Below are 144,179 nucleotides of genomic sequence, written 5' to 3'. Positions count from 1 at the left end.
GCAGAGATACATTGCGTGCAATACCCAACCAACTCCCCAAATTGGTGGAGTGGTTTATTTTTCATGGTAGTTTACTTCATTTATAAATAGGCTGACTTTGTAATGGAACTACCTTTTGTCTATTGACTAATATGAAATGTCCCAAATATTTGACTTCAATTTGACGATACTACAATTTATCTAGGAAGGTTTTATGTTCTTCAACAGCTAAAAATATTAAGAAAGCCAAAGCATTTTCTTTATAGGCATTTAAAGTCTTAGCAATTATCAATAAATCATTCACGTATTGAACTAGCATGTGCCACGAAGGAACTTCTTCAAGTTCTTTTATAAATATCTAGAGAATATATAATAGGCAAATCTCTGAGAGATTCATTGCCACAAATATTGAAAGCCTCCATAGGTAAACACAAAGAAGAACCATGATTCCCCAGCTAAAGATGAGAAAAGAAAGCTAAAAATAAGTACCCTACAGAAAAATATTTAGGAGATGCAGGTATAGAGGTTAAGATAGTAGCAGGGGACTTCCCTGGTGGCTCAGTGGTTAAGAATCTGCTTGCCAATGCAGGGGACACAGGTTCAATCCCTGGTCTGGGAAGATCCCACATGCCACGGAGCAACAAAGCCCGTGAGCCACAACTACTGAGCCTGCGTGCCACACTACTGAAGCCCACACGCCTAGAGCCCGTGCTCTGCAACAATAGAAGCCACCCCAATGAGAAGCCTGTGCACCGCCTGTGCACACAACAAAGACCCAACACAACCAAATACATAAATAAATAAATTTATTTTTAAAAAAAGATAGCAGGGATGGATATAAAAGATGTCAGAGAGGGCTTCCCTGGTGGCGCAGTGGTTGAAAGTCTGCCTGCCGATGCAGGGGACACGGGTTCGTGACCCGGTCTGGGAAGGTCCCACATGCCGCGGAGCAGCTAGGCCCATGAGCCATGGCTACTGAGCCTGCGTGTCTGGAGCCTGTGCTCCACAACGGGAAAAAATATGTCAGAGAAATGACTAACTTCTTGTACAAATTTATAAGTTGAACTTTCATGTCAAATTTTCCTTCCTCTTTATAGGTACATGGCAAATGCCCCCCCCTTTTTTTTATTATGTCCCATCTTTCTAGTTATGTAATTGCAGGTTCTAGTTCTTGTATTGGAGCTAAAGAGAGAGGATATTGTGACCATGGCCATGGTTTTCATTTGTTGTAAGCTATAACATTAGTATTAATCCTTTTTATTAAAGGTGTCATTTGTTCATAGGATTCCTAAATCCTAATTCTTAAAGATGAATCTATTTCCTATAATTCAGAGTGTTTTTCCAGCACTTTTTAAGGTGAGACTGTCACTCTATCCTGTCCTTCTTTTGTTTCAGAAGGACATATTTACCAAAATCTCCATCTAGAGTATAGAATATGATAGCCCTTAGTTTACAGATCAGGTCCCGTCCCATCAGATTAAGAGGCACAACAAGAGACAAAAGAAAAGCATGTTCCCCTAACAGATGACTTATTTGCACAGGAACCTTAGAGGAGAAGAACAGGTAAAATGTTGTGCAGAGGTACCCACAACTTGAATATTTTTATAGGTAAAGGAAAAATGAGAAAGATCATTAGAAAATACAGAACATGTGCCTCCAGTATCCATAAGAACAGCCAGGGAAAGATTAAGGCAGGGAAAAGAAACAGACATATAAGTATTTCCCATTCTCAGCTCCAAGTTTCCCCCATTATGCCAATTTTGCTCATTAGTTTGCACCACTTGCCAGTTATTTCCTGTGTGATTTCCTGGGGGGTAGTCTCTTTGACGCAGTTGTAAAGCTTCAGAGTTGGTTTCCATCCCTTGCATATTCTTCAATCTCTTCTGGCATCCATTTCTCCAGGGCCCCATCTTCTTATAATAGTGACATATTGACTTTACATTAGGGGACTCCCTCTTATGAGTTGATGACTTCAGATAAGGGTCTCTTTCCTTTGTGAATAATTTTAACTGAAAAGCTAACACTGAGGTCTTAAATTTCTTTTTGTCTTCTTTATCTTTCTCCATATTTTCCCAAAACTGAGTTGCTGTTGCTGCCAATATCTGAGAAACTGTCCTTGCCATCCACCTACTTTTTCTCTTACTTGTGCTTGATTTCTAGGCAAAAAGGCTGCCACAAAAGTAGAGAGGACAAAGGGCTTTTACTAATCAGCCCCTGGATCCATCCTTGTAAATTTAGATAATGCCCAGTAAACTATTGGTGAAAATCAGAGAGGATTTATCCAGCTTCTTGAGTGCAGCATTGTAGTTTCTTCCAGCTCACCTTCTGCAGAAAGACTTCGAGAATTGCCAATGTCAATCCCTTGTGCTGAGTTTCCAAGGTATGAAAAGCAACCTGAGTTGTTGGAGGAGGCAAACTGTAGACTTCCTGAGGCATGGTATTCCCTGATAATAGGAGTTATTATTTGGTCTCTGTTATGAGTTATATTGTGTCCTACAAAAAGATATGTTGAAGTCCTAACACCAAGTAACCTGTAAATGCGACCTTATTGGGAATTAGGGTCTTTGCAAATGTCAACAAGCAAAGGGCGGGCTCTTATCCAATGTAACTGGTGTCCTTTTAAGAAGATGAAAACACTGTGTGATGACAGAGACACACAGGGAGAATGCCATGTGAGGACAGAGGCAGAAATTAAAATGATGCAGTTGCAAGCCAAGAGTACCAAGGATTGGCAGTCACCAGCAGAAGCTAGGAAGAGGCAAAGAAGGATTCTATTCAGTCTCAGAGAGATGACCCTGCCAACACCTTTATTTCAGACTTCTAGCCTCCAGAACTGTGAAAGAATAAATTTCTGTTGTTTTAAGTCACCCAATTTGTGGCACTTTGTTATAGCATCCCTAGGAACCTAATAGAGCCTCATCATGCTTGTTCCTTTAGTCGAGCAAGACAGCCAATAGCAATAGTTCATGCAGCAGCCAGTATACATCCCATGCATAGGGCTGTAGGTTGAAAACACTCCATGAAGCACCTCAGAAAAAAGTTACAGATCTTCCTGGAGCACTGGAAAAGAGCTCTTAAAATAGTAATAGCTGGCAAAAGGGTATATGGACTCTTACCATTTCTGGTGTTCCCAGGAGTCCTGGATAACCTCTAAAGAAGCATTTGAGCTTTGGAGCTCCAGAGGGTAGGATAGATTTTCTTCATGCAGAGATTAAAAAATAGGGAGGTTTGGAAGCCATTCTAGTTTCCATTCTCATTTTGCCATTTATACTGCTTTTTAAAATTATTTTTCTTGCAAGTTACCAGGGCAACCAGATACTGTAAGGAACGGCACCAAGAACGGAGGAGAGCTTAAACAAGCTTTATTTGGGAACGCTCCCGGACGAGGCTCACTGGTCCGAGAGAAAGGGGCCAGAGAAGTCATGCCCGGCTACGGGTGCGAACAAAATTTATAGGGGTGGACACAGGGGAGGCGCTTGCTGTGTGAAGCAGCCCCCTTTTTTGGTAATCTTTCGGGTGTTGTGGCAATGTCAGGTGTCGGTTGCATCAGCCTCAGAGCTGTTGGTTCCGCCCCTCGGGGAGCGGGAAGACCGGGGCCGAGTGGAAAGTCCCGGGTCTGTTTCCTGAGCAGGTGGAAAGTCCCGGGCTGATGCCACTCGTGGATCTGGCTGCATCAACCACCCTGGCAGGGGTTCCGTCTGACTCCCTGGGCCCTTCCCTAGACCTGCTGGCCTTACATCCCAACTTCTTTGGTGTAATGGGGTGACGTTTGGTCTCTGGCTACTTCCTGCTGTACGGGGGCGCCAGAAGGGAGTCGGGCTGCCAGCGGTCCGGAGGTTAGGGGAGGGCGGCAGCGGGGGGTTCTGTGGGTAGTAAGGCATATGGGTGGAAGAGCATCTGATTCACCGCCACCCGAGAGACTTCTTATATACGGCTGCGGAGAAACCTGTTGAACCACCTGAGAGACGAAGGCGGGTCTGTTGTCCGACTGGATGGAGATCGGCAGGCCAAATCGGGGGATGATATTTGGAGAAGGATGGTGGTGACCGTATCCACCGTTTCTCAGGCCGTTGGGAAGTCCTCGATCCAACCTGAAAAGGTGTCAACGAGAGTGAGCAAATATCGGAAGCGTTTATAGCAGGGCATGTGTGTGAAGTCAATCTGCCAGTCCTCGCCAGGTTGGTATCCGCGCATCTGGTGAGTAGGGATTCGGGGCCGTAGGCCTCTTTGTGGAGAGACGGACGCGCAAGTCTGGCAAGCCGCGTGAGTTTTTGAGATGGCATCTCTGAGTCCGGGCATGTAAAAGAGAGGATCTAGGAAACGGAACATCGCCTTTGGGCCAATGTGTAGGGACTTATGGATGTCTGATAGGAGGCTGGCCGCTTAGGCTGAAGGGAGGGCAACTTTGTTGTCCATAAAAATCCATTCTTTTTCGGCCTTGTGGCCCCCTTTGGGTAGTAGGGCTGTCTCTTCATGAGGGTTGTATGCAGGTCGGATTGAGGTGGTGAGGAACAAGATCGGAGCTGGAGGGGCCTCTTTGGTGAGCTCGCGGGCCATGGAGTCGGCCTTTGAGTTACCTTGTGCTATTGGGTTAGAAGGAGACTGGTGGCCCCTACAGTGGATGATTGCCACCTCCTCAGCCAGTTGGAGGGCCTCCAGAAGTTTTACGATGAGGGAGGCATTGACCACCGGGGAACCCTTGGTGGTCAAAAATCCACGCTCCCTCCAAAGAGCTGAATGGCTGTGTGCAATCAGGAAGGCGTATTTAGAATCTGTATAGATATTGACCCTTTGGCCCTTAGAGCAGTCGAGGGCCCACGTGAGTGCTATCAGTTCAGACCTTTGAGAGGTTGTCCCTTCTGGGAGGCGGTTGGCCTCGATAATGGTTGAGATGGTTACTACCGTGTAGGTCGCCCGGCGGTGTCCGTCGGGGCCGAGTATTGAGCTGCCATCTACGAAGAGGGTGCGGTCCAGGTTTAACAGTGGAGTATCAAAGAGTCCCTCCCTCGGCGGGCTGAGGGCCTCTATGACTTGGGGGCAGGAGTGGAAAGGGGAGGTCCCGATATCAGAGATAGGCAAGAGGGAGGCCGGGTTTAGGCCGGGGTGGGGGGGTAGTCGAGGGAGATAGCAGGGTTTTCAATGAACAGCAGGTGGAATTCCTGGATGCGGGAAGGGCCCGAGAGAGACAGACTTATGGCCGAAGAGGTCGGCCAGTTGGTGGGAGGAGAATACAGTCAGCGGGCAGGCCAGGGTCAGTTTGAGTGTTTGTTTGGTCAGCTCGGCTGCTGCTGCCAAAGCTCGGAGGCATGGTTGCCATCCCCGAATGGTTGGGTCAAGTTGTTTGGAGAGGTAGGCCACGGGGCGATAGGAAGGCGCTACGGGTTGGGCAAGGAGTCCAGTAGCTATTCCAATCCGTTCATCTACAAAGAGGTGGAAAGGACGGTCTGGGTTAGGCAGAGAAAGGGGAGGGGAGGATATCAGGGTGTCTCTGAGGGTGAGAAAGGCCCATCGAACAGTGGAGGGAGAGGTAAAGAGTCCTTGGGGGGTTTCCTTAGCAGCTAAATATAGGGGCTTAGCAAGAAGAGCAAAGTTAGGGATCCAGTGTCGGAAAAATCCTATTAGGCCCAGAAAGGAGAGAATCTGGTCAGCTGTCTCTGGAGGTTGGAGGTCGTGGATGGCCTGGGTGCGGTCGGCTGTCAGGCTCTTTGTTGTGGGGGTAAGGTGAATCCCCAGGTAGGTTACTGAGGGTGTAGACAGTTGGGCCTTGGTTGGAGAGATCCGATAGCCGCGAGAGCCGAGATAATTGAGGAGGTCAGCAGTGTGTTGTTTTGAGAGGCTGAGAGATGGGCTACAGAGGAGGAGGTCATCCACGTATTGGAGGACTATACTGGGGGTGAGAGGGCAGGAAGCGAGGTCCCGTGCCAGAGCCTGGCCAAAGAGGTGGGGGCTGTCGTGGAAGCCCTGGGGAAGAACCGTCCAGGTGAGCTGGCGGGAAGCCTGGGTATCCGGATCTGTCCAGGTGAAAGCAAAAAGGAAGTAGGAATCAGGGTGTAGGGGGATAGAAAAGAAGGCGTCTTTGAGATCTAGGACCGTAAAATGGGTGGTGGACGGGGGAATAGGGGAGAGCAAAGTGTATGGGTTTGGCACGACTGGGTGGAGGGGAATTATCGCCTCATTGATCAGTCAGAGGTCCTGGACCAGGCAGTAATCTCCTGAGGCCTTGCGAACAGGCAGGATGGGGGTGTTGCAGGGAGAGTCCGTGGGGACGAGGAGCCCCTGATCTAAGAGTCTGGTGATAATAGGTCGCAAGCCCCTTAGATGAGTTTCAGAGATGGGGAATTGGGGCCTGGATGGAAACTTGGAGGGGTCTTTAAGACGGATTAGGACAGGGGGGTGGTGTGTCGCTATTATGGGTTTTGATGTATCCCAGACATGGGGGTCTATCCGGTTGGGGGAGATGGGAGGAGGAAGAGAGGAGGGAGAGGGTTCCACTACCAGACGGAGGAGGGGGAGCAGGAGTTGAGAGGAGGAGGCCTTAGGATCAAGTCTGGCAAGTTGGAGAGAGGCCCCTAATTGGAAGGGAACATCATGACCTAGCAGAGGAACCGGGCAGGACAGTATGACTAAGAAAGAATGAGTAAAAGGGAGCCTCTCGATGTAACATGAAAGGGGGCCGGTCTGGAAGGGGAAGGATGGCTTACCGTCGATGCCCATAACCAAGACCTGGGAAGGAAAAACTGGCCCGGAATATGTAGGCAAGACCGAATAGGTAGCCCCCGTGTCCACCAGGAATGAGATGGACTTACCCGCTACCTGTAGCGTTACCCTGGGCTCGGCGAGGGTGATGGGGGTCTTCGAGTCCGGGTGATGTCAGTCGTCAGCCAATCCCAGGAGCTCGAGTGGTAGACCCGTCGGGTCGGTTCGCCCTCCACGTGGAGGCGCTGAGGGAGGGCCGGCCGTAGGACAGTCACTTTTCCAATGGCCTGTTAGCCCGCAGCCAGGGCAGGGCTTGGAAGGAGGCCGGGGGTTGGGACATTGGCGAGCCCAGTGCCCCTCTTTTCCGCACTTGAAGCAGGCCCCTTGTGGGGTTGCCTTCGGCGGGTCCCATGGATGTTGTCCATGGGAGATGGCCGGCCGCAGGGCGGCTATGAGGGCTTGGGTTTGGAGGGCCACCTTTTGGTGCATCCGAGCCTGTCGGCTGGACTCTGCCAAATCTTCACGGGCATTGTAGACTTTAAAGGCCATTTTTACCAGGTCTCGGATGGGAGTCTGGGGGCCATCCTCTGCCCGCTTAAGTTTTTTTCTGATATCAGGGGCTGATTGGGTGATAAAGTGGGTGGCCAAGATGGTTGCGCCTGCGGGGGTGTCAGGGTCCAAGCGGGTGTAGAGAGTTAGGGCCTCTGTAAGGTGCTTGAGAAAAACGGCTGGATTTTCACTGGGCTCTTGGATTATCTCTTTTAGCTTTTCGAAGGTGACAGTCTTGTGGGAGGCAGCCTGCATACCAGCCAAGAGGCTTTGGATCATTAGATCGCGTTTGCCGCAACCGTCTTGGCCGTCCTGATAACTGCAGCCTGGATCGGTGTCAGGAACGGCAGTGGCTCCGACGGGCATAGAGTTATCAGTGAGGTGGACCTGATCTGCATGGTTTCGGGCAGCAGTCTGAATTCGTTCCTTCTCGTCGGGGGTCAGAGTGGAAGGTAGTATCACAAAGATGTCGTGCCAGGTTAGATGGTAAGCTTGAGAGACGTAGCGAAATTCTTTGATGTAGCGGGAGGAGTCAGCAGAAAAGGAGCCTAATCGCTTTTCTACTTGAGAGAGATCTTGGAGGGAAAAGGGAACATGAACCCTAACTAATCCTTCCGCTCCGGCCACCTCTCTTAAGGGATAGAGAGGGTTTGGGTCTTGGGAGTCGTGGTGGTGACAGCGGGTGTGTGAGCTGATTGGCGAGGAGAGGGGCGAGGAGAGAGAGGTGGGGGGGGGGAAGCGGGGGAAGGGGAAGTCAAGGGGGAGGTTGCCGGGGGAAGCGGGGGAGCGGTGGGGGGCGCTGGGGTGGGCTCAGGAGGGAGAGGGGCCGGAAATTAGGGGCTTGGATGTAGTAGATGTCTGTTTGGCAAGAAGGATCTGGGAAGTGGAACAATCGACGCAGAGGGAAGGGCGGGAGCGTAAATACCAGAAGGCCTGGACGTAGGGGACCTCGGACCATTCACCCGTCCTGCGGCAGCAGTTATCTAAATGCCGGAGGATGTTGAAATCGAAAGTCCCTTCAGGAGGCCATTTAGATTGATTGTTTAGAGGGTACTGTGGCCAGGCCTCGGTGGAATAAAATATGAGCCGCCTGCGGAGATCTTGAGAAAAACCGAGTTTTGTAAAGTTGGCTGGGAGACACTCCAGGGGTGCCTTAGGATCTGGTTTGGATTCTGAAGTCCCCATGACCTCCGGTCTGTCCCCGGGTGAACAGAGAAAGAGAGAGACGTCTCTGGTCTCAGTCTCTCGTCACAGCGGATCGGAGAGCAGTCAGGCGGTTGGGACGTCTCCACAATCGCCCGAGGCTCAGAGGGAGGATGGAGGAGTCCCTGACGCGGCCGCGGTTAAGGACAGGGAGTCCGGTGGGTAGGGACCCTGGGGGTCGAGGGGAACGAAGGAGGAACTTACCCCGCTTCTGCCGGATCGGGTGGGTGAGCAGAGGTCCCCGGTCGTTCCCTGGTGGGGGTGGAGGGTAGCCCCGCGGTAATTTGTGGGGCTGGGTACCCCTCCCGGGTTTCGGCACCAAATGTAAGGAACGGCACCAAAAACGGAGGAGAGCTTAAACAAGCTTTATTTGGGAACGCTCCCGGACGAGGCTCACTGGTCCGAGAGAAAGGGGCCAGAGAAGTCATGCCCAGCTGCGGGTGCGAACAAAATTTATAGGGGTGGACACAGGGGAGGCACTTGCTGTGTGAAGCAGCCCCCTTTTTTGGTAATCTTTCGGGTGTTGTGGCAATGTCAGGTGTCGGTTGCATCAGCCTCAGAGCCGTTGGTTCCGCCCCTCGGGGAGCGGGAAGACCGGGGCCGAGTGGAAAGTCCCGGGTCTGTTTCCTGAGCAGGTGGAAAGTCCCGGGCTGATGCCACTCGTGGGTCCAGCTGCATCAACCACCCTGGCAGGGGTTCCGTCTGACTCCCTGAGCCCTTCCCCGGACCTGCTGGCCTTACAGTTACCAATCCAATGCCTTTATTCTAAGGCACAGTCTCTTATTCACATTCTAAATGACTCCTTGCTCTTTCTTTTAATCATTTTTGCTTCCCTATGTTTTGCATGTTTGGTTTTTTGAGAATCTCAGAGGTGAAATTGAGACTTGGGCAACCCATATCAGGACATTTGAGTAAGGCTGGCAATTCTCCCTCTTCTAAAAGGAAGTCATCTCTGGGTCTCAGACCCACTAGGAACCATCCATCCAAGAGGTCATTACCCACCTTCTCCCAGGTCCTAGATTGAAACAAGGAATGGTGAAAGGAAACAGAAGGAGCAGAAGGGGCAAAAGTAGGGAAGAATTGTGAACTTGGAGAAAGAGAAAGAGTTTTCCGTTTCTTAATATCTTCCTCCAATATATTAATTAATTCTTTATGGCTACCCAATTCATTCTTGCATTTACTTCCTGAGAAATATTCATCTCAGAGATTTTTCAATAATCCATTTGGTTGGGTTGGGTTTTTCTAAAAATTCCTGTAAGTAGACCAATTTGTCTACCCCAAACAAGCCTTCCTCTGGCCATTGAGATACAGTAAGTCCTCTACATACGAACATTCAAGTTGCGAACTTTCAAAGATGCGAACGTGCGTTTGCATGTCCAACCACGTAAGTTAGTTCACGTGTCTGGCTTCCATTGTCACTTGCATGCATCCTCTACAAATGGTTGAGCTTTTGTGTACTTTACTGTACAGTACTGTATAGAGTACAGTAGTAGTACAGTATCTTTATTTCAAGCCCAGGATGTCCGGAAGCAAGCATAAAAGCAGCGGTGAGGTAGCTGGTACTGCTAAGAAGCGCCAGGAATTGGAGGCCCAGAGAAAGAACGAAGAGAGACCAGGGAAAGAAAAAGTAACTGAAGAACCAAAGAGATTCACGATGCAGGAAATGGCAAGGGGATTTTCTTTATTTGAGGAGGCACTGTTAGCTTTTGAGGCACAGGACTCTAACATAGAATGGTACACGAAGGTTGCAGCAGCCGTTCACAATGCAATCCAGTGCTACTGTGTCATCTATGATGAGAAAAAAAGAGCTACTACCCAGACATCACTGGATCGTTTTTTCAAGAGGGTAGATAGAATTGAATCCAGCAAGGAACCAGAACCTGTGCCATCAATGTCAGGCATGAGTGAGATTGCAGCTTGCCCTCTATCTCCTATTGCTGATGATCCTTCAGCTCTACCATCTCCCACCTCCTCTCCCTCCTCTAGTCAGTAACTCTTCTTGCCTGTTCACTCAATGCCAGCCCTTGTATGCCAGCTGTTGTACTGGACTACTGTATTTTTCAAGGTACTGTACTGTAAGATTAAAAGTGTTTATTTTTGTGTTTGTTTTTTATGTATTATATGTGTGCAAAGTATTATAAACCTATTATAGTACAGTACTATATAGCTGACTGTGTTAGCTGCATACCTAGGCTAACTTTGTTGGATTTATGAACAAATTGGACTTATGAACTCATTCGTATGTAGGGGACTTACTGTATAGGGTTTTAATAAGTATCCCCATCACAAACATGATAGAGTGAAATCAGTCTTTTAAGAGAGAGACCTACGAGCAACATTCTGGGCTTCCCATATTTTTCTACCATTGAAGCTAATGGTGAACCAAATGGATTCTTAGAACCTGTATTACCTATTTTGCTCAGTACTTTTGGTAAACAGTCAGCCCATATTCACTTTATAGCAGTTGCTACATTGAACTTATTTGGAAGTCCTATATTTCATAATTCTTCTTCAGGCTTAGTCTGGCATTCTGCTCTCTCATAATTGTTTATCAGGCTTATTCTGCAATTTTGTTTTCCATAATTCCCATGGTTGCCCCTGACAGTATATCTTGTACGTATAATTCATCACAACCTTCAACATTCTTCCATAAAGTTAAATTCAGTTTCCCAAAAAGCATACTTTTTTTAATGGTTGCATGATATTCTATCACACGGCCATGCCATAATTTATTTTAATACCATTTTCCTCTTGTTGGAAATTCATATGATTTCAAATACTTTCCCATTATAAACAATGTCATGACAAAGATCCTTATGCATAAAACATGATGCATATTTCTAATATTTTCTTTATGCTATCCAGAAGTGGATGCTCATGAGGATGAATACTTTTAAGCTTTAGTACATATTGATACACCACCTTTGGGAAAAACCATACTAATTTATGCTCCCATGGGCAGTGAATGAGAGAGAACTTATCTCGTCAAAGATATACATAGCCTCATGTTGCAGAAATGAAAAGACTGGTAATCTTGATAGGAGAGAATGAAAGAATGAGATCTTGCTGATTGCAACTAATGCAGATGAAAATGTTTGGCATATAGTATGGACTTGTCTGTTTCAACATAACAACTTGACATGGGCAAGTTATGTTATCTGTGATAATTAAATATAGACTGCCTAAAAGAATGGCAGTTATACATAGGCCTATATAACTAGGGTCAAGTTGACAAACAGTAGTACCTGAGGTTGTTGGAGATGGTTCAGTAAGTTGGCTTTTATTTTTGAGGTTTAAAAATTGTCTTTACGGCTTCCCTGGTGGTGCAGTGGTTGAGAGTCCACCTGCCGATGCAGGGGACACGGGTTCATGCCCCGGCCCAAGAAGATCCCACATGCCACGGAGCCGCTGGGCCCATGAGCCATGGCCGCTGAGCCTGCGCGTCTGGAGTCTGTGCTCCGCAACGGGAGAGGCCACAGCAGTGAGAGGCCCGTGTATCGCAAAAAAAAAAAAAAAAGTCTTTAAGCTTTAAATTTTTAATAAAAACATTTAAGTAATACATGTTAATGGTACAAAATTCAAAAGGCACAAAAGGGTACCTCATGAGAAATATGTATCCTATGCCTGTTCTTTCAGTGACCCAACTCTCCTGCCCATGGTAACCAAGTCTCTTGTTTATCTTCTCAATGACGACCTGAGAATTTACAAAATAAAATTCTTTTTTATACACTTTTGCTCTTCCACACAAAGGGTACCATATGATACATACTGTTCTGTACCTTGCTTTGTTTTTTTTTAATTTTGTTTTAAGTTTTTGCCTGCACAGCACGGCATGCGGGATCTTAATTCCCTGGCCAGGGATTGAACCCATGCCCCCTGGAGTGGAAGCATGGAGTCTTAACCACTGGACCACCAGGGAAGTCCCCTCCTTGCTTCTTTTAGTCAGCAATTTAGCTTGGATATCATGCCATATGAATATATAAAGAGCTTATCTATATGTGTAAGCATATATTGATTATTTAGCATATATTTGTTGAAGACCTACAAGGTGTCAGGCCTATTCTACACACTGAGATATGGCAAAAGAAACACAGAATCTCAACCCTCATGGAACTTATATCAAAATGGGGAGAAACAGAAAAACAAAATAATAAGTAACATATGTTATATGATGAAAAGTGTTATAAAGAAAAAGAAAATGTTTGTTGAGCACCAACTGAATGTGCCCTTGATCGCTGAGGGGACACCGGCATGGGGAGGTGGTCTGCCAGTCAGATTGAAATAACAAAGCCCAGGCAGGCCCAAGTCCAGGAAACAGCCCTGCTTAGGAAGCAGCAGCTGAGGCCTAAAGATATTCAGGATCAGGGCACAGATAACCAAGCAGGGAGAAGACACACTGCTCTCCTCCTCTGACCAGAGCCAGTTATTCCTAAAACAGAAACCCTAGCAGAGAGAAAAACCTGAGCACTGACTGATGAAGTCCTGGGACAGGAGGTCTCTGCCTGAGCAGAGTAGTGGAAGAAGCCTGGGCTCTGGGGCAGGAATTGGATCCAGGACTTCTTTGTAAATTTGTCCATCCTAGTGGCTTCTTCCTTAAGGAGGCTAAAGACCAGGCTGGGGGTGGGGGATCAGAGGGCACCAAGTGATGGTGAGGCCCCACCCATTCTGTCCCTTGAGTAGTGGCAAGAGGTAGGAGGTGGGCCTCACAGAAGAAAGAGGCTGCATGTCCCTACAGCAGGGCAGATTGGGATGACTCCCTTGGCTCCTGCGGGAAAGAGCCACAGGAAGACAGACTTGGGCCATGTGGGGCAAAGCACTCTCTATGGGAAAGATACAGAAAGGGCTGTTGCAGGAGGAAGTGAGCTCCCTGTCATCTGGAGGTTATTATCTAGGCGGAGGGCAGCGTGTCGAAGGGTCTCTGTCATTCAACAAGAGGTAGGACCCCAGGACTGTTGGGGGCCCGTGGACCCTAAAATGCTCTGATCCTCCCATCTTTGGAGGACAAACCTTGCCCAATCCTTTCTGGCCTGGTCAGGTGGCTCAGAAACACCCCAGGGACTGCAGGCCTTTTCTGGGGTTTCAAAAAGGAGCAGCATTAGCATTCATTAGTGCTCTAATTGGCATCTTAATTGCCAGTTTCGCTCTGGTCTTTTGGTCTTTATAATGGATATCTGGTGCATAGCCCTCCCCCAGCCACCCCACCCCCAACCTTCTCCCTAGAGATCAGCTCCCAGCTGCACCTCACCTTCCCTTCACCTCCACCCGCATGCACCGACAAAGGTTGGAGGCAGGGATGAGCTTCCCCAGGGCATCTGCATTGTACCTCCTCTCCCTCCCCCTTTCAGTGAGCTCAGGAAATTGGTTTTAATCCACCAGGCTCCAGTTGCTTAGCAACGGCAGAGCCTGCTCCTAACAACCAGGAGCCACAAAGATGCTGCAGAGAAAGGGGGCTGTCTGGGCCCTGCTCCTGCTCAGCTCCTGACTACTGCCTCCCTGATGTTTTTTTCTCATTGAGTACAGCCAGCCTTCCTCTCTCAGATGCTGGGTCTTGAAAGGCTGATCTCTGGGGCAGCTGCCTGACCTCACCCCCTATCCTGCCTGCCTAGAGCTTCTCTGAATCCCACCCCCCAGGACAGCAGGAGGTAGTTCATGATCATAGCAGGGTGGCTCTAGGAAGGGCCCTCACTCTGTCTCTCAGAGGTCGCTGGCTATGTTGGTTCTTCCAGTCTGGCCTGATGGGTGGAAGTAGAGTCGATCTCGGGTGGCCTCGGCCTGCAGAGGCTTGAAGCAGGGTTTCGGTTCCCAGCCAGAGACTGAAGTCAGGCCGCAGCAGTGAGAGCACTGAATCCTTGCCACTAGACCACCAGGGAGCAGTGGCCAGTAACAAGGCCCTGGCCCATCAGCTGTGTAGAAATGAATTTCCACAGAGAGTCAGAAAGTAGTGAAACAAGTGTCTATTAGGAGGAAAAAGAGTACGTGTGAATAGGCACACACACACACACACACACACACACACACACACACACACACACGGGTGGGCTCAGAGAGTCACGCCCTCGTGGTAGTTTGAATCACTTATATGGGGCATTTCTTCCGGGTTTAATTTGGCCAATCATCTTGCTTTGCCTGGTTCTGAGTCCATATTTGGTTTATCTCTGGGTCCTCCCATGTGTGCACACGCATCTCTTAGCCAAGATGGATTCTAGTGAAGAGGCCTATGGGTAGGTTGACATCAATCCCTTTTTGACCTCCAAGGAGCCTTTCTGCACATGTATAGTCGGGAAGGTCTTCTTGACCTCGAGAATGAGAAATATGTGGTCTCTGTCTCTTACCTGGGCAGGGCTCATCTCCTCCTCCTCTTCATCTTGGAGTATCTGTCCACAGGGGACCAACTCCAGCTGCTCAGCCTGGGGCCCATCTACCTCCTGCCTCAGCGTGGGCCAGGCTCCTTTCACCCTGGATGAGAGCAATTCCTGCCCAGGGTCAGGGGGGGTGGGGGGGGTGTGCACTGTAACCCCAGCCCATCTGAGACTGAAGGGAGGCAAGGTACCATACTCCCTGGGCTTCTAGAGATCAGGAAATTGAGAGACAGACATGGCCTCAGGCCCACACAGCCTTCCAGTGAGAGCTGGGTCTGAACCAATGCCAGAACACAGGGCTCCCCAACACAGTCAGCGTCCATGAGATCGCCAGGCCACTGCACAGCACCAGAGGCTTCTGCCTTCCCTCCCCAAAAGACAGCGAGGACAGAATTCTCCACCCCGAGGGGGAAGCCTCCTGCCCTCCTACCTTCTGGAATGGCCCCAGCAAAGGGTGATCACCAGTGGAGAATTTCCATTTGACGAGCTGCTTTCCCAGAATTGTTTTTAACTCAATAAGAGCTCAGGAGCATCCCCCAGGGGAGGCCTGTCCGAAATTCTGACTCTGAGTGGGTGCTAGTTGGTATCTTGCTTAACCGCAGACCTCACTGGTCTTCGCAGGAGGTGTACATGTGTGCACCCCCACCCCACTCCTTCTGTGGGGCCTCAAGCTCTGACAATGAGGCTGCCCCCAGGAATAAACCATGGAAAGTGGGGGCTGTAGGAAACCAGCGTCCAAAAAAGGACCCCACCACCCCATCTATCCCCCCTGGGCCAGGCCGCTAGGCAGGGACAAGCCTTCCTCTGGGCAGCTTCTTTCTGCCTTCCCCACTCCTTGCTTCTCTCCCTCCCTTTCCCCCTTTCTCCCTCCCAAGTAAAGGGCTTCTGGCTTCTGGCTTCCATTGCCTGGCAACCAAACTGGGCTGCCACAGGCTGAGAGGAGCAGCACAGATGCTGCCTAATGAGGGGGCTGAAATGAGGGGGCGAAATCACTGTCTCTAGTCATATGTCGCTGTTGCTCACAAAACAGATACCAGGCTTTTCTTAAATTTGCGATTGTTGTTCTCTATAATGAAAAGTCTTCCAAAGGCAGACAGCTAAGCCACATTTGGGTAAACATCTCCTTGATCCACCCTTTTCTATTTCATATTAAAAACTTTTTGTTGTGGAAAATTTCAAGCCTATATACAAGGAGAATAGCATAATGAGGCTCCTGTGGACATCACCCAGCATCAACAATTATCAACCCCTGGCCAGATATCACATCATTGTAACTGCATTTCAGTATCTAGCTTTGAAACATGAGAACTCTCTTTCTAACAGAACTACAGTGTCATTAGAGCACCTAAAGTAATTATCAATAATTCCATAATCTCAACAAATATCCAGGCAGTGTTCAAACTTCAAATGCCTCATCAATATCATGAAGTGCTGATTGTTTTTCATTTTTTGTTCTGATTTCACGGTTTATTTGAGTCAAGGTCTAAATAAAGGCCACACGGTAATCTAGAGGTTCCCCTTTCTGAGTACTTTGGGGGAGAAAAATACTTTTCTCCTACTCTCTTAGGTTCAGTACCTAGGGCCTGCGAATGAAACTGATAAAAGACAGACTAACAGGAGAAAGAAACAGAGTGTATTTACATGTGCAACTTCCATATACACAGAAGAACTCAGTGACGATAACTCAAAGGAGTGGTTGGAATTTGGGTCTTATATACCATCTTAATAGATGAAGTGGGGGAGAAAGGCACTTGCCAGGAGTATAAATGACGTTTTGGAAAGATACACGGATTTTCAGGAGAACCAACACTTGATAAGAGAGGCTGTCATGTTTGTCTATACAGGTGTGAGTGGCCTTTCTATCTTTTCAGGGCCACAAAACTCACTTGGGGAAAAGATTTGGCGTAGACTTTTTATTCACAGTCTACCTTCCGGGAGTAGATCCGCCCTGAGAAGGAATTTTTGGCGCCTCATTTCCTAGAAGTTGCTGTTTTTAGTCAGATAAGGGAAGCTACAGAAAAGGCTTTTTTCCCCTGTTTTCTATCAAAGCTCAAATGTCTTCAGCTAAAATAATCTTTATACCAACTCTGGGTCCCGAGTATGTCCCTACAATATACTGAAATCCCAAGAAACCGAAATTACCCTGCAAACCACTAGCCCCCGGGCTCTTCCTGAGGCCTCCTGTGAGCCCTGCCTTGAGTTATGTGAGGCATTATTAATTCCCAAATCTTGGGATGAGGAGACTGAGATTCAGAGCAATGAAATGAAGAGCTCAAGGTCAGCCAGCTACTGAGGCACGGGGGGGGCCAGGCCGGGAACTCATGTCAGGAGCCTAACCTCCTAACAAACACACTCTGCCACCTCCACCTGTCCTGCCTCCAGAAAGGCGGGGGAAGGCTTTAGGAAGGAGGCAGGGAAGGCCTCCACCCTGTCCCCGCCTCCTAGTCCAGGTCCTGCCTAGCATCTGTCAAAGACCCACGCGTTCCCACCTCCTCTGACCACCCTGGCCCATTTCTCTCTATTCCCAAGTGTCTGCCCTTGGGTGCATGTACCTCAGTCCCTCCCTCACCCAGAAGCACCCCAAGTGCGGGGAACTTATTTCTGGATATCTGTGACCTGCCCCAGCTGAGCCTCACCCAGAGCCACTTGGAAGGTACTCCCCAAAGGGCAGCTGACTAACTGACTGACTGCCCGAGTGAGGGGCCTTCTGGAGGGTGAGTGGGCTCAATGTACGGGCAAGGCTTTGAGGAGAGATCCCGGACCCCAGGCAGGAACAGCCATCAGACACTCCAGAGTGATAGGGGTCTCTCTTGCCCCCAGAGAAGGCAAGGGATTACCCAGGGAGCAGCCTGGGCTTGGGCATCCTGAGGACAGGGGCCTCTGGCCTCTGGCCTCAGCCCTCCCTCCCATAGGTCATTTACCCTCTGAGAGCCTCAGGGAGTCTTCATCCGTGCAGCGAAGACACTCCAGAGAATCGCCTGGGCTGCCCTGTGGTTGAAGGAGGCCTCTCAGCTTGGAGTAATGGAATCAGCTCTGGCCCGAGAGCCCTGGTGGCAGGTCTGGGTCTCTGCTCTTTCATTATGCTGCTCTGTGACCCTGGGTGGGCTACTTCCTCCCTGTGGGTCTCGGTTTCCTCATCTATACAATGAGGGGGCTGCACCAGTCGATCTCCAGGGGCCCGTTAGCTTCCACGTTTCTGTGATCTCCAGGAAAGGGAGACACACAACATTCCTTGGTAAATGATTGCTGGTTTTATTTACCTTTACAGTCAGGAGGGTCTTCCTGCCTGTGTCCCACTGTCTCTGAGCCTCATTTCCTCTGGCCGAGGCCTGGGTCTGTCTAAGCTTCTTGGCTGACCCAGAAGTACCTGGGTGGGTGACAGCCATTTTCATCACCACAACTCAAGTCACAATGGTGGCAGAGTGGGCTCTAGAGCCCTCAAGTCCCTGCTCCCAATCCCCGAGGCGTTCAGGAGGCAGCAGTGTTGAGACATCATGCAGATGAGCAACTGTGGCACCGATTGGCTCCTTGCCCTCCATGTAGCCCAACATCCTCACTTTCCAGCCAAGGAAACAGGGACTTGTCCAAGGTTACACAGAGCTGGGACAGGGAAGAGCTTGGGGTAGGGAAGAGCTGGAGACCTCCTCAGGAGGGATCTTGCCTGGGCAGGGCGGGTGATGGTGAAGTGGAGAGCCAGTCCCCTAAGGAGCAGAGTTGTGGCATGAACTAAAACCAGTTTATGAAACCCACCCTCAGGGAGCTCCTGGGTTCTCCTGGGCAAATACAGGACACACGCACACACATGCACACACACACAGGCACACAGGCACACATGCATGCACGCCACAGGGAGAAAGGTCACAAGCACATCTGACTACCAAGTGCCTGAGCTGGGACTCTTAACTTGACCACCCACCACGAGCCACTGAGTATCCTAGCTACTTCTTTTATTCAACAACTAGTGACCGAGTGACTGGGAACCGAACAGTGAACAAGTGGGACGTGGTCCCTGCCCTCTCAGAGCTTGCAGCCTAGCTAGGCAGGCAAGCGCTCGAGAGGTGAGTCCAACCCAGGGAGCTACCCCCAGGCTAAAGGAAGCCAGGGGCTGTGGGAACCCAGCGGAGCCCGTCTCAGGGGCTCAGGAACCATCCTGTGCTGCAGGCACTTTCCTGGCTGTCCGTGCCCATTTCTGGAGGAGTCGGTTCTAGCTGGTTGGGAAGGTTTCCTTGGGGAGCCATCGTTCTCCCCTCTTCAGGCCAGGCAGACGTGATCAAGGGTCCGGATTACCCTCCGGAACTTTTTGTCACGTCACTGATAACTGGGCAACTTCTGGGGCTTGGAGAAGAGGTGAGGCTCCCCTTCATCACACCCGGGGTTCTCAAAGTAGTGGTTTGGGACCCCAAAGCTCACTGTTGAGTCTTCAGTGGCTGTTCTGAGCAGAAGTTGAATATGAACTGGGTGCCCTTTCTCTTGCTGGCTCTTGTGATGCAAAGTGTGGGTTGCAAGGCCTCCAAAAATGGCAACAGTTCAATTGTTCTGAGAAACCGTTTTCTTTTTCCCCCACTCATGCAGAGGGCCAAGATATTGCCTTCTTCAAACCTGTGTTTGTGATTTAGCTTCCATTGACCTTGACAATTAACATAAAGGGCAGGGAGCAAGGCTGCCCCTTTTCTCCATCCCTGCTACTCTTCTCCTATGTATGTGGGGGTGGGGGTGGAGGAGTGACACAGGAAAGAAGGGGGGAAAAGCATGGGAAAATGTCCTGTGGATTCTTTACTTACTGAGCTCAGTGACACACAGGGATGTTTAAGTGAAACTTTCAGGGAAAAAATAAGGAAATGCCTTGTTTTACCCGCCTGGTCACTCCTGTTGTTTGGCTTCTGAGACTTCTGGTTTCCAGGCTGTTTCATAAGTACTGACGCATTAAGAAGCTGTATGTGTCCTTGGAACAGAAAGTGAAGGGCCCTCTGGTCCCTGGGGCCCCCACCCACAGACTCTGTCCATATGGTCTCTCTTTGCCACTGGCCCTGGGGGGTGGGGCCTGTGCCCATGAAAAACAATGATCCCAGTGGGCCTCCAGTCCTTTGGGGGACACACTTCCCTTCTCGCCCCCATGCCATACCCACCCCTGTCAGACTTTGGATGAGAGAGGAAGCATAGGTGTGGTGGCGTTCAGCCCCTTCTTTCTCAGAGCTGGGAACTGAGACCCAGGGAACACAGGGCTCTTGCCCTTGTTCCAAGAAACACAGGTAACTCCTAATGAATTTAATGTTAAGCTTGGATATTTTGGAAAGAGATAACATAATGCTAATCTTCCATTCCATTTATTCACTGAAAATATTTCAACTGAATGATTGCTATGTGCCAGATACTGTTCCAGGTACTGGAGTACGACAATAAACAACAACAGGCAAAATCTTCTGCCCACATGGATCTTGCATTGAAATGGACATAAATGCTAAAAACCTTAATAGGAATATATAGTATGTTGCAGTATATATAGTATGGACATTTATCTTTTGTAGGGCCATAAAGAGCGGCCTCCTTGAGGAAGCGACATTTGAGAAAGGACTTAATGTAGGGAACATGCCATGTGATTATCTGGCGGAAAATATTCAGGTAGGAGGAATAAGAAGTATAAGTCCCTGAGATATGTTTGAAGAACAGCAAGAAGACTAGTTTGCCTGTAATGAGAGTGAGGTACTTCCGGTGTTGGGAGATGATGGCAAAGAATTGAAGTGAGAGAGTCAGATTATATACAACCTTGCAGGCTGTGATAAGAACTTTGGTTGTTATTCACAGTGAGGTGGGAAGGCATTATATTTTCAGGAGAGGAGCAAAATTATCAATACATCCTCTAGTCATTAACTGGGTCGCTGTGGTAATTGTGCCAAAATGGACTGTTTGCAGGCAAGATCAAAGTAATGAGGCAACCTAGACCCCTTGTTGATGTTCCCCTGCCATTAGAGATATACTTGGCAACTTCCATTTCAGGATAATTTAGCCCTCTTCATTAGTGTTGGCATCAAGGGCAGTACTGGAACTTGGATTAGGCTCCAAGCCCTGTGGTGTTTCTATTGCCCTTCGTAGCCTTTCATTGACATTGCCAATAAGGTGAGAAAAAATGATGGAATAGGGAACATTGAAGGACTAGCTCTGGGGATTGTAGGAATAATACTTTAAAAAAAAGAAGAGGGTAAATGGCATGAAAAAGCCTGTAAAAAATAGTGGTGATTTTTATTACTGTTTGCTGAGAGATATTGGAGTTGTTGATCAGTAACCATTTCTGGAAAACTATTATGGATAAATGATAGTGTTAAAAGATTTTGCGAATACGTCTTTAAGGATTTGGACGTCCTGGTCAGGAAATAAAAGGATTCCTTGACACCTGATTTCTTACAATTTAAAGTTAGAAATGGGGAAGGGAAAAATGTTACACATAGATTTTGACCTGATGTTGGAGGTTAGTGTGTATTCTTTGCTTATATAAAGAAAGCAGAATTTGTCAATTGTTAGTGACAAAAACTCTGACCAAACTTTAGTCAGTCTCCTCTGAGCACTCTTCTCAACTAGGCCTCGAACTTTGGACTTCTGTGTCCATCTTTGCATTGCCCAGTTTTAGCAGAAATCCTGCTAAAATGAATTAGCAAGGATCCCCACACTCAATATATGATCATCCTTGATATCTGATTAAATTCTTCATCCCTCACCCTTGGTATCTGTTCACCCAGGCCTGCCTTCAGCAAGAATCCTGTCAAGTCAGAATCCCCCCTCACCCCTGATGTTTCCTCTTAGTAATTTTCTGCCCACTGACTCCCACCCTGCTCCTTGGCAAAAATCCCTACTTGTCCTTGCTGTATTCAGAGTTGAACCCAATCTCTCCCTCCAGCTGCAAACCCCCTTTGCAGTAGTCCCTTGAGTAAAGTCTTCATTACTATTCCTTAACAAGTGTCAGAATAATTTTTCTTTGACAGTAATGTGAAAGACAAAATGCACTGGACATTAAGAAAATGCTTTTGTTCATGCTATTGCAATAGGGAGAATGTTAATTTCTGTGGGAGAATGTTTCGGAGAAATGGAAGGGGGCCTAAATTTACAGAGGCAGATAAACAAGGGAGCCATGAGGAAAGGTGAACATCAAATTTTATCTAACTTATGAAGAAGAGTGGAGGGGAATATAGGAGGGCAGGGGTGCCCTTTGTACACAAAATATAGGAGGGCAGGGGTGCCCTTTGAACACAAAAAGGTGAGGGGATTTCTCAACCATCTCTGCTCTTCCAAAGCACAAGGCTCAAATATAGTTAAACACTGTTACTAGCTTTCTCCTATCATCTTGATTTAGGAAAATAACTTTCAGGCTGCATTATTGTCTGGAGTTTTTGAGATGATACTACAGAGTACACACATGCTAGCATATTCATAAACATGTTTCTGGAAGAATACACAAGAAACTGTTATTAGTTCCTTTACATTTGAGGAGGAAAACTGGGGAGCACGATGATGAAGGTAAACATTTCTTTTTATACTCTTCTATTTTGTGTGAATTTTCTGGCCTTATGTATACATTCATTGTATTATTAAAAATACTGTCATTGGGAGTTTCTCTGGACAGTGAATCATAGGTTTTTTGTTTCTTCTTTATATTTTTCTGCTTTTCAAACCTAATAATCTTTTTTTTTTTTTTTTTTTTGCTGTACGCGGGCCTCTCAGTTGTGGCCTCTCCTGTTGCGGGGCACAGGCTCCGGACGCGCAGGCTCAGCGGCCATGGCTCACAGGCCTAGACGCTCCGCGGCATGTGGCATCTTCCCGGACCGGGGCACAAACCCGTGTCCCCTGCATCGGCTGGCGGACTCTCAACCACTGCGCCACCAGGGAAGCCCAAAACCGAATAATCTTTTAAAGAGTGATATGGGGAAATTTTTACTGCAAGCTTGGTTATTAAAAGCAGCCCCAAGGGGGAAAGAGACTGCCTGGAGAAATTATTTGGATTGTCCTAGGGACTGGTCCCTGGATGTGTTTTTTCCTATTGCCTAAGTGAAAAGGCAAAAAATTAATAAGGTGTGAACGTTCTCAATCTATTCTCTCTCCCCCAAGGAAGTAAAGAGATGCAGTCTTTCCAGTTTAGCAGCCCCAACCAGGAGACCAATTCCCTACCTGGTGAGTTCTTGGACCTTTTGTGATGCAGAAATGGAAAATGAACTGAGGAAAACAATATCTCAAAGGTGAGCTAAGAAAAGGAAGTATGTAAAGAGAGGAAGCTAAACTCATCTACATAATAAAGAAACAAAAGATATTGGGGTGAAAGAGAGGGGAAAAAGAGTATTTGAAGGCATTTTTGCAGATGAGAGGCTCCAAAGATATTAGGGTGGGAGGTGTAAGAAAATTGAAAGATAAGAGAGGATATAAAAAGTATTGCTAAAAGCAGATGAGAAAAATGCAGCCCCTTAAAAAGCATGAAGGTAGTGGAATGGATATTTTTCTTGTTACAAAGAAAAATATTTTATTATAAAATTTTGGAAAATATGAATACGGGTAAGTAAAATTTTAACATGAAAAGCTTAAAACCAAACAAAGAGATAATGGCTGTTAATGCATGGGTGTATGTCTTTCCAAGAGTTTTATAATCTACTCTTTCTATATAAAGTATATTTTCAGAAAAAAAAAGTATTGCTGGTGTAAATTGGATTCTATGTCATATTCTGAAAGGGACATAAGATAAAAATGGAAAAGTTTATGTATATCTATACCTATGTATCAATATGTACCTAAGACAAATTAATGTGTCAAGTATTTAGCTCAAAAGATAAAAGAACAGAGTAAAAAAATTTTAAAAAAGGAAAACATTTTTTGATTATTTAAGCTGTTCTGAACATATGTCTTTGAATATAACTCCTTGCAGTAATTGGACCATATGGGTCCAGTATTCGTATTGGTTACATTTTGGGGGCTTTTCCATGATAATGGAACTATGAAGTCATGTTCAACTCTATCCAAATCTAAACATGCCTTAGGCCTGAGCCAAGAAATGTCCATTTCTGGCATCCAGATTGTTAGAAAAATCATGCAAAAACATTTAGATAAACTCAGCATAAGCAGTAATGGTGTTTGAAATATTCTCTCAAGTGGAGAGGGATATGAGAGAGAGCTGAATTCTTTCCTTTAGAGTTACTGGGTGAAGTGACCTTCAAGAGGCAGTGCTTCAAGTGGAAATTTGGAACTGTGCTTGCTGAACAGTTTCTAAATAAGATCCCAAAGGAGGTGGGCCACATTGGGCTGTGTGTACACATGTGTTGTCTAACACAATATATTTTCCCTTTCGTCTATATTTTGTAAAGCTTGTAAGTTTTCTTGTAAATGTAAATGGTAATGTAATGTAAATACAAAACATTTAAGTTTTCTGTAGAAAAGTTGCAATAAAAGTACAGGGAGGGCTTTCCTGGTGGCGCAGTGGTTGAGAGTCCGCCTGCCGATGCAGGGGACACAGGTTCGTGCCCCGGTCTGGGAGGATCCCACATACTGCGGAGCGGCTAGGCCCGTGAGCCATGGCCGCTGAGCCTGCACGTCCAGAGCCTGTGCTCCGAAACGGGAGAGGCCACAACAGTGACACGCCCGCATACCGCAAAAAAAAAAAAAGAAAAAAGTATGGGGAAATCCTGTATATCTTATCCCATTATTATTGTTGTAGTTGTTATTACTTTATTATTATTACCAAACCATTAGAGAATAAATTATAGATGTCATGGCTGTTGCTTCTTAAATATTTAATTATGATGCAAAATTTTTAAAGAAAGTTAAATTGCTTCTAGAGATGTAAGTCACATACACAAAGCAGTTTAGTAGAGGTAGGAAGACCCTGGCACGCACCAGATCTGCAGGCGGCTCAGGATTTTGCTAATGTGATCAAGTGGGTCCCAGAGGAGGAAGACTGAACTATGGAATAAATATGCTAAGGAAATGTTAGAGAAATGGAATGTTTAGATTTCTTTGTTTCCCTTTCCATGAATGGTCTCTGTTTCCTCCAAAGTACTTCCTCTGTTCGTTGATTTTGGTCTCTGTCTTTCATATTATTCATATTTGTATTTCCTCAAATGCATGGTGATCCTTGGTTGTCTATTTGTATTTAAGATTTGAGTACTAGAAAGCTGAAAGCTCTGTGCCTGTGAGTGGGACTTAAAGATTAATTTACTCCATAGGGTGTTCTGATTGCTCCATTTCTTTGGACAACTCCCCATATCAGTATCTTTTAGCCTTTTCTGTTGGGGTGTTCAGATTCCCCACAAAAGTGTCTTCCAATCTTTCCCCTGTAGTAAGTCTAAATGGCAGTAATCTCAGAGAGCAGGATGAGGTGGCTGTCAATATTGAGTATGTAAACTTTCATTTAAATGAGTTATATTGTTTTAAGTATAGTACTCTTCACTTCAACTGTGCCAGTGTTCCCTGGTCCAGAAATTGTATTAGTCTCTCCAGGGAATGAACCTCCAATTTTTAGCCAAAGAGGAAGAAAGGCAGTTGACTGGTTGTGCTCAGTGCGGTGGGGTCCAGGGGTCTAACTGATACAATTTAGGCAATCAACCCTTCAGCTGTTCTCACCATCTTCATTCCCACTTTTAGAAGTACTCAATGCTGCCAGTTCCTTACCGTTTGTGGGGTTTCTCAGGGTGAATTGGATTACTTTTCAGTTTTCTCCATGCTTGAGATTCAGCTTTCTCATGTGTGCAAAGTCAGTTTTTTCATTGTTTCCTTCCTCCAAAATTAAATTGCTGTTGTCTCCCTTCCTCTAGGTCCTAGAAGATTTATACCTTCATAATATCCCATCACTGTCATTTTTGTGAGTTTTCTGGAGTGTTCAGTCCACAATCTTTAACTGAAATCCTCAGATACTATCTATCATTTTTCAATCATTCTATGAATGGCATCTGTCCCCTTCCAAAACATACTAGAATTGGGAGTTTGTGGCATAAGTGCAGATAACTTGGGGTTAAGGTGTAGAAGGGGGTATTTAGGGGAGAACAGGTGTGGCCATTTCTTTAGTGGGCAGCTTAGTCTCCACGGGCTGAACAGGACGTGCTGCATTCACTGGGGACATTTTCAAGCTCATTAGTATTTTGGTTCATTTTGACACCTGCACCTTCAGAGCTATATTTAGTTGCATTCTGTATACTCCATGAACCAAATCCAGCATGAGGCAGTTTCTAATATGCCCAGTCAGGAAGCTCTTGGAGGAGGGGGTAGGGAAAAGCTGACAAAGAACTGAGTTTAGAAAACTTTGATGTTAGTGATTATTCATCAAACATATGTAAACACAGAGAGAATATCAAAATGAACCCCATTACCTAGCTTTAGCAATTATCAAGTTATGGCCAACCTTCTTTCTTCTATATCTCTATTCATCCTCCTCATCCCCTCTGCCCCACTCCAATCTTTGGGTTATTTTGAAGCAAATTCAAAAAATTTTATAATTTTATCTGTAAATATTTTGGTATATATCCATATGTACAGAAAGCAAGGATTCCCCTTTTAAAACATAATCACAATACTATCATCACAAACACACATCTCAAGATCAACAATAAGTGAAATAATTTTAAAAGGTAAGATATGAGCTAGAAGTAAGTTTTGCTCCATCCAGTATCAAATAATATTAGAACAGTATCAAATAATATTACATGATCCTTACCTTTTCAGGAACATTCAACAAGAATTAGTCATTTAAGGGAGCATATTTTTAATGTTTTTATTTAGGGCATTATATTCAAGTCTTCAAGTCCTTATGCATTCTTGATTTAACAACAATGCATAGAAAACTTGGGGAAAGTAGGCTATGAGTGGAATATTATACACTAAACAAATAGCCTAAGGTTGATCAACATACCATTGTTTGTGTTCAGTAAGTAGTAGATTGTCTGGAAGAAAGCCAGGGGTTTACAGTTTTAGATCTAAGGAGCGAGTATCATGCATAGCAAAGGAAAATAAGGAGACATCATCTTCTCTAGTAGGATTTTTTTCCAGTTTGAGAATGTACCTCATTTCATCTCTGGGACCCAGCCAACCTTTCAACAATGTGGAAGGGGTTGGCTTCCATCCCCTTGTTACTACTCAGGACAGGCTAGATTATTCTATTGTATCAAATACTTAAGCCCCAATTTTAGTATCTTAGTATAACAAAAGTTTATTTCTTGCTCATGCTCTACCAAAGGAAATGCTCACCAAAGGATTTTGTTCATTGTAGACACTCAGTAAACCAGGATGATGAAAGTTTCATCCCTTCATGTGCTTCTGTGATTACCACAGAAATGTGAAAGGGAGGGACAAATTATACACTGGTTCTTGAAGTTTCCTATTGAATGTGACATGCATGTTACTTTTGCCTACATTTCATAGGATAAAGCAAGTCATGTGGCCATGTCTTACCTCCAAGGGGCAGGGAAGTTCAACCTTGCCTTGTGCCTGAGAAACAGAGAGTAGAAAATATTTGATAAATAGCAATAATGCCTAGCATACTCCCTCATAACACACACAAAAAACTTACAAATTTTATATTGAGGGATACTACTGGGCTGATGTTATTTGTGTCCTAAAATGTAAAGTTATAGTTGAGGGGACTCATCTGGTATACAGTAATTTGTGAGTCTTGGTACAACTCATTTGTATCATGGTCATATTAATACCCTTAAATGAGATTCAGGCCTTTCCCTACTATTTCCCTTCATTTTATTTCAGGTGGCTGCTAAATCACTAGAATAGTTACTCAACAGGCATTCCTTCCCTCCATACCTTCTTCTTTGGTAATATAACCCCTATTTTGTACATTTTATCGGTGGCCATAAGCTTCAGGAGAAGTGGGGTCCCTTCTCAGCCATGGGTGTAGTAGTGAGGAGGAATAAATCTTCCTTAGTCTAAACTAATCATGGTAACTCCATTTCCTTGGCCAGTGATTGGCTTAGGAAAGTGCCTTCTGGGTACAATTTCTCTGCCCTTACAAAGACTGAGGAAAAAGACCTTTTTCTACTTTGGGATATTGCCATCTACATGCTGTGCCTATGATGGTAGCAGTCATTATGGGTCATGATGAAAGTCAGTTTTAGAAGACAAACCAACAGAATAAGAATAACATAGCAGAAACATGGAAATAATTTGGGTCTTTGATAATGTCATAAATCACTCATTTAACCAGTTCTGAAACCATCCTATCTCTGAAGCCCTTGATATGTGAGATAGTAACTTTCCTCATCATGTAAGGCATTTGAGTTGGTCTTCTCCTGTTTTCAGCTGAAAGTATCTTAACTGATACAAAGTGGAGTAGAAATTAATCCATCTCATGCTATAATTTGTTGTCGGTGATGGTGGTGGTACTCACTGGTTGTGACTAAGGTAACAAGAAAGCTGGAGACACTCAAAGAATTAGAACCTTTGCATATTTTGAGGAGAAGAAGAGAGAAATGCATGGTGTGGGGTTTGATGAACAATCAGGAGGGTAAGACTTTCTTTTGTTTGAGGTGTCCAGGATTATTAATTACATAAAATAGTTCCCTGGGAAGTTGCTGGTGACAGAGACCTATGAAAGCTGATCTATAAACTCATATAACAGCATTAAATTAAAAATCCTCATTCCTTGAGGGGATGGCCCGGATCCTAGTTGGATTCAGCAAATTCAGTTGAGTGTTACTCCTTAGTTTCAGAAAACACCTTAGAAATTCCAAAAAATTATCTTGGACATGAGAACAAATATTGTTGATATTATCCACACCATTACTGAGGGCATTCATTGTCATAGTTGTGATGATTTTCAGTTGAGTACTAACCCAACACCAGGGAAAGATGCCTGCATGGACTCACTTATAGGAATGTTCTAGAGTGACAGGTATCAGAGGCAGAAAAATTATAAAAATGGTTAGCAAGTTTTGTGGGGCCTTTAGGGACTTTCCACCCCCTCACTTGTTCCCGTAAACCAATTCTTCTCCCTATCGTGCGCCACTCCTTCTCCCTATCGAAACCAATTCTTGGAGTTTTTCAGTTGACGGGGACTTGCCAGACAGCGGGTAATTTTCCAGTTGCCCGTAACAGGTATACGCCCTAACCGCCACAATGAACAGACAACTATAACGGCCAGAAGGTGGGACAAAAGTTCCTAAGCCAATGAATTCAAAAGTCACCACATTTACCCAATCATTGTGAGAATATACCCGCCCTATGAGTAAATAAACCTATAAAAAGTATGTGATTCCGCTTTTAGGGGTTCCCCATCGGCCTCCTGCGTGAGGTTCAGGGAACCCCGGTGCATCGGCTCCTAATAAACCTCTTGCGTGTTGCAACGGCTCTCGACTCTTGGCGGTTCTTGGGCGAGTTGGAATCCCTCGTAGACCGCTTGGGTCTAACATTTGGGGGCTCGTCCGGGATCCCCACTCGCCCCCGGGTCACAAGAACATCGGGAGTCGGAGGTATCAGGTAGGCTCGAGCCCAATTGTCTGTTTGTTTGTCGTTTGTTTGTTGCTAGCCGCCATTAGGAAAAAGCCGTGCGAATCGGCTTGCTGTGGAATCTGTATTGGACTCCTGGCTAGGCAGACGTGCCGAAAGCTGGTGTCCACGGGCCCCGGGGGACGCCCTGGTGGTCCATCTGGAAGGAGAAACAAATTTTGTCTCCCCTTCATCTGGTTCTGGCAGGTTATATAAGCTGCCATCTGAATTTGAGTTGGTTTCGGGTTTAAGTTCGCGGCGGCTGGTTCTGGCAGGTTATATAAGCTGCCATCTGAATTTGAGTTGGTTTCGGGTTTAAGTTCGCGGCGGCAATATCAATGTGTGTCTTTTGAAATTTTATTGTTTTTCTGTACTATTATCTTTCTTTTGACGGACGACAATGGGACAAACTATGACGACTCCTCTTTCTCTTACCCTAAGCCACTGGACCGAAGTTAGGGCTAGGGCCCACAACCTTTCGGTAGAAGTAAGGAAAGGAAAATGGCAAACGCTGTGTACCTCTGAGTGGCCTACATTTCAGACAGGGTGGCCACCCGAAGGATCTTTTTTGTTAGATAAGGTTGGGCTAGTCAAGTCTAGGGTCTTTAACACAGGACCCCACGGACACCCAGACCAGATACCATATATCTTGGTCTGGGAAGATCTAGTTCTCTCCCCGCCTCCGTGGGTCCGGCCCTTTGTTTCCTCAACAGGCACGTCTGCATGCGCTCCAGCACAATCGGAGATATTGGCCCTGAAGAAAACCCCAGACACGGAAAAGTCATCTGCTGCCCCGGACCCGCCAAAGGCGATATATCCTGACCTGCAGTCTGATTTGCTTCTTCTAGATTCCCCACCTCCTTATCCTCCGGCCCTAAATCCCATGTCGCCCCTAGGACCCCCAGCTTCACAACCCTCCGCACCAGTAGGGCCACCTGTTATGGCGGAAAGAGGGGGTCCCTCGGGGGGCACCAGAAGCCGGAGGGCTGTTTCCCCGGATTCTACTGCTTTACCCCTTAGAGAATATGGCCCCCCCCCGATAACCACGGGAATAGGCCCCTTCAATACTGGCCCTTTTCCTCTGCAGATCTTTATAATTGGAAGATGCATAACCCTACTTTCTCTGAAAACCCACAGGCTCTTACTGCTCTAATAGAGTCTCTTGTCTTCTCCCACCAACCCACCTGGGATGATTGTCAACAGCTCCTCCAGACTCTCCTCACAACTGAGGAGAGGCAACGGGTTCTCCTGGAGGCTAGAAAGAATGTGTTAGGCGCCAATGGACAACCTACCCAGTTGCCTAATGAGATTGATGCCGGTTTTCCACTCGTCAGGCCGAATTGGGACTTTAATACCCTGGAAGGTAAGGAGCACCTGAAAATGTATCACCAGGCTCTGGTGGCGGGTCTCCATGGAGCGGCCAGGCGCCCCACGAATTTGGCTAAGGTAAGAGAGGTAACTCAGGGGCCCCAGGAATCGCCAACCGTGTTCCTAGAATGCTTAATGGAGGCTTTTAGACGATTCACTCCTTATGATCCAACCTCTGAGGAACATAAGGCCACCATAGCAATGGCCTTTATTGACCAGGCGGCCCCTGATATTAGAAAGAAGTTACAAAGGCTGGATGGCCTACAAGGTTTCTCCCTTCAGGACTTAGTAAAAGAGGCAGATAAGGTATATAATAAGAGGGAGACAGAGGAAGAAAGGGAAGAAAGAAAGCAGAAGGAACAAGAGGCTCGTGAGGTAAGATGAGATAAGAGGCAAGAAAGACATTTGAGTAAGATACTGGCCACTGTAGTCAGAGGAGGAAACAGTAGAGACAGAAATAGACAGGAAGGGCGAACAACGGATAGAAGGCGGCCATTAGACAAGGACCAATGTGCCTACTGTAAAGAAAAAGGTCATTGGGCAAGAGAATGCCCTAAAAAAAGGAACGGGGGAAGGCCAACCAGAGATAAAATCTTAACATTGGAAGAGGAAGATTAGGGAAGTCAGGGCTCGGACCCTCTCCCCGAGCCCAGGGTAACTCTTAAAGTGGAGGGGGAACCCGTCCAGTTCTTGGTGGACACCGGAGCCCAGCACTCAGTCCTCCTCGATTCAAAGGGCCCCCTTTCAACTAAAAGATCATGGGTCCAGGGGGCCACTGGAAATAAGCAGTACTCATGGACCACCCGAAGGACAGTAGATCTTGGGGTGGGACGAGTAACCCACTCATTCTTGGTCATACCTGAGTGCCCATACCCTCTGCTAGGTAGAGACTTACTCTCTAAGGTGGGGGCCCAAATCCACTTTCAACCAGAAGGGCCCACCATAACTGACAACCAAGGGAGATTACTCCAAATCTTGACCATGAAACTGGAAGATGAACACAGGATATATGAAACACCCTCGCCTCCACAAGCTGACATGCAGGATTGGATGACTAGGTTTCCACAGGCTTGGGCAGAAACTGCCGGTATGGGAATGGCAAAATATCGGCCCCCTGTGGTGGTAGAACTTAAAACAACCGCCACCCCAGTGACGGTCCGCCAATACCCCATGAGTAAAGAAGCCCGAGATGGCATCCGTCCTCAAATACAAAGGTTACTGGAATTAGGGATCCTGGTAAGGTGCCAATCTGCATGGAATACCCCTCTTTTGCCAGTTAAAAAGCCAGGAACTAATAATTACCGACCGATACAGGACCTACGAGAGGTAAATAAGCGGGTGATGGACCTCCACCCCACGGTACCCAACCCCTACAATCTCTTAAGTACTCTTCCACCTCAGCACACTTGGTACACTGTTTTGGATCTTAAAGATGCTTTCTTCTGCCTGAGACTTTCTTCTCTCAGTCAGCCTTACTTTGCCTTTGAGTGGAAGGATCCAGCCTCTGGGATGTCAGGCCAGCTGACATGGACTCGCCTGCCACAAGGATTCAAGAACTCCCCCACCATTTTTGATGAGGCTCTCCACCAGGATTTGGCATCTTATAGAGAATCCAATCCCCAGGTAACTCTACTTCAATATGTCGATGATATTCTTTTAGCTGCTGAAACCCAAGAGGACTGCATCAAGGGAACCGAGAGGCTGTTAACAGAACTAGGAACATTGGGATATCGGGCTTCAGCAAAGAAAGCACAAATATGTCAACGACAGGTTAGTTACCTGGGGTACTTGTTAAAAGGAGGACAGAGATGGCTTTCGGAAAGCAGGAAAGACACTGTTGCCCGGATACCGGCCCCCAAGAGTCCCAAACAAGTTAGGGAATTTTTGGGGACGGCCGGATTTTGTAGGCTATGGATTCCGGGGTTTGCTGAATTAGCAGCCCCTTTATATCCCCTGACCAAAAATGGCATCCCTTTTGCTTGGGGTGATAAAGAACAACGGGCTTTTGACCGAATTAAACGAGCCCTACTATCAGCCCCGGCTCTGGGGCTACCAGATGTTACTAAGCCTTTTCATCTGTACGTGGCCGAGAATAAAGGCATCGCAAAGGGAGTACTAACTCAGAAACTGGGCCCCTGGAATCGCCCGGTTGCGTACCTATCAAAGAAATTGGATCCTGTGGCAGCAGGATGGCCCGCCTGTTTAAAAATAATCGCCGCGGTGGCCGCTTTGGTCAAAGATGCTGACAAACTGACTTTGGGGCAGAACCTAACGATAACAGCCCCCCATGCATTAGAAAGTGTAATTCGTCAGCCACCCGACAGATGGCTAACAAATGCCAGGATGACTCATTACCAAGCCCTGCTGTTAAACTCAGATCGTATTAAGTTTACCTCAGCCACAGGACTCAACCCGGCCACCTTGCTACCCGACCCTGACCTGGAAAGCACTACCGTCATCCATGATTGTCAGGAAGTACTGGCTGCAGCACACCGTAGCAGACCAGACTTGATGGATCAGCCCCTCCCCAACGCCGACGTTACCTGGTTTACTGACGGAAGCAGTTTCCTAGAGGAAGGTAAGCGTCGGGCGGGAGCTGCCGTGGTAGACGGGAAAGAGGTCATCTGGGCAGCCGCATTACCGCAAGGGACATCGGCCCAACGGGCTGAACTAATCGCCATGACTAGAGCATTGGAACTAGCAGAAAACAAAAAGGTAAACATCTATACGGACAGTAGGTACGCATTTGCTACCGCCCATGTCCATGGGGCCATTTACCAACAAAGAGGGTTGCTCACCTCGGCGGGCAAAGAAATTAAAAACAAAGAAGAAATAGTGGCACTGCTAGCTGCCCTCATGCTCCCCACTAAAGTCAGCATCATTCATTGCCCCGGACACCAGAAGGACAATACCCCGGTGACAAGAGGCAACAACATGGCAGATAGGGTGGCACGAGAAGTGGCTCTACGGGAAATCATACTAGAACTATCAGATGAGAGTCCTGGGAAACCAAATGATAGGGGAACAATTACCCCAGCCATAACTAAAGGAACATTATCTCCTCAACAAGCAAAATCCATGCTACAACAGATTCACAGATGGACACACTTGGGAACCAAGAAGATGGTATCCCTATTACATAAGACAGGTTATGATACCTCTGGATTAACCAAAATAGCTGAGCAGATTGCACGAGAGTGCATTCCATGCCAACAGGTAAACTCCCATAAAGGAAAACTTGAGGTCGGAAAAAGGCTCAGAGGAGACCGCCCAGGAGCCTATTGGGAGGTCGACTTCACTGAAATATGCCCTGGAAGGTACGGTAACAGGTATCTTCTAGTTTTTATAGATACCTTCTCAGGATGGGTAGAAGCTTTCCCGACGAAGAAGGAGACAGCTACTGTGGTGGCCAAAAAGATCTTAGAAGAAATTTTCCCCCGGTTCGGGGCACCAAAGGTAATAGGATCAGATAATGGTCCCGCCTTCGTCGCCCAGGTAAGTCAGGGTGTGGCCAAATACCTGGGGACTGATTGGAAATTACATTGTGCCTATAGACCCCAGAGTTCAGGACAGGTAGAGAGAATGAATAGAACTCTAAAAGAGACCCTAGCTAAATTGTCCATAGAGACTGGCGGTACAGATTGGACGGTGCTCCTTCCCTTAGCCCTGTTCCGGGCTAGAAATACCCCCTCCCGCTATTATCTTACTCCATTTGAAATACTATACGGGGCCCCACCTCCTCTTTTTACGCTAAGGGAGAAATTAAGTCCTGACTGCCAGAATAACACTGACTTATATGCTAGGCTGTTGGGACTCCAGTTGGTCCAAAAGGAGGTGTGGTCCCAGCTGGCAGAGGCTTACCGACCAGGAACACCAGCAGAGGCTCATCCCTTCCAAGTTGGAGATTCCGTGTACGTCCGTCGGCACCGAACCCAGACTCTAGAGCCTCGGTGGAAAGGACCATACATCGTCCTGCTCACCACCCCCACGGCTATAAAGGTAGACGGCATCGCTGCGTGGATCCACGCTTCACACGTGAAGGCCGCACCAGCATCTGCAACATCGGAATGGCGAGCCCAAAAGACCAGCAACCCGCTCAAGCTCAAGCTTCTGCGATCATCAGATTTATAACTTTAACTTTGTTACCCCTACTGACTGTGAGTAATTTTAGTCCTCACCTGCCCCAGCATTTAACCTGGCAGGTAATTTCCCAAACTGGAGATGTAATATGGTCTGTTAGCCATACTGCTGCTCCTTGGACCTGGTGGCCAGACCTTTTCCCCGATGTTTGTAAATTAGCCATAGGAGCTCCCAATTGGGACACAGCACACTCCCATGATTGTCAAAATGCCCCATCCATACCCGGTCGGGCCGGCCAATACGGCTGCCAAAACTCGGGTACGCGACAGAAACTTAGCAACCCTACCTTTTATGTATGCCCGGGATTTCATCGCCATAGGTCCCTAAATTATCAATGTGGGGGAAAGGAACATTTTTATTGTAAAAGCTGGGGGTGTGAAACCACAGGAGACACCTATTGGAAGCCCACCTCTGGCTGGGACTTTATTAAGGTGACAGCCAATTATACACACCCAACCAACCCCTTAACTTATAGGCCTGAATGTACTAAATGGTGCCATCCCCTTAAGATCTCTTTTAGTGAACCAGGAAAAAAGGATAAAAACTGGATAAATGGCCATTCATGGGGAATCAGGTTTTATAAAGAAGGATATAATGATGGATTACTAATGACCATCAAACTAAAAATTGAAACCCCTACTCCAGTTCCTATAAGCCCCAACCCTGAGATAGGGCACTCTTCGCTACCTTTGGCCCCTCCCACAGCGTTACCAGAGATAAGAAACCAAACTTCTGAGCCAAAAGGAATAACAATCAAGCCCAAGACCCCCCAGGACCGAATGCTCTCATTGGTCCAGGCGGCTTTTGAGGTTTTAAATGCCACAAACCCGGAGGCTACCAAATCATGTTGGCTTTGCTATGCTGCTCCTCCCCCTTATTATGATGCTATAGGATATAATTCTAATTATAATAATGTTAACACTCCAGATCAATGTCGATGGAAACAAGAAGGAAATAGTAAATTGACCCTGGCCTCAGTATTAGGAAACGGTACATGTGTAGGAACGCCCCCCTCGTCCCACCGACATCTTTGTGCCAATTTAAGCCTCCCACAGGGCTCAGGGTATCTCCTCCCTCCTCCGGATGGATGGTGGGCATGTAACACAGGATTGACCCCCTGCATTTCTTTAGAGGTCCTTAAAGCTTCAACCGATTTTTGTGTGTTAGTTCAGCTGGTCCCCAGACTCATTTATCATTCAGATTCATCCTTTCTAGATGAATATGAGGGCAGAGGAAGGTTTAAGAGGGAACCCATAACACTCACCCTGGCTGTACTCCTAGGACTAGGAATGGCAGCCGGGGTAGGAACGGGTACAACAGCCCTCATCCAACAGCCCCACTATTATGATGCCTTAAGGCAAGCTGTAGATGTTGACCTCCGGGCATTAGAAAGTTCCATAACTCAGTTAAAAGAATCCCTCACCTCGCTTTCAGAGGTGGTAATGCAAAACAGGAGGGGATTAGATCTGCTGTTCCTTAAGGAGGGCGGACTATGTGCTGCACTAAAAGAAGAATGCTGTTTTTATATTGATCATTCTGGGGCTATTACCAAAACTATGGACAAACTTAGGGAGCGCCTGGACAAAAGACAACAGGAAAGGGAAAATCAAAAAGGATGGTTTCAATCATGGTTTGATAAATCTCCCTGGCTTACTACTTTAGTTTCCACCTTGTTAGGGCCCCTCATTATTTTATTGTTGCTTTTAACTTTTGGACCATGCATTCTGAATCGCCTGATAGCCTTTATTAGAGAACGCATTAGTACGGTACAAGTTTTAATGCTAAGGCAACAATATCAAAACTCGCAAAAAGAAACTGAAATTCCATGATTGAAATTAGTTACAAAAAAAAAAGGGGGGGAATGTGGGGCCTTTAGGGACTTTCCACCCCCTCACTTGTTCCTGTAAACCAATTCTTCTCCCTATCGTGCGCCACTCCTTCTCCCTATCGAAACCAATTCTTCTCCCTATCGTGCGCCACTCCTTCTCCCTATCGAAACCAATTCTTGGAGTTTTTCAGTTGACGGGGACTTGCCAGACAGCGGGTAATTTTCCAGTTGCCCGTAACAGGTATACGCCCTAACCGCCACAATGAACAGACAACTATAACGGCCAGAAGGTGGGACAAAAGTTCCTAAGCCAATGAATTCAAAAGTCACCACATTTACCCAATCATTGTGAGAATATACCCGCCCTATGAGTAAATAAACCTATAAAAAGTATGTGATTCCGCTTTTAGGGGTTCCCCATCGGCCTCCTGCGTGAGGTTCAGGGAACCCCGGTGCATCGGCTCCTAATAAACCTCTTGCGTGTTGCAACGGCTCTCGACTCTTGGCGGTTCTTGGGCGAGTTGGAATCCCTCGTAGACCGCTTGGGTCTAACAGTTTTAGGGTCAAGGCTGGCTACATAATTTGCAGGGCCCGGTGCAAAAGGAAAATGGGAGGTTCATTGTTCAAAAATTATTAAGAATTTCAGGTGTTAGAGAAAATGGAAAAGTAGGAGGCTTCAAGTGCCTATCACTTCTTGGAACCTCCAAAACGAAAACTGAGCAAAACTGTCTGAATCAACTTTGTCAGAACTCTGGAAAATAGTCAAAGGATTATAGTAACCAACTGAATGATGAATCAGGAAAAAGTCCATTTTAACATGATAGGAGAACTTTATAGAGTTTTTTTTTTTTTTTTTTTCTTTATAGAGTTTTAACTTAGTCTTGCCCCAAACTCCTCCCAGGTGCAGTGGCTGTCTTAATGATGACAGCCTGTGTTCCTGTTGTGGGTACCTGGTTCTGGAAGGAACAGAGCAGACTTTGTTTCTAAGGAATTGTGTTTGTCCCATTTGACCTTTTGGAGGTATTCTGAAGGACTGATGCATGGCATTTGCCTTTATTTCACCTAACTCGGAACACTCTCAGGTTGGAAAAGTGGCTAAATGGAGGTCATTCCTGGAAAATATTGAAAGGTAAATGAACAAGTTGTTGTTATCTGTGGCAAAAGAGTACAGTCACATCAGACAATAGGAATGCTAAAAGCCTGGGAGGAAAAGCTGGGGAGAGAACAAATTTGGGAAATAGGGGCTTTCAAAAGCACCCACATATCATGGGGAAGATGGAAAGTCATACACATGCCCAGGGCTGGTCACATCTCAGAAAAGACCTGAGAAAGCCCTGAGCATTTACTTCCTGCTAAAATTTAGGTTCACTGAAAGGGGGAAGTAAAGAATAAGCCAGAGTTGTAAATGGACTGGCTAAGCATTAAAGGAGGGTCCTAACACAGAAACAATCTGTAAAGACCAGGATAGATTTTTTTCTTTTCTCCTTTTACTTTCTTTCTTTCAACTCCGAGAGTTTAAGGACATCTCTGTCAAATCACTAGCTGACCACAAGCTAACATAACAGAGACTTCAGAGAGCACACTCAACAAAGAATATACAGGAAGCAGGAAACAAATTCTGAGGAGGGAAATATTTTGATTTCCAAAGTTACCACATTATAATATTCAAAATATCCAGTATTCAACACCAAAAAAATTACAAGTCATGAAAAGAAACAATGAAGTAGGTCACATTCACAGGGGGAAAAATAGAAATTAACAGCACTATCACTGAGGAAGTATATACTTTGGACTTACTAGACAAGGATTCTAAATTAATTTATATATGCTCAAATAGCTAAAGGAAACCATAGACAAAGAACTAGAGAAAGCCAGGGGAATTATGTATCACCAGATAGAGAATATCAATAAAGAGACTGAAATTATAAAAATAAACCAAATAGAGATCTGGAGCTAAAATGTACAATAACTAAAATGAAAAATTCACTAGAAGATTTAAAAGCAGATTTGAGCAGGTGGAAGAAAACTCAGCAAACTTGAAGGTAGGACAACTGAAATTGTAAGTCTGAAAAGCAGAAAGAAAAAAGAATAAACAAAAAATAAATGCAGTCTGAGAGACCAGTGGAACACCATAAAACATAGTAAAATATGTATAATAGGAGTACCAGAAGGAATGGAGAAAGTAAAAGGGGAGAGAGAATATTTGAAGAAAAAATGGCTGTAAACTTGCAAATTAGATGACATCCAAGAATCTCAAAGAAACCCAAATTGGATAAATTCAAAGAGACTCACACTGAGACAAATTATAATCAAACTGTTGAAAGACAAAGACAAAGAGAATACTGAAAACAGCAAAAGAGAAGTGACTCAGCATGTACAAGGGAGCCTCAATGAGACTAACAACTGATTTTTCATCAGAAACCATGGAAGCCAGAAGGCAGTGAGAGAACATATTTAAAGTGCTGAAGGAAAAATTGCCCACCAAGGATTCTATATCCAGCAAACTATCCTTCAAAAATGAAAAAGAAAATAGACATTCCTTGATAAACAAAAGCTGAGAGAATTGTCACTAGCACATCTGCACTATGAGAAATGCTAAAGGGAGTCATACAGTCTAAAAAAAAAAAAGATAGTAACCTAAGACCATACAAAGAGATAAAGAACACTGGTAAAGGTATGATATAAGTAAAAATAAGAGTCAGCATTGTATTTTTGGCTTGAACCTTGTCTTTTTTCCCCTATATCCTTTAAAAGACAAATGCATAGGGCAAATTACTTGATTAGACATTCCTCTAAAGAAGATATACTAATGGCCAATAAACAAATGAAAACATATTCAACATCACTAATCATTAGAGAAGAGCAAATCAAAATCACAATAAGATACCACTTCATAACAATTAAGATGGATATTGTTTTATAATAATAAATAAAAACAGAAATGAAAAAGTGTCAGTGAGAAGGTGGAGAAATTGGAATCCTTGTGTATTGCTGGTGGGAATGTAAAGTGGTGCAGGAAAATATAATAGTATGGCAGTTCCTAAGAAAATCGAATATAGAATGACCATATGATCCAGTAGTTCCACTTCTAGGTACAAATCCAAAAAGACTGAAAGCAGAGATTCAGACATTTATACACCAATGTTCATAGCAGCATTATTCACAATAGACAAAAGGTGGAAACAGCTCAAATTTCCATTGACCAATCAATAGATAAACAAAAATGTGGTATGTACATATGATGAAATAATAGTCAGCCTTAAAAAGGAATGAAATTCTTACAGATGGCCAGTAAGCACATGAAAAGATGCTCAACATCACTAATTATTAGAGAAATGCAAATCAAAACTACAATGCCATACCACCTCACACCTGTCAGAATGGCCATCATTAAAAAGTCTACAGGGGCTTCCCTGGTGGCGCAGTGGTTGAGAGCCCGCCTGCCGATGCAGGGGACATGGGTTCGTGCCCCGGTCCGGGAAGATCCCACATGCCACGGAGCGGCTAGGCCCACGAGCTATGGCCGCTGAGCCTGCGCGTCCGGAGCCTGTGCCCCGCAACGGGAGAGGCCCCAACAGTGAGAGGCCCGCATACCGCAAAAAAAAAAAAAAAAAAAAAGTCTACAAATAACAAATGCTGGAGAGGGTGTGGAGAAAAGGGAACCCTCCACTGTTGGTGGGAATGTAAATTGATACAGCCACTATAAAAAACAGTATGGAGGTTCCTCAGAAAGCTAAAAATAGAATTACCATATGATCCAGCAATCCCACTCCTGACAATATACCCAGACAAAACTATAATTCAAAAAGATACACGCACCCCTATGTTCATAGCAGCACTGTTCAAAATAACCAATACATGGAAACAACCTAAATGTCCATCAACAGATGAATGAATAAAGAAGATGTGGTACACATATATACAAGGGAATACTACTCAGCCATAAAAAAGAACAAAATAATGCCATTTGAAGCAACTTGGATGCAACTAGAGATTATCATACTAAGTAAGTCAGAAAGAGACAGATACTGTGTGATATCACTTATATATGGAATCTAAAATATGGCACAAATGAACATATCTACAAAACAGAAACAGACTCATAGACATAGAAAACTGACTTGTGGTTGCCAAGGGGCAGGGGAAGGGAGAGGGATGGACTGGGAGTTTGGGGTTGGTAGATGCAGACTATTACATTTAGAATGGATAAGGAGCAAGATCTTAACGTATAACACAGGGAACTATATTCACTGTCCTGTGATAAACCATAATGGAAAAGAATATTTTAAAAAAGAATGTATAGGACTTCCCTGGTGGCGCAGTGGTTGAGTCCGCCTGCTGATGCAGGGGACACAGGTTTGTGCCCTGGTCCGGGAAGATCCCACATGCCGTGGAGCGGCTGGGCCTGTGAGCCATGGCCACTGGGCCTGTGCGTCCGGAGCCTGTGCTCCACAACGGGAGAGGCTACAGCAGTGAGAGGCCCACAGACCGCAAAAAAAAAAAAAAAGAATGTATGGGGGCTTCCCTGGTGGAGCAGTAGTTAAGAATCCACCTGCCAATGCAGGGGACACAGGTTCGAGCCCTGGTCTGGGAAGATCCCACATGCCGCGGAGCAACGAAGGCTGTGAGCCACAACTACTGAGTCCCCACGCTGCAACTACTGAAGCCCACGCGCCTAGAGCCTGTTCTCTGTAACGAGAGGCCACTGCAATGAGAAGCCTGCACACCATGATGAAGAGTAGCTTCTGCTCACCGCAACTAGAGAAAGCCTGCATACAGCAACGAAGACCCAATGCAGCCAAAAATAACTAAAATAAATAAAATTTAAAAAAGAATGTATGTATGTGTCTGAGTCACTTTTCTGTACAGTAGAGATTTGCACAACATTGTAAATCAACTATACTTCAATAAAAACTTTTCTAAAAAGGAATGAAGTTCTGATACACACTGCGTGATGGATAAACCTTGACTATATTATGCTAAGTGAAATAATCCAAACACAAAATGACAAATACTGTCTTATTTCACTTATGTGATGTACCTAGAAAAATTAAATTCATAGAGACAGAAAGTAAAATAGTTGTTACCAGGAGCTGAGGAAAGGCGGAATGGGGAGTTATTGTTTAATGGGTAGAGTTTCAGTTTGGGAATATGAAACAAAGTAGGCTTTAAGAAAAAAATTACGAGACAAAACGAGTCATTATATATTGATAAAATAGTCAATTTATTGAGAAGATATAACAATGATAAACATATATACACCAATAACAAAGCCACCCCCAAAAAACACAAAGCAAAAATTGACAGACTTAAAAGGAGAAATAGACTCTTATACAAAAATAGTTGGAGAAGTCAATAATTCACTCTTAATAATGGCTAGACCAACTGATAAATTATAAAGATATAGAGGACTTTAACAACACTTTAAACCAACTAGACCTAAAAAAATATAAAGAACATTGTTCCCAACAATACCAGAATACACATTCTCCCCAAGTGTACATAGAACATTCTCCAGGATAGACATGTTAGGCCACAAAACAAGTCTTATAAATTTAAAAAGATTGAGATCATTCAAAATATCTTCTCTATCCACAATAGTATGAAACTAGAAATCAATAACAGAAATAAAATTGGAAATTCACAACTATGTGGAAATTAACATCACACTCTTAAACAATCAAGGATTAAAGAAGAAATTAGAAAATACTTTGCTGAATAAAAAAACACAGCAAGGGCTTCCCTGGTGGCGCAGTGGTTGAGAGTCCGCCTGCCGATGCAGGGGACGCAGGTTCGTGCCCCGGTCCGGGAAGATCCCACATGCCGCGGAGCAGCTGGGCCCGTGAGCCATGGCCGCTGGGCCTGCACATCCGGAGCCTGTGCTCCGCAACGGGAGAGGCCACAGCAGTGAGAGGCCCGTGTACCGAAAAAAAAAAAAAAAAAAAAAAAAGCAAAACTTATGAGATTTAAGTGAAAGTAGTGCTTGGGAAATTTTATAGCTGTGACTGCCTATGTTAAAAAGAAGAAAGGTCTCAAATTCATTACTTGATTTTAAGGAACTAGAATAAGAATAGAAAACTAAATCCAAAGATAGCAGAAGGAAGGTAATAATAAAGATTAGAGTAGAGATAAATGAAAGAGAGAATGGAGAAAATCAACAGACATTGAAGTTGGTTTTTTGAAAAAAAATCAATAAAATTGACAAAATATTAGCTAGACTGACTATGAAAAATGAAAGCATACTCAAATTACTAAAACATCAGAAATGAAAGTGGAGGCATTAGTATTGACATTACAGAAATAAAAAGAATTATAAGGGAATACTATGAACAATTGTATGCCAACAAAATAGATAACTTAGATGAGATAGACAAATTCCTAGAAACACACAAACTATAGATACTGACTCAAGAAGCATGGAATATCTGAACAGTCCTATAACAATAAAGAGATAGAATTTGTAATAAAAACCTCCCAACAGAAAAAAGTTCAGGACCAGATGGCTGCACTAGTGAATCCTACCAAACATTTAAAGCAGAATTAACTCCAGTCCTTTTCAAATCCTTCCAAAAATAGAAGAGGAAGGAATATTTTGGAACTCATTCTATGAGGCTAGCATTATCCCAATACCAAAGCCAGACAAAAATATCACAAGAAACAAAAACAACAGGTCAACATCCCATACAAATATAGATCCAAAAATCCTCAACAAAATAACAGCAAACTAATCCAGTAGTGTATTAAAATGATTATACCTATGACCAAGTAGGAAATTTCCCAGAAATGCAAGAGTGGTTCAACACACAAAAACAAGTTAATATAATATATATTAAGATAATTAAAGGGGAATAAACCACATGATTATCTCAATTGATGCGTAAAACCATTTGACAAAGTCCAACACCATTTAACGTTAAAAACACTGAGCAAAAATTTCCTCCTAGTTGTTTTTCTTTTTCAGAGATTTTCTGTGTCTTTTTACATGTATATTTTCCCATATGAACTAAGGAATCAGGTTGTCTACTTCAAAAAACAATCAAATAAAGAAACCATGTAGTTATATTTGTTGGGATCCTGTTAAATTTATAAATTAGGGAAAATTGGCATCTTTATAAATTATTAGTTTTCTGAAAATTGTTATCATAACATGTTATCATGTTATCATACATACAACATATTTTTAATATGTATAGTTTAAGTAATAATAACAAATCAATATTAACAAATCAATATTAACTCACTACTAGAGATAAAACTAGAATTATTACTTTTATTATTATTTATTTTTAAGTGTGGTAGTATGCATATAAAATAATATTTACTATCTTAACCATTTTTCCTGGCTTTATTGAGGTATAATGGACAAATAAAATTATATATATTTAAAGTATACAACTTGGTGATTTAATATATACACACATTGTGAAATGATTACCACAATCAAGTTATTAACACATCACCTCACAGTTACCTTTTTTTTTTAGAAGATTTTTTTTTTTTTTTAATTTATTTTTTATTTTTTTTTTTGCGGTACGTGGGCCTCTCACTGTTGTGGCCTCTCCCGTTGCGGAGCACAGGCTCCAGACGCGCAGGCTCAGCGGCCATGGCTCACGGGCCCAGCCGCTCCGCGGCATGTGGGATCTTCCCGGACCGGGGCACGATTCTGTGTCCCCTGCATCGGCAGGTGGACTCTCAACCACTGCGCCACCAGGGAAGTCCCTGAATACTATTTTTGACTGGAGTCCATAAATTTTGTTTCCATCTTCTAAATTGCTGGCAATTGTAATTGTAATTACCTTTTGGAACCTACAGTTATTTAGTAAGTGATTTATAAATTTTAAAATAGCTAGAGAGTTTAAATTTATTTTTGGTGTTTACTCTTGTTTTAGAAAGTACAATGTGCTCAGAGCTTTTATAATAGGAAGAACTACCTATGTTACACTGTATGTATTATTTGGTAGCCTGATCATTTCTGTGTCGATAAACACTCTGCTATAATATGATTTTTAGTGACAGCAAAGTATTTTATCTTATACATGTGTCATATTTTAAATTCCCTACGCTTTGAAGATAAATGTTTCTTATGTATCACTGCAATAAATAATGTTGAGGTGAACACTATTTTTACTATATATTTGAGTATATATCCATGATCAGTCTCTTAAATTTCTAGAAGTTTAATTTCTATTTCAAAGGATAAGGACTTTTTAAAGGTTTTTGATCTATAATGCCAAATTGCCTTCCAGAAATGTTATACAAATTTTCTGCTTCCAATAGTAGTGTATGGGGTTCTCATCTCTCCATATCCTGGCCAACAGGTATAACCATTGAGCCTTTTATTAATACATAATGTCCTTTGACTCTCGTAAACTTTTTTGATTTAAAGTCTATTTTGGCTTATATTAGTATAGCCACCTCTGCTCTCTTTTGGTTACAATTTGCGTGGAATTTTTTCCCCATTCTTTCAATTTCAATGTATTTGTGTTTTTGGACCTAAAGTGAGTCTCTTATAGACAGTATACAGTTGGATCATGTGTTTTTATCCATTCTTTCAATATCTGTCTTTTCATTGGAGAGTCTAATCCATTTACAGTTGAAGTAATTACTGATAAGGAAGAACTTCTGTCATTTGCAATTTGTTTTCTGTATGCCTTATAGCTTTGTCCCTCATTTCCCTGCATTACTGTCTTCTTTTGTGTTTAGTTGATTTTTTTGTAGTAAAATGTTTAAATTCTTTCCTCATTTTCTTTTAAGTTAAAGAGGGAACTTGTGACTTGTCTATAGGGAGAAAGTACTACTCACCTCCAGATGAAAGTTTCCACACAGAAATTGGTGCCTATTGCTTCCTGATCTTTCGTTTTATTCCAGAAAGAAGAAAAAGAATTTCCATTGGAAATGTTCCAATTTTTAAATGTTGGCATCTAATTAATGAATGTTGTTAAACAATGTTCAGGTCAAACTAAACATATTGTGGACCTGATTCAGTAAGAGAGCTACCATTTTGTAACTTCTGGCACAGGGTACAGGTGAGTCAAAATAAGACTTCCTTTCCTCTAGACTAGAAAAAATGCCTAAAAGGAATGTAAAGAGGACTTCAATGCTGTGTGTGTCCTTAGTAAAGGGACATAGCCTCTTTCCCCACTCCAACTCTGGGCCAAACTCCTGAGGTCATGGGAAATGAAATGCCAGATGGTTTGGGGGGATTCAAAAGCAGATTCCTGTGGTCCTCCTTTCCTAAATAGAGTTCAGCACTATGATGAGACTCAAGAATTTGTTTGGCTCAGTGTGATATAGGAGTTTCTAGCTGTGTCTTGGCAGACTGGACTGAGATTGCCCTGTTTAGGGGCTGGGAGTGACTGAGTTTATCTTGTTGAGATAGCACAGAGTGACAGAATCAATTTCTAGGAGCCCAAGAGGGTCACAGAAGTTGAAACTCAGCTGAATTGAAAGGGTCTTTCAGATGGGGATGAAGGGTCACACATCAAGTCTTATGGAGGTTCATAAAAGAGTGCGTCTTCAATTATAAAACCAGTTACATTTCTTTTACTGGGTTTGAGTTTATGGATCAAAAACTGTACCCTCTACACTATCTTTTCTGCTATAAATTCTATCACATCCTAGGTTTGATATGTAGTATTGTCATTACTGTTATTTTGTAAATCACTTTTCATTACAACTTCAATTTTTTCTTGACACAACGGTTACCTCCCCCCATCCCAGGTTTTATTTAGAATTTAAATTGCCTTTTCTATTTTACAGAACTTCAGTTGTTTTTCAGATCTGATTTTTTTAAATGGGTCGCAGCATATGAAATTGAATGTATTCATATCTGGGAAAACACATTTTTTGGAAATTCCTAAACATAAATATAATTTTCATACCTGTGAAAATGTGTGTTTTTGAAATTACAAAAGCCCCTAACTATGTTTAATCTTAGTGTTTTTACCTGTTTTCTTAGATTTTTAAAAATATGTAAGTCCAAACTTTATCACCAATATCTTTATGTCCACAATTTGCTGCTAAGGTTTTTTTGTTTGGTTGTTTTCTCATTGCTCTCTCTCAAAGCTACTTATACACGTTATACATATTTTTCTGTTTTATTTTCATAAACTATACACTCTCTGTAAGACCAGATAGAGATGTCTTTCAATGTTATTTAAGAGGTAATGAGGTCAAATAAATCAAAGCAATCGATATATAATAAAGTTACTTTGGCAAAGTCACAGACATTTCTAGAATCAGCTTTATTTGTGCAATGAATCTCTGAGGAGATGTCGCCTCCTCAGGGTGCCTTGTGTATCTAAGACAGAAACATAGGTTCCCCCCACACACACATTCTCTATCCTTTTACCTGGTGTTCTTTTTTTTCTCAATAGCAATTTATCTTTATCTGACACACTATTTTACTTGTTAATAGATTCCAGGCTTGTGTTTGCAAACTTGGTCTGATCTGTTCACAGATATTTCTCCAGCTTTTCTGGCAGTGGCTGGCACACAGTAGCTCTTAATTAAATGTTAAATCAAAATGCCTCCAAAGAATCTAGAAACTGCCTAATGCTCAGGATGTTCAATGACTGGAGTTATCAGTGGTGCAGAAACACATTAATTATAAGACATCTACAAGTGAATAACTTTTTCTGAGATTTTTTTTCCCAGCCCTTTCCTCTTTTACCTTTGTAATTAAAGCTCACTGGCCTGAGAGTAGCCTCAGTCTATCAACCTTTGGTCAGAGAAGAGGTTTCAGAGAAAACAACACAATTATCATGCAGCAAAAGGAGTAGGGGTGGGGAGGAACAAAGGGAAAAGTTAAGCGGTAGCCTCAATGGGGCATTCCCAGGCTAGATGTCCAGGTTCGCCCAGCGGTAGCAGTTGACCTCGCTTCTTTTGCTGCAGTTGATGACAGTTGATGGCCATGTGGCTGGTCTCGCCACAACGGTAGCACTTGACTCGGGCACAGTGTTTCTGAATGTGGCCATATTCGCCACAAGAGTAGCACTTCTGCCCCTCCTGATGGTCACAATCACAGGCCAGATGCCCTGGTCTGCCACAGGTGTAACAGCACTGCTGTCTTTCTCGCTTAGGCTTAACACAGTCTTTGATGATGTGACCACTTGTCCCACAGTTGTAGCAGATGTCATCGAGAAGGTTACAGTTCTTAGCATGATGACCAGGCTCACTGCAGCGGTAACAGATGACAGGTAGGGTGGCAGAACTGCACTGAGCACCTCGGCCACCACCTCTAGCTCCGTGCCCTCGAGCTCCTCTTCCTTTAGGGCCAGAGTGTCCACACTTGAAGCATTCCTTACTGTTCATGGCTGCAGTGAGATCTTCAGGTGAGTGGTCCCACTGCTGCCCCGGAAGCCCCAACAAAACTCCCCTTACGGAGGTTTAAACAGAAGTGGCTGTTTTTCTCGAGGGGCCTCAGCAACGTCACACAGGGTTTGTGCACACATTCTTGTGTCTTATAATTAAGGCTTAGGCCTTCTTTGTGGTCCAGTAGATGACCAGTTTTTATATATGTGCTTTGGACATAGGAAAGATATGTGTTAGATGTATCTAATCCAGTAAATGAAAGAAATTATAACAAATTAGAGTAACCCATTTGGGGGGGGGATTAAAAAATAAAATACAAACGTCCATAAAGATATGAGATACATAAGATAGAAAAAAAAAAAATGTGTAAAATGCTACAGGGAGATTTACTCACAATTTAGCCTGTTTTATTTCAGGAATCTAAGTTTTCAACATAATCACCACCATTTAAGTTGTAAAACAACATAATTGAAGCACTCACTATAAAGAATATGATGTTCTTTGGAAAATAAATTACAAAATCTTAATTTAAATATTGGACAGGGCTTCCCTGGTGGCGCAGTGGTTGAGAGTCTGCCTGCCAATGCAGGGGACACGGGTTTGTGCCCCAGTCCAGGAAGATCCCACATGCAAAAAAAAAAAAAAGAATAAATATTGGACAGATTTCCTCTCTGTTTTCTCAATTATTTATTATATAACTCTCATAAGGATTTATGGACATGTCCACTTATATAGATATATGTATGGAAAACTAGACACCAAAAAATATCCAACTGTAGCTATTTTGGGGCTATAAGATTGAAAAGGACTTTTTTCTCCTTATTTTCCTTCTCTGTATTTTACACTTTTTGAAATGACTTTAGGTTGTGTAATTTAAAAAATCCACAATAAATATTTTTCTTTAAGTTACTAGCTAGCTATATGTTTTGCATATGAATTTTTTTCAGGAAACCAGTACAAATGTATTTGGTAAAACATAGACGTGAGAATAATGAATGTAGCAATTGCCCTTTATTTTCAATATGACTTGATTGGAATGTGCAACTGGTTTCATAAATGCAACCACAAAGAAAACTGTTTTCAAAAATTAATGAAAGTTATAGCCAAAGAGGATGAGCAGTTGCCACATACAGAGTAGTGGAATGAGTTTTATTCCTAAACAATTAAATGATGCAGCATAAATGGTTTCAAATGGCAAAAATTCTCTCTGTTTTAAAATTTGATATATGTTTATTAAATTAGCCATATTAACTATCATATTTAACCCCCTGTTTAGATTTATAGTTATATTAAAGTAATTCATGCCCATAGTTTAAAGCATTGATTTTCAAAAAGGTTTAATTGAGACAAGAAGGAAGAAATGCATTTTACATCACAATAGAGGATATGTGTAAAAAATTCCTGTAGTAACCCATTAAATTAATCTTTCAATTCACTAAATGATTTTTACTCATAGTTTGATTGATAACTATAAACAATGCTTATGCTTATGTTATGACTTCTTGATGTTTCAATTTTAGACATTATCTATGCTTTTCCATTTCAGAGAATGAACATTTAGCCCTCTTTTACCTACACCATCTTTTGGTACACTTCATGTGCTGCATTCCACTCACCCTCCCACCCTTGCACCTTTCTCCTAATATTGATTGGGTCAATACCCAACATTTACATAATTATAACTATGCAAATGCTACTCATGGCTGAGCCATATTGAATTTTGTCAAATGCTTTTTTTGCATCTCTTGAGTTTGCCTTGACTTCTTGCATTTGCTAGAACCACCAGTAGATTTTTGAATATAAGTTGTGAAAGTGCACATCCTTGTCTTGTTCCTGATCTTAAGGGGAAAGCTTTCAGTCTCATCATTAAGTATGATGTCAGCTGTGGGCTTTTGGTAGATACCCTTTATCAGGTTGAGGAAGTTCCTTCCTATTCCTAACTTATTAAGCACTTTTTTAAAACATGTAAGTGCATTGGATTTTCTTCTATGGCTATTCTGTGGCTATTCAGATGATCATGTGGCTTTGCCCTTTATTACTATTGGATTTGGTTTGCTAGTACTTTGTTGAGGATTTTTGCAACTACACTGATAGGAATATTAATCTGTAGAAGTTTTAAAATTTTTATTCTCATGATATCTCTGTCTGGTTGTCATTTCAAAGTAATACTGACCTCAAAGGATGATTTTGGAGGGCTTCCCATCTATCCTATTTTTTGGAATAATTTGTAAAGAATTTATACTATTTCTCCTTGAAATGTTTGCAAGATTTCACTAGTGAAGCTATTTTAGCCTGGGCTTTTCTTGTGGGAAGTTTTAAAATTACGAATTTAGTCTCTTAACTTGTTATAGGTATATTCAGATTTTCTGTTTCTTCTTGAGGCACTTTGGGCAATTTGTGTCTTTCTGAGAATTTGTCGATTTCATCTAGGTTATTTAATTTATTGGCATACAGTTGTTCATAATATTCCCTTATACTTCTTTTATTTCTGTGAAGTCAATACTGATGAACACTCTTGCATTCCTGATTTTAGAAATTTGATTCTTACCTCTCTTTTTCTTCATCAGTCCAGCTGAAGGGTTTTTTTCAATTTTGTTGATCTTTTTAAAGAACCAACTTTTGGTTTTGTTGACTTTCTCTATTGTTTTTCTATTCTCTATTTCATTTATTTTCACTCTTATTTCCTCAGTTTTATATCCTTGTAATGCTAGCTATTACAGAATTAAGGCCAGTCTTATGTCAGATTTAGTCAATGTACAATTTGGCAAGGCAAAGCTGTATTCAAGGGACTGATAGAGTATTCTTGACTATTTTTCATTCCTGTACCCCAACCTCAATTCATGGTGTTCACAGGTTTGAGGAGACCCTCTGTATTTGGACTCTTCACAGGAACAGAACCAACATGATATCTCTATATCTATCTATCTATTGAGAGAGATTATCTATCTATCTATGGATATATGTCTTTTATATAATATATAAATAAATATTCATTTACTTATTTTAAGGAATTGGTTCACTTCATTATGGAGGCTGGGAAGTCCAAAGTCTGCAGGGTGGGCTAGCAGGCTGAAGACCTAGTGAAGAGCCAGTGTTGTAGTTCAAGTCCAAAGACTGTCCACTGGCAGATTCTCTCTTGCTCAGGGAAGGTTAGTCTTTTGTTCTATTCAGGCCTTCAACTGATGGATGAGGCCCACCCACATTATGGCAAACAATCTGCTTTACTCAAAGTCCACTGATTTAAATGTTAATCTCATCTAAAAATACCCTCACAGAAATATCCAGAATAATATTTGGCCATGTGTCTGGGCACCATGACCCAGCCAAGTTGGCACATAAAATTAGCTATCATATTTTCTAAAGAGGGTCATTCTTCTAAAAAATGTATTGGGTGGGGAATAAAAGGGAATCAGAGCCTTAGAGTGTTATTGTGGAGGTAGTAGAGGTCTCCAGATTTTTTCTTTACCACTCCTGAGGAAATGCAAAGTTCAGACAAATGCATAGGTCCAGGACCCAAAGTATTTTATAGCATTCAAGATTTACAAGCTGTGCCTCTTTCTTGAATTTCTCTTCAGATTGGACATAGTAGATTAGGGAAGTTTTGTCAAAGGGAAGAGAAGTGGAAAGAGCAAGTAACTGCATCTGCAATTATTATTATGTGCTGACCTCAATTTTAGAATACTTTAAAAAATGGAATGTTGTCCATTTGTTAAAATGATAAGGATGATATTTAGGACCATGTCAAAATATTTAAAACAACACTATATTAAAATGTCGATGTTAAAACATTACATATTTAAGCAAAAATTGAAAGAACACAAAGATATGATAATGGACATAAGGTTTCATTTGGGGGTGATGAAAAATTCTAAAATTGTGGTGATGGCCATACAGCTGTGAATATACTAAAATCCATTGCACTGTACATGTTAAGCTGGTGAATTGTATGACATGTGAATTATATCTCAATAGAACTGTTATAACAAAAAAAAAGTACACAAAGAAATAAAAGCATTTGTTATAGTGCTGTAGAATTGTGGGCAAAATTCCCTTTTATTATTATTATTATTTGGCCACGCTGTGGCAGCTTGTGGGATCTTAGTTCCCCAACCAGGGACAAAAACCATGCCCCCCGCAGTGGAAGTGCAGAGTCCTAACCACTGGACTGTCAGGGAATTCCCAAAATTCCCTTTTAACTTTTGTGCAATAATAAATGATTCTTTTAATTTAGGAGTGAGGTTTTTTATACTACTATAACTTCAAGCATTTCTATTTTTCTTTTTTCTTTCTGCATATTGCACATTGTTGTATATAACCTTTTTGTGCATATTAGGCAAAAAATAATCTTCCATTATGTCTCCAAATAATGTTAATATGACATTCCTAACAATTAGAGAGGATGATGATGTACACATTTTATGGGTCTCAGAATTTATAGAATTGTGGGTTCTTAGTTTTTGGTATTTCCAAACTGGCTTTCTTAGAAAGCAAGAACCAGCCACCAAAGTAAAACATCATAATGAGAAACAAAATGTTATTTTATATTCTCTCCTCCTCACATCCGAAAAGGAATCTATTTCAGAGCCTGTTGAATAAATGATGCCACTTCTCTTAAGATTAATTTGTGAATTTCTCACAGGAGACAGGAACAAGCCTTGCATCTAGCACCAAAGTACACTGAACAGTATTTTTAATGTTCAGACAATACCAGGGTTGTGAAGAGAAAGAAAAAGGTGTTGAATACTCCTTCTTCCCCCCAAACTGATGGAACACCCTTTCCCTTTTTGCTCTGTGCATAGGGTCTTTTGGTCCCCTGCCTCTGGGTTTCCTCTGTGGGTTCATCACTAACCAGGCGTTGTTTGCCCAACATTAGCTAGTTGGGCTCAGCTTGAGAGCTTCTTTGGAGAAGATTGTGTGGATACAATATCTTTTTTTTTTTTTTTTGATACAATATCTTTTAAACAGCATTTTTTGCCGTATCTTTTACAACTTGCAACATCAGACACACAAGGGGAGGAGTAAGAGGCCCAATAGGGCTGCAGACCAGGCAAGGCCAAGAATACACGGGTAAGGCCACTAAGGATAACAGAGCGAATAAAGGCAACCAACTGGCAATGAAATGGCGGGCTAAGAACAGAAGAGGGACTGACGAAGGAAGATGGGCTGAGGGAAGGATGGTGGTGAAAACGGGTGTAACCAAGAAGAAGAAAGGTTGAAGAAGCAGGATGGGCCAGGGACCTGGGCGAGGGGGAACACCGGAGGGTCAGCCTCAGGGAAAGCTGGGGCTGGGTGGAGGGGTGGGGAGAAGAGGGCGGGCTCAGCGCATGCGCCTGAAGCACACTGCGGCGATCCTGGAGAGGCGGCGCTGTCTGGGCATCGGCGCTGTCTGGGCATCCGCGCTGCGGCTGGAGGTACGGCTGGTCCTCTGCCTGCTGTCCACTGCCACCTTGGCCTACTCTTGCCACCCTGGCGCCGCGAACTCTGTGCCGCCTCTCCCTTCACCCTGTCTTGGGACGGCCGGCGCTAAGAATTCATGCTATGACCTTCGATGCAGCCAGGAGGTAAAGGAACGACATAGGGGAAGAACATGGAGGGCGGCGGAGGGAACTCGGCCCAGGGGGATCCTTAATTTGTGTGTTCTCCCGGTTCACGAGAGGAAAAAATGGGGGACAGTACGCGCCTCAGACCTACAAAAGGATGTTGAGCATTTACTTCCCATTGTGAAAGTAATACAGACTTCTTTCCATTAATCAGGGTTGAGGCACCTGGGCGTCGGCATTTTCCATAACGTTCCTTGCTTTAAAATTTTTTGGAGTTCCTCATATGCAGTAGAAGGTGTATTTAAAGGTCGAGGTTGTAGGACTAGGAGATTATGATAGCTTTCTTTGCCTTTGTTCAGTGTGGTGGCTCTTATTACGGAATCCGAGGGTACTCTAAGCCCCTCCCTGAGGGTCGGGAAGGATTCTATCTGGATCTGGCATCTGCTCTGCAAGCAATGACGTCTTTCCCGTATTCCACTTCCTAGTTTATCACACCTATCCCCATTAGGGAAGGCTGGTAATGGCTCTCCTTGACTGAGCACTGGGGCACAACTATAGCAGGAAACGCATCCATATATCATCAGGCACTTTTATATAAAAAACTGAGGTGGGAGGACAGACGCGGTGCGCACGTGTATTTGAGAGTGTGGGGATGCGCGGCGCGGTAGCGTGCAGGTATGCAGTCGTCCTTTGGTAACCGCGGAGGATTGGTTGCAGGACCCCCGCGGATACCAAAATCCGCGGATGCTCAAGTCGCCTATGTAGAACGGCATAGTATAGTCAGTCCTCCGTATCCGCGGAGGGTCCACTGTATTTGAGATCTGATGTCTGTGGGGGTGGGGTGGGGGGGCGACCATTGGGGAGAGCGGGAGGTACGCACGCGCAAGGCTTGGGGCAGGGCGGTGGGTCGAATGCGTATTTAGGAAAGCAAAGTTGCCGGTAGTTGATAGGCGCGGAAGGGAAGAGTGAAGGTGCGCATGCGCATTCGAGACGACTTTGTGACGGCTTTAACGGGAGGAGGGGAGAGGCGCGCATGCGTATTTCAAACGGAATGACGGGGAGGGGAGGTGCGTAGCGTACGTGTAATTAAGATTGCAAAATGGCGAGGGGGGAGGTAAGTTGTGTTTTTGCTTGGCCATCTTGGGCTAGGAGGGCCTGCAGAGGAGCAGATCGACCTTTCTAGTTGGGTGAGGGGGTTTAGCCTGAGTTGGAGTTGTCTTAGGCTGTGGCCAGATCCACCAGATAATAACCCAGAATCTTAGCCCCTCTCTGGTCTATAGATAATGTGGGTTTAAAAATGCGGAGGCGATAATGACTTTACAAAAGGTTACGGCAGCAGGCTGTGTGTAGGAAATGCGTAAAACGGGAGCACTCGGAGACAAGGCCACATTTGGGCAGTACGCCTCTGGAGGGCTCTCTGTCGGACTTGCAGATCGTGGGCCGGTGTCCTTGGGTCTGGACACATTCTCTCATTCCATCAGAGTAGCAGAACCCAGCGGTTGCAATATTGTGAGAACCTACTGATGGTCAGAAGCCCTTGGTTTTCTCCCCTTGAGGTTGTAGAGGTGAGGATTTGGCTGTTTCCAAGTGCTTGTTCCACTTTGCTTTAAACCTAGGATTTAGACAAATGATAATGGTGGTATGAAGGTGACCTCGGTTCACACCCTTTCTTCTAAATTATTTTTTTCTGTAGAACTTTGAGCACGGTTTCGTCTAGGGGGACTATTTTTTTTTTAGGCAGCAGCACTGTCATGGTTCTTAGAGGGCTGTCAGTAAGGATCTACTGTTAATTGCTAAAACTAGTAATCTAGCAGTTAGATATATAGAAGAAAGGGCACAGGATTCAAAATTGAGACAGGTCTTTTCAGTAATCCTAGCTGTGATCTCATACGGTCATTTTCCTTCTTTGGGCCTGTTTCCCTATCTATAATAATAATTATGCTTAAACGTCTTTGGAGCTTAAACTGTGTGCCAAGTACTGGGTCTACATGCTTTTACACATGCCTTAACTAATTTAGTAGTCTGGACAGTCTTATGAAATAGCAGTACCGTTATTCATCTTTTACAAATGAGAAATTTGAGGGACACAGGTAAAGTAAATCCAAGGCTTTATATCCGTGTGAATGACTGAGACTGGATTTTTATCCAGGTACTGTGGCTTCGGAATCCTGTGCTCTTAAACATTATATTTATCCACCAAAATCATGGGGCAAATTTAAAGGACCCTTCTTTTATGGTTTCAAATTTTATTTGTAACTTATCTATGATGTATAAGAAAGGAGACCTGTTTCCTGAGTTTTATTCAGTGCATTGTACAGGGTTACATATGTTGAAGACAAAAAGTAAAGAATTGGTTTGGAGCCTAGTGGGGTGGCCATCCTTACCTACCCTTGTCTTCTGTGCTTTTTGTTCTGCAGAGGGTTTAAAATGGCCGACTGCGGCAGGCTGGACACACCCTTCTTGTTTTGCCTGATTTGAGATCTGGTCTGACGCTTTGAGACAACCAGTCATTTACCGCAGTAGAGATTTTTTCCTTACCCATTATTAATATTTTGGTGTTAATACCAAGGTTAAATAGTAAAGGAGAGGGTACTGCTTTTCTTTCTTATAATAAAAGAGAATACATGGATTTCTTTTATTATTTGGTTGGGATAGCTTCATTGAAGCGGAATTACTGTGTCAAAGGGTATGAACATTTTTAACACTTAATATGTATTGCCAAGTTTCTTCCTGAAAAGGTTGTACCAATTTTTACCCACACAAGCATTGAGTAGTATTTATTAAAAACATTATTTTAATGGATTAGAAAAACAGTATTTTGCATTTCTTTGGTTGTAAGTTTGGATTCTGTTTTCCTCTATATGTTTCTTAGCAGTTTTATTTTCTTCCATGTGATGTTAGTTCATGTCTTATACTGATTTATCTGTTGGAGTTTTTAGTTTAGCGTTTACTATTGTTATCTATTTGAATGTGTTTTGTAAATAAAGGCTCTTACTCAGATTTCTGTAATGTTAGAAATATGTACTACAGGTTATTGTTTGCCTTTTAATTTTTGTTTCTAAATTTTTGGTTAGTAGAAATTTAAAATTGTGGTCAAATCACTCTATCTTCTGTTTTGTGATTTTTCTTCCATTAAGTTTGAGTAGTTCCCTCAATGTAGAAATTTGGTAAATACCCATTGTAGCTTCATCTGAAGATAACCATCAAGTATGAGGGGAAAAGATCCATAATTTCACCACCCAGAGATAACCAGTGTTAATAAATGTGTCCACTTTTTTTCATTCTTTCTGAATTTTTCTACGGTGATCACATATTTGTACTATTTTATATGGTGTTTCGTGTTTATAATGTGCATTTTTCCATGTTAAACATTTCTGTGATTGTCATTGAATGGTTTCATGATATTTTGTTGTATGGAAGTAGCTTAAGATTTTCAGTATTTTAAATTATGTAATTAATGTCTTTTCATTTAGTTTTTATTGTTTATCTATTTTGAGTTATTTCTTTATAGAACAGAGTTCAGAATTAGCATTATTCATCAAATAGTTTGAACATTGTAAAGACCTGCCAAATAGCATTCCAAACGTTGTCAATTTTTGTACCCAGTCATTTAGGTACATAAATTATTTTTACTTACTTTATATGTAAAAGAATGGTATCTTTGATTTATGGTACATTTCTCTGATTATTGCCGAGGCTGGACTCTTAAATGTTAATTGATAACTCCTATTTCCTTTTATGAACTATTCGACTTGGGTCTGAATGTTATCTATTTGTAAGAGCTCTATATTATGTGTTCTGTGTGAGAATCTATTACCCCTTGTCATTTGTTGCAAATGACAAACCTCATTTGTTGCAGATACACTCCTGGTATATGTTTGTTGCCATTGAGTATGAAGAAATGTTTGTGATTCCAAAGAAAACTGCTGCATGGAATACATGTCAAATTCTTGGTAGCCATTTTGAAATAACATTTATTTGTTCTTTAAATAGATAACCATTTCTTTTCATCTAAAAGGAAAGCACTGTTTGCTGTACAGCAGTGATGCTCCCTTGTTATGGGTGTGGGGAGAAGACATGGCAACATTTTGTCCTTAATAAGACATGGCAACCAAGTAGACAAGACACAAAACAGTAGTCCCCCTACCCCCATCCATTCGGGGACTGGTGTTCTTTTGAATATTTATGAGTGATCTGGGGGAGGATATGGACATAGTGGAATGTTCACATTTTTAGATAACACGGAATTCTTTGGAGATGTAAAATGGTAATAGGAACAAACCACAACACCTGAGAAAACGTTGTGCTTGTGGGCTGACAATTGGCAGAATGGAACAGGGTAGATAAGGGCAGTGTAATGACTTTAGGGGAAAATAGTATGTTAAGCATACAAAATAGTGGCTTCAGAGACATTGGGTCCCAAGACAGGGATCTCAGTGTAAGCAGAAACAATTTATTGATGTCATCAGCACAATTTGCGGTTGCAGAGACAGAAGACCCATTAAAAACTTAGGCCTGGGCCTTCCCTGGTGGCGCAGTGGTTGAGAGTCTGCCTGCCGATGCAGGGGGCACAGGTTCGTGCCCCAGTCCGGGAAGACATGCCGCGGAGCAGCTAGGCCCGTGAGCCATGGCCGCTGAGCCTGCACATCCGGAGCCTGTGCTCCACAACGGGAGAGGCCACAACAGTGAGAGGCCCGCGTACAGCAAAAAACAAACAAACAAACAAAAAAAACTTAGGCCTTATTAAGAAACAGTATGTGACACACAAAAATTCCATCCTATCTTTGTATAAAATGATCTGAACCAAATGACCAGTTAACACTAGTAATCTCTCCTCAAGGAGTCTCTTACTACCTCTCACTGAATTTTGAGAAGGTGGTGGGAAGAGTGTGTTATCTCTCTGTTTCATTTTTCTTATTTATAATATGGAGGTGATTTAGATTATATATTCTCAAAGGTTTTTTGGGGGGATAAGGTATCTTATTTTGGTTTCCTGAAACTGAGTCTGTTATTTGTGGTTCAAAGAATCTGTTTAATTATATTTATTAGTTAAGCCTTTCTAAATTATTATTCCCACTCCATGAGCTATATACTATCTCTTTTATATTTAGTAACATTCTAATTTTATTTTGTCAGTGAAAGGGGGATTATTGGATTTAGAGGTGTCAAGTGAGCTGTTACTTGCTTTTTGTTATCCAGTTATGCTGGGTTAATTCATTTAGTTGTAAGCTCCCATGTTTCAGCATTTTGCTAGTTGCAGATGTTAAACTAGGCTTATGTGTGTGGTGGAGAGGTTGACAGATGTATAATAAGCAAAATGAAACAAAACAAAATGAAACAAAGCAACAACAACAGAGCTTGTGTTGTAGAGGAAGTGATTGGGAAGGTCCTTTACTGGAGGTCTGTGCCTATCTTAAGGATGGGAGTCCCATTTTACGTCATGCCAGTGTCTAGTTCCCAAATCCATTTATGATCAGGAGTTAGGGAGAGCCTGGATATTAGAAATAGCCTGAAAGCATTTAACCTTTGGTTTCTACAATTTGTTCCTCCCCTCTCTTGATGTTACAGCCAGCAGCAGCCTGGAGCAGCACCCCCTGGAAAGAAATTTTACATCGGCCATTATAATACAACCTGATAAGTGTTACAGCACTTATCAGGTTGTATTGTAATTGTCTGTGTATATGCCTGTCTCTCTTCCTATGTTATCAGTTAGACTGTGAGCTCCTTGAGGGCAGGGACAGTGTCTTCATCTCCAGAGCCCAGCCTGGCACATTAGTAGGCCTCAGTAAATGTTTATTGGATGAATAAATGAATGACTCATCAACAAACATTTATTGTGTGCCTGCTAACGTGATCTCCACAGGCTCTGGACTGTCAACTGTTTTCTTCAAAATGCGTGTGGTCAGAAACTTGCTGTTTCTTTCTAGTTATGTATATATCTTCTCAAGAGTTTCTCATGAGATAATGCTATTTTTGTGTTTGCGTTTCAGTCCTTGGTATTTACAGATGTTGCTACTATTGCTACTGCTGACAGTCTCTTCCTTGGTGGAACCTGGGTGAAAGCTGCCAGATCAGGAGCTTCATCCTCACTGTCTAGTGTTTGCTAAATGGTTTCTATTTGTAGACTCATCCACTTTTCACTCCTCCTCAGGTCATCCTCCAAATGGTATTCCCATGTGGGCTCCACATTCTAGATCCGGGGTGGGCAAATACAGCCCATGGGCTGCCTGGTTTTGCAAATAAAGTTCTGTTGGAAAACAGCCATGCTCATTTGTTGATGTGTTGTCTGTGGCCTCTTTGACCTACAACAGCAGAGTTGAGTAGCCACATCAGAGACATGGTGACCCACAAAGGCTGGCCCTAGAAAAAGATTGCCTACCCTTTTTGGAGTATCACTCAACAGTCATGGTTTCATTCCCCTCTCCATTCACCGGAGATAACTTTTAGCATCTCAGAAACTCATTTATTTACTTCATTCATTATTACTTATGACGAGTCTTTTTCCTGTTTTACAGATGGGCCAGCCAGGACACACTTCAAACTAGGAGACTGATTATAAGGCCTCCCCCAGGGTCCTGCAGTCAGTCAGTTATACGGTGTCCTTCAGCATCAAGTTTCGAGCTTCAACCCTAGAAATTAAAATTCCTTTTGTTATATCCTAACTTGAAGCATATGGACATTTCATGCTTTGGTACCTTATGCCTTGCCCCCCTCCTTCCTACACAGCTCTTTGCAATGAAAATATGGGAAATAAGGAATTAATATGAGATAAAGCAGAAAAGTAGGCTGAGGCAAATGTTTAGAGGGTCTGAATGCTAATTTTTAAACTGAGAAGTGGGATTTCTGAGACATTCACTTATTCAGACTTATACAGGTAGTGAGCCTGCGCTTCCAAGAGCTTAGGGCCCTTCCCTCAACCCTCTCTAACCCACCACACATTGTCTTGGTAACCTGTCTGTGAGTATATTGTCGTTCATTTCACTTCAATAAAAAGTTGGAGAGCTCCAAGTCTGATGCAAGAAATGTAGATCAGGGCTTCCCTGGTGGCGCAGTGGTTGAGAGTCCGCCTGCCGATGCAGGGGACACGGGTTCGTGCCCCGGTCCGGGAAGATCCCACATGCCGCGGAGCGGCTGGGCCCGTGAGCCATGGCCGCTGAGCCTGCGCGTCCAGAGCCTGTGCTCTGCAACGGAGAGGCCACAACAGTGAGAGGCCCGCGTAAAGAAAAAAAAAAAAAAAAAAAAAAAAAAAAAAAAAAAAAAAAAAAAGAAATGTAGATCTAAAAAAGCAAAAGGGAGAGAATATCAGATAGTCTCATTCTAGGAGTAAAATGGAGGGAAAGGCCTTACAGTGTTATTTTCAAGCCGCTTGCTGAATTTTCCCCAGGATTTTATTATGAAAATTTTCATACAGAAAAATTGAAAGAATTGTACAGTGAAAACCCATATACTCACCCCCTAGATGGTACAATTAACATTTTGCTGTATCTGCTTTATTGCATATTCGTCCATCTTTGTTGGGTGGGTTTTTAAAGTACTTGTGTTGTCATTCATTTTGATTTCATCTGTATCTGACCCATTATGGTACAGAAAAATAATCTCTTTTGATTCTTATCTGTATTTTCCAAGATGGTATGGAAACTGCAGCCTAACTACGTACAAGCAGATCTTCCTGGGAATAAGAGTCCTAGGGAGAGAAGACATTTTGTTTCTGAAAGAAAATGGCTGCAGCTCACTGTTGTTTACTGGAAATAATAGGCGAAGGAAAAATGGAAGTCCAGATCCAGTGTCAGTAAATCCTTCCAATAATATACTGCCCTGCACCTCATTCACTTCACTGGCTTTGGGGGGTGGGGGGCAGCTGGTTTTCTGAGCTGCTTCTGCTTTTCTTTCCTTTAAGAATTGATGAAGGAGAAACAACAAAGTGATATCGAAGTGCCACTGATGTGATAGTCAGCATTAACACAACTCCTTGGAATTTTAGTAAATGGATTTTTAATTTGGACTACTGTCTAATATTCTTTTGGACCTTTTCTGTTAGCAATAGCCACAGAGTCAAAGGAAGCACCATGAAATGAAATCTTATTTATCTTTATCATGAATATGATAATGGTACATGTTACCTGTTTGTGTCTATCTCCCTTCATTTAAGTTCAAGGGCAGAGGCCATATCTTACTCATTTTTGTAATTCTCCTAGTAAAAAATGTCTGTATTCATAAAAAATGCAATATTACATTTAACACCTATCACATGGGCAAAGATTAAAAAATGTTATACTAGTGTTGGTGGGATATGTCCAATTTTAGTGTAATCCTTTGTAGGAGCAATTTGGCAATATATATTAGTGGGCAGAACAAATATTGCATGCCCTTTGACCCAGCAATTTCATTTCTAGGGATATACCCCTAAAATATTCTAAATAAATTCTAAATATTTTTTTAAATGTTCTAAGGATATTTTAAAAGGTTTAGGTATGGGAATGTTCACAATGTTCATAGCAATAAAAAAAAAATAGAAAAACTTACTTATCCCTAAATAGGAATTTGAATAAATAAATTTTGGTGTATTCATGTAATAATACAACTTAGGCATTAAAAATGAAAATAGTCTTGTAGATTACGGCTTGGAAAGATGTACCCAGTATATTAATTGAAAAGGCTATGGTTTCATCTAATTTTTGTTAAATAAAAATTCATGTTTGTACACGTACATAAAAGTAATTGGAAGCATATACCCCAAGTGTTAAACTTTCTGGGATTTTGTGATTTTTACTTTCTATGTATTCTTAATGTATTTCTGGAATTTTTTTTCACAGCGTGTGTTTATGACTTTGAAAGTTAAGACAAACATTGAAACGGTTTCCATTTTGAAATATGCTGACCTGAACAGAAGTGGAATAAATGGGTTGATTGAGGGGGCTGGAAACTGGAGCAGTTTAGTTTGGAAAAGAGCTGGGCCGGGTGGGAGTAGGGCATGGTGGAAATAAGATCTCTGTCTTTAGAGAAAGGCACTAGCTTAACTACTAACTGTTCTTGGCTCCTTAGTGCAGGCATTTCACGCATCAGGCTTTACACTTACTGTTTATTTCCCAATTAGACCCTGTACACATTCCTTTCCTACCCATGTCCCTCTGGGCTTTCATAAGCTAAATAATTGCTGGTGGCAGCAGCTGCTTATGGGTGTGCAGATCTTGCTCTAGTAATGGCTGCTTTACTTTATCCAATAAAGAGAAGGCTCAAACCCATCAAGGCTGCCTCCTCACCTCCCCCCCCCCCCCCCCCCGCCCCCAACACATACCACTTGGCATTATGAATCTTCCCCACCTATGGTGGGAGAGCTTTCTCCTGGGTCTCATGATCACTAGTAGATTATAAGACACTATTATATTTCACTGTGGGTGAAACAGTTAAAAATGAGCCCTGAGAAACTGCTCCTTGGGTTTTCCTGGGGTTTGAGGGTTGCCTGCATCTCACTGCAATAACAGGAAACCTAGTTGCACTAGTTGGTGCTGCCAGCATCTAATGATAATAATTAATAGCCTGGGCTTTGGGCCATCACTGAATTGCTAGATTTCTGGGTTGCTTTTCATGCTAAACAGCTAGGGACTGGGAAACTTAGAGGCAGAAGGCTGCTTCCTTAGGGAAGAAAGGACCCTTTGGGGGTCTTTGGCTTGTCCTGTGTGGGTCTTAGGTCTCAGAGCCCCATTCCTCATGGTTGAGTTTTGGAGGTAGGGGACTAGCCACGGGCCTACCTAGCTCCTTGTGATCCTTTTGGTAACCCACACAGCTGATAAGGGACAAGATGTGTTCTATTACTTTTCAGGTATGGGAAAAGTGAGTCCTGGTGGGAGTTGAGATTGTAAATGACAGGCCTTGGTCCAGAGCCCAGGGTTTTGTTACCTTTCCTCATCAGTGTGAACTAAATGCCATATGATGAGTAGATGGAGATTTAGTTCACTTTTAGGGGGGCCTTTTAGTCAGGAGTATGGAATAAAGGGTCATAATTGCCAGGCATAGAAGGGCCCCTAAGATACCAAGTTTACCTCCATTCAAAGATAGGATATTGATTGAGGTCTAAAGAGGGTAGGTAGCTAGGAGGATCAGCATTAGTTCAGATCTGAGTTCTAACACTTTGGTATAGTTACTTGGTGCCTCTGTACCCAAGTTACCTCATTTAAAATGGAGGCAAGAATCCTTATTAAATAATAATTGTTTGCGTTACAACAGTCTTTGCCAGATAAAGATAATTGTGATGCTAATAATAGTGCTTAGCAAGAGTGTAATCTGAGGTCCATGGTGTGGACCGGATGACTTGACTATGGTAAAGTAAAATTAAAGCTAGATCTCATACCTTGACTGTTCTTACATTTGTTTCTTCTTCCTTCTCCCTATCCTACAGGTGACACCAAACTCGATCAGAAACCATGCCACTGGTGAAGAGGTATATTGAGCCCTGCCTGGCCCAGTGAGGTTACTAGAGAATTGGAAGAGACTCAAATCAGCATCCTGCACATGGTTATCAAACCATTGTGAAGTCTTAGTAAGTGGTCAGTGGCTCTGGTGGGCTTGCCCAGTTAGTGGGAAGGGCCAGGAAAGGTAGTCTTACTAGGCCTTTCCCATTATGATATGAAAAAAGGTCTTAAAATATTCAGAGTACACTAGAGAGTACTGAGCCTAACCTCTTCTTTTCCCATTCTCCCATTTCTGCAGATGATATCTTGCCCAAGATCATAGCTAGTTGGTATAGAAAATGGATTTGAATCCAAGCCCAATACTGTGTCTTCCACCCAGTGCTTCCTCTAGATTCCATCTAAGTCCAAGGAGGCCATGTGAGACAGAAACATTTTTATTCCATACTGTGAAAGATTTTTATAATAGCCTCTGAGATTGTGCTCCTCTGATGAAGGAAATGTCCATGGTGTGATTTTTTTTATTATGCATAAAATCACCTGAGATGCTTGTTAAAAATGCAGATTCCTGGGCAGCCTGAAACCTTGTCATTGGGTCAAGAGCAACACTAAGACCTACCTGTCACTTATCCTGAGGCTTCCTGCCCAGTGGGTTCACCAGCAAGCCAGAATGAAGCATCATTGCCCTGGATGTCCTTGTGAAGCCGTTAGGAAGTCTTGGTAAGTTGGTGGTGGTTTCGGTGGGGTTCCCCAGTTGGTGGTAGAGAAGAGATGGTTGTGACGTGGCACTTCCCCCCTTCCTTCAACAGACAGTTATTAGGTGCTTACTAAGTGCCAGAGACTGTTCTAGATATTAACAAAGTCCTGCCATCATGGACTTTCATTCCTATGAGACTAGACAAAAGAATAAATAACCAATAAATAAGTAAATATATATCATAAATGTTATATCAGAAGTTTCTCCATTTTGGTGTGAAAATGGCATTAAAAAATGGTTGGGTTGGACTAAGCAATACTGTGTGTTTTTCTTCCCCCTTCCCATTCTCCCTTTTCATACTTCCACTGCCTATCAGTGCAGTGGAGGCTGACAAGCTGAGTATGGGAGGGTCATAGATAATGAAAGCAATCTTTTTCCTTTTTGTAACCCCTCACTAGGCTGAATTTGGAAGGATATCTTTGAAAAGTGTTTTAGAGAGTCTACCAGATTTTCCATGTGAGTGCATGTGCAGCAGAAGAGGGGGTCTTCTCAGTGATTAAGGTAACACAGTGATTAAGGTAAGTAGGGGGGGGAGGAAAGACTGACATTGCCTTGACTCCTGTCAGGGAGGCTCTTAGAAATGTCATTTCCAGGGGCCAGTACTTTTAAAGCCTGCAGTTTATTCTGTGATATATCCTTCTCAAAACAATTGGGGTGGATTATATGCTTACCCAGTCTGAGAACACCCCTGCAGAGGGTCATGAGAACTGAAATGGTTCCCAAGTAAACTCGGTGGCATAAGCTGCATGTCATAAATAATGTCAACATGACACTGATTACACTCCCCTTAGGGGAGAGTCTAATCTTTCAAACCAGACTTGTTGAGAGTTTTTCTTTATCAGACTATGGAGCTACATACATCTTGTCAAAAGCCAGCTCATTAGCAGAAGCTTGTTGTTTCAGCAGCCGCCAAGTATATGGCACTTTGGATTAGTAATTTCAGAGGCAGCAGCGTCTTCTTGTGCACTCCATTTAAACCAATTGGACCAGCATTCAATTTTGGCTCCTCAGGGATCAGCCCCCTAATAGGCTTTAAGGAATAATGAAATGGTTCATAATTAAACTGGACAGCATCTGTAAAATGGCCATTCTTGGGAGATCTCTGCAGAAGCCACCCCTATCTTAAGCTAGTAGCTCCTCCATCCAGAGTTAATACCCGAGGGCCATATCATTCCTTGTTATCTGCAATTTTTTATGGAAGCAATAGAAGTCACCTTTTCTCATAAGGATGGTCTTGAGATGGTGCCTTCATAACATAATGTTCTTGGTATAGTTTCTGGTGTGTTTGGATAATTCCTGCTGGCAGAACTAGGTAGATTAGCCTGCACTGGGAACCTGAATGATAGAAACATGGTCTTTTCCCTACAGAGAAGTCTGGAATAGTCGTTGATACAAAGAGAGTCCCTGCATTCTGTAACCTTCACCAGAACTTATTTTAAAATGACATTGTTCATGTATAAGGATATGAATGTTAGCATGCAGTTAAAAAAGTCTTCTGTCACTTTCTCTATCTGGGCCAAAGTGGGATGTATAAATTTGGCTTTTGCTGTCTGAATGCCATTTCTTGCCCTAGGACTTCCCTAGCCTTGTTACCCATCCTCCTTTCCTTTTGTGACAGCAGGTCTGTTGTTTTTTCTTTTTCTTTTCTCTTTAGGCTAGTCATCTAGCACCCACATACAACATTTGAAAATTTCCTTTCTAAAGTCATATAATATTAATAATAGTGCTTATTAGTTATAAGTGGCTTTTATGTTCTAGGTGAGTGCTTTACACCTATTTGCTATCTCATTTTAAATTAACATTACTTCTGGGAAGTAGGATTTGTTCCTCCTTTACAGATAATAAAACTGAGGATCAGAGAAGTGTTGTCACCCATGTAACACAGGGAGCCAGTGGTGGAGCTGTGTGAGTCACACTCCAAATATCTCAGCTACCTTACTTGAAGCACTAGAATGTTTTGAGCACGTTCTTAGTTGCTGGGACTTCCTGACTCCTTGTGGGCTCTTCATCACTGTCGTCTTCTGGGATATAGGGGCACATGTGAGTGGTTCATTCTTGAAGGGAGATACAGATGCACAAGAGAGATGGTGCAAGGGTTGTGTAGGCCCCTCTAACTTTTAGAGATGACCACTTTGGATGGATTAGCATTTATTTCTTTCCCACACCACCATTCACTATTTCTCATTGTCTTCTCACCTTTTATTATTACCCCCACCCTCCAGCATGATGTTTATGTTGTATAGTTTCTATGAGGTTATACTTCCTTTTACACAAACAAAAAGGAATCACAAAAGTCAGAGTTACAACTGAAAATCCCATCACTTGCAGAATGTTAACTCAGGTGTAGGTGTATCAGGGGTTGGAGCAGCCTGCTGTGTAGATCAGCATGTCCAAGCGCGAATTCCACATAAACATTGCCTTCCCTTAGCAGACAATGCTGATAAAATTATTTTCTGTTCATATCAAGTGGAAAACAACAAGAATACCTAACAATTAATACTTTCATAAATTTTATTGCTGGTAAGGTGACAGTGTCCAGATTGTTAACATAAACTATAGGGCTTAGTAAGCTATGGCCCACATGCCAGCTGCCCGTTTTTGTAAATAAAGTTTTGTTGGAATACAGTCATGCTCATTCACTATTGTCCATGGCTGCTTTTCACACTACAGTAGAGTTGAGTAGTTGCAACGGAGACCATATGATCCACAGAGACTGAAGCATTACCATCTGGCCCTTCACAGAAAGTTTGCAAACTACTGGCATAGGTTAAATGTACTATGACTACAGATGTTCCCCTCCCAACCCATTTTCTTTTCTGTGGGGCTTAGATTTACAGCTGATCCTAGAAAGTATGGAATCTTATAGTAGTCAGTTTGCCTCTGAATTTCTTCTCACTCAAATTAAGCTCACCAAGAAAGCACATTCACAAATTTGCTATGTATACAGAAAGAACTATGTTTTATATGCCTCACTGTAGCTATTCGTTTATCCTATATGGTTCCCTTCTTTTTTCTTTTCAGGGATGACTTAAATTTTAGCCATTCTCAAGTATCAATGAAGTACTACTCATGTTTCCTAATTATGAGTTTATCCTAATTTTTCATACATCTTTCCCCTCCCTGTAGCATGAAAGCAGCCATAGACAGTATGGAAACAAGTGGGCAGGACTGTGATCCAATAAAACTTCATTTACAAAAACAGGTGACAGCCCGGATTCAGTCCATGGGCCATAGCATGCTATGTTTGTTCTATACTGTATATACACGAAGACTTTAAAATAAGACTTGAGGTGATACGTTAAAGCAAATATTCAGGGTGATCTTTATTCAAAATATTTGTAATACAATGACAGTAACACAGCTCTACTTGAATTAGCACTGGAAAGTGTCTCATGATCTGTGTATTATGTGCATGACTTAATAGTCACCTAGATATTGGCCTGAGTTCTTGGTAGAGTGATAGAATCCTCATGGGCCACGTTATTATCATCCCTTAGAGGATCTTCTTCCTTGCCACAGGTCTTTTCTTTGGATGGCTTAGAAGTGACTTTGTCTTTATGTCTGTTATTTGTTCTTATTCTTACCATATCAGCTCTAGTGTTTACCTTCTTCACCAGCATGTCTTCTACCCTATGTAGGTCCAAAAGTGAATCTGATACAGAGGTTACTTTGGATGTAATCAGTCTCCTAGCAGTCAACGTAGGGGGCTGTGGTTTTGGTAATTTGCTATATCAAACCCTAAATGGCTTTCAGGATTAGGAGGAATTAATCCTTCCATTGACGTCTAAAAATGTGATCTGAACAAAGTAACAGGGATCTCAGTCTAGTAAGTGTTGAACATGGAAGTAAATCTTTTTATTTGCCCTTTTTGTTGTATTTGTTATATTTAATAGCTTTCCTTATAATGAACCTACCTTGTATTTCCAGAAGAAAATTTCCTAGTTTTCAAGAGTATTGAATTAGGTCTGCTAAATTCGCTATTTTTAAATTTTATTTTCTATTTTATTTTTTTACTACCTTGTTTCTGTGTTCAAAAGTGAGTTTTTGGTTGGAGTGACAGTCTTTGTCAGTGTTGACGTTAGGGTCATTAATGAAACCTTGTTGCCTGAGCTTTTAAATTCAGCAGATCTCAAACTGTCCCATGCCATCTGAAACATGTTTAATAAAAAATAATTTTAAGAATAAAAAATTAAACATCTGTTTTAATTGGCATTATAATATAAAAAATAATTTGTATCTGATATTTGGGCCCTCGTTCAATTGCTGCCCTTCTAAGTTTGTGTAAATAATGCTTAATGTGAACATCCCTGTAAATAAGTTTTTGCACATCTCCATGTTTGTTTCCTAAGGTTGGATTAAATGTACAATTCCATCTAGTGTATGAGAATGCCTGTTTTTTCATATCCTCAGTAATATACTATATTGTGGTTTTAAAAAATCTGCCAGTTGCAAAGGTGAAAAGTGGTCTCCCTTGATGTTTTAATTTATTTGATTCCTAATGAGATGGAACAGTTAAAAATCTTTCTTGGGTCTTATTTTTAAGTTTCTTTTTCACACTGATTTTTGATCTACCATATATTTCACAGATGTTTCCCTCAATTTGACATAGAAGTTCATTTTTTTTTTTTTTTTTTTGTGGTACGCAGGCCTCTCACTGCTGTGGCCTCTCCCGTTGCGGAGCATAGGCTCTGGATGTGCAGGCTCAGCGGCCATGGCTCACGGGCCCAGCTGGTCCGCGGCATGTGGGATCTTCCCGGACCGGGGCACGAACCCGCGTCCCCTGCCTCGGCAGGCGGACTCTCAACCACTGCGCCACCAGGGAAGCCCAGAAGTTCATTTTTATGTAGCTCAAATATCTTTTTTCTTTATGGTTTATTCTTCCCTTGCATTTCACAGTGAAGATAAATATAGTTTATCTTCACTTTATAGTTTCATATAGTTCATGCTTTATTTATTTACTTTTAAATATAAATCTTTTTCCTTTGGGGATCCTCTCTTTGTGTGGTATGTAACTAATTTTTCTGAATGTCCAGCACATTCAGGGTTCAGGGGGTGATAGGGTACTAGTGGGGATCTCAGCAGAAGGAGTTTTAGAATTTTTTCTCCAGTTTTCTGCTTTTATAACATGACTTAAATATTCTGTCTGCCCCTGTTTCTTTTGTGTGGCTTCTCAGTTTTGCTTCCACTGGCCTATTCTGTCCTCTATGATGGGTTGGCAAACATTTTCTGTAAAGAGCCTGATAGTAAATGTTTTAGGCTTTGTGGACCATATGGTTTTTGCCACTGTGGCATGAAAGCAGCCAGAGGCAGTACATAAACAGACAAATGTGGCTGTGTTCCAACAAAACCATATTTATTTAAAAAAAAAAGATGGTGCTGGACTTGGCCTGTGGGCTGTGGTTTGCCAACATCTGCTCTGTGATATTTTGCTTTATAACTTTTGCTCTCATAGTTTCTACTTAGTCATGGTGGACTTCCTCATGTTCATGCCTCTCATCTCCCCTCATAACCTCTTAGAGCACTTTTTCACCTCCAGTCTCTGCTACTGATTACCTGTTTCTGTACATATTTCACAATCCTAAGTTTCTGAGAGCACAGGTGGTAGCCAGACTGGGTGCTTTGTATGTCATTAGTATTATGTTCTGGGATGTAAAAGTGATTTGCTTTGCTGTCTACCTTGCTGCTTCAATATAACCAATTCCATATTTATTACATTCCTTTTCAGGGTCTATTCCTTGCAATCCAAATTTTATTGCAAGAAATGGGCTCATTTGGATCAGTTTAAGAAGTTTACAGAACTTGACTCCACTGTGGCATTATTAATGTGATTCAGTTTATTTCTCTGGTTTTCTGCATGTCATCTTGCTTCTACTTCCAACTGGTTTCCTCATACTCTGTCTTCCTCTACCTCCTAGCTACTGAATACTTATGTTTTTATGTTTTTTTCTCATTCATAACTTGAGCTTGTGCAGCCTCTGAAGGCGTGGCCTCCATTCTACCTCATCTTTCTCTCTGCAAACTATCTGTTTCCACTCTTGTTCTCCATGCTGCCCAGTTGTCATTAAATTGAGACTCTGATTGCCTGTGGGTTAAGTTTCCTGAGACTGTAGAGGTAGCAGTTGTTATTTGGCAGGTCTAGGACATTTCCCCCTATTGATTGCTATGTGGAAATGTTTTTCATTCCCTTTTTATAATCCCAAAGTACTTTAGACTAACACAACTCATCTATCATAGGTATATCCAGAGTCATTTAATTGCTCTAAAACTAGAAGGCATCCCAGTCATGGGACATCCGAAAGATGCCATACCTAACCATCTTTGGAAGCGACAGTTTCACAAATGACTACACGACCCTACTTTCTCTATATCCTTGAGTCCTGCTGCTGTTTGGTTTCCTTATCCTCTGTTCTTTATTCTATTGCTAATGGAGTTTTTGCTTATTTTTAGCTTCTGATTTCTGTGCTTATAGTTGATATTACTTAAATCCTTCATGATTCTTACATAGGCTGTGGTATGTTCTTTCATTGCATATCCATTCATTTCAGCTGCAGAGGTTTTGTCCCTCTTTTTCCTCAGTTGTAAGTTGAATCTAATTTTCTTACCTCATCCTTGTTTGGGGACAGCTTTCATGTTACAGCAAGTCATAGGCTATTGACCGGCTTGTGGATATCTGTCCTTGGATCTGATCCTTACTTCCCCTTGATCTGAATAGCCATGGATTCAGAGGAGGGATTCTTGGTCACAAGAGTGCTTTCTTGGCTAGACTTGTTTGCAGTACAGTTTCCTTTAGAAGAATTTTGGGCATGGGTGACACTATGACATGTCTACTTTATTCTCTCTGGTTTAGCTGCCTAACACTGCTTATTTGCAGCATCTAGCAAGTCTCTCAAAGTCTCACCTTCTAAAGTGGGTATAAAATGTAAATTCCATGTCACAAGCTGGTTTGCACAGCATCTTTAAAACAAGGGATTTTCTGGAAGATCATAGCCAATTCCCTAAATTGCATTTCTCTTGAGGGGCTATTCTGCTTCTTACTATTGGTTAGGTACTTCTGATTGCTAGAAACAAATTCACCAGTGAGCTAATGACAGGTTATTGATTGGTGACTTGTGGGGAAATAATGGTGACTGGGATCACATGAAATGCCAATTATAGGGGGACCTTAATATGGTTATGCCCATTAGGGATGGGATCTGGGTCCAAAGAAGCTTTGGGAAACTCAGCAGCAGGAGTTTGCAGATCTTCATGTTAGGATTGTGCCATTTATGTAACTGAGTTACTCTGTCTTCTTAAGTTTTGTGTCTTATTTCTCCCATTGCCTATTGGCTTACCTATTCACTTTGTTTTAGTTTTTTTCTCTGCCTCATATTTTTAGCTTATTCATAGGTTCTGCTTACTTAGGGCTTCACCTTTTTTTTCCCCCACTGAATTGTATACTTTATTTATTTTTTAAATTGGAGTATAGTTGATTGACAGTGTTCTGAGGGCTTCACCTTTATCATAAGTTTTGCTTGTTTGTGGCCCTCGTGGCCTCACCTCTTTGCATTGTGTTGGCTTGCTGTCTATCCTTTCAGCTTCAGTTCACTTTGCTAACTATGATTACTACTTTTGATAGCCCAATTCTAATTCCTGAGAATACAAATGTACTAGGCCTGACTTATCCCAGTTTAGTTAGATATTTATATACCAACAGCAGCAGTTTGTGGGTCGTTTTTTTTTTTTAAGATTTTGTGCAAGTTGATAAAAAATCTACAATCTACAATACTTCTGGGTAGATATGGAATTCTATGAACACATATAATAGCTCTCATACTGTAATTGATGGATGTTTCCTTATGCCTAAGAATACTATTCCTTACTCTGAATATCTCTTAAATCCTAGAACAAACAGGGTTCAGTCTTTTTTTTCTCGTGTTTCCCTCTCACTTGAAAAATCGTCAACAGCTCTCCGCTCTCACCAGACTCCACTTTAGTCTTCACTACGACGACATCGTAGAAGCCACCCTGGGTGTCTCCCAAAAGATAAAATCCTAACCCCGGGTACCTGAGAACACGACTTTATTTGGAAATATGTTTGTGGGTCTTTACTTTTGTGTTCTGTAGTTAGTATGATTATTATACTTAGTCTCTGTTTCTTTTACTTTGCTTCGTTTCTTCTAGCTTCCAATGCATCCATTAACAACTGGCTTCTCCATCCTTTATTTCAGGGCTTGCAATTGCAGATGCATGCAGGGTCCAGATGGGGTAAATGTGTAAGATGGTCCTGATACTTATTTTCTTATTTATTTCTTGAAACACTGCTTTGTTTTTGTTTTGTTTTTTTGGCTTTTCTTTTGTTGCTCTACTTTTGATACAGACATTGGAAAAGAGAATTCTCTTAAAATAAAATAAAGATTTCAAATGCAATGGTAAAGAGCAGTTGATGCTTCTAAGAGGGAGTCTTTAGGTTTGTGGTCCAGTGGAACATGAACCTTTCATCCAAAGGAGAAAGCTATTACTCCTTGGCTCCTGTTGATTGTTGCCCAGTAAAAAATGCTGCCCAACATTGACAGGATTTCCAGCTCTCTGCAAGGAGCCTGAGTTTGAGCTGTTAGCTTAAATTTGTTTAAATGCTGCAGGCCAACACAGTGTGTTTATTTTATTTTTTAAAATATTTATTTATTTATTTTGGCTGCCCTGGGTGTTAGTTGCGGCACGCAGGATCTTCGTTGCAGTATGTGGGCTTCTTAGTTGCGGCATGCATGTGGGATCTAGTTCCCCAACCAGGGATTGAACCCGGGCCCCCTGCATTGGGAGCACGGAGTCTTACCCACTGGACCACCAGGGAAGTCCCGAACGCAGTGTGTTTATAAATGCTCTTATAACCCCATAGCTTCTGCTTCTTTATATTTTTGACTTGTTTGTAGTGTTACCTTTTTCCCATGTGGTATGAAACATGAGTGTGTAGTACTACCCGTTCAGCTTGGCCTGGGGTTGGCAGTTTTCCTTGGGTAGTGTTTAAAGCTAGGTCGCAGTTTTGAATGGAATGGTATAGATTCGAATAGATTAGGAAAGAACAGATGAAGATAGAATATTTAAAAATGAGAAAATACTAGCCTCCATCTGGCAAAGGGTAAGTACTTTGTGAAATTTTTGTTCCAGCTATATGTTTGTATGTATGTGTATCTTTGTTCTAATGTAATTGTTTCTTACTGTGGATTAAGCAACTTTATAAGGCACCAAGTGAAATAGTGTGAGTAAGCTGGCATCCTGTGGGCTAAATCCCTCCTGTATACAGGTCTCCTTTGGCTCACACAGTGTTTCTTAAAAATCTGGCGATTGCCAGGGGCTTGAGGGGAGGGAGAGAATGAGGAGTTGTTGTTTACTGGGTATAGAGTTTGAATTTTGCAAGATGAAAAATTTCTGGAGATTTGTTGCTCAGCAATATGAATATGATTAATGCTACTGAACTGTGCACTTAAAAATGGTTAAGACGGTTTAAAAAAAAGAACAGGAGTAACCCATTAAACAGAAAGTTTACACAGACATCAGAATATCCTTGAGTATCTCAAATATAATCAAGTTAAAAAATACTTGCATGACCATCTTTGATAAAACCTTCCAATTCTATATATCAAGCTATGGCCCACGGGGCAAACGTGGCCCACCGCTTTATATATATATATATATATATATATATATATATATATAGCCTATGAGTGGAGAATGGTGTTTACATTTTTTAATGGTTGAAAAAAATCAAAAGGAGAATAATATGTTATAACCTGTGAAAATTATACAAAAATCAGATTTCAGTTTTATTAGAACACAGCCACACATTCATTTATGTATTGTCTATGGCTGCTTTTATGCTACAGTGGCAAAGTAGTTGTGACACAGACCATATGGCCTGCAAAACCTAAAATATTTACTACCTGGCCATTAAAGAAAAACTTGGAAAGTTACTCTATTGCAACAGTTGCCAGATCCCTCCCTCACAGCATCATCTTTGATGGCTTTAAATGCCTAATTAACAGCTCTGTCATGGCCTCCTAGTGGCTATTATCATTCTATTCTAATATGTGGGGGGGATTCTCACTTCCTTATCCCCTACTGTGACACCTTAACCAAATCGAGCAAACTCACATTCTTGGTGAGCTTCAGTTATGCCTGGAATTCTGTTAGCAATTTCTGGTATTGTAGGTTCTTTTATTTTCAAGAAATGGACCTCTCTTGGGTCAGCCAGGCAATTTGGACCACCCATGGCTATGCATGGCCAGCCTCTAAGGTAGACAAAGGTTTCATAAGAGTCCAAATAAAGAAAATCCAGTATTTGAATAAGACAATTAAAAAATAAAGAAAATGAAATTCAGTTTCCTCTCTGAGGAAAATGGTTTGAGGATTGGAAACGGTTCCAAGATAGATGCAAGCAACAGAGGTTTGTATCATTCATCTAGTACGCTACCTTTAACATCTTTTTTTTTAAATAAAAATTCTATATATTTAAGGTATACAACTTGATGATTTGATATACCTAGTGAAATGATTACTATAGTCAACCGTCAAACTAATTAACTTTCTTCTCACCTAGTTACCTATTTTTTTGTGATGAGAGTACCTGCAATCCATTCTCTTAGCAAATTTTCAGTATTCACTGTAGTATTATTAACTGACCTTATGCCATATATCACATGTCTTCATTCCTCCTTTTCTCTGCTTTTTTGCCTTCCTCATTATCTACTCAAGATTTAGTTTACTTCCTAGTTTTGTTTATATTCTGCTTCCTCATAAATTTTCAGTTATTCATCATTAAACCTTGCTTATTGCTCCAGTGTCCTTGGCTGTATCTCATGTTTCCCAGCGCTGTCATTTAATATTCAGCTCCCTCTGCTATGGGCCTCACTCTTTTTGTATTTCACAAACTTTATTCCTCAATGCAAGGATTTAAATGGCTTAGCTCACCCCCTGCTTGGGTAGTCAGTTTCTGAGTCGTGCAATGACACAGCACTTAGGTAGTGTGTCCCACACCTGGTACATTCAGCTTTGGGTGACAGGACAGGTCATATTCTAAAATTCATTGCTCTCTCAGACTGCCTCATCTCCAGAACTATGAGTGGGACAGTTTACCTTAGATGAGACTGTGAGTGTAGCCACCACTTGATTCAGGTGTGTTTGTATTGCATTTCTACATCTTGACCACTAATAACCTATGCCCCTCATCTCATTTTCTCATTTCTAAAGATGCTTCTGTTTATACTTTTCCAGCTCTTACTTAAGCAGAAATGTTGGAGAGTAACTAAGTCACGTCCAGATGCTATAGTCTGATGTCATGAGGCCACTTTAGAAATTTCCCTGCCAATTTTAGAAGCATCCACCTGTCTGATCTTCTTGGCCGCTTCAGTTTTCTCTCTTGCGATTCTACCACAAGTTACCTTCATTGGATGTGTGGTCCTGTGACAATAACTTGGCCGCAGTTCCTGTAGGCCCTTAACCTTCTAGCCTGGGTTGTGGTGGGGTGTGTGTCTGTTCTCTGCCCCACCACCAAGTCATAATCAGGTCTAAATATTTTACTTCCTGCCGAAGTTCTGTTTATGTAGCCCAACTCTACATTATTTTCTAAATTACATGAGATTTCTGGTTTCAAGAAATAAGATGCAGGATTAGCTCAAGAAATAGACATTTATCAAATAGATACACATAGTAAGATACACACAGTAAGGAAGATAGGATTTCATAGGAATCTTAAGAACAGTGTGGTATGGAATTATATCTGTGGTGGCTCTAAGAGCTTAAGCACATGGAGTTTGTAGACCTTTTCCATTGTGCTGTTGACTTGAATTAAATCAGTTATTTGTTCAGCTATTCTCTTCCTCTCTACTTTATTTTTCTTCCTCATGACTGACTTTGCCACTACTTCAATGAGGCTTTCAGCTTCAGCTTTTACTGGTAATTACCTAGTTTTCATTGTTTCTACTCAAATTCCAAAGAGTGAAAATCTAATTGGCTTAGTTTATCTTTACTTGTGCAGTGCTTTTTCATGCTTAGACATGCTGGCAATATATGGATTGGTCCCGACAATCGTGCTCATTGGAGAGGATGTAGTACTAGATAATGTGAAACAAAAGCTGGTCATTAAGGGCTGTGCTACAGCTGTGACAATAGATAGGGTGGTGATCTTTAGAAGGATGCGGGCATACTTTTGTAGGAACCTGAACACTGGACACATTTAGTCCAGTGGTTCTCAACCTTGGGAACCTATGGTCTGATCCATGTTATTCCGTGCCTGTTGGAATGGTAACTGAGCACCATGTCTAGCTATAAGAGAGATAAAATCATGCTTTCCAGAGTCAGCACCTCATGGTTATGTTGGAATTTGCACATCATTGTCAGAAGAGAAATAACTGCCAAACCCTGCTCTGCTTATTTTTTTGTTGTTGCTATAATACAACCACTACCAGTAGCGTCAGTGTTTCACCTTAAGTGGCTGTATGTATCAGTCACAAAGGCAATTGTGTAATTAGTGGCTTTGCCACAACATACCTGGACTTGTAAAAAACACTTTGCATCCTGGTATCTGGAGGGGATTGTGTATGATTTTCTACCCTACAGTCATACCCTAACAATTCCAAATGTTTTATATTTCTCCTGGGGGTCTGTTTTCATGCAACTGTATTTCTGATACAAATTTCTATACAAAATTGGCTCTTTTGGTCTCAAGAAATGAAGAATCACTCAGCCTGCCTCATTAATAGGGGTTTATTTTATATAAATATGTTGAACAATGTGGAAAATGGGGCTATAATGGGAATCTAAATATAGAAACAATATTGAGTATGGGAACTGGATTCGAGCAGCTCTGGGCACCTTAACAGCAGGTATTTTTGGTTCATTACTCTTGTGCTACACCACTGACATCACTCAGCCACTGTGCGTTTGCTATTCCTTCTAGCTCAGTGGCTCTCTATCAGAGCTGTACATTAGAATCAACTGAGGAACTTTAAAAATAAACCAGGGTGAGATATTGTGATTTAATCACCACAGGCATCAGTATTTTTAAAGTTCCTTCATGCTTCTTTTGCTTTTATTTTTTTAATTTTTAAAAAGTTTTTTGGTTGCACTGTATGTGGGATCTTAGTTCCCCGACAAGGGATCGAACCCGTGCCCCCTGCAGTGGAAGTGCAGAGTCTTAACCACTGGACTGCCAGGGGAGTCCTCTTTTGCTATTAACTGGCTTCCCCAACCTTTATTTCTCTACCTGCCAGCTTCTGCTTACTTGTGATATTCATGGATTGTATTACCTCATAAATTTGCCTTCTCTTGGTCTTAATGAGCTCCCTTAGAGAAGAGCCTATGGCATGACAGCAAAATTAAAGTGTCTATTGCAAGGGTTGGCAAACGTTTTCTGTAAATTCCAGATAGAAAATATATGAGGCTTGTAGGCCACAGAGTCTCTGTTGCAACTATTCACTCAGGGAGTCAACCAGAGACAGTGAATGCAAGATCTGTCTGCAGCCAGATTTGACCCATTGGCTGTAGGTTGCTGACCCCTGGTCTGTTCCTTCCTTGTTCATAGTAAACTTTCTTGTTTATTCTTTCTCAATATCTTCTTAGCTACTGTTCTCCAATTCATCATTAACTTGAATATAAGAATTACTTTGGGGACTTCCCTGGTGGCGCGGTGGTTAAGAATCCGCCTGCCAATGCAGGGGACACAGGTTCAAGGCCTAGTCCGGGAAGATCCCACATACTGCGGAGCAGCTAAGCCCGTGCGCCATAACTACTGAGCCTGCGCTCTAGAGCCCGCGAGCCCCAACTACTGAGTCCATGTGTTACAACTACTGAAGCCGCGCGCCTAGAGCCCGTGTGCCACAGCAAGAGAAGCCACCGCAATGAGAAGCCCGCGCACCGCAACGAAGAGTAGCCCCCGCTCAGCGCAACTAGAGAAAGCCCGCACGCAGCAACGAAGACCCAATGCAGCCAAAAAAAATAATAAATTAATTACAAAATTAAAAAAAAATTACTTTGTAAAATTCTACTTCATCTAAAAAAATTCATTTAGGGATATTTATCGTGGTAGCATTTGATTTATAAATTCATTTGGTCAGAATTAACATGCTTGAAACATTTCTTCTCCTCTTCTAGAGACATTTAGTCAAGTCTTTTTATGTCCTAATAATCATAATTTTCATCATGTAGATCCCCCCAGTATTTCTTATGTTACTCCTTAGGTATTTTATGCCATATGTAGCCACAATTTTCTCTTAATTTTAATAACTTTATTTTTCCTAGCTTATTTCAGAATGGAAGTGCTATTTTTCCTGGTTATAAAGAGGTACTTATAATAAGCAATTCAAATAATACAAGGATATAAAGAGTGCAGGCAAGATAAGCTATAATCCCATCATTCATCTAAAACCACTGTTAATGGTGTATAGACTTCAGTGTTGGGCTGTCTTTGTCATTGAGCATTTATTTTATCTAATTATGCCACCTGTTCAGATTCTGTGCTGATTAAGCAATTTCATGATCACAATTTGGCTACAAGAAAAGCATATGATCCTCATGTGGAAACGAGTATTCTGGTTACATAGATGGGTATGTTTCTTGTAGTAAGTTAAATTGGCATGTTGAAGATTATTTACCTCTCATTATATGACAGCTATGATGAATGCCCTTGTAATTTATCTTTGCACAGTTGACTCATTTCCTTACCAACCATAATTTTTAGTCACAGAAGCTGCAGTGAATTCTCTCAGGGCCCTTAGGCCTGGTTTGTTTCCATGGAAAAGAGCCTGACAAAAGACTGATAGTGTTGACATGTTTCTGGCAGCAGGCATGAGCATAAGTATGCATTTGAAGAAGTATTAGAGAATATGATAAAAATCAGTGGTTACAGTTTGTTAGGAGAAACTCCCTCATTTTCTAATTTACCTAGAGAATTACTTTAGTCAGTTCAGAGATAGCAGCATGTATATGTTTTGTCTTGTTCCTGAGGCACAGTTGTTGGAAGTTGGCTACAATGGGCCACCAAAGGATTTTTACACTCCTTGAATACATCCAACTAGGGAGAATTGCATGAAGTATTTGTAATTGAAAAATGTGCGTGCCTGCTTTTAGTAGCCTGGAACTTGATAAAAATGTCATTAACTAAAGGTAGGATATAAAATATTTTAACTCAGAGTAACAGCTTAATATCTAAAAAGAACTTCTGCATCACTAAGAAGAAAAATGTCTTGCTGGGAACAAGTTTGGGAAACAAATGTACTTTTTTTTCTTTTTGGGGGGAGTAAAGTGCCCTCTCAAAAAAAAAAAAACAAACCTTGCCTAGTTCAGAAAATGCATTGTTCTGATTAAAAACCAGCTTAACATTTTGTTCTAAGTCAGAAGTAGTTCCTAAGTTGTAAGTTTTATGATAGTTGTAACCTCATTTATTGACAGTTCTAATCCAGTGATTTAAAAAATGTGACAGTAAGGATAATTATAACCAAAACATCTAATCGTTATAATGTAAATATATATTATATTTATTGTGGTTGTAAAAATGCATTTTGAAACTTCAAGGAAAACAAGGGTGGCCTATATGATTCGGCTACTTAATATCAAAAATGGATGATATGTGGGGGTGTCACTGGATCACAGGACTCAGCATATAGTTTTACTCAGGGCTAACATAGTAAGGATACATAGCCTTTCTAAAGTTAGCATAAAGAAAAAGACACACGTGGAGTCTGGAGGAGTCCCTGTGCAGCTTTCCATCTGCTTTCTCTTTCCCATGAGCAGTCACACAGAGCATCCCCTTGCAATAAAAATACAGCAGCACGTGTGCAATGTTTCTGCCAGGGAAACCTGTTAAGAGACTCAGCAACCAAGGTTTTTATTGTGGACTGGTCACATAGGCACTTTCTGCTTAGCACATACCAAGACATCAGACTTCCAGAAGGAAAGTAGGTATTCAACATGATCCACATTATTTATATAAGCAATTTAGGCACAGTGAGCCACCCTTATCAGTTAGGGAAAGTTTTCCATCAGTGCAGGGAACTGTTTACCAGTAAAGTTTCCTGATGCCAGCCAAGGGCCAACCTTGCAAGCAGGTCTTTCTGAGGATAGTAGTCTTAGGCCTGCTATGTTAACTCTTTCCTGTGTACATGGGTTGAATGTATAATAATAGATCAAAATTATAGCATTCTATGATTGATCACATTCAGGTACTGCTTAAGGTGATAAGAGTGAGTTCAAATATATGATTTCCGTTCTGTTTGGGCCATGTAAAAAAATTTTGGGAAGCCTTTTAGGTTATGTCAAAGAGTGACTTAAGCTTAACTTGTAAAGTATTTTTAACAAAATCTTTGATATACTGGCTATTTTTTCCTTTTTTCCTCCTTACACTGTTGGAAATAGTTAACTGAGAGAAGTGTGTTAATTTAAAATTTTGGGTGTCATTCCTTCCCCACACATTAATTAGGAAATTCACCTTCAAGGAACCATTCTTTAAGAAAGAAGTCCAAGGGAATATTAAAGTTTTGTTCTATGGTTTCACATGAATTTAATTAAAAAACTGAAAGTTAGTTTAAAGTAACAGGCCTCTCCATTTGAGAAGATTTAAAAGCAGATTGATTGTGCTATCTGGGCATAATTTGATTCAGGTAATACTATTTTTCTCCCTTATCAGAAACTGAAGAAATTGCTGTAACCCCTTTGATGTATTTTCCTGCATCAAAAGTAAAAATATGGAAGTCTATTAAGACACCAAAATGTTCACATTGGTTATCTTTTGAGACAGGTTTACATAAGTAATTATTATTTCTTATGGGGTGTTTTGGCTTGATTTTTTTTCTTAATGAAAATATACTATGTTGGAAAAAATAAAAAGTTGGTAGGTTGACAGTGAGAGATTGATACTGTTATGACACCAGGTCTCTGACACCACCTGGCTTCAATTCATTTCTGATGCTAACTACCCCAAGTTAATACCAGATCCCACAAGTTAAGGGCAACATCTTCCTGAAGACTGCCTTCCCTTTAGTAAATCTTAGGGCAACCTATACTGACCAATCAGCTAAATTCAGGGATTCCTGTGACCATCTTGGGTTTGTTAATTTGCTGGAATAATTTCTAGAACTCCCTGAAAGTGCTATACTTACAATTACAGTTTTATTATAAAGGATACAACTCAGGAGCAGCCAAATGAAAAAGGTACATAGGACAAAGTCTGGGAGGACCCTGGATAAGGAGCTTCCATTCTCTCACCCCTTGGACTCAGGATATGTCACCTTCCTGGCACATCAAAGTGTTCACCAACCAGGAAGCTCCTTGAGCTCTGGGTTTCTAGAGTTTTATTGGGGTCTTATCATTGGTCAGTTGGTTAAGTTCAGTCTCCAGCCCCTCTCCTCTCTGAAGGTCTAGAGGATAGGGCTGAAAGTTCCAATCTTCTACTAATATGCTTGGTCTTTCTGGCAACTAAGCCCATCTTGAGTCACCTCGTTAGCATAAATTCAGGTGTGCTCAAAATGGACTTCTTGTAAATAACAAAAGAACACTCCATCACTCACGCATTTTAGAGATCACGCATTTTAGGACAAAGACCAAATTTATATTATACATTTTTATATTTTATCTCTAGTTTTGTAAAGTTTTTTGTTATGAGGAGCGCAAATGATAGATCCAATGAGGGGATGATAATTTGCAAGGTTACAAGGGATCGTGAGCAGTAAGGGAGGTAAGAATTTTACTGGAAACCCACCAAAGGAACAGGTGAGTGGCTGTTCCTCTCTGGCATGGTAACAAAGGCCACCAGGAAATGGAGGCATCAGGAGAAACCCTTTATGGGTTTGTTTCTATTTATGGGCCATGTTCTGCTCTTTTTTTTTTGGTGGCTTGTGGGATCTTAGTTCCCCAACTAGGGATCAAACCCAGGCCCTCGGCAGTGAAAGCGTGGAGTCCTGACCACTGGACCACCAGGGATTTCCCCTGTTCTGCATTTCTGCTCTATCATTACCTTACCTCTGATTGTTTTGCTCTTTCTTTTGACCTTTTATATCCTTCTCTACACTTCTGCTTACTCATAGTTTATGCTTTTCCATGAATCCTTAGAGATCCAGTTCTATCTCTCACTTCGTTATGCATATTTAAAACTTGAGTGCGTGTAAATTGTCAGCCTGTCATCCTGACTGGCTCTTTCCTAGGCTAGGTTGGGAATTAACAGTAGTAGACTCAGAAGACTACTACTGCAGAGAAGTTTCACTTAGGAGCCAAGGGAAGAGAGGCTTATTACAATGGAAAGCACTTCTAAAACGACATTAAAATGTTTCTTTTTAAAGAGTGCTTAAAACATTAAGGATATCAGTGCTTTTCCTAATACCAAAAGCAAAATTCTTAATATGGAAGATTGATAAATGTCATGATATAAAATTTAATCGAGTTTAATGTATTAAAAAATGTTTGGATTTACTTTTAGAAAGGAATTCTAAATCTCAAGGCTAAATCAGTATATTTGTTTATGTATTTTTTCTTATTCTGTCAAAATCTTGCAATCCTTAATTAATCTTTTTTTTTTTTTTTTCAGTGGAAAGGATTTACTTTTTTCTCTCTCCCAATTGTTTGGTTATTCTATTTGTTAGTTAATCCATTCTTTGCTCACTGATTTGTAAACACATCTTTATCTTTCTGTGTCTTCAAACATAGAAGCCATAAAATGATTCATAAGCGCAGCTAACATAATAAAATACTTCATGTCAAAAACACTAAATGAAGTCAAAAGAAAATGAGAAATTGGAAAATATATGCAACATGTATTACTTAGTGCTAATCTCCATTAATGTATAGAAAGATTCTAAATAAAATCAAAAGACCACAGTTTTTTTTTTTTTTTTTTTTTTTTTAAGACCACAGTTTAAAATGAGCAGTGGGCATGAACAGAGACAGTTCACAGAAAAACAACACTTAAACCTATGAAAGAATGCTCAAGCTCATAAGAGAAATGCAAAACAAAACTACAGAGAAAGTTAATACTTGAGAACTTTGCTGGAAGGTCTTTGGGAAAACTGGCATTTATAGAATGTTTGTTAGAGTACAAAATAATATAATACTTATGGAGGGCACTTTGGAGATACTTATCAAAACTATAATTGCCTTTATTCTTTGATCCAGTGATCCTGTGTATCTGCACATGTGAAACAAATTGCATATGTAACATTGCAGACAGTTTTATAATAGTAAAAGATTGGAAACAACCCAGGAGCCCATGAGTGTGGAATACTAGGTTGCTGTAAAAACACATGAGGAAGCAGTCTCTGCAGTGATATATTGTTAAGTGAAAAAGTGAAATGGACAATGTTCACTTATGTTAAAAAAAATAACAGATTATATAAAAGTGGTTACCTGTAGGTGTTGGGAGAAGGGCAGGTGTATCCAGGGATGAGAACAAGAATTTTCTATATATAATTTTTTATATAGAGAGGAGGAAGGTAGCAGAATTGATAGGTTTGGAAGGTTCTGGTGACAAGATACACCTTTAATTTTTACTGTAATGTTTTATATATTGTGTATATTTCTAAGGTATATTGTGTTCGCTGATCTGTTGATTTCTTTTACACGCTAGTCTTTAAACTATGTGTTTTTTTTTGTTTTTTTAATCTTTTTTTACATCTTTATTGGAGTATAACTGCTTTACAATGGTGTGTTAGTTTCTGCTTTATAACAAAGTGAATCAGTTATACATATACATATGTTCCCATATCTCTTCCCTCTTGCGTCTCCCTCCATCCCACCCTCCCTATCCCACACCTCTAGGTGGTCAGAAAGCACCGAGCTGATCTCCCTGTGCTATGCGGCTGCTTCCCACTAGCTATCTTACGCTTGGAAGTGTATATATGTCCATGCCACTCTCTCACTCTGTCACAGCTTACCCTTCCCCCTCTGTCATACAGAGTGAAGTAAGTCAGAAAGAGAACGACAAATACCATATGCTAACACATATATATGGAATTTAAGAAAAAAAAAGGTCATGAAGAACCTAGGGGCAAGACGGGAATAAAGACACAGACCTACTAGAGAATGGACTTGAGGATAAACTATGTTTTAATAAGAGGTTTTCTTTTTTTTAAAAAAAAGCTATGTTCACTCATTTTTCCTCTTGATAAACTTTTTATTCAACTTGTATACATTAAATGCCTCCTGTACCATGCATGGGTACTGTACATAATTTATATATACAGTAGGTTCTAGGTTTTCTCTGGGAGATCAGTAAGCTAGGGGAAGTATAATAGAGTTAAGTACGAGGTACGTAGGAAGGAAGGTTACCTAACAGTAGAGGTGATAGGAGGGGAGAGGAGGAGGACTTTGCAACATTGGACTTCAGGGGAATTTTATCACCAAAGCTGTACCCTAAGGCAGAACCCATATTTGGGGCCAAGTAACCAAGCTAACATTGGTAGATCTTGTTCTCTGAAGGACTTTTGGTATTTTTACAGTGGACTTAGCCACCATATATATCAATATATTGCCACCAAGGGGCTTAAATTCCAATTATTAGAGGTTCCAAGGGACCTACTTTTGTCCATTAGGTGTTCTTGCTAAAATTTTTGTGATTCTGGGTCAGGAATCATGTCAGTCATAAATGCAGCCTTTTTCATGATGTCTCTAGATAAATTTTGTCATTTTTTAATTTCACGTTGTTGATCATCACCCATTCCTTTCTCTTGGAATCATGATACCTTGGTACCCTGGCATAATTTACAGTGTTTTTTCACTTTGTAGAAACTTAATCTGTTGGAGTAGTGTTAAGTGTCTGGCTTAAGTTCTGCTTGGGGGGTTCCTTTGACCCAGAATGTTCCCTCTGATGTTAGACCAAATATTGTGATCAAGCCCAAGGGGTCAGTATATCTTATAGTAACTTTAGTGACTGATCTATAATTGGTAGTTTGATACTTTCAGCTCTATTATTTTCTAGTTGAGAGATTACATGATGTCTGTCAGTACCTGGGATTGAATAGTTGGCATATCATATTATACAAGCATTGCACCCTGGGTCTGAAATTACATTGTAATGTAGGGTGTAGACATATCTACTTCCAACAGGTTGTATGAACATCTTTAAAGCTAATGAATTTCTACCGAAGTCACGGAACTCAAAGGTATATTGTAGAATTTATAGGAGTCTGCTGAGCATTAACACTTTCAACTCAGGTTAGGTTGAATATCATAAGGTGGCCTGCCGTCTTGCATTGGTGTATTTCCCTATAACCCCTGATTGATTGGCAGCCTAGGGGCGATTTGGTTGTTGCTGCTGATAACGTAAGCTCTTTGCTGATATATACAGGGTTTGTGTCTTTGTAGACCAAGCATTTTTATCCTTGTAGAATGCTGTGATTCCATCTCTTAAAACTGTCTGGCACTTAGTAAGTGCTCATTAAATGTTGAATAAACATTGGGATGGATATAATACCAATATGTCTACAATACCATATGTGTCACCCCCTAAATGCAAACAGTGTGTTACATGTCATTTATATTTTTCTGTATCTTGTACACTTGTTCTGAGGTACTTGCACTAGTAATTTTGTATGATTTGAGTAAAGAGAATATGCACATTTAATAACTTGATTCATTAGGTTGCTAGATTGCCCTTTGAAAATGTTCCAGTTTTACTGTCACTCACATATTATAATCGTTTTTTTCAAAAAACAATGATACATGCAAATAGTAAATAGTTCAGTTTGTACTAAAGTGGATATAGTTAAAAGTTGCCTTTCCACCCCTGGTTTCTAATCCTCAATCTTCCTTCTTCCCAGATATAAGTACTGTTACTAATTTCATGTGTAATTTGTCAGAGATAGTCTCTGCATATATAAGTTGATACTCTTGTTATAAAGTCAGCATATTGTAGAAACAATAGCCTGATAAAAATAGATCTGTGGACCAGTCTCTGACAGTGATAAACAGTTGATCCTTGAACAACAGGGGTTTGAACTGCCAGGGCCCACTTATATACGAGTATTCAGTTTTTCAATAAATACGTTCTATACTACACCATCCCAAGTTGGTTGAATCCTTGGATGTGGAACCCCAGGTATGGAGGGCTGACTGTAAAGTTGTGTGCGGAGTTTTGACTGCGTGGGGGGGTCAGCACCCCTAACCCTAGCGGTGTTCAAGGGTCAACTGTATAAGCAAATAACCTAAATATAAACTTGGTAAGAAGGATCCAGAAGCAAATTCATGACTAGTATATAAGCAAGTAGTGTTCATGCCAGCCATGCAAGGATGATTCAATTTTAGGAAATCTGTGAATATAAGTACCACATGGTTAGGCCAGAGGGAAAAAACATCACATGAGCAGCCCTACAAGTTGAACTTTTTAGTCTTTTTATAACTTAATCAAAATCATTGTTCCATTTAGATCTTATTTTGATGTCAGTAGTCATATAATGATCTCACGTTCTATTTTAAAAGGCTAGCCAATTGCCCAGTACTATTTATTGAAAATTCATCTTTTCATCACTCATTTAAAATTACATCTTGTCAAATACTAAATTTTATTTGGGTCTGCCTCTGGACTCATTGGTGTGTGAGTCCATTAACTGTCTTTTCTGTGACAGTATGGAATTATTTTGATTGTGTAAGATGTTACTATTTGCTGTGCCCACTTGCTGCCTGTCCATACTTAGATTCATTAATTTGACACCATTCCATATACTCTAAATTTCTTGGTTCTACATAATATTTGTGTCAATGACTGTTCATAATGGCTCTTGACTTTCCCACTTTAACAATTTACTAGAGTAGTCTCCATCTGAATTTTTTTCATTATTCTATTTTGTGTCAGTTCTACAAAGGGTTTTTGTTTTTCCCAGCTGCTTTTATACTTTTTTTTCCTGCCAGGTGTACTGTAAAGATGTATGGTGTATATATATATATATATATATATATATACATGGGCGTTATAACAGGAAATTTTACATGTTAAAATTAATATACAGGGTGATTTTAATCAGCATACACATAGCATAATAGAAGAGCTAAAGCAGAAAAAGTACTATAATATTTCATGATCTGTGCTTCCTTGCATGCCTATTTGCTGCACATTGCTTGTGTTCTTGGTTGAGATAGTCTTATCAAAGTAATATTTATGGGATGTTTCATGACTGCCATATTCAGAGTCCTCTGTCTTGCCTTGTGTCTTTGCATGCCTTAAACAGGACCCCTTGTCATACACAAGTCATTCAATTTTATGTTGTAAAAATTATCAATTTTGGCACTTAACATGTGACTCTGGACTATACATCAGAATATTTGGCTGTTAGTTTGAAATTAAAATTTATGCATAATATAAGTTATTTAACAGATTACTTTAAAGCCTTTTGTTCCTTTCACAAATAATGGTGAAGTGAAAACATCCATATTTCCTTGTGTGAGTATTTTTATATGATTTCTATATGATGGTATCTTTGCAAAAGTTGGAAAAATATGAACAATTTTTATTAAAGTTCTTCTCAGTTGCCCATCTAGAAATGTTTTACTTAACCATTTTTATAGTTGCTTAATTAATTTTCTTCAAAATACAAGGCTGTGGATTGTTTAACCTGTATTTTAGCACAATATCACAAAACAGGTTATCCCCAAATTTTCCTTGCACATCAGGGACCTCAACAAGGTTGTTATAAACTTGATTCAATTTCCTTTATTGAATTTGTGATAAGTCTAATTTTTAGTACATGGAAAGATCAAAATGTGTGGTGACCTATTTATAGAGTAAAATTTGGGGGGATGTGGATGTCATTCTGGTTATTTTTTTTTAAATAAACTTTTTGTTTTTAGAACAGTTTTTGGTGTACACAAAGTTACAAAGAGTTCTCATATATGCCCCACTCAGGGTCCCCTATATTAACATTTTATGTCAGTTACTATGGTACATTTGTCACATTCCCTCTCTCCTTAACCCCTGGTAACCTCTAAATATAATTTTGGTCTCTGTGAATTTTCCTATTATGGGTACCTCATATAATTGTTATTATCTTTTTTTTTTTTTTTGTGGTACGCGGGCCTCTCACTATGGTGGCCTCTCCCATCGTGGAGCACAGGCTCCAGACGTGCAGGCTCAGCGGCCATGGTCCATGGGCCCAGCCGCTCCATGGCATGTGGGATCCTCCCGGACCGGGGCACGAACCTGTGTCCCCTGTGTCGGCAGGCGGACTCTCAACCACTGCGCCACCAGGGAAGCCCTTACATAATTGGAACAGTATAATATTTGTCCTTTTGTGTGTGGTTTATTTTACTTAGCATATTTTCAAGGTTTATCAGTGTTGCATGTACCAGAACTTCATTGCTTTTTTTTTATGGCCAAATGATATTTCATTGTGTGTGTATGTATATATCACACTTTATTTATGCATTCAGTTTGTTTATATGACACATTTTGTTTTTATACAACATATATTAGTATATATTTGTTTATATATACACTTTGTTTATAAAACACATTTTGTTTATTGTCTAGTGGATAGCCCTGCTCTACAACATGCATGTAATGTTTTTGGTTAATTGTTTCTACATTTTATTAAGCTAATTAATTGCTCATAGTAAACTGTACAGTAGAGAGTTATTTAACTCTTGCAATAAAAATCTTGAAATTGGCTCTGTAGTATTAAGATAAAACTTTGGTCTGCTGAAATTATGAGGCATCTATATTAATAGCAGCACAGGCTATCCAAAAATTAACAAAATATTTTCCTATTTTAGTTGAGATACCTTTGGCATCAATGTCTATTTTCCTTGATTAAAATTGAACAGTAATAGTAATTGGGTAAATAGTTTTATGTGATTTAAAATATATTTTTCTTTTAGCTATAATTTTTAATATAGGTCAGTATTTTGTGTAGAATTGGTGTCTATTTCCTGAACATTTGCTCTTTACTTTCCTTTTCTCCTTATTCTCTTCATATTTTCTGAGGACGTTTAGTCAATTTCTTTAGGAAGGAATAAGTTCAAATCTATGTATCTATCACTCAGAATCATTTTCTTTCCCCCATTATACAATGTATTAAAAAATTATAAAAGGCATAGGTATTCATTGTAAAAAATTGAAGTAAAAAAGCATAGCACAATTAAAAGAAGAATATTCAGAACCACTCAGATTTTTGGTACATTTCTTTTTAGTATACGTATGTATACTGATAACATTTTTAGATGGCTCTTAAATTAACGAAAACATTTTCCTGTCTTTAAATATGAATACACACTAATCTCATTCGGACCGTGATTTTTTTGGTATAACATCTCCCTCTTTTTTAGACATTAGAATTATTTTAAGTTTTTTTAAAAATAAAATTTGAACATATCAGTACAGTTAACATACTTACAGAAACATCTTTGTGTACGTATCTCCCTGATAATTTCTTTTATTATAAACTTGTTAGAGACGCGATTATTTTTTGTTTGTTTTGCACCTCTTGATTAGCTGATGTGAAGACAGTTAAGTGTAAAGTAATTAGACCCACATTCAATAAGCAAATGTTATCCATACATCCCTACATCCCTTCACACTTAATTTATTGTCTCACCTCTGACAGACATACTCATTCTGTGCCCTGCTGTCATCCACCATCCTTTACCTTCCTCTTTTAGTCCTATGTTATGAGATGCCTCTGTTCCTTTCACTTTCACTAGTTGATAACACTTTTAATGGTTGAAATATTATTTTAACCTTTTAATCTGTTTTCCTAGCACTTTCTACCAAATACAACTATTCCTTCTCATTTAAATACCTCTTAATCATATCTATTTGTTCTATTACAGACAGCAGTCGGTTTTATACAATATCCTTTTTCTTTTATAATAGTCTTTTGATAACAATAGTTCACATTAACTGAGCACATAGTAAGTGTTACACACTGTTCTTTCACTTTTTTTTTTTTTTTTTTGCAGTACGCCGGCCTCTCACTGTTGTGGCCTCTCCCGTTGCGGAGCACAGGCTCCGGAGGACGTGCAGGCTCAGCGGCCATGGCTTACGGGCCTAGCCACTCCACGGCATGTGGTATCTTCCCGGACCGGGGCACGATCCCATGTCCCCTGTATCGGCAGGCGGACTCTCAACCACTGCGCCACCAGGGAAGCCCTACACGCTGTTCTATGTGTGCTTTGACTCAGTTTTAATGGTCAGGAAGTAAATTCTAATATTATCCCTTGTTTTTTTCAGCTGCCGTAATTGAGGTCAGCTAAACTCAGTAACCTTGCTCCCGAAATGTCACAGAGCAATTCAACCAGTTCATCCCCAGAGTCTCTGCTCTGTAGATTCTCTCTCATTATCTTTTTATCAATGATGCTCTAGTTGGAGGTAAATTGAGGTCCTTTTCAATGTCCAGGGGTAACTGTGCTCCTAGGAAGATCAGGAACTCTTTAAGATTTGCCCTTTTTTTTAAGTTTAAATGCTGGACCAGCAAAGTAGAGGCAATCATTAGAGTATATAGGATAGGTATGTTAGGATTAACTGGGGTACCTTTCTAATAGAACACCTGGATATGACCCTTATCTCCACATCTGGTTTTCAAACACACAATTGAACCATACAGAAAAGACCTTTTAATAAAGGCCATTTCCTCCCAAGGTTGGTTCATTTAGAGATAGCCAAACCTAGAATTGTTCTAATTGCTTCTACTTGATGTAATAATCTCACCAACTCTGGTGTTAGTATCATTTTTATTACATTTCAAAGACAGGTTATCAAACCAAGAGAAGTTCAAAACTCATCCAAGCATGGCCAGACAGTAAATTGCAGACTCCCTTTTTTTTTTTATTATTTTTTTTTAAGCGTTACGCGGGCCTCTCACTGCTGTGGCCTCTCCCGTTGCAGAGCACAGGCTCCGGACGCATAGGCTCAGCGGCCATGGCTCACGGGCCTAGCTGCTCCGCGGCATGTGGGATCCTCCCGGACTGGGGCACAAACCCGTGTTCCCTGCATCGGCAGGCGGACTCTCAACCACTGCACCACCAGGGAAGCCCTGTAGGCTCCCTTTTTGAACCCATGTCTTATGATGGAAGAGCCTAAGCTCTTAATTGCCCCAGGATACTACAGTGTCATCTTTGGACTTTCTTAATTACCCTTGACCTCTCTGGTATTTCCTCTTGTGATGTCTCCATCCTAACAACCTTTATTATACACATGTTTTCGTAATTTAACCACACTCCATGGAAGAAGCATTTAAAAAAAAATTTTTATTGGAGTATAGTTGATTTACAATGTTGTATTAGTTTCAGGTGTACAGCAAAGTGAATCAATTATAGATATGCATATATCCACTCTTTTAGATTCTTTTTCTGTATAGGCCATTACAAGAGTATTGAGTAGAGTTCGCTGTGCTGTACAGTAGGTCCTTATTAGTTCTCTATTTTATATATAGTAGCGTGTATATGTCAATCCCAATCTCCCAATTTATCCCTCCCCCGCCACCCTGGAGAAGCACTTTAGAATGAGACTTGTTCCAAATTACTCAATTGATTTCCCAAGTAGAGATCTGCCTTTTGGTTCCTTTATCTGGCTACCAGAATAGAGAGATTCCTGGGAGCCAACCTGCTATCAAGTCAACTGTTTTACCCCAGATGTTTCTGTCCAGGTTCAACCTTGGAAATGCAGGCTCTTCAATCTTCAGGTCTTCATCCTCCATTTGACTTTCCATCTCGTCCACGGAGGATTGCTGAGTTAAGTCAGGTGAGCGATCATTCCATCTCATTATCTTTCATGTTGTTGGGACAAGGGCTGTCTTTCTGTCAGAGGGGGAAAGTTTTATACCTTTAAACTACAGAATAATTTATAAACTATAATGCATAGTCCAATTGGTTGGTTTTAAAGAAAATCCATTAAAAACAGAGCTTTGCTGTGCCTAAACTGAATATCTGTCTGTGTTCCTATTGATTATTACCTACCATGGGCCTTGCAGATATGCTCTTCCCCACATCCTCGGATAAGTAAATTATAATTGGTGTACATATCATGTACATTGTACAGATAGTCAGAGTGTGAATTGGAGAGAAAATAAATTTAACAAGATCAGAATGCTTTTTAAGTTACAGTTTGAATTTGAAGGCTCTGCTGTTTGTGGCATTTTACATTCCGAGGAAAGCTTTGAATTGTTTGGGATTCAGTTAAGTCACATTTCTCAAAGGAAGAGAAGTATGGCTAACCTTCACACCTGTGAAAATTTCCCCATATTTGCTTGGGAACAGATGACCCGTATGCACTTATATATTTGTCTAAGGGATACGTGTAGTTTCTCAGCAGTTAAACCTTCAATTCAACTGAAGTGCAGTTAGCCTTCCCCAACAGGGCGGTTTTTCTCAATAAGTTTTCTTTTTTAATAGGAAAGAAAACGGCCGTGCACAGAGGGAGAATTGATCACCGTCTGTTCTTCAAAGACACTTCTGTGGCAGTTGTTGGGGCTACTAGTGCTCACTGCCCTGACAGAGACCTGCTTCGACAGGGTAGGAGGAGGGTGGGCTTTGGGTGTCAGACCTGCATCTCCGCTGTTAACTACAGCCGTTTTGAAAGTCAGGCTTTACTCCTTTTCCAGGGACTCCTTTGGGATTGAGAAGCTTTCTTTCTATTTATTGGCCTTCAGCCTTGACTTGGTCTTGAAGTTTCTGAATTTCTAGCTCACAAGTTTTTTCAGGTTGAAGTTAAATATACTTAATTCACATACGTGTGAGTCACTTCAGTTGTAATGTGCACAAGTCCTTAGACCAGGCACAGTTTCTTACCTGGCCACATGGCCCTAGTGAGAATAGCATCCCTGTGTCAGGGCTGAAACAGCGAAGCAAAGTGACTGATAGACCCAGATTGCTGGAGCCCAGATTCAGAAGCAACTAACATTTATTGGGTAATTCCTGTGTGTTAGACACTGTTCATGTATTAAAGCATTTAATACAGTAACCCTTTCCTTTAGGTTCTGTGAGTAGTCTTATCCAGATTTTACAGATGGGGTAATTACAGCTTACACAGTCTAGATGACCTGTCAAGGGTCACACAGCAAGTCATTTGCAAAGCAGGGATTTGTACCCAGGTGATCATACTGCAGGGTCTACACTCTTAGCCCCTACATCAAGGCCCCTCATCGATTGCTGTTTCACTCTCCTTCCCCTGGCATGTGCAGTTATTCCTTCTTGCCCCCTTTCATTTATCTGAGTCTAATACTCTCTTTTTTTTTTTTTTTTTTTTTTTGCGGTATGCGGGCCTCTCACTGTTGTGGCCTCTCCCATTGCGGAGCACAGGCTCCGGACGCGCAGGCTCAGTGGCCATGGTGCATGGGCCCAGCAGCTCCACGGCATGTGGGATCTTCCCGGACCGGGACACGAACCAGTGTCCCCTGCATCGGCAGGCGGACTCTCAACCACTGCGCCACCAGGGAAGCCCCCCTTTTTTTTTTTTAAATCATCCTTCTCACCTCCACCTTCTCCAACCCTTCATATTCAGAGTTTAACCACCTGGCTGGGAAAGCTGGCAGGCTTATATAATAAATAAATCCTCATAAAATTCTCAGCAAAGCAGATGGGGGTGAGTGTGGGGTCATTTATCCTTCTTTTGGTATATAAATGGGGTATGGGGTGTAGGGATCATGGTCTCTTGGCATCATTGTTTCCTGGGAGCTCGGGAGCATCAGTGGTTCAGCTGGAGTGGTGTGCTGGCTTTTTGGGGTCCATGTTGAGCCAGACAAGTGAGGGACTTTGTGGAGTCACTGAAGAATGAGTTATGTGCCCCTTGGTGCCTCTTGGTGTCTTTCATTTGTCTCATTTTAAGACTTCTCCTTTTACCTTTAAAATGGTGGTTGTGTGTGGTGGGCTTACTTGTTGAAGGCTTCTGTTTTTAGGCTCTAGCTTATTCTCTGTGCCTTACCTCCCTGCTTCTGCCTTTGAGGCTTTAACCCCAGGTGACTGAGCTAGTTTGGTAGCAGCTTGACTGTTAAGTAAATGAGTGTTCACAACAGGAGGAATTTTGAACTGACCTACTAAGAGGGTGGGCAGGGCAATTTAGGGAGTCCTTTGTAGGTTTCCCCCCATTAATCTTTAGCCTTGTACCATATCACTAGTGAGCTCTCATTTCACAGTGCCTATGAGTTCGTCTGTCTAGGAAGTCACTTATTTTACCCTGGCCCCTAAGGAATGCCAAATATCAGGAACTGTAATCACTTACACTTACCCTGCTGTTGGATGCCTAATGTCCCCTCACACCAAACTGTAACATAGCTTGAAGCAGAATCTGGGAAGTGCCTTTAGGTCCAAGGAGCAGGGTGGTAGGATGAAGACTCACTTGGCATTATTAGACTTTGCCATGGTTGACAACCTGCTGCTGCATCAGAAGAACTGGTGCATCTCAGAAGATGTTTGAGATTGAGTTCTTTGGGGCCACTGCTAACACCAGAGCTGTCCTGGGGTGGACAGTGCCGCTCCCGAGCCTCAAGGAAAGGGGTGTGTGGTTAAGAGAGAGAATACAAATCCATATCCTGTAGAGTATTAGAGCTGAATAGACTAATTGCCTGATTAGGCCCTATCAGTTTCTGTGTGTGAACACTGAGATCCATGGGTTGGGTGTGGGTGGCTTGTCTGGCCCAGGATAGATTGAAAACTCAAGGAAACTGCATGAGCCCTTTTAGTACTTTTGCTTTTGGTATTTAAGGGATTTTAGAGTCTTGGCTTCCCATCCATTAAGAAACAATTAAGAGGGAAGTAGGGAGTAAGGTGTGGGATAGTCAGCATTTCTTGTCATACAGGTTGATGCTATTAGGAGTTCTGTTTGAGAGTTATTAGGTAAGGGAGATAGGTAGGGGTGAGGGCCTGAGGGCTTGGGGCAAGAAGGGAAGAAGGGAAGGGATGGAAGATCCATCTGGAATCGGTTTCAAAGAAGAAAGACTGCATAGTGCTTTGAAGAAATCAAACATCAGTCCAAGAAGACATGTGATCTCAGCAGCTATCTTCACATCACCCCATCTCCTTGGCAGGGCTCAGCCTAATCTCTGCCCCCTTAATGCCCATCCTGGTTCTGTGTGTTTTGGAGCCCAGCGATTTTTTATGCTCTGGGTAAGCTCAAGCACTGGGAGAGGGACCACTTGTGGCTGTCATTTAGGCCACGAAAGCAGCAGGGAAGGGATGGTTTCCTGTGGAATGGGGATGTGGTGTCAAGCTGATGAGCAGCATGGAGGGAAGGATGCATATCCTGTAGGAATCAGGGGACACAGGTTTTTGTCACCTATCAAGTGCCCTCAGTCGGGGATGGCTGCAGCTCTATTACACAACCCTATCAAGCAGGCACTGTAGTTATTAGCAGTGACTTTGAAAAAAATTATTCTTTTGCCTCTTCTCTTTTTCACTCCCAAGCTGCTCAATATGTTGAAAATGGAGTCCAGGGACCATCGTCTTTATATAGAAAGTTCCAACTTGAGATGCCTTTATTATTACATCCAAGAATCCTCTCCACTCTTTCCCTGGCTTCTCATACCTGTGGGATTGATGGGCCAGCCTGTGTCCTACCAGTGTTTCCTGAGTCTTTATCACTGTTCAGTTTGGGGGTTAATGGGAGAAGGATGGCGGAACTATGATGGATAATCAAGTGTGTTAAGATCTTAAAGATTTTCTGTGGATTTCGACATGCCTCAAAGAACCTTCCTGTCCGGTAAGTACAGGATAGTTGAGCAACATACATAACTACAGACATTAGATTGTAGGGATTGTAGGCCATCTGATTCAGTAATTTGACTTGAAGCACTTCCTAGTTTGCATGTTTTACACTTGAGGATAAGGTTAAGAGAAGTTAACCTATTGAAAAGTTTTAGTTGCTACTGGAACTATGTTCACTTAATACAGGACGCCAGTGTTCTTCAAAGATAAGAGTTCCTCTGTAGGACAATAGGAAGAACACGCAACATTTGTCCCCCAAGGAATAGTACACCATGGTAGATAAGGTTCTGGGTCCCCTGAGGGGTCTTCAATCATAGTATTGCTGAAATTCCAGCTGTCCTTTGGGATGGGATGTCTTTGGTTTAGCTGTACTTTTTACTGGCTTCTGCTTATCAGGACCAGAAGGCTGTCCAGACAGATGCTGCTATGATGAACTCTTGGTGTTCATCTCAGGAACTCACTGCCCTTAAGCCTTTTAACTAAGTGCAGTAGTTCAGCATGTGCTCTAGAATTAGGAGGTCTTAGATGAGACTCCAAAATAAAAGATTTAAGAAATCCCATACCTTATGTTAAGACCAGAGCACGTGTTCAAGGATGTAGTGAGATGGTTTTTTGTTTGTTTATTTTTAACATCTTTATCGGAGTATAATTGCTTTACAATGGTGTGTTAGTTTCTGCTTTATAACAAAGTGAATCAGTTATACATATACGTATGTTCCCATATCTCTTCCCTCTTGCGTCTCCCTCCCTCCCACCCTCCCTATCCCACTTCTCTAGGTGGTCACAAAGCACCAAGCTGATCTCCCTGTGCTATGCGGCTGCTTCCCACTTAGCTATCTATTTTACGTTTGGTAGTGTAAATATGTCCATGCCACTCTTACTGAGATGGTTTTTAACCAGAAGGATGGTTGCGGGTATTGACCTCAAGAATAATCTGGAACAGGTTTGCGATGAAGAGAACAAAGATTACCCGTGCTTTCATCGGGAGGAGGAATGAGCCTGATGCCTTTTGTTTGTGGTATACTTGGCCCATAGAGCTTTGTGATGCCTACACTGATATAGGCAATCTTTGATCACTGCCAGAATGGCCAGTGCACTTTGCATTTATTACCCTGTATTGAGTTACCCATCCTTTGGATGAGTTGCTTTCTGTGCTTAGTTTCTGAGCTTCCTTTGCACTTCCTGGTTCACATCTCAAACGCATATTAAGAACAGTCAAGAAAGGAAAGATTTTGTTTATTTCAACCTTTAAAAGTGACATACTGGCAGAGATGGGAATAAAATCAGCTTCTGAATCATCAGTTTCAGATTCCAGCACAAAAAAATTGGCATTTTTAAGTGAAAAGCATATGGTTTTATACATGTGGGAACTACAAACTGGGCATGCTTTCCACAAGAAGGGGGGAATAAATACTTTTTAATGTGTCCTTGGAGTATGGGTGGGACTCATGAATATACTTCCCTGCTTGGCTGTTTTATTGATTTGAAGGAGTCCCATGCAGCGGCACAAAAGATCTCTCATCGTTGGAAGTTAAGGTTAGTTCACCTTTGCTGCTCCCTCTCTACGTTGCACTGGAGTGTGTGAAGTAGAAATGTAGGTCTCCTTATAGTTTGTCCTAGACCCCATCCATACAAAGGCCCTTTTCTAGAACCTCTTAGCATATTGTGAAGTGCCTCGCATCATGCACCCCCAGTACTAAGAAGAAATCAGAATTGCCTAATGACAGCATTGGTCAAAGTGTCCCTGAAAGTGAACTAGGAAGCAAAACTTCAGATGGAAGTTTGCCATCGCTGTCAGCAAATATGCAACAATCTTTTAGGTGGTGAAATTCTTTAATGCCTAGTTAGTAATAGTGCCTATCTTCAACAAACTTGCTATCTGAAAATATTCTAATATAATTTTGTCACCCATAGTGCCCCCCTGCTCTTTGGGAATCATGTTTGCAATACATTCTCCACTCATTGGCTTTAAGGGCAGTTTTCCTGTAAGTGTACAAGAAGCTGTTGTATACTGCTAGCACTTTTTGTCCTAGCCACCTGGGGTTCTGGGACTTTGTGGTCCTCAAATATCCCCTGATGGGCTGGGTTGTATTTTCCCAGATAATCTCTGTTAATACTATTAGGAGACATTACTATTCCTTTCAAGCATTCTACTGCCTAGGACATGTTACTTGAATTTTCATTAAGTTAAGGTTATTCGGACAATTCCCTACATTGGTAGTGCAGGTGAGCTTTCTTAGTTTTTCCAGAAATGCCTTTAAAATATTTGTTTCTTTGAAAGCATAACTCCTCTTCTAGTTGTCTGTCTCCTAAGTATGCTCCTGTAGATGCTTTGTTGCATTGTAGACAGCCACTGCTGGAGAATTGGCTGTCCTGAGACAGGATAAACGTCTTAGACGTGGTGCTACTCTATGTTTCTAGTTTAATTGATTCTTCAGATGGAATGTAACACCCAATCGGCAGCTTAAGCTCAGCAAATCTTCCTATGATATGGTTGTAATGAACTTCCAATTTTGGTTTCTCTATGGACAAATCAGCAAGAAAGTCAAATGTAATTGCATGACTTATCCTTTGGAAATCTCTGGTGCAGAGCACTGTGTTCCAAAGTTTAGACTTAGTAAAAATTTTAGTAAAATTTTGCTGCTTATTGAAAAACTCATTGTATCTTAAGGTCCTTTATTTCTAGTAACTATATATTCATGCTTATGTGTATGATAAACCAGTCACTGTTTTTTAGGTGCAATATTAATTTACCTGGGCTGCTTCCATCTTTTGCAAACAGGCAGTGCAATCAAGTTGTCCAATAAAGTCACAGGTTTGACATCCGTCTTTGAAATATTGAGCCACTAATTGGAATTTGTAGTGCAATAATGTAGCCATTTGCTATTGGGTCAGTTTTCTATGGGAAGTTTAGTATTGTCATCACTTTATGGCAGATAATACTGCAAACCCGGAGAGCTATACTTTTCCATATTTGTGTCTTTACATTAAGTAGCGTTACTACTGTCATATACCTATAACGTCAGTCACCTACTTTTTATTTGTTGACGCTGCCAGAGGCTTGCAATGGAGTTCCCCAATTGTCCACTCTGCTTTGCCTCTGCAGAGGTGACATTACAAGTCAACGTCTCAGGGTCTCTTCCAGTTGCATTTCATTAGGATCCCTTGATTCTATACCAATACAATAAGGCTTTTTAAAAAAGAAAGTTTGCTAGGTATCCTTAGGTGCCTATTTACTTTTTTAGGGAGTCAATTTTGTCTGAATATTTGGCAATGTTAAGTAGGATCCCACTGCCAATCATATCTTTCACGAGCCTTGACGAATTTGGTGCTGTGTTTTTGTGTTTTGGACAAAAGACCCATTACCATGGATCTTATGTATATTTCATTTGTCTTTACAGTGTTGTCTTTTATAAGCTATTAGATGAATTTTGAGAAAATTACTCTTAGTAATGCACTTCTTGCAGCGTTGGAAACCAGCAAGTCAGTAATAAAGGCATTTGGTGGCGAAACATTTTTAATTAAATTGTATGTCTGCTCTTGATCCTTTATGCTGAACGTTTCATGAACGTATTTGATTTATCACCATTATCATTTGCAAATAATTTTACAATACCACTCTCTAACGCACTGATAGCATGTGATTATCCGGGCATATTTCTAAATGTTAGATTTGGTACTGTCTCAGAGTTAGGTGATGCTCTGTACTAAATTTACCCACACTGCTATTTAACAGGTGACGAGCTTGCATTCTAAGTTTGGTTCTTGACAGGCCAAAAAGTATATGTAGGTAAATTTAGTCGTAAATGTATGCGTCATTCTCTGGGCTCCAATACTTTACAGCCATTGTTTCATTATTAATTCCACTGCCTATTTTGTCCCCCGGTACTCGGGCCTTTCACTGTTGTGGCCTCTCCTGTTGTGGAGCACAGGCTCCGGATGCGCAGGCCCAGCGGCCATAGCTCACGGGCCCAGCCGCTCCGCGGCATGTGGGATTCTCCCGGACGGGGGCACGAACCCGTGTCCTCTGCATCAGCAGGCGAACTCTTAACCACTGTGCCAGCAGGGAAGCCTCATTCCACTGCCTATTAAATCTGCAGTAATAGTGTGGCGTTTTCATAGGTTGTAATGGGTGTTTTCACATTTGTAACTGAACTGTAGAGAAGTTGGAGCTAATCCGAACTTGTATCCAATTGGTACATGCATCATTACCCTTTGGGAATTTAGACGGTTTGATGTTCATGTGAATGTAGGAAATTAGTGTCATCAGCAGTGCAGTTTAATACCTCTGCTACATAATCAAATATTGAGATTGGTAGGAATTTGGCGCCACCTTGTGGATACAAGATAACCACTTTGTTAGCTTTTATGTTGTACCTCATTTGTCCACAGGGCAGCACCCTTTGTGAAATCACTACAGATCAGAAATGCCTCCCCAATTTTCCAGTAACATTACAATCTGGTTCCTTCATTTTGAGTCACTAATATATTTCAGGGTTGTTGTTGTCTTTTATTGTTAGACATTTAAATACTTTTAAAGAGTAATAGGGTTTTAAGGCCCAATAATGGTGTTTTTTGGTTGTTAAAGGTATTAATAAGGCTATTTACTGGTACATTTAGTGTCTTATTCAACCATTTACAGTATACCTCCAAAGTTTGTGCATTTCTGAGAACAATTAGCATTGATTGTGGAAATTTTCCACAGCTTGTATTAGTGGTATTGGTTGCATATTTCCCTTCAGGGATTATTACTCTAAATGTAAATGCTCCAGTGATGGTAAGACAACAATAATGTTGTAAGGTTTTTGAGGACATTGAGATTGTCAGCTACTGTAGGTTATATATCACATGTATATCATCTATAGTGTGATTTTCTTGTTTATAGATCACTTTGATCATGCGATATGTAAAGTAGTAGTCTTGCCAATTACTGTAGATCCTCCATAACATGATAGGAATGAGGTTTTCACTCATAAAAACTCCAAGAAAAGTTCATCCAGATTTTGCATAGTTTAGTGGACAAAGAGGAAACATAACGGAAACTGTGTTACTCAATTTACCCATAATATGATGCCTTTTGGATATGTTAGGTTCATCATTCTCACAGAAATTTGGTCTCTTCAGTCTCTTCCAGAAATGGAAGTTTGTGAATGAAAACTTCCATTAACATCACAGTCTAATAGTACTAAAGAGCAAAAAATAGTGTTGATAAAAGCTGTTTATTTGCTTGTAATATCATTAACTTTATCTCCACATTCACTGAGGTGTGTGACCTTTTTAAAGTAGGTCAGTGTAATTATTACGTATATTACAGTGGCTGTTTTTCTTTAATTTTAGGTGTCTTGCCTCCAAATTTATGGAGGGTTTTGTGCCCCTTGTCAGGAGATATTTCAAGGTTTGTTGCCACCTTGTGGACACAAAGTTTTTTTTCCCCCCAAGACTCTAGTACCGCATTAGTCCACAACGTGTCGCCCTTTTGAGTGATATTGCATTGCTTGCATCACAAGTATGGTTCTGATTGAGAGTACAGTAAACTGATGACTGTGCAGTGAGCCAAAAATATATTTAAGGAATTTCAAGGGTGTTTGTTTCATTTCTTGATTTTGCCCAGTTACAGGCTCTGGCTTATAAAATTTGACGTTGGTGTTTGTGTGCAGTATAGTGTAGTGCTGATGTATAATTGGTTTAATTTGATATTCCTACTTATTAGCTTTGTCCTGGTTTATCACTAGCAATTTAAAAATTTCACTAGCAAATTAAAAACACATGGATGATGTCTTTATATCAGATAACAAGGACCGTGTTTCTCCTAAAACCAGTTGACCTCACTGGAGTACATTACTCCATATATGAAAAAATGCCTGAGGGAGTGTATTGTTAAAGACTTAATGTGCTATTCCGAAATTTCCAAGTGTTGTTATTTGATATACTTTTATTGTACTATTGTTGCAGTAACTTCAGCTGACTTTTGTCAAACATAACATTGCCCTAGTAAGCACATGCTCTGTGATAATCTGATATGGATACCAAAAAGCATAGTATGTGTTAATGTATTATTGGTTATAATTGTGCTCTGTTTTCCAAATTATTTAAAAAATTATCTAGCATGCATATGTATAATGCAGTGATGAGTGGTGGTTTAATTTTGCTGGTGTTCTCTAGTAACCACTATTGTTTGTTAAACAGTACTTTGAGCTGCGTCTCACTTGGTTTCAAAAATTTTTGCTTTTTTTGTCATGGCAAAACTTGTTTAGGTGGTGTGCTTTAGTATTGTCACCTAGGTTGCTCAGTACGTTATAGTGCTTTACAGGGAGAACTTTTCATTGTTTACTTTTAGTTCAGTGTTGCTATTTAGATTGGGGTATTCTAATATTGTTAACCATTTAGCCTTTCTTTGCTCCTCCAGTTGACTGCCTGTAATTTTGTTAATTAGCAAAACGTTAGGTATTAGGATCTGCCAACCATGGACTGAGTGGTTCTGGAGGGCCTGTTACTTGCTGTATTATGAAACCATAGATTCGTGATTTGTTATACTGCCAATGTTAATTTAATCATGTGATCAACAAATGTGTCCCAAAATTTTATCATGGTGAATGGTCATTGTTTCTGTCTGCTGTCGTTACTCGTTGAATAGCATTAATCTAAACCATAGTCACCAAGGTGATTGAAATATATTTGGTAGGTCTTAGGCTTTTTCCACCATTAAGAAAATTTTGTCTTTTTTACTGCCTTGTATTGGTACTGAATTGTCATATTTTCCTATCTGTTACTAAAAATAAATGTCTAGTTGTTGGCTCAGCAATCCCTTTGTATTATAGATGTGGTCCTGCTAAGATTTTTCACCACCTGTGGTCAAATGTACTTTTCTGTTTTGGAGGTTCTTCAGTGACTGTTCTTTATAGTCTTGCCTCTGCTACTTCTCTGCTAGATCATTATTTAGCCCAGCTGTATTAAGGGATCATCTTTTGACTTCATGGTGTCATTGGAAAGCTTACATGTCCTAGTGGATGAAAATATTTCAATGGTAAGACTAATCTCTATGTGGTATTTTATTTTATCTCTAATTTTTGCTTATATGTTTATGGGTTATGCCTACACAGATTGGGCAGTTTGATGCTGGCATAATGTTGAAGGACATTTCAGGTTTTGTGTGGACATATTTTCATTTCCTTAGGTATCTACTTAGCATTGCAGTTGCTTTGTAATATAGCAACTCTACATTTAATGTTTTGAGTAATTGACAAACTGCTAAAGTAACTGCAGCATTTTACATTCTCACCAAGAAATTTATGGGGATGTTAATTCTCACTTATTTTCTATCTTTTATAATAGCCATCCCAGTAGATGTTAAGTACAGTTGACTCTTGAACAACACAGGGGGTTGGGGGTGCTCATCCTCCTCACAGTGGAAAATCCACATGTAACTTATAGTCAGCCTTCCATACATGCAGTTCCTCCTATCCGAGGTTCCGCATATGCACAGATTGTGTAGTACTGCAGTTTTTACTATTGAAAAAAAATCCACCTGTAAGTGGACCCACACAGTTCCAGCCCATGTTGTTCAAGGGTCATTTGTTTCTTGTATCTCGTGTTTTTGCCTAGTGTATCTGTGTTGAACAACTTTTCATATGCTGATTGACCATTTGTATTTCTTTGGAGAAATGTCTATTCAAATCCTATGTTCACTGGAATTGAGTTATATATCGTTTTATATGTTGTTTAGATTTTCATTCAAAATAAATTCTAATTCTTTTTGTGATTTCTTCTTTGACCCATTGGTTATTTAGGAGTTTGTTGTTTAATATGCACATATTTGTGAATTTCCCAAATTTCATTCTGTTATTAATTTATAATTTCATCATGGGAGAACATACTTTATATGATTTCAATTCTCTTAAGTTTGTTGAGACTTGTTTCATTTCTTAGCATCTAGTCTATTCTGGAGAATGTTCCATGTGCATTTGAGAATAATGTGTATTCTGCAGTTGTGTGGATGTTTTGTAGATGTTTAATAGATCAAGTGGTTATTTATAGAGTTGTTCAGGTCTTCTCTTTTCTTGTAGATCTTCTACCTAGTTGTTCTGTTACTGAAACTTATTGCTGAATTATCTATTTCTTTTTCTGTTTCTACCATTTTCTCCTTATTTTTGGTGCTATGTTGTTAGGTACATATATGTTTATAATTATACTTTCCTGATGGATTGATCCTTTGATTGTAATAAAATATCCTTATTCATGTCTAGTAATAATCTTTTCTTAATTGTGTGTTTTATTATTAGTATAGCTAACTCCAGCTCTCTTTTGGTTAGTGTTTTTGCCTGGTACATCTTTTTCTATCCTTTTACTTGTAAACTTTTTGTGTCTTTGAATTTAAACTGTGTCTTGTAGATAAGATATAGGTAGATTATATTTTTTAAATCTGTTTTTCCAAGCTCTGTCTTTTGATTGCATTACTTAAAATTTTTTTTATCTTTAATGTAATTACTGACAAGGTAGGATTGATGTCTGTTTTGATACTTGTTTTCCATGAGTCTTATGTCTTTTTGTTCCTCTGTTCCTGTATTACTACATTCTTTCTTTTTGTTAAATATTTTAAGCATTTTCTTGTACCATTTAAATTCCCTTTTTTCTTTTATTATATTTATTGAGTTGTTTTTCTCATGGTTGCTCTGATCTTTCAGTTAACAAGTTACCTTAAAAGAATTGATTTCAGATTAATACCAACTTAATTTCAATTGTGTATACAATTTGTTCTGCTATGTCTTTGTTCCCTCTCTTTTCCTTTGTGCTGTTATTATTATGTAAATTACATCTGTACATGACGTAAGCATATCAACACAATTTTCTAGTTATTCCTTTATGCTATTGTCTTTAAGTCAGAGATGGGAAGAAAAGTGTTACAAATAAATACAGATTTTTTTTTGTCATATTTATTTATGGAATTATCTTATTGGTGCTCTTTATTTTTCATGTGCATGTGAGTTACTGTCTAATGTCTTTTCATTTCTGCCTGAAGGACTTGATTTTGTATCTCTTGTAGATGGCATGTCTGCTAGCACTGAATTATTTTAATTTTTGTTTATCTGGTAATGCTATAATTCTTAATTTATCAAGGATAGTTTTGCTGAACATAGGATTCTCAGTTTACATTCTTTTTCCTTCAGCAGTTTGAATATATCACCCAGTGTTTTTTGGTCTCCATGGTTTATGATGAGAAGTCAGCTATAACTTACTGAGGAGCCATTGTACATGATGAGTTGTTTTTCTCTTGCTGCATTCAAGATTCTGAAGTTAGTCATGAGTCTAGATTTGAGTGTCTTTGACTTTATCCTTCTGGGCATACATTGATGTTGCATATATAGATTAATATTTTTTTCATCAAATTTGGCAAGTTTTAGGCTATTATTTATTCACATATTCTTTCTGTCTCCTATTCTTCTCCTTTGTTTGACTCATTTTGTTTGTTATCTTTACTGAAAGTAATTCTTTTTCATTACCTTATAATAAGAGAACATAAGACTATGTATAGTATTGGCTTTATGATATAGTGTTCCTTTTTTACTTGCTAAATTGGCTTGATCGTAATTTACATTTCTTTTTTGACCCAATTGTTATTTACTGTGATGCTTCATGTTGAGGTTTTCTGGTTTGAGCACATATTTCATATATATATGAAGTATATAATATATGTTGAAATATATACATATAATGAAATATATACATGTATATATGGTTTTATTGCATTGTGATTAGACAATGTGACTGCTGTATGTTCCTACATGTCTAGTTTTAAATAACAACTTTATCTAGTAGGGAAAGACCCTCATTCGTTTTTTTAAAAATTTCTTTATTTTCATATACTTGTTCTTCCAGGAGCCCATTAGAAAGAGCATGTCAAGTTCTCACCACAAATACCATTGGAGTTACAGTTGGAATGGCATTGAATTATAGAATAATTTTTGGAGAGCTGTCATCTTTATAATTTTCTCATACATGAATGTGGTATGTTTCTCCTTTTATTCAGGTCTTCATTATTGTGTGCTTGTCTTTTCCACTTATTATTTTCAATATTTTTTTCCTAGTTTCTGGAAGAAGTAGGCAGATGTCTTAGGAACTGAGATTCTGGTGGGAAAAGTACAGAAGGTGTCATCTGCATAGACTAGACTCTATTAGTATAAAAGGTCATATAAAATATATTTTTGAATATGACGTTACCATTTCTTCCACAAGGCCCTAGGAGTCTGTATTATTTATAATGTTCCATATCCCTGTTCTGCATAAGTATAGAGGTAGTTGCTAATATTAGGGGAAATTATGTAGTAAGCCATTTGTTTTTAATACTGTCAGCATCCCTTTGACCCTCCCCTTTCCCTTTTCAAAGTGCTTCTTCCATCCTGCAAGCTTTTGGGGACTCTGCTTATTGTTTATAGCATATGTACCCATTGAAGACCTTCAAACCCTCCAATATAGAGCTAACTGGTTGTGTTTTCACTACAAAAGTTTACAGTTTCGGAGAGGTAAGAGTCCTGTTCCACTTGATGGTTTTGTTTCAATTTTAAGAGCAACTCTCTGAGAGGGAGCTAAAGGAGAACATCCAGGATACAGAGAGATATTTGAACTTAGATCCTATGAGAAGCATTATAGGAATTAGAGCTGTTTAGATTGTGGGAGACAACTCCAAAATGGAGAGCTTGCTGGTCTGAAGTCAGGGATAGTTGGTTTTGTTGTGTAAAGGCAGTTCTAGTTAATGGAGTAACAGATTCAAGAATGTCCAAAGATGAAAGTACTCTTGGAAATAATAACCTAGTGGAATTTGAGAATCTCCCTGCATGGAGTGAAAGTTGGATTACATGCACTTTAAAGTCACATTTATAACTGAGATTCTGTCTCAGTTAGGGCAGATAAAACTGATTTTTATTGTGTGCCTACTTCACATATTCCCATTTAATCATCACAACCCTCTGAGGCATCCCAGAGAGGTAGAATAAGTTTGCTCAAGTAACTAATCTCATTAATGGCAGAGCATACTTCTTTTATCTCTCCCCTCCTATATATCTTAATTTGCAATAGTAATTCCTTACATTTGTATCGCAGTTTATCATTTAGAAGCCTTTCAGAAACATGGTTTTATTTGACCCTTATAAAAATCTGGTGAAGTTGGAAGAACCGATTCCATTTGTCTATTTTATAGGTGAGGAACATATATTTCTCTGGGGTAAAAGGGATCTGAGAGACTATTCAATACAATGTCCATATTTTGCAGTTGAAGAAACAGTACCAGAATTAAAAATCAGGATATTTTGTAGGCATTCTTTGATTTGTGTTGGATGGAGGGGAAGGTGAGACTAGATGATTTCATGAGGTACAGAAGGTTGTATTGTTTTTATCCATCCTATAGTATACACTTGATTGGTGCGAGCTCGCCATATTAGATTAAGTGACATTTTAACAAACTGATCAAAGGCACTAAAGGTTTAAGGAAGAAACGTAAGGCTTCAGGTAGCAGGTTGTGGAAGATATTTGGGGTCATGAGGTTCTGCTTGGTGGCCTTTAAAGCATTTAAAGTATTTCCTGCTCCAGGTTCAAGGGTCACCAGGGAATCAGGCCACCGGAAAATGAATTATGTTGTACAATCAGTCTGCTAATGGACAGGAATGAGATGAAGCCTCAACAGTTGTCCACAACTCTGGGAGCCACCATTCACTGTGACATGGGCTCAGAGTGGTGGCTCTTTTGATTATAGCATAGGTTATAGATTTAGAACCTCAAGGATAGAAGGACCTTAAAAAAAAATCTCATATCTAAAACAGCTTATTTTAATTTGACCCTAATTCAAGTCCTTTTATAATATACCCAACAAATGGTCTTTTTGCCTCCAAGTAAGTGTACTTAGTGATAGGGAACTACTCCCTGAGTTAACTTATCTCTTCTTTCAAGAGCTCTATGCAATACTGAGCTGAAATATATTTTTCTATAGCTTCAACTCATTCATCATATTTGTATTATGCCTCGGTTCAAGAATATTGCTTTATTGTTCTCTCTCCTGCATCTTCAGCTTCTCTCTGCTGCCTTTTGTGCTGCCAGGCACTGTGCTTGGTGATGGGGATATGGAGATGAATTAGACACGATTCCTGCCCTCAAGGAGTTCTCAGTCTAGTGAGAGAGTTCGACATGTACACAGATACTTACAACAGTATGGTATGCTCTACAATGGAGGTATGTACAAGATACTATGGGGTTCAGAAGAGAAATCATATGACTGAGTCTGGAGATGCAGAGGTTGGAGGAACTGATGCTTCAGTTGATTCTTTAAAAAAGTAAAGGTTGACTAGGCAGAAAACAGAGGGAAGTACCTTCTAAGCAAAGGTATGGGGATTAGAAATAGAATGATGAATTGGGAAACTACAAGTAGTTCATGAAATTAGATTGGAAATGTGCCATGAAATTTGGATTTCATTTTGAGTGTTTTAAGGAGATGCTTTTGATGGTCACTCTGGTGGTATGGAAGATTTTCAAATCTGGACAGGGAGATCAGTTAGAAGGATACTGTAGTAGTTAAGATGATAAGTGATCTAAGGCTAGAAGGAGTGGGAGTGAAGAAGAGGGGATAACCTCTCAAATAAGGGTTTATACAAAATACAGATGTAATTAGAACATGGGAAAATTTAGGCTTTCAGGCTTCGGCAAGTGTGTATCCCCCATCCCCACCCCTGGCCTTCATGAAAGATCCTCACGTGTTCTTTAGATGGGTGAACATCTAAAGATGTTCCTTCTAGACTAGGGCTTTGCTGCACAGATTTTGCAAGTTGGTTTGGGGGGCAGCCACATATGAAATTTTGACTCTTGGGAAGACATCTGAACAGCTGCAGACTTCTCATAGTATTACTAAGTTCCTGGTCCTTCTCATCAATAGCAGGGCTAATCGCACTGTCATATATCTCTCAAAATATTTTTTACCAAAAATGGAGGCTTTTATATTTAAAACCCACTCAGGGAAGAAATGGCCTTAGTTATTGTCTCAATTGCTTTATTTTGCTTAGGGATTTTTAAATGTTTATGGTTATATCTCTTGGTAAAAAAATACATTCAATAATTAAAAATCTAAATATATCCAGTGTTTATTTTCTCTTTTCTCAAAGCAATATAAACAGAATATTTGGGAAATTCTCCCCTTAAGGCTCAGAGTGGTGACCCTGGGGATTCAGAGAATGGCTTTCTGTGACTGGAATGATTAATAGGAGATTATGTTTAAGTAGACCGTATGTATTTTCAGTGGACCTTATGTCACTAGCCATCCTGGAAGGCAGTAGGGGGAAGAAGGTTTGGGACAGGAAGCCCCGAGCAGGACAGCAAAGCAGTACAGTGACAGTTTGGGTCTTGGACTCAAACTGAGTCTCACACTTACCAATGTGGTTTTGAGCATGGTTTTTCACCTCTCTGGTACTTCTTATGTAAAATAGAATTAATAATATCTTTTTGCAATGATGAGTGAGGGTGGGAATGTAAGTATTTAATGGGATTATTTCTGTAAACTGCTTGGAACTGGTGTGGAATATGCTAAATGCTATATGAACTGTAGTTGCTGCAGATAATGATGTTGACCTTGACGAGGATTAAAAGAAGATAGTTAACTAGAGGTACTTATATTTTATATTGTCAATAAGGATGTTGGGGTTTGCAAAAGAAAGTAAAACTAACTGACCTCAAGGTTTTCAATGGCATGCTAGTGTGAAGTCACTTCTCTGCCTTTTTTTCTCCCTCTGCCAAATAGGTTGGGAAAACAGATGACTTTTGTCCATGCCCTGATCACTAATCTATTGCATTTGCTCTTATTTCCAAATATAAAGTTGTTGAAAATTTGTACAGTACCCAAACTGAATAAAAGTATCCTAAAAAATGTAGTAAAATGCTTTGGAATTGGTCAAAACTGGATTTGAAACCTGGCTCAACTACTTAGTAACTGTGTGATCTAAGGCATGTTACTAAACCTCATTGAACCTCAATTTCTTCATCTATTATAATAATTAATTTGCAGGGTTTTCATGAGGATATTGTAAAGTGTATGTTATAAGCACGCTATAAATTGCAGGTATCATTGTTAGTTCTTGGGACATTCACCGCGTGACAGAAACAACAGCAGGCCCTGGTGGCTGGGAGGACTTCATGGATCCAACAGCAACCTGAAGAAATCCTACTCGGATGGATATAATACAACCTGCTAAGTGTACTAGCACTTATCAGGTTGTATTATCATTGTCCGTGTCTATGGCTCTCGTCTACCAGACTCTAAATTCCTAACGGGCAAGGACAGTGCCTTATTCATCTTTGTATTCGCAGTGCCTAATCCGGTGCACATTGTAGGCCTCATTAAATGTTTGTTGAATGAAAAAATGAATCATCAACAGACATTAATTGGGCGCCTGCTCTGTGATCTCCATGGGCTCAGCTTGTCCCCGCCAGTTGCCTACAACGTCCAAGCTGTCTTCAGTATGCTTTCTCCTGAAGCTTACTCCTATCTTCTAATTCTTTTGCCAAGGACTTTTCTGTGTAGTGCAAAAATAGCAAATATACTTCATCTCAAGTACCATCTCCAATTGATTGATAGTACCTGTCTTGATTATGTTTTATAAAAAGGATTCTGAAGCCAGATCTCAGCTCAGTATGAAAGAGGATTATAACTAATTAGTGATGTTTGCTGGGGGTGGGGGAAGGGGAGTAGCAGCACAAGTGCCACATATATGTCATATTTAATATTGTATTTTCCATGAAATACTCTGTTTCTATGCCTGTATTTTAGTCTTGGCTACTTGCAGATGTTGCATTGTTGCTGCTGCCACTACTACACTTGCTGCCAGTTGCTCCTTGGGTAGGACCAGAGTGATCATTGATCAGAAACTTCATCCTCACAGTCTGGGGTTTGCTCCTGTGGCTGGTATTCACAGTTTTCCCCTTTCAACTATACCTCAGCTATCCCCTTACCTACATTAACAGGTAGGCCTCCAGATTATCTTCACCACTCAACAGGCTCATACTTCCTTTTTCTTATTTAGTGTGATAAATCATTATTGCTTCATGAGAAGCCTTCTTTCTGTTAGAAGATGTGACAACTAGAATACAAGTTAACCAATTCCATCAGGGCCCTACAGTGAGTCATAAAAGCTCCCTTTTAATGTAGGAGAAAATTGAGCATGCTCACAGACTACAGGGCAGGGAAAAGGGAGGCACTGTACATGTGGGAGAGAGATGATAACTTTTGGCTCTTAGAACACAGGTGGAGGGTTAGCCTTAGATGAAAGGAGTTACCTCTTCACTGGGGCATAGTGATAAGAATAAGAGTTAGGAAGAGTACCTGATAAGGGTGTTGAAGATTTGTAATTGGAGAGATGGATGATAGAGAGGAAGCTGACCAGGGACAGGATTATGGAGACAAGAGTCTAAGGAATATCCAGTCCAAAAGGCTGGATTGGAGAGCTTATGACATATCAAAGTGAACAACTAGTTTGAAACTTGATAATAGACTCAGGAAAATATAAAGTGGTCTTGGGCCATTGTTACAAGTAACATTTGGTTGCCTGGAACTGATCTTGATTGATTGAGGGATGGACAGCTAGCAAGAGAGGAGTTACACAGAAATGGATTTGAGGATCCAGACTGTATATGGAAGGAAGCTCAGAGTCTGTAAAGAAAAAGAGGCCTTAGTGCAATCAAGATGGGTGCTGAGTAGTTGGAAAACTAGAATGATAGGACCTGTATCAGAGGCTGAACTTTGGAATGTTAAAATTTTAAAATTGGAGTGATCAAGATACCTGTGATGGTAGGATGTCAGATGGTTGTTTACTGGGATACTGAAGTGACCCAGGATTATAGCAAAAGCTGGGCTAGGAATGAACACTGTAGGCTAGATAAAATAGGCTTCAGTGACTGAGGAATGATCTGGAGGTTGGCGCATGACAGTTGTGCAGATGCAAGAGAAGAGAGGTTGTAGTGGGATGGTAGTATGAGCCTCAGAAGAGTGGTGGGGATTACCAAAAGATGCAAAAACTGTGGTTTGCCCATTGCACTGAGGTTTTGGCTGGCAGAATGCACATCTAAAATGATCTCCTCCTTTATGAAGTGCTTGTTCTATATCTGACACTTTGCTGTGTGCCATCTGTTTATCCCTTTTGGATCTGTCAACATTTCATGTGTGAAAATGAGCAGTAATCCCAGGCAAGGATAGCTAGGCTGCTGGCCCTTAACACTGGTGGAATCCTGTGGCCATCTCCTAACTCTTTGAAAGAACAGCAAGCCTGGTCATCTGGAAGTATGATAAAAAGATTTGTTTAGGATTAAAATTTTCCCTTGATCTTGATGTAACTTCATTACATGGTACAGGCTTTTGTTGGCTGTGTTCCATAATTTGCTTTGGCTTCTGAGCCTCTGAGTTGAGGAGTGAACTAGAACTGCCCTTTGAAAAAGACAGGCACAGTACTTGAAAAACACTCGTGTTGATTAGAACAAGACACAGTCCTATTATCTAATTGAGCTTTTAAGATAAAGAGTAGACAAAAGAAAGCCCACATCAGTGGATGGATAACAAAACCACTTTGTAAAAGCCATTTAGCTTCAGGATACATCAGTCTGGTGGCCATATTGTAGATGTTCCCTGTGCTGTTGGGAAGGATGGCTGGAAATTGATGCAAAGACATGGCCCTTAGGACTTGGAAGGTAAAGTTTAGGAAGAGAGTCTCTGTGAACCCTCTGAAATTGCATGCAGTCATTTTTGTTTTGTTATAGTCTTCAGATGAGCCAATATTCCAATAAAGGTTTAGAGCCACTGTGTTAGAGTGACCAGGCCCTCAGACAGCCCATCCCCTCCCGTGGGGGCTGCTCTATATTTATTCCTCAGGAGGAGCTGGTAGAAGACTTCATGAAGGAGAAGAAAAGGAAAAGATCAGAGGATGACTACAGCATCTCTTCATCCCAGCTTTGCAAAGCATGACTCAATAGATAGATCACTCTTTTGAAGACTCTCCAGACCACAGGTTGCTCTTTTCAATTGCATGCTTAGCCCTCTTGGCTCCTTTCAGAAGTTGTACTCTATGTATATATATGAACTATCACGTCCCATAAAGAGGACACCATGTAGTCAAAAATTGCCAGATCCCCAATGTTGGAATATAGGCCACCAGAGATGAGTTCAAGTTTCAGCAACATAAGACCCCAACTTCATGGAAGGAAGGTAGTCAATTGACTTGAAAATAACCCCAATCCCTGCATTCATATTCTTTTTCCTTCAGTCCTATGACTAAGATATCACTGATTAAAGCAAACAAAAGCCATGACTTTCTCCTTCCACTGGCACTTCTCTATCCCACGTATATGCCACTGTGAGTCACTGTCTTTCATTAGCACTTCTTTCCATCTCTTAAAACCCAAGGAGGTATGAATACTAAGGTTGGGGTTGAATTTGTCATAATTACTCTGCAGTTGGAGAATACTCAATGTTAATCACCCTGAAACCAACTCCCACCTTATCTCCTGGGGCAGCCACAGGAGACACTGAAGCCATGGCCAGCAACTGGACCCCAGCCCCAGGGATTACTCCTGATGTCTCAACTGATTATGAAATACCAGTAGGAGGGCTTGTTTCCCTTTCTAACTTGGTCATCAGAGATTAGGATTTGCATACATATGGTATATAAGGACACACATCTTATGGGTCAATAGTAAACAGTGTCAGGTTACTTTTTGTCTCTTGGGGATGGGCAAGATAGGGTATGGGGGAAGTGGAAAGTCTTGAACCTTTCAAATATCCCCAGTGATTGTTCAGGACACCCCTAGTCACATCTTCTGGTGCCTTATCCTGTGCCTTGCCTCTCCTTTCTTCATAATCCTTCTAGTGCACTCTTTGCTCTCTCTAGCCACCTTTCATCTCCTGCCCCACCCTGATGGGTTTCAGCAGGTGTTTATTTTCTTTTCCTTCCCCCAGGCCATCTGTCTGTAACGGGCCTCAGATGGGAAGAGCCTTACTGTGAATGAGTGAGTGAAGATTCAGTGAGTGTTGGTAGTGACACCATGTTTCTCTCTGGATTTAAGGAGAGAAGGAGTGCGGTGCAGAGGGGAAGGAGAGGGAAGCTATGAAATCCCATTATGGAGTAACAAATGCTTGACATTTTAGTGGGTATTAGACCTAGAAGCCTACATGATTGAAGGAAGCAAACCTGAGATTTCTGATATTTGTGAGTGAAGATAGGTGTTAACTCCTTATTGCCATTAAGAATGAAGGGAGGAGAGAAAAGTAAAGGTCATAAAATCCTTTACCTCAGTGGAGAAGGCACTGAGACTCGCTTCATGAACCTGTTATTTTTAGAGGTAGAGTGAAGGTAAGTTGTTGTGCTGCACTTTCGTTACTCGTGAGAGTCACTGTCAGCCACTTTTCTTAGGTAGGTCTGCCGTTGTGGAGGTTTCTGTTGACCTGTATAAAAAAAACAACCCAGAAAAAAGTTTGCAACTTAGAAGAACTCTCCAGTTCAATAACAGGGTGTTAAAGGGGTTGAGGACAGAGGAAATAGCACAAGTAGTACCAAATAGCTCAGTTTTTTGTTTTTCTTTTTAATAGGATGAATGGGCCAGAGATAGTGGGCAGAATGGCTTCATGCAACCCCAGACAGCAGATAGGACATAAGGAAACAGTACAATGAAAGGTCAATACTTGGACGTTTGTCATTCCCCAGAGAATGATGGAGTATCTAAAATAAAATTAGGAGCCGCTTTGGAGAAGGGTTTTAAAAGATTATTTCATAGAAGAAAGATTTAGAAGAGGGGAAACTTCCAGTTATATAAGATGGGCATTATAGCTTTTAAAGACATCTGTTCCCTGTATAGGTCATAGAGATTGATACCAGTATCAGCCTGTGGCTGATCAGGCCAGTTTAACTAAGCAGTTTCATGTTCCTGGAGAGATGCTGCCACTCTCTGTCTCTCACTTTGGCAGGTATTCATTCATCTGCAATGAGTCCAGTACCTGAAGGAGCAAGACAACAACAAGCATCCAGGGGGACAACAGTGTGGCCTTCTGAGCGAAGACAGCAACTGAAAAGATCATGGGATTGGCTGGATTAGGCTGGGCTTGTTTCTTTTTTGAAAATAAAAAATGTTCTCTTTTTGATGACAGAAGTAACAAGTGGTCATTGTTAAAAAACAAAGTGAAAGGTATAAATTAAAAAGTAAATAATACCTATAATCTTATAACCCAGAAAATAATTCATAACATTTGCATGTATTTCCTTTTACTCTTTAAAATAAGTGTATATAACACAGTTTAAAAATAAAATTGACATTGTATATGTTATTCTCTAACTTTTCTCATTTGAGAATTAACAAGCATTCTCCTATATCATTAGCATTATTTAAAAATACAGTATTAAGTGTCACATAATATTTCATATGGTTCTAACAAAATTCATTTACAGTAAGTCCCCCTACATATGAACCTCCAAGTTGCAAACTTTCAAAGATGCGAACGTGTGTTCACACGTCCAGTCATGTAAGTTAGTTCACGTGTCTGACGTACATTGTCACGTGCATGTATCCTCTACAAGTGGTTGTGCTTTTGTGTACTTTATTGTACCGTACTGTATAGAGCATAGTAGTACAGTATCTTTATTTCAGGCCCAGAATGTGAGTGAAACTGAAGCTTACCCAGCCGCCTAGCACAGGGAGATCAGCTCGGTGCTTTGTGACCACCTAGAGGGGTGGGATAGGGAGGATGGGAGGGAGACGCAAGAGGGAGGAGATATGGGGATATATGTATATGTATAGCTGATTCACTTTGTTATAAAGCAGAAACTAACAAACCATTGTAAAGCACTTATACTCCAATAAAGATGTTAAATTAAAAAAGTATTTTTAAATTAAGGTTAAAAAAAAATTGAAGCTTACCTATTGCTGATGATCCTTCAGCTCTACCGTCTCCCACCTCCTCTCCCTCCAGTCAGTAACTCTTCTTGCCTGTTCACTTGATTCACCTTTTCAAGGTACTGTACTTTAAGATTAAAAATGTTTTCTTTATTTTTCGTGTTTGTTTTTTATGTATTATTTGTGTAAAAAGTATTATAAACCTATTATAGTACAGTACTATATAGCCTATTGTGTTAATTGGGTACCTAGGCTAACTTTGTTGGACTTACGAACAAATTGGACTTATGAACACGCTCTTGGAATGGAATTTGTTTGTATATAGGGGACTTAACTGTGGATGATCCCATGATGCAGACATTTTGGATATTATCAATTTTGCCTATAAAATTAAAATATAATGAACATAATTGTACATTAACCTTTATGTGCATCTCTATTTCTTTAGAATAAATTTCTAGAATTGGAATTTCTGAGTTTGATGAGAGCATTATTAGGGCACCTGAAAGGTGCTGTTGAATTGTCCTCAATATTGTACAAATAACATTCCCATCAGTGGTGCATAAATGTGCATCAAAATATGCCCTTTCCTTTTACAAATCTCTCATCATTTGACAGGCAAAAATACCCATTTGTTTGAGATTTTTATTTCTAATTTGCATACACTAAAATTCATTCCTATCATGTATAGTTCTATAGTTTTGACAAGTATAGAGTCATGTATCCTTCCACTCCAGTACCATACAGAATTGTTTTAGCATTAATAATTTCTCTTGATTGCTCTTTTTGTTGTAAACCCTTTCCCTCAATCCCTGGAAACCACCTATTTGTTCTCCATCCCTATGGTTTTGCCTTTTCCAGAAGGTCATATGAATGGAGTCATGCAATATGTAGACCTTTTGATCTGGCTTCTTTCACTTAGTAAAATGCATTTAAGTATCATCTATATTGTTATGTAAATCAATATTCATTATTTTTATTGTTGTACTTCACTGTATGGATGTACCAGCTTTTAATCCATTCACTAATTGATGGACATGAGAGATATTTCCAGTTTAGGCCATTATGAATAAAGTTGCTATAAACTCTCAGGTACCAGTTTTGTGTAAATATAAATGTTCACTTCTATAGGGTAAATGCCTAGGAGTGAGAGTGAGTTAAACTTTTCCAAAGTTTCTGTATCACTTTACATTCCTACCACAAATATGAGTTCCAATTGCTCCACTTCTTCCACATCTTAACCAGCACTTGGCATTATCATGTTTTTAAAAATTTTACCCATTGGGTGTGTGGTGATCTCTAATTGTGGTTTTAATTTGCAGTGCCCTAATGGCATATGAGTTTGAACATCTTTTCATATGCTTATTTTCCATTTGAATATCTTCTTTGGTGCAGTCTCTGTTCAAATCTTTTGCCCTCCCCCTTCTTATTAGGTTGTTCTTTTTCTTACTGTTGAGTGTTTAGACTTCCTTATATAGTCTTGATACAAGTCCTTTGTCAGATAGATTATTTGGAATTGGATTCTCCAAGTCTGTGGCTTGTCTTTCTATTAGCAGTGCCTTCTTCAGAGTAAAAGTGTTTAACTTGACAAAGTCCACTTTGTCAAATACATGACAGTGTAATTTGGGGTGGGTATAAATGAAATTAAAATGTTCAAAGCCACTTAAATTATCCAGGTAGTGTTTAATACTACAAATATTTATTGTTGAAGTGAGACTAAGGATAACTCTAAAAGATCTGTCCTAGTCCTTAACACAGTGTAATCTCCTCGCCTTCAGTGTGGGCAGGATCTGTTTCTTCTAACCAACAGGATATGGCGGTCATCATTTTCATAAAAATGTTACATAATATTACATTTCCACGTGAAAATAGCCTCAAAATATACAGAGCATTAATTAATAGAAGTCCACAGAGAAATTGAAAAATCCACCAAGCAACTGAGAGAATTAAACAGCTCTTTTTCAATTGTTGAGAAATCCCATATACAAATCAACAGCATACAGAAAATTTAAACAACACAAATTACAAGCCTTACCAAATGGGAGTGGAAATACAAACACTTCTGCCTTGAAGGGTTACAGAAAACATAATTCATTTGAAGCACACTTGGAACAGTTACAAGAATTAATTCTGGGAGAGAGAGCAAGATGGCAGAGTAGCATGATGTGAAGCTCACCCTCTCCCACAAATACAGCAAAAATACATCTACATGTGGAGTGATTCTCACAGAATATCTACTAAACGCTGGCAGAAGACCTCAGACTTCTGAAAAGGCAAGTAAATCTCAACGTAACTGGGTGGGAAAAAAGAAAAAAAAAGCGAGCAAGGAATCAGGATGAGACCTGCGCCCCTGGGAGGGAGCTGTAAAAGGGGAAAGGTTCCTGCGCCCTGGGAAGCCCCCTTACCGGCAGGGAGACTGGCCAAGACAGAAGGGGAGCTTCAGAGCCTCAGAGGAGAATGCAGCAACAAGTTTGCTGCAGCCAGAGCAGAGGGAGAACTGCACAGGTGGTCAGTGCTGCTGCCCAGCACTCCACAGCCTGACATGCACGTCCACCAGTGCTGGTGGGGGCTGGTTGCTGGAACTCAGGCTTCAGAGATCAGAACCAGGAGAGGACTGGGGTTGGCTGTGTGTAGACAGAATGGGGTGGGGGGGGGCGCTGGAATCCAGTGCGACTGTGGCTGGGTGTGTTAGCAGAGGAAGCCTGGGCCACCTTAGAGGCCAGTTGCCATTGTTTGCAGGGTGCATGTGGGGAGGGGTGGGACCAGATTGTAGACTTCTTCCTCTGTGTACACTCTCAGAGGGCAGGACACTGCCTGAATGGGCTCCAGAGGCAGTGGCAAGCTTCCACTGCTGCCTCCCCAGACGCTAGGAGCAGTTGTGGGACCCCACCACCTCCCACTCAGACACCAGGAGTGGTTGTGGGCCCCTGCTGACTCCCTCCCAGACCCTGGGAGTGGTCATGAACCCACCCAAATTCCAGTCGTTGTTACAAGCTGCCTTCATTCCCATCATATGTCCCAAGTGCACGCCTGAGCTGCCTGCCTGAGCTGAGAACCCCAACACTGGGCATGAGCCACTGCATCTGCACACCCCCTATCAAGGGGGAAACAACCAGCACACTCTGGGGAAAGAGGCGACTGTCATCCATACTAAAAACAAACAGCCCTCACACCAAAAATATTAAACCCACACAAGCTACACAGGGACAACCCCACATATAAATAGCCGTCCAAGACCACAGTAGGTAACTTTCTCCTAAACTCACAGAGTAAGAGAAATATAAGTAAAATTAAGGAACAGAGGAACAACTCCCAGTTAAAATATCAAGAGCATTCCCCTGGAAGAATTAACAATGAAACAGGTCTCTGACACTGAGTTCAAAAAGGAGATAATGAAAATAAGGAATTAAGAAAGGCTATCAAAAGAAATGCAGAGCACTGTAAAAAGGAACTAGAAACTATAAAGAGGAACCAAGAAAAATTAGAAAACTCATTTACAGAGATGAAAGCTGAGCTAAAGGCAATGAATAGCAGAATGAATAATGCAGAAGAATGAATAAGTGACCTGGAAGACAGAATAATGGAACTCACCCAATCAGGACAGCAGACAGAAAGCCAAATAAAAAGAAAAAGAAAAAGAAAATAGTATGAGACAGATGGGATAATATAAAGTGTGCCAACCCACACATAATAGGGATTCCAGGAAAAGAAACAGAAAAGGAGACCAAAAATATATTTGAAGAAATTATGTCTGAAAACTTCCCAAACCTAAAGAAGGAAACAGATATCTAGGTACAGGAAGCACAGAGGGTCCCAAGCAGGATAAACACGAACAGACCTACACCAAGACATATTATAATAAAAATGGCAAAAGTTAAAGAGGGAATTCTAAAGGCAGCAAGAGAAAAACAAAGAGTGAATTACAAGGGAACCCCCATTAGGCTATCAACTGATTTCTCTACAGAAGCGTTGCAGGCCAGAAGGGAGTGGCAAGATATATTCAAAGTCCTGAAAGGGAAAAATCTGCAAACTAGGATACTCTACCCAGCAAGATTATCATTTAGAATAGAAGGAGAGATAATCTCTCATAGCAATACTAAACCTATCCTAAAGGAAATATTGAAAGGTCTTCTCTAAATAGAAAAGAAGTAAGAATCCATAGGGAAGACAATATCACAATTGGAAAATAAATCACTTAAATAAGCCAGCACACAGATTAAAAACAAAAAAATTTCTGTGAAAGTGATGATAACCACAATGAACAGCACAAGAATGAACATGAAGATGTAAAAGAGGACACTGAAATCATAAGACATGGGGGAGGAGAGTAAGAAAACGTAGATATTTTCCCCCTAGAAAGTGTTTGAGCCTATATGACTACTAGTTTAAGGCAAGTAGATATGGGAAGGGGTTAACATACTTGAAAAACAGGGTAACCACAAATCAAAAACATACAGTAGATTCACAAAAACCAAAAAGAAGAGAACACAAGTACAATACAAAAGAAAATCATCAAGTCACAAAAGGAAAAAGAGAAAGGAAGAAGAAATACAGAATCAATGGGAAAACAAGGTTCAAAATGGCAATAAATACATATCTATCAATGATTACCTTAAATGTCAGTGGACTAAATGCTCCAATCAAAAGACAGAGTGGCAGATTGGATTAAAAAAAAACAGGAGCCTATGATATGCTGCCTACAGGAGACCCACTCTGGGGCAAAGGACACGCATAGATTGAAAGTGAGGGGATGGAAAAAGATATTTCATGCAAACGGAAATGACAACAAAGCAGAGGCCTCAGTACTCATATCAGAAAAAATAGACTTTAAAACAAAGGCCATAAAGAAAGATAAAGAAGGACACTATATAATGACAAAAAAGATCAACATAAGAAGAGGATTTTACACTCATCAACATATATACACCTAATATAGGAGCACCCACATAGATAAAACAAATACTAACAGACATAAAGGGAGAAACTGACAGGAATACAATAATAGTAGGAGACTTTAACACCCACTCACATCAATGGACAGATCTTCCAGACAGAGAATCAATAAGGCAACAGAGATGCAAAGTGATACAATAGAGCAGTTAGACTTAATTGATATTTTCAGGACATTACACTAAAAAAAACCTAGAATACATATTATTTTCAAGTGCACATGCAACATTCTCTAGGACAGACAACATACTAGGGCACAAAACAAGCCTCCACAAATGTAAGAGTATAGAAGTTATCTCAAGCATCTTTTCTGACCACAATGGCATGAAACTAGAAATTAACCACAGAAAAAGAAATGAGAATAAAAAGATTACATGGAGACTAAACAACATGCTACTACAAAACCAATGGGTGAATGATGTAATCAAAGAGGAAATTAAAAAATACCTTGATACAAATGACAATGAAAATATAACCATACAGAATCTATGGGATGCAGCAAAAGCAGTTATTAGAGGGAAATTCACAGGGATACAGGCCTTCCTCAAAAAATAAGAAAAATCTCAAACAACCTAACTTATCACTTAAAAGAATTAGAAAAAGAAGAACAAACAAAACCTAAAGACAGCAGAAGGAAGGAGATAATAAAGATCAGAGAGGAAATGAACAAAATAGAGAACTAAAAAACAATAAAAAAAAGTCAATAAAACCAAGAGCTGGTTCTTTGAAAAGATAAACAAAATTGACAAACCTCTGCCCAGGCTCACCAAGAACCAAAGAGAGAACGTAAATAAACAAAATAATAAATGAAAAAGGAGGCATAACAACTGATACTGCAGAAATACAAAAAAAAAATAAGGGAATACTATGAATTATTATTAGCCAACAAATTCAACAACCTAGAAAAAGTGGACAAGTTTCTAGAAACATACAGTCCACCAAAATTGAATCAAGAAGAAATAGATAATTTGAATAGACTGATCACTAGAACTGAAATAGAATCTGTAATTTAAAAACTCCCTACAAACAGAAGTGCAGGATCAGATGGTTCCAGAGGCAAATTCTACCAAACATACAGAGAATTTATACCAATCCTTCTCAAACTCTTCCAGAAAACTGAACAAGAGGGAACACTCCCAAGGACATTCTATGAAGCCACCATTACCCTGATACCAAAACCAGAGAAAGACACCACCAAAAAAGAAAATTACGGGCCAATATCTTTGATGAATGTAGATGCAAAAATTCTCAACAATATATTAGTAAACTGAATCCAACAGCACATAACAAAGATCATACACCACAACCAAGTGGGATTCATCCCAAGTTTACAAGGATGGTTCAACATATGCAAATCAATCAACGTGATACATCACATCAATGAAAGAAAAGACAAAAAATGCATGATCATCTTAATAGATGCAGAAAAAGCATTTGACAAAATTCAACATCCATTCATGATAAAAACTCTTACCAAAGTGGGTATAGAGGGAACATATCTCAAAATAATAAAAGCTATTTATGACAAACCCACAGCCAATATAATACTCAATGTTGAAAAGTTGAAAGCCTTCCCACTAAAATCTGGAACAAGACAAAGATGCCCATTATCACCACTTCTCTTCAACATAGTGTTGGAAATCCTAGCCACAGAAATCAGACAAGGAAAAGAAATAAAAAGTAGTGAAGTTGGAAGGGAACAGGTGAAATTTTCATTATATGCAGATGATATGATACTATATATAGAAAACCTTAAAAAGATTCCACACAAAAGCTACTAGAATTGATCAGTGAATTTAGCAAGGCAGCAGAATACAAGATTAACATACAGAAAAAAGATTGCATTTCTTTACACCAAAAATGAAATATCAGAAAGGGAAGGTAAAAACAAATACCTTTTTAAATTGCAGCTCCAAAAATAAAATACTGAGGAATAAATTTGACCAAGGAGGTGAAAGACTTATACACTGAGAACTATAAAACATTAATAAAGGAAACTGAAGATGATTCAATGAAGTAGGAAGATATCCCATGCTCTTCAACTGGAAGAATTTATATTGTTAAAATGACCATACTACCCAAAGCAATCTACAGATTTAATGTGATCCCTATTAAATTATGCATGACATTTTTCACAGAAATAGAACAAATAATCCTAAAACTCATATGGAACCATAAACGACACAGAATTGCTAAAGCAATCCTGAAGAAAGGGAACAAAGCAGGAGGCATAACCATCCAAGACTTCAAACAATACTACAAAGCTACAGAAATCAAACAGCATGGTAATGGCACAAAAACAAACATATGGATCAATGGAAGGGAATAGAGAGCTCAGAAATAAACCTACACACCTATGGTCAATTAACCTTCAACAAAGGAGGCAAGAATATACAGTGGGAGAAGACAGTCTCTACAAGTGTTGGTGGGAAAGTTGGATAGCCACATGTAAGTCAATGAAATTAGAACCTACCCTCTTGCCATACACAAAAATAAACTCAGAGGGCTTATAGACTTAAACATGACATGACACCATAAAACGCCTAGAAGAGAACATAGGCAAAACATTCTCTGACATATATTGTACAAATGTTTTCTTAGGTCAGTCTCCAAGGCAATAGAAATAAAAATAAGAATAAGCATATGGGACCTAATCAAACTTACAAGCTTTTGCACAGCAAAGGAAACCATAAACAAAACAAAAAGACAGCCTATAGAATTGGAGAAAATATTTGCAAATAATGAAACTGACAAGGGCTTAATTTCCAAAACATACAAACACCTCATACAACTCAACCACAAAAATACAAACAACCCAATCGGAAAGAGGGCAAAAGACCTAAAGAGACATTTCTTCAAAGAAGAAATACAGATGGCCAATAGGCACATGAAAAGATGCTCAACATCGTTAATTATTAGAGAATTGCAAATCAAAACTACAATGAGCTACCACCTCACGCCAGTCAGAATGGCCATCATTAAAATGTTGACAAATAATAAATGCTGGAGAAGGTGTAGAGAAAAGGGAACCCCCCTACAGTGTTGATGGGACTGTAAGTTGGGGCAGCCACTATGGAAAACAGTATGGAGGTTCCTCAGAAAACTAAAAGTAGAATTACCATATGATCCAGCAATCCCACTCCTGGGCATATATCCAGACAAAACTATAAATCAAAAAGATACATGAGGGACTTCCCTGGTGGCACAGTCGTTAAGAATTCACCTGCCAATGCAGGGGACACAGGTTCGAGCCCTGGTCCAGGAAGATCCCACATGGTGTGGAGCAACTAAGCCTGTGTGCCACAACTACTGAGCCTGTGCTCTAGAGCCCACGAGCCACAACTACTGAACCCTCATGCCACAACTACTGAAGCCCATGCGCTTAGAGCCTATGCTCTGCAACAAGAGAAGCCATGGCAATGAGAAGCCCACACACCACAACGAAGAGTAGCCCCCACTTGCCACAACTAGAGAAAGCCTGCACACAGCAATGAAGATCCAACACAGCCAAAAATAAATATAAATTTATATATAAAAAAGATACATGCACTGCTGTGTTCATAGCAGCACTATTCACAATAGCAAAGACATGGAAACAACAAAAATGCCCATTGACAGGTGAGTGGATAAAGAAGATGTACATATATACAATGGAATATTACTCAGCCATAAAAAAGAACAATATAATGCCATTTGCAGCAACATGCATGCAACTAGAGATTATCATATTAAGTGAAGTAAGAAAGAGAAAGACAAATACCATATGATATTACTTATATGTGGAATCTAAAATATGACACAAATGAACCTATCTATGAAACAAAAACTGAATCAGGGACATAAAGAATAGACTGGTGGTTGCCAAGGGGGAGACGGGTGGGAGAGGGTTGGATTGGGAGTTTGGGATTAGCAGATGAAAACTGATATATATAGAATGGATAAATAGGAGACTTCCCTGGTACTCCAGTGGTTAAGAATCCACCTTCTAATGCAGGGGACATGGGTTTGATCCCTGGTCAGGGAACTAAGATTCTACATGCCACAGGGCAACTAACCCCGTGCACCACAATTACAGGGCCCATGCGCTCTAGAGACCTGTGCCACAACTAGAGAGAAGCTCACATACCACAATGAAGAGCACAGGTACCACAATGAAGAGCCCACATGCTGCAACAAAATATCCCACATGCCGCAATGAATATCCCAGGTACTGCAGCTAAGACCCAATGCAGCCAAAAATAAAATATTTTTTAAAAAAGAGAAAAGTTACTTAAAAAACAAAGAATGGATAAACAACAAGGTCCTACTACATAGCAAAAGGAAATATATTCAATATGCTGTGATAAACCATAATGGAAAAGAATATGAAAAAGAATGTGTATATATGTATAACTGAGTCACTTTGCTGTACAGCAGTAAATAGAGAACACTGTAATTCAACTATAATTCAATAAAAAATAAATTTAAAAAAATGTCAGTTCTGCCTCAATGTCCGGAGAAGCTCATTTTGATTCATAATATACTAGACAGTGTTCCAGTGGGATAAATGGCACAGTTTCATTAGAATGATTCAAGAAAGTTTTAATAAAGGGACTGTTTTCAAAGATATGTGTGAGGAATTAGAAAACCACTAGGGGTTAAAAAAGAGTTTAGGAACACTAAGAGTGAAGATGAAATTATTTTTAATTCCAGAAATGACAAGGAGAGGGGGTGGCTACAAGAACTTGAGAACTGTGGGCAGAGACACTCAGTGGAGTTGTGCACTGTATTTGACGAATACAGTCAGCCCAAGTTCCTCACATGGAGAGAACCATGGAAATATAAAACAAAACCTCATCCCTTTCTGATTTCTTACTCTGGTTCTCCACTGACTAATCCAACTGGAAGCCAAAAAACAATTATACAGCCTATTGTCTTATCATGAAAAAAAAACTACTAGAGAAAATACCAGTTACTAGAGAAATACCAATTGAGGGGCATTTTACAAAATACCCGAATAATACTTTCCCAAAATATCAAGGCCATCAAAAATAAGACAAAAGTGTTACAACCAAGAAGAGACTAAGAAGACATGATCACTAAATGTAATGTATTCTAGATGGGATCGTAGAACAGAAAAAAAAAGGGTATTAGGTAAAAACTGAGCAAATCTGCATGAAGTATGGGCTTTGGTTAATAATAAAGTATCAGTTTTAGTTTACTAATTCTAAAATATGTACTATAACAATGAAAGGTGTTAAACACAGGGGGAACTAGATGTGAGTATATGGAAATTTTCTGTACCATCTTTGCAATTTTCTGTAAATCAAGAATTGTTCTAAAAAATAGTTTATTAAAAAATAAAATTCAAAAAAAGAATTGATTCTCCATACATTATTTACTAATTTTAAAGAACTGGTATTGGGCTTCCCTCGTGGCACAGTGGTTGAGTTCTATCCCTGGTTCAGTAAGATCCCACATGCCACGGAGCAACTAAGCCCATACACCACAACTACTGAGCCTGTGCTATAGAGCCCATGACTCACAACTACTGAGTTCATGTGCCACAACTACTGAAGCCTGCACACCCCAACTACTGAAGCTTGTGTACTCTAGGGTCCGTGTGCTGCAACTACTGAGCCCGCATGCTGCAGCTACTAAAGCCCGCACCACCTAGAGCCTGTGCTTTGCAACAAGAGAAGCCACTGCAGTGAGAAGCCTGCACACCACAATGAAGAGTAGCCCATACACGCCACAACTAGAGAAAGACCGCATGCAGCAATGAAGACCCAACACAGTCAAAAAAAATTTTTAATGTTCTATATATTAAAAAAAAAACCTCATAGATACAGAGAACAGATTAGTTGTTGCTAGAGAGGAGGGGTTTAGAGGGTGGGCAAAATGGGTGAAGGGAATAAGGAAGTACAAATTTCCAGTCATAAAATAAATAAGGCTTTGATTTGCCCAAGGACTACCTTTACTATGGGCATTTTCCATTCAGTAGGCTTCAGTATATCCTTTCTCCTGGTCCATTCTTTCATTCATATTGTCATTATTGCACTCATTTTACTGCTATAAAACGGTATGTTTTCATGAATGTCTTCTCTATATTAGACGATAGGCTTCTTTACAGTATTTTGTAACACTAGTACCTTGTGCATAGTAGGCTTCTGATAATGTGCTGTGTGGCTGATTAGTGTAACGATAAATGAACACATCTAAGTCTGTCTTTCAGCCTAATGTCTTTTTCTTGTAATACATCCAGTCTCCTGACACTTAAATGTCAACATCTGTGAGGAAGGACTTATAGTGTTAATGTATAAATGACAATGCTTTCCCCCCTTCCTATATGAAAGAAATAAACAGGGGTTAAAAACACATTGAAAGACTGCCTGTTGGGAGAGTGTGTGCTCTAGAGCTTGAACTCACACCTCTCCATTCTTCAGTCTGAGAATAGAGTTTCCTCTGCTTCTGAACCAAACTTGGTCTCCTTTGGGCACAAGCCACACCAGTCAGAAGGACCTGTGTTGAAAGCCATGTGGCTGACAGGGTCTTGGTGCTCCAGCTGGGTGTCAGGCCTGAGCCTCTGAGGTGGGAGAGCTGATTTCAGGACATGGGACCACCAGAGACCTGCTGCTCCTATGTAATATCAATCTGCGAGAGCCCTCCGAGATCTCCGTCTCAATGCTAAAACCCAGCTCCACTAAACGACCAGCAAGCTCCAGTGCTGGACACCCCATGCCAAACAACCAGCAAGACAGGAACAAAACCCCACCCATTAGCAGAGAAGCTGCCTAAAATCATATTAAGTTCACAGACACCCAAAAACACACCACTGGACATGGTCCTGCCCACCAGAAATACAAGATCAGCCTCTTCCACCAGAACACAGGCACCAGTCCCCTCTACCAGGAAGCCTACAAAACCCACTGAACCAACTTTACCCAATGGTGACAGACATCAAAAACAATGGGAACTATGAACCTGCAGCCTGTGAAAAGGAGACCCCAAACACAGTAAGCTAAGCAAAATGAGAAGACAGAGAAATACGCAGCAGATGAAGGAGGAAGGTAAAAACCCACCAGACCAAACAAATGAAGAGGAAATATGTAGTCTACCTGAAAAAGAATTCAGAGGAATGATAGTAAAGATGACACAAAATCTTGGTAATAGAATGGAGAAAATATGAGAAATGTTTAACAAGGACCTAGAAGAACTAAAGAACAAACAAACAATGGTGAACAACTCAATACATGAAATTAAAAATTCTCTAGAAGGAATCAATAGAATAACTGAGGCAGAAGAACAGATAAGTGACCTGGAAGATAAAATAGTGGAAAAAACTAACACAGAGCAGAACAAAGACAAAAGAATGAAAAGAATTGAGGGCAGTCTCAGAGACTTCTGGGACAACATTAAATGCACCAACATTAGAATTATAGGGGTCCCAGAAGAAGAAGAGAAAAGAAAGGGACTGAGAAAATACTTGAAGAGATTATAGTTGAAAACTTCCCTAATATGGGACAGGAAATAGTCAATCAAGTCCAGGAAGCACAGAGTCCCATACAGGATAAATCCAAGGAGAAACACATCATGACAAATATTAATGAAACTATCAAAAACTAAATGCAAAGAAAAAATATTAAAAGCAGCAAGGGAAAAGCAACAAATAACATACAAGGGAATCCCCATAAGGTTAACAGCTGACCTTTCAGCAGAAACTCTACAAGCCAGGAGGGAGTGGCAGGATATATTTAAAGTGACAAAAGGGAAAAAGCTACAACCAGTATTACTCTACCAGCAAGGATCTTATTCAGATTCGACGGAGAAATGAAAACCTTCACAGACAAGCAAAGGATAAGAGAATTCAGCACCACCAAACCAGCTTTACAACAAATGCTAAAGGAACTTCTTTAGGCAGGAAACACAAGAGAAGGAAAAGACCTACAATAACAAACCCAAAACAATTAAGAAAATGGTAATAGGAACATACATATCAATAACTATCTTAAATGTAAATGGATTAAATGCACCCACCGAGAGACATAGACTGGAATGGATACAAAAACAAGACCCGAATATATGCTGTCTACAAAGACCCATTTCAGACCTAGGGACACATGCAGACTGAAAGTGAGGGGATGGAAAAAGATATTCCATGCAAAATGAAATCAAAAGAAACCTGGAGAAGCAATTCTCATATCAGAAAAAATAGACTTTAAAATAAAGACTATTAGAAGAGACAAAGAAGGACAATACATAATGATCAAGGGATCGATCCAAGAAGAAGATATAACAATTGTAAATATTTATGCACCTAACTTAGGAGCATATCAATACATAAGGCAAATGCTAACAGCCATAAAAGGGGAAATCAACAGTAACACAATAATAGTAGGGGGAATGTAACACCCCACTTTCACCAAAGGACAGATCAAAAAAAACGAAAATAGGGCTTCCCTGGTGGCGCAGTGGTTGAGAGTCCGCTTGCCAATGCAGGGGACACAGGTTCGTGCCCCGGTCCGGGAAGATCCCACATGCCACGGAGCAGCTAGGCCCGTGAGCCATGGCCGCTGAGCCTGTGCGTCCGGAGCCTGTGCTCCGCATCGGGAGAGGCCACAACAGTGAGAGGCCCGCGTACCACAAAAAAAAAAAAAAAAAAAAAAAAAAGAAAATAAATAAGGAAATAAGAGCTTTAAATGATACATTAAACATGATGGACTTAACTGATATTTATAGGACATTCCATCCAAAAACAACAGAATACACTTTCTTCTCAAGTGCTCATGGAACATTCTCCAGGATAGAACGTGTCTTGGGTCAGAAATAAAGCCTTGGTAAATTTAAAAAAATAGAAATCGTATCAAGTATCTCTTCTGACCAAAACACTATGACACTACATAACAATTACAGGAAAAAAACTGTAAAAATATAGAAACACATGGAGGCTAAGCAATATGCTACTAAATAACCAAGAAATCACTAAAGAAATCAAAGAGGAATAAAAAAATACACAGAAACAAATGACAATGAAAACACAACAACCCAAAACCTATGGGATGCAGGAAAAGGGGATGCAGTTCTAACAGGGAAGTTTATAGCAATACAATTCTACCTCAAGAAACAAGAAACATCTCAGATAAACTACCTAATCTTACACCTAAAGCAATTAGAGAAAGACCAAAAATTCCCCAAAGTTAGGAGAAGGAAAGACCATAAAGATCAGATCAGAAATAAATGAAAGAGAAATGAAGAAAACAAGAGCAAAGATCAATAAAACTAAAAGCTGGTTCTTTGAGAAGATAAGCAAAATTGATAAACCATTATGCAGACTCATCAACAAAAAAGGGAGAAGACTCAAATCAATAGAATTAGAAATGAAAAAGGAGAAGATACAACTGACCCTGCAGAAATACAAAGCATCATGAGATAATTCTACAAGAAACTATATGCCAATAAAATGGACAACATGGAAGAAATGAACAAATTCTTAGAAAAGCACAACCTACCGAGACTGAACCAGGAAGAAATAGAAAATATAAACTGCCAATCACAAGCACTGAAATTGAAACTGTGATTTAAAATCTTCCAACAAACAAAAGCCCAGGACCAGATGGCTTCACAGGCGAATTCTATCAAACATTTAAAGACGAACTAACACCTATCCTTCTCAAAATCTTCCAAAATATAACAGAGAGAAGAACACTCCCAAACTCATTGTAGGGAGGCACCATCACCCTGATACCAAAACCAGACAAAGATGTCACAAAAAAAGAAAACTACAGGCCAATATCACTGATGAACATAGATGCAAAAATCCTCAACAAAATACTAGCAAACAGAATCCAGTAGCACATTAAAAGGATCATACACCATGATCAAGTAGCGTTTGCCCCAGGAATGAAAGAATTCTTCAATATACACAGATCAATCAATGTGATACACCATATTAACAAGATGAAGGATAAAAATCATACGATAATCTCAATAGATGCAGAAAAAGCTTTCAAAAATATTCAATACCCATTTATGATAAAAACTCTCCAAAAAGTGGGCATAGAGGGAAACTACCTCAACATAATAAAGGCCATATATGACAAACCCACAGCCAGCATCATTCTCAATGGCGAAAAACTGAAACCATTTTCACAAAGATCAGGAACAAGACAAGGTTGCCAACTCTCACCTCTATTTTTCAACATAGTTTTGGAAGTTATAGCCAGAGCAATCAGAGAAGAAAAAGAAACAAAAGGAATCCAAATCAGAAAAGGAAAAGTAAAGCTGTCACTGTTTTCAGATGACATGATACTATACATAGAGAATCCTAAAGATGCTACCAGAAAACTATTAGAGCTAATCAATGAATTTGGTAAAGTAGCAGGATACAAAATTAATGCACAGAAATCTCTTGCATTCCTATACACTAATGATGAAAAATCTGAAAGAGATATTAAGGAAACACTGCCATTTACCACTGCAACAAAACGAATAAAATGCCTAGGAATAAACCTACCTAGGGAGATAAAAGACCTGTATGCAGAAAAATATAAGGCACTGATGAAAGAAATTAAAGATGATACAAACAGATGGAGAGATACACCATGTTCTTGGATTGGAAGAATCAACATTGTGAAAATGACTCTACTACCCAAAGCAATCTACAGATTCAATGCAATCCCTATCAAACTACCACTGGCATTTTTCACAGAACTAGAACAAAAAATTTCACAATTTGTATGGAAACACAAAAGACCCCGAATAGCCAAAGCAATCTTGAGAACGAAAAATGGAGCTGGAGGAATCAGGCTCCCTGACTTCAGAGTATACTACAAAGCTACAGTAATCAAGACAGTATGGTACTGGCACAAAAACAGAAATATAGATCAATGGAACAGGATAGAAAGCCTAGAGATAAACCCACACACTTATGGTCCCCGTATCTTTGACAACAGAGGCAAGAATATACAATGGAGAAAAGAGAGCCTCTTCAGTAAGTTGTGCTGGGAAAACTGGACATCTACATATAAAAGAATGAAATTACAACACTCCCTAATGCCATACACAAAAATAAACTCAAAATGGATTTAAGACCTAAATGTAAGGCCACACACTATCAAATTCTTAGAGGAAAACATAGGCAGAACACTCTATGACATAAATCACAGCAAGATCCTTTTTGACCCACCTCCCAGAGAAATGAAAATAAAAACAAAAATAAACAAATGGGACCTAATGAACCTTAAAAGCCTTTGCAAAGCAAAGGAAACCATAAACAAGACGAAAAGACAACCCTCAGAATGGGAGAAAATATTTGCAAATGAAGCAATTGACAAAGGATTAATCACTAAAATATACATGCAGCTCATGAAGCTCAATATCAAAAACACAAACAACCCAATCCATAAATGGGCAGAAGACCTAAATAGACATTTTTCCAAAGAAGATATACAGATTGCCAAGAAACACATGAAAGGATGCTCAACATCACTAATCATTAGAGAAATGCAAATCAAACTGCAATGAGATATCACCTCAAGCCTGTCAGAATGGCCATCATCAAAAAATCTACAGGGCTTCCCTGGTGGCACAGTGGTTAAGAGTCTGCCTGCCGATGCAGGGGACACGGGTTCATGCCCCTGTCTGGGAAGATCCCTCATGCCATGGAGTGGCTGGGCCCGTGAGCCATGGCCGCTGAGCCTGCGTGTCCGGAGCCTGTGCTCTGCAATGGGAGAGGCCACAACAGTGAGAGGCCCGCATACTGCAAAAAAACAAAAACAAAAAAAATCTACAAAAACCAAATGCTGGAGAGAGTGTGGAGAAAAGGGAACCCTCTTGCACTGTTGGTGGGAATGTAAATTGATACAGCCACTATGGAGAACAGTATGGAGGTTCCTTAAAGAACTACAAATAGAACTACCATATGACCCAGCAATCCCACTACTGGGCATATACCCTGATATAACCATAATTCGAAAAGTATCATGTACCACAATATTCATTGCAATGCTATTTACAATAGCCAGGACATGGAAGCAACCTAAGTGTCCATCAACATATGAACGGATAAAGATGTGGCACAGGGCTTCCCTGGTGGCGCAGTGGTTGAGAGTCTGCCTGCCGATGCAAAGGACACAGGTTTGTGCCCCAGTCCGGGAAGATCCCACATGCCGCGGAGCAGCTAGGCCCGTGAGCCATGGCTGCTGAGCCTGCACGTCCAGAGCCTGTGCTCCTCAGCAGGAGAGGCCACAACAGTGAGAGGCCTGCGTACTGCAAAAAAAAAAAAAAAAAAAAAAAAAAAAAATATATATATATATATATATGGCACATATATAGAATGGAATATTACTCAGCCATAAAAAGAAATGAAACTGAGTTATCTGTAGTGAGGTGGTTGTACCTAGAGTCTGTCATACTGAATGAAGTAAGTCAGAAAGAGAAAAAGAAATACCGTATGCTAACACATATATATGGAATCTAAAAAAAAAAGTTTCTGAAGAACCTAGGGGCAGGACAGGAATAAAGATGCAGACGTAGAGAATGGACTTGAGGACATGTGGAGGGGGAAGTGTAAGTTGAGATGAAGTGAGAGAGTGCCATGGACATATATACACTACCAAATATAAAATAGATAGCTAGTGGGAAGTAGCCACATAGCACAGGGAGATCAACTAGGTGCTTTGTGACCACCTAGAGGGGTGGGATAGGGAGGGTGGGAGGGAGAGAGATGCAAGAGGGTGTGGTTATGGGTATATATGTATACGTATAGCTGATTCACTTTGTTATACAGCAGCAACTAACACAGCAATATAAAGCAACTATGCTCCAATAAAGATGTTAAATAAAAACACATTGAAAAAATTGATGATCTTGTACAAATCTAAATTTTATTCTACAGAAGAATGCAAATAAAAATGCCTGATTTAAAGCGTGTTCAATAAACACTGGTTCCTTGAGTGTTTTAAATAAATAAATAAATAAACAGGCTTTGGAATGTAATGTACAGCCTGGTGACAATAGTCAATAATACTTGAATGATAGCAGTGTGTTAAATCTCCTATTATGATAGTGAATTTGTCTATTTTTTCCTTGTAGCTCTGTTGCTCTATATAATTTGATGTTAAGTGCATACAAATTTAAAACTTCCTGGTAAATTGGACCTGTTGATATGAAGTGCCCTTGTTTATTTCTAGTAATGCCTTTGCTTTCAAGTCTACTGTATCTGTTATTATATAATTTCCTTTTGGTTTATATTTGCACAGTAAAAAAAAAAAGAATAGTGGGCTTTTTGTATAAGTCAGACAGCATGTAGCAGTTTGTATTTCTCTGTACAATAAAATATTCTTATAAAAGTAAAAAAAATGTCAATAATACTGTACTGCATAGTTTGTAACTATGGTGACTGAGGGTATCTAGACTTATTGTGGTGATCATTTCACAGTGCATACAAATATTTATTCATTATGTTGTACACCTGAAACTAATGTTATTTTTCAATTAAACCTAAATGAAAAAAAAGAATTAATAGAACAATTAGCTAGAAAGTTAATAAAAGTAGATATAAACAACACTAGAATCATTTTGGCTTAACTTACACTTGTAGAGTACTATACCCCAGAACAGTCAAATTCATATTCCTTGCAATTGTACATGGAATGTTCGCCAAGATAAACTATATCCTAATTCATAAAAAAACTAACAGACTGGTTTGTTTTACTTACCAAAATGAATTTACATTTTCTCCATGTCTCTTCTCCATGTCTCTTATTTTTTGGTGTGCATGTGCTTCAAAACATAATTTTTTATTTGCTATGTGGAATAAAGACTGGCGGAAGGGAGACACAAAAGTTAGAGACACAGTTAAGAGGGTATTGTATTATAAGGGTACAAAATTCTCCATGTCTCTTGATAGCTCATTTCTTTTTATCCCTGAATAATATTTCAATTTATAGATGAACCACAGTTTATCCATTTATCTATTAAATAACATCTTGGTTGCTTCCAGTTTTTGGCCATTATGAATGAAGCTGTTATATACATTCATGTGTAGGTTTTTGTGCAGTCATAAATTTTCATTCATTTGGATAAATGTTTAGAAGTGTGATTGCTGGATGTCATGGTAAATCTATGTTTAGTTTTGTAAGAAACTGTTAAATTGTCTTCCAAAATAACTACCATTTTGCATTCCCATTGGCAATGAATGAGAGTTCCTCTTGCTCCACATCCTTGACAGCATATGATATAGTCAGTATTTAGAATTTTAGCCATTCTAACTGGTGTGTAGTGATATTGTTGTGTTAATTTGCAATTCCTTAATGACATACGTTGTTGAGAACCTTTTCATAAACTTATTATTCATATGTATATCTTCTATGGTGAGATATCTGTTCAGATTTTTGCCCATTTGAAAATCAGGTTGTTTATTTTCTTCTTATTAAATTATTTTTTTTTTTTTAATTTTTTTTTAAGGGAAGTCCTTTATTTTTATTATTTATTTTTGGCTGTGTCGGGTCTTCGTTTCTGTGCAAGGGCTTTCTCTAGTTGCGGCAAGCGGGGGCCACTCCTCATCGCGGTGCGCGGGCCTCTCACTATCGCGGCCTCTCCCGTTGCGGAGCAACAGGCTCCGGACGCGCAGGCTCAGCGGCCATGGCTCACGGGCCCAGCCGCTCCGCGGCATGTGAGATCCTCCCGGACCAGGGCTACGAACTCGTGTCCCCTGCATCGGCAGGCGGACTCCCAACCACTGCGCCACCAGGGAAGCCCTTATTAAATTATTTTAAGAGTTTCTTGTATATTTTGAAGAACAGTTCTTTATCAGGTATATCTTTTGCAAATATTTTCTCCTAGTCTATGGCTCATCTTCTCATTCTCTTGAGAGTATCTTTTGCAGAGCAGAAAATTTTCATTTTAATCATGTCCAATTTATCACTTCTTTCTTTGATGAATCATGCCTTTGATATTGTATCTAAAAAAGTCATTGTTAAGCGCAAGATCATTTAGATTTTATTCTACGTTATCTTCTAGAAGTTTTATAGTTTTGCATGTTACATTTAGGTCTATGATCCATTTTAAGTAAATTTTTTGTGAAGCATGTAAGGTCTGTGTCTAGCTCCCATCAAGGCTTACCATATGAAACCTTGAGTGGCAGGCTGCCAGCATATTCTGTACCCTACAATTCAAAGTTGAAAAGAATAAATTCCTGGTGAGTGCAGCCAAGAGTTTGAGGACTCCTTTCATTTACCCAGTTCCAATTGATAGGATGGAGATTCTACTCCAGGTGTGGCAGACCTAGAATACTGGAACCCTGACTTTTCCCCCCTGTCCCAGCTTTTTTATGGGTCAGAGGTTTCACCCAGGGAAATAATAAACCTATAAGTCAACAGACTACCACTCCACCCAGTACCCATAGTAGGTTTTCAGAGAGTTTTCTCAGGGGTAGAGGCAATCCACAAGAAAGGGAGCACAAAATTTCTATCCAAAGCAAATGACTATTTGAAACAGTGTGGGAAGTTCAAGTCTAAGAATATTCTTGAAATAATTAGTGCCTCTCAATTAAGAGCAAGAGGATATACCATAGGCCAGTTAGTTCACCAGAGAGAACCAGAGAAAGATATAACAAAGAAGAGACCTCCTTGGAGTAGAAAAAACCCCAAAGACAGCCTTCAAAAACTATCACTTCATGAATTTAATTTGATTAGACTAATGGGCAATTTATTCCTCAGAACATTGAAAACATTAACGCAGTCATCTGGGAATTAGTGGAGCCTAATAGGTGATGTATAATAATATATAAAGCAGTTTAAAAGAGAGGTCAGAGAAAGAGATAGTCAAGGAGAGCACTGCTAAAATCTCTGTGATCCCAAGGTGACTATACATATACTTGAAACTTTACCCTCTGAAGAGAAACATCAAAAGCTTCACACTACAAGGAAATAGACTTCCTTAAAATAGCCCAGTCACAAAACAAACAACTAAAACATCAAAAACCAAGAAAACAACAATAAAAACAAAAAAAAAGTCTTGGAGAGGGTTACATGTTAGGATCCAATGACTGACATATTATTTAAAATGTCTAGTTTTTGACAAAGAATTATGAGACATCCAAAGAAACAAGACCATGTGACCCATAAACAGGAAATAAAGTAGATAACAAAAGTTGCCCATGAGCAGGACCAGATGTCATATTTAACATCAAAGACTTCAAAGCAACCATTGCTTCAAAGAAATGTTGTTCAAAGAACTAAAGGAAATGGGGAAGAGCAAGATGGCAGCATAGGAAGACTCTGAGATCACCTCCTTCCATGAAACACCAAATCTACATCTACATACAGAACAATTTCTCCTGAAGAAGCCTTAACGGCTAATTAAACAGCTATTTCACTTAGAAGGACCACACAGGAATGGGTAGGAAACAGAGAGACTTGGTATCCATGAGAATCCTACCCTCTTCATGATGAACTACAGTAGGGAGGGATATAGCTGAGGGGCTTGAGCACACACCTGCATTAGGACACGTGAAACAAAAACAAAAAACTCCCAGAAGGTTATAGGGAACCTAGATTATACAGGAAAAAAAATCCATGTGCTAATTTTAGAGCTCCTGCCAAACAAGTAGGGAAATACTGGAGCCCTCTCTGGGGTCAGAGGCACTCCTGAGTGCCATTGTTGAGTCCCCCTGAACTACTCCCAGCCCACAGTGGCTCCAGCTCCAGCCCCAGCTATCCAGCCAAGGTGACCTCTGGTCCAGTGCTCCCTAGGGACTGACTCCAGCCAGGGTTGCTGCAGCTGCAGCTGACCTGCCAAAGCCACCAGACATAAGCAGTCTATACAGGGGACACTCAAACGCAAGGCCAGTTCTTCAAAACCAGGAGAGTCAGATATTTCACATAATTCAAAGAAGCAAAAACCAAAAATCAAACAAAATGAGGAGACAGAAGAATATGTTGCAAATGAAAGAACAGGATAAACTCCGGAAGAAAACCCAAAGAAATGGTGATAAGCAATTTAACTGATATAGAGTTAAAAGAAATGATTATAAGGATAGTCACCAAACTTGGGAAAGAATGGAGGAACTCAGTGAGAAATACAACAAATACTTAGAAAATATAGAAAAGAACCAATCAGAAATGAAGAAGGCAATAAGTGATATAAAAATACACTGGATGGAATAAAAAGAAGATTAGGTGATGCAGAAGAATAGAGTAGTGATCTGGAAAGTAGAATAGTGAAACTGACACAATCAGAACAGCAAAAAGAAGAATTTTTTGAAATGAGTAGAGTTTAAGGAGCCACTTGGACAACATCAGGCATACCAATATGCACATTATAGTGGTCCTAGAAGAAGAGAGAAAGGGACAGAAAACCTATTTGAAGAAATAATGGCTGAAAACTTCCCTAACCTGGGGAAAGAAACAGACATCCAGGTACAGGAAGCATAGAGAGTCCCAAACAAGATGAACCCAAAGAGATTCACAACAAGACATGTTATAATTAAAATGGCAAAAGTTAAAGGGAAAATCTTAAAGGCAGCAAGAGAAAAACAATTAATCCCATACAAGGGAAACTCTATAAGATTATCAGCTGATTTCTCAGCAGAAACTTTATAGTCCATAAGGGGGTAGCAGGATATAGAGTGATGAAAGGAATAAAACTTACAACCTAGAATACTCTATCCTGCAAAGATATCATTCAGAATTGAAGGATAGATAGTTTCTCAGACAAGCAAAAGCTAAAGGAGTTCATCACCAGTAAACTGGCCTTAAAAAACTGTTAAAGCATCATCTTAAGCAGAAAAAAAGGCCACAACTAGAAATAAGAAAGTATATGAAAGAAAAATCTCACTGTAAAGGCAAATATATAATCAGATCTTTAAATATCTGATTATTTACTTAACAATAAGTAGTTAAGAGACACGCAAAATAAAAAGGAGTAAATTATGACACCAGGAAAATGAAAAGTGTGCGTGTGGGTGGTGTTAAAGAGGATTGCTTTTAGAATGCTTTTGAACTTAAGTGACTATCAGCTTAAAATACACAGGCATATGTAAAGGTCAATATATATGAACCTCATGGTAACCACAAACTAAAAACCTACAATGGATAATACAAAATATAATGAGAAAAGAATCCAAACATAACACTAAAGGAATCCATCAAACCAGAAGGAAGAAACCAAGAGAAGACAATAAAAGAGAACAACTACAAAAAACCCGAAAAGAATGAACAAAATGGCAATAAGTAATAACCTATCAATAATCACTTTAAATTCAATGGACTAAATGTCCCAATCAAAACACATAAGGTGGCTGACAGGAAAAAAAAAAAAAAAGGACCCATCTACCTATTTATATGCAGCCTACAAGAGGCTCATAATAGATCTAAAATATAAAGACACACATAGATTGAAAGTGAAGGGATGGAAAAAGATGTTCTATGTAAATGGAAAATAAAGGAAAGCTGAGGTAGCAACAATTTATATCTGAAAAAATAGACTTTAAGACAAAGACTAATAAAATACAAGGAAGGACATTGCATAATGATAAAAGGGTCAATCCAACAAGAGGACACAACATTTGTAAACATGTATGCACCTAACATAGGATCACATAAATAAATAAAGCAAATATTAACAGAAATAAAGTGAGAAATAGATGGCTATACAATAATAGTAGGGGATGTTAATGCCCCACTTACATCAATGGATAGGTCATCCAGGCAGAAAATCAGTAAGGAAACACTGGCCTTAAGAAACACTTTAGATTATATGCACTTAATAGATATGTATAGCAAACTCCATCCAAAAGAAGCAAAACACACTTTTCAAGTGCACGTGGAACATTCTCCAGGATAGATCACATGTTAGGCCAAAAAACAAGTCTCAATAAATATAAAAATTTTGCAATCAAGTCAAGCATCTTTTCTAACCACAATGGCATGAAGCTAGAAATCAATTGCAAGAAGAAATCTAGAAAAAGCAGAAACATGCAGATACAAAATAATATGCTACTAAACAATCATTGAGTCAATGAAGAAATCAAAGAGGAAATAAAAGATAACCTTGAGACAAATGAATATGGAAACATAACTTTCCAAAATCCATGGGATGAGGCAAAAGCAGTTCTATGAGGGAATATCATAGTGATATAGGCCCACCTCAAGAAACAAGAAAATTCTCAAGCAAAAACTCTAAATGTATATTTAAAGAAACTAGAAAAAAACCAAGCAAAGCCCAAAGTTAGTGGAAGAAAGAAAATAATAAAGATCAGAGCAGAAATAAATGAAATGGAAACAAAAAAAATCCCCACAACACAATAGAATAGATAAATGAAATTAAAAGTTAGTTCTTCAAAAAGATGAAATTGACAAAATATTAGCCAGAGTCACCAGGAAAAAAATAGAGAGAGCCCACATAAATAAAATCAGAAATGAAAGAGGAGAAATTACAACAGAAGAACAAAGGATAGGAGAATACTATGAACAATTATATATCAACAAATTAGACAACCTAGAAGAAACAGATGATTTCCTAGAAACATATAGTCTTTCAATACTGAATCATGAAGAAATAGAAAATGTGAATAAACCAATTACTAGTAATGAAATTGAATCAGTAGTTTAAAAAACTCCCCAAAACCAAAAGTGCAGGTCCAGATGGCTTCACAGGTGGATTCTACCAACCTTCTTTTTTGAGGAATAGTTGATAGTACAATATTACATGTTTCAGTTCTACAACATAGTGTTTCACAATTTTTAAATGTTATACTACATTTATGGTTATTATAAAATATTGGCTATATTCCCTGTGTTGTACAATATATACCTGCAGCTTATTTTTTATATACATAGTAGTCTTTACCTCTTAATTCCTTAGCCCTATTTTGCCCCTCCTCCCTTCCATCTCCCCACTGATTACTACTTTGTTCTCTATATCTGTGAATCTGTTTCCTTTATGTTATGTTCACTATTTGTTATATTTTTTAGATTCCACATATGATATCATACAGTAGTTGACTTTCTCTGTCTGATTCATTTCACTTAGTATAATACCCTCCAAGTCCATCCATGTTGTTGTAAATGGCAAATATTTTATGGCTGAGAGTAGTATCCCAGTGTGTGTGTGTGTGTGTGTGTGTGTGTGTGTGTGTGTGTGTGTGTGTGTGTCTATGACAACTTCTTTATCAATTCGTCTCTTGATGGAAACTTACCTTGCTTCCATATCTTGGCAAGGGTAAATAATTCTTCTATGAATGTGGGGTGCATGTACTGGTTGTATCAGTTGTAACATCTCCTCTTTCATTTCTTTTTTAAAAAAATTTTTATTGGAGAATAGTTGCTTTACAATATTGTGTTAGTTTATACTGTACAGCAAAGTGGATCAGCTATATATATAAATATATCCCCTCATTTGTGGATTTCCTTCTCATTTAGGTCGCCACAGAGCACTGAGTAGAGTTCCCTGTGCTATACAGTAGGTTCTCATTAGTTATCTATTTTATACATGGTATCAATAGTGTATAAATGTCAATCTCAATCTCCCAATTCATTCCACCTCCCCTCCTTTCCCCCTTGGTATTCATACGTTTGTTCTCTACATCTGTGTCTCTATTTCTGCTTTGTAAATAAGATTGTCTATACTAATTTTTTCAGATTCCACATATATGTGTTAATATACGATATTAGTTTTTCTCTTTCTGACTTCACTCTGTTTGAAAGTCTCTAGGTCCATCCATGTCTCTACAAATGACCCATTTTCATTCCTTTTTATGGCTGAGTAATATTCCATTGTATATATGTACCAGGTCTTCTTTATCCATTCCTCTGTTGATGGACATTTAGGTTGCTTCCATGTCCCGGCTATTGTAAATAGTGCTGCAATGAACACTGGGGTGCATGTGTCTCTTTGAATTACAGTTTTCTTTGGGTATATGCCCAGTAGTGGGATTGCTGGGTCATATGGTAGTTCTATTTTTAGTTTTTTAAGGAACCTCCATACTGTTCTCCATAGTGGCTGTATCAATTTACATTCCCACCAACAATGCATGAGGGTTCCCTTTTCTCCACACCCTCTCCAGCATTTAATGTTTGTAGATTTTTTGATAATGTCCATTCTGACTGGTATGAGTGATACCTCATAGTCATCTTGATTTGAATTTTTCTATTAACTAATGATGTTGAGCATCTTTTCATGTGTCTGTTGGCCATCTGTATGTCTTCTTTGGAGCAATGTCTATTTAGGCCTTCTGCCCATTTATTGATTAGGTTGTTTGTTTTTCTGATATGGAGCTGCATGAACTGTTTGTGTATTTTGGAGATTAATCTCTTGTTAATTGCTTCATTTGTAAATATTTTCTCCCATTCTGAGAGTTGTCTTTTCATCTTGTTTATGTTTTCCTTTGCTGTGCAAAAGATTTTAAGTTTAATTAGGTCCCATTTACTTATTTTTGTTTTTATTTCCATTCCTCTAGGAGATAGGTCAAAAAAGATCTTGTTGCTATTTTTGGTAAAGAATGTTCTGCCTATGTTTTCGTCTAAGAGTTTGATAGTTTCTGGCCTTACATTTAGGTCTCTAATCCATTTTGAGCTTTTTTTGTGTGTACGGTATTAGGGAGTGTTCTAATTTCATTCTTTTACATGTAGCTGTCCAGTTTTCCCAGCACCACTTATTGAAGAGGCTATCTTTACTTGAGTGTATATTCTGGCCTCCATTGTCATAGATTAGGCAACCATAAGTGCCTGGGTTTATCTCTGGGCTTTCTATCCTTTTCCATTAATCTATATTTCTGTTTTTGTGCCAGTACCATACTGTCTTGATCACTGTAGCTTTGTAGTATAGTCTAAAGTCAGGGAGCCTTATTTCTCCAGCTCCATTTTTCTTTCTGAAGATTGCTTTGGCTATTCGAGGTCTTTTGTGTTTCCATACAAATTGTAAAATTTTTAGTTCTAGCTCAGTGAAAAATGCCATTGGTAATTTGATAGGGATTGCATTGAATCTGTAGATTGTTTTGGGTAGTATAGTCATTTTCACAATATTGATTCTTCCAATCCAAGAACATGGTATATCTCTCCATCTGTTTGTGTCATCTTTGATTTCTTTCATTAGTATCTTATAGTGTTCTGCATACAGGTCTTTTGTGCCCTTAGGTAGGGTTATTCCTTAGGTAGGTTTATTCGTTTTGTTGCAGTGGTGAATGGGATTGTTTCCTTAATTTATCTTTCTGATCTTTCAATGTTAGTGTACAGGAATGCAAGAGATTTCTGTCTATTAATTTTGTATCTTGTGACTTTACTAAATTCATTGATTAGCTCTAGTAGTTCTGGTAGCATCATTAGGATTTTCTATGTATAGTATCATGACATCTGCAAACAGTGACAGTTTTACTTCTTTGCCAATTTGTATTCCTTTTATTTCTTTTTCTTCTCTGATAGCCTTGTCTAGGACTTCCAAAACTATGTTGAATAAAAGTGGTGTGAGTGGACATCCTTGTCTTGTTACTGATTTTAGAGGAAATGATTTCAGTTTTTCACCATTGAGAATATTGTTTGCTGTGGGTCTGTCACATATAGCCTTTATTATGTTGAGGTAGGTTCCCTTTATGCCCACTTTCATAAATCGGTGTTGAATTTTGTCAAAGGTTTTTTTTTTTTTTTTTTTTTTTTTTTTTTTTTTTTTTTTTATGCGTTACGCGGGCCTCTCACTGCTGTGGCCTCTCCCGTTGCGGAGGACAGGCTCCGGACGCGCAGGCTCAGCGGCCATGGCTCACGGGCCCAGCCGCTCCGCGGCATGTGGGATCCTCCCAGACCGGGGCACGAACCCGTGTCCCCTGCATCGGCAGGCGGACTCTCAACCACTGCGCCACCAGGGAAGCCCGTCAAAGGTTTTTTTTATCTATTGAGATGATCATATGGTTTTTCTCCTTCAATTTGTTAATATGGTGTATCATACTGATTGATTTGTGTATATTGAAGAATCCTTGCATCCCTGGAATAAATATCACTTGATCGTGGTATATGAATTTTTTAATGTGTGGTTTGATTTGGTTTGCTAGTATTTTGCTGAGGTTATTTGTGTCTATGTTCATCAGCGATATTTGCATGTAGTTTTCTTTTTTTGTGATATTTTTGTCTGGTT

The 144,179-nt window shown here is 40.4% G+C and overlaps 2 protein-coding genes and 1 long non-coding RNA gene across 12 annotated transcripts; 2 read left to right on the top strand and 1 right to left on the bottom strand.

Moving 5' to 3' along the window:
• Positions 1 to 29,640: 29,640 nt before the first annotated feature.
• On the top strand, positions 29,641 to 34,712 carry LOC116747280 (the record flags this gene model as incomplete). Its single annotated transcript, XM_032619060.1, is given in 2 exon segments — positions 29,641 to 30,289; positions 30,292 to 34,712. Coding segments are annotated over 2 exon segments (5,070 nt in total), but the record flags the coding sequence as incomplete, so codon positions are not given.
• Positions 34,713 to 47,382: 12,670 nt separating this feature from the next.
• ZCCHC13 (zinc finger CCHC-type containing 13) lies at positions 47,383 to 47,889 on the bottom strand. The gene is given in 3 exon segments (XM_032620638.1): positions 47,383 to 47,435; positions 47,438 to 47,483; positions 47,485 to 47,889. Coding segments are annotated over 3 exon segments (504 nt in total).
• A 5,356-nt stretch (positions 47,890 to 53,245) lies between these two features.
• LOC116747364 lies at positions 53,246 to 117,221 on the top strand. Of its 10 annotated transcripts, none has more exons than XR_004348011.1 (12): positions 53,246 to 53,450; positions 63,826 to 63,966; positions 64,400 to 64,555; positions 64,991 to 65,093; positions 90,492 to 92,271; positions 92,922 to 93,041; positions 93,828 to 94,110; positions 103,105 to 103,251; positions 106,101 to 106,229; positions 108,283 to 113,251; positions 114,199 to 114,248; positions 115,204 to 116,595. It is a non-coding gene; the product is annotated as an uncharacterized LOC116747364 (long non-coding RNA). The 10 variants fall into 10 exon arrangements; XR_004348010.1 differs by having other exon boundaries at positions 114,199 to 114,263; XR_004348008.1 differs by having other exon boundaries at positions 108,283 to 111,218; positions 113,116 to 117,221.
• The last annotated feature ends 26,958 nt before the right edge of the window (positions 117,222 to 144,179 follow it).

The sequence above is a fragment of the Phocoena sinus genome, chromosome X (assembly GCF_008692025.1).
Source record: "Phocoena sinus isolate mPhoSin1 chromosome X, mPhoSin1.pri, whole genome shotgun sequence".
Taxonomy (NCBI): Eukaryota; Metazoa; Chordata; class Mammalia; order Artiodactyla; family Phocoenidae; genus Phocoena; species Phocoena sinus.
The sequence above is the reverse complement of the archived record's forward strand: the minus strand, read 5'-3'. Positions and strand labels throughout refer to the sequence as shown.